The sequence below is a fragment of the Carex rostrata genome, chromosome 18 (assembly GCF_964058835.1).
Source record: "Carex rostrata chromosome 18, lpCarRost1.2, whole genome shotgun sequence".
Lineage (NCBI taxonomy): Eukaryota > Viridiplantae > Streptophyta > Magnoliopsida > Poales > Cyperaceae > Carex > Carex rostrata.
In genome coordinates this window covers 235,945-358,379 of record NC_135935.1, presented here as the reverse complement: position 1 = coordinate 358,379, position 122,435 = coordinate 235,945, and the positions used below count along the sequence as shown (strand labels likewise).

General features: G+C 35.8%; 10 protein-coding genes and 5 long non-coding RNA genes across 25 annotated transcripts in view; 12 read left to right on the top strand and 3 right to left on the bottom strand.

Moving 5' to 3' along the window:
• The first annotated feature begins 15,704 nt into the window (after window positions 1-15,704).
• Window positions 15,705-19,635, top strand: NIAP (Major facilitator superfamily protein). Its single transcript, XM_078319510.1, has 6 exons — window positions 15,705-15,856; window positions 16,491-16,759; window positions 17,239-17,476; window positions 18,113-18,635; window positions 18,776-18,978; window positions 19,267-19,635. Exons 1-6 carry the CDS (start codon window positions 15,854-15,856, stop codon window positions 19,480-19,482), a joined length of 1,452 nt encoding a protein of 483 aa, XP_078175636.1. The 5' UTR covers window positions 15,705-15,853; the 3' UTR covers window positions 19,483-19,635.
• Window positions 19,636-20,115: 480 nt separating this feature from the next.
• Window positions 20,116-23,927, bottom strand: LOC144569251 (pre-mRNA-splicing factor). Of its 4 annotated transcripts, none has more exons than XM_078319508.1 (4): window positions 23,428-23,927; window positions 21,299-23,045; window positions 21,126-21,262; window positions 20,116-20,381 (listed from the first exon to the last, which is right to left on the bottom strand). In XM_078319508.1, exons 1-4 carry the CDS (start codon window positions 23,805-23,807, stop codon window positions 20,372-20,374), a joined length of 2,274 nt encoding a protein of 757 aa, XP_078175634.1. In that variant the 5' UTR covers window positions 23,808-23,927; the 3' UTR covers window positions 20,116-20,371. The 4 variants fall into 4 exon arrangements, with proteins under 4 accessions (XP_078175634.1, XP_078175635.1, XP_078175633.1 ...); XM_078319509.1 differs by having other exon boundaries at window positions 21,126-21,300; window positions 21,337-23,045; XM_078319507.1 differs by having other exon boundaries at window positions 21,100-23,045.
• Window positions 23,928-29,490: 5,563 nt separating this feature from the next.
• On the top strand, window positions 29,491-34,547 carry LOC144569253 (glucan endo-1,3-beta-glucosidase 5-like). 2 transcript variants are annotated; one of them, XM_078319512.1, is made up of 5 exons: window positions 29,491-29,505; window positions 29,765-30,122; window positions 32,383-32,813; window positions 33,007-33,288; window positions 33,985-34,547. In XM_078319512.1, exons 2-5 carry the CDS (start codon window positions 29,794-29,796, stop codon window positions 34,377-34,379), a joined length of 1,437 nt encoding a protein of 478 aa, XP_078175638.1. In that variant the 5' UTR covers window positions 29,491-29,505; window positions 29,765-29,793; the 3' UTR covers window positions 34,380-34,547. The 2 variants fall into 2 exon arrangements, with proteins under 2 accessions (XP_078175638.1, XP_078175637.1); XM_078319511.1 differs by lacking the exon at window positions 29,491-29,505 and having other exon boundaries at window positions 29,642-30,122.
• Window positions 34,548-34,901: 354 nt separating this feature from the next.
• Window positions 34,902-38,927, top strand: LOC144569250 (uncharacterized). Of its 3 annotated transcripts, none has more exons than XR_013516027.1 (4): window positions 34,902-36,310; window positions 36,797-36,836; window positions 38,223-38,295; window positions 38,593-38,927. It is a non-coding gene; the product is annotated as an uncharacterized LOC144569250 (long non-coding RNA). The 3 variants fall into 3 exon arrangements; XR_013516029.1 differs by having other exon boundaries at window positions 38,589-38,927; XR_013516028.1 differs by having other exon boundaries at window positions 36,794-36,836.
• A 4,278-nt stretch (window positions 38,928-43,205) lies between these two features.
• Window positions 43,206-48,042, top strand: LOC144569620 (uncharacterized). The gene is made up of 3 exons (XR_013516106.1): window positions 43,206-43,609; window positions 46,064-46,173; window positions 47,784-48,042. It is a non-coding gene; the product is annotated as an uncharacterized LOC144569620 (long non-coding RNA).
• A 3,147-nt stretch (window positions 48,043-51,189) lies between these two features.
• Window positions 51,190-54,214, top strand: LOC144569686 (uncharacterized). The gene is made up of 4 exons (XM_078320138.1): window positions 51,190-51,523; window positions 51,800-51,905; window positions 52,086-52,536; window positions 53,440-54,214. Exons 3-4 carry the CDS (start codon window positions 52,112-52,114, stop codon window positions 54,056-54,058), a joined length of 1,044 nt encoding a protein of 347 aa, XP_078176264.1. The 5' UTR covers window positions 51,190-51,523; window positions 51,800-51,905; window positions 52,086-52,111; the 3' UTR covers window positions 54,059-54,214.
• A 2,114-nt stretch (window positions 54,215-56,328) lies between these two features.
• Window positions 56,329-62,757, top strand: LOC144569247 (1-acyl-sn-glycerol-3-phosphate acyltransferase PLS1-like). Of its 3 annotated transcripts, XM_078319502.1 has the most exons (11): window positions 56,330-56,494; window positions 57,340-57,462; window positions 58,102-58,141; window positions 58,347-58,420; window positions 58,524-58,583; window positions 58,719-58,796; window positions 59,168-59,326; window positions 60,626-60,751; window positions 61,551-61,643; window positions 61,739-61,822; window positions 62,308-62,757. In XM_078319502.1, the coding sequence occupies exons 1-11, from the start codon at window positions 56,414-56,416 to the stop codon at window positions 62,512-62,514; spliced, it is 1,125 nt and encodes a 374-aa protein (XP_078175628.1). In that variant the 5' UTR covers window positions 56,330-56,413; the 3' UTR covers window positions 62,515-62,757. The 3 variants fall into 3 exon arrangements, with proteins under 3 accessions (XP_078175630.1, XP_078175629.1, XP_078175628.1); XM_078319504.1 differs by lacking the exon at window positions 59,168-59,326 and having other exon boundaries at window positions 56,329-56,494; XM_078319503.1 differs by lacking the exon at window positions 60,626-60,751 and having other exon boundaries at window positions 56,329-56,494.
• A 2,902-nt stretch (window positions 62,758-65,659) lies between these two features.
• Window positions 65,660-69,655, bottom strand: LOC144569246 (serine/threonine-protein kinase STY13-like). Its single transcript, XM_078319501.1, has 4 exons — window positions 69,399-69,655; window positions 68,077-68,747; window positions 67,330-67,629; window positions 65,660-66,222 (listed from the first exon to the last, which is right to left on the bottom strand). Exons 2-4 carry the CDS (start codon window positions 68,676-68,678, stop codon window positions 65,883-65,885), a joined length of 1,242 nt encoding a protein of 413 aa, XP_078175627.1. The 5' UTR covers window positions 68,679-68,747; window positions 69,399-69,655; the 3' UTR covers window positions 65,660-65,882.
• Window positions 69,656-74,872: 5,217 nt separating this feature from the next.
• Window positions 74,873-75,940, top strand: LOC144569760 (uncharacterized). The gene has a single exon (XM_078320230.1). The coding sequence runs from the start codon at window positions 74,873-74,875 to the stop codon at window positions 75,938-75,940; it is 1,068 nt and encodes a 355-aa protein (XP_078176356.1).
• A 1,874-nt stretch (window positions 75,941-77,814) lies between these two features.
• LOC144569249 (uncharacterized) lies at window positions 77,815-82,259 on the top strand. 2 transcript variants are annotated; one of them, XR_013516026.1, is made up of 4 exons: window positions 77,815-77,984; window positions 78,113-78,214; window positions 81,114-81,214; window positions 81,886-82,259. It is a non-coding gene; the product is annotated as an uncharacterized LOC144569249 (long non-coding RNA). The 2 variants fall into 2 exon arrangements; XR_013516025.1 differs by lacking the exons at window positions 77,815-77,984; window positions 78,113-78,214 and having other exon boundaries at window positions 79,947-81,214.
• Window positions 79,713-88,832, bottom strand: LOC144569245 (cycloartenol synthase-like). Its single transcript, XM_078319499.1, has 18 exons — window positions 88,601-88,832; window positions 88,105-88,281; window positions 87,799-87,885; window positions 87,377-87,565; window positions 86,851-86,935; window positions 86,611-86,777; window positions 85,584-85,772; window positions 84,983-85,096; window positions 83,782-83,901; window positions 83,236-83,358; window positions 83,045-83,143; window positions 82,875-82,931; window positions 82,564-82,610; window positions 82,336-82,479; window positions 81,875-82,052; window positions 81,258-81,338; window positions 80,622-80,705; window positions 79,713-79,940 (listed from the first exon to the last, which is right to left on the bottom strand). Exons 1-18 carry the CDS (start codon window positions 88,793-88,795, stop codon window positions 79,821-79,823), a joined length of 2,256 nt encoding a protein of 751 aa, XP_078175625.1. The 5' UTR covers window positions 88,796-88,832; the 3' UTR covers window positions 79,713-79,820.
• LOC144569248 (uncharacterized) lies at window positions 83,358-87,330 on the top strand. The gene is made up of 3 exons (XR_013516024.1): window positions 83,358-84,392; window positions 84,804-85,105; window positions 86,825-87,330. It is a non-coding gene; the product is annotated as an uncharacterized LOC144569248 (long non-coding RNA).
• A 3,363-nt stretch (window positions 88,833-92,195) lies between the features above and the next one.
• Window positions 92,196-95,964, top strand: LOC144569541 (protein kinase C-like zinc finger protein). The gene is made up of 3 exons (XM_078319927.1): window positions 92,196-92,396; window positions 94,633-95,124; window positions 95,292-95,964. The coding sequence occupies exons 1-3, from the start codon at window positions 92,307-92,309 to the stop codon at window positions 95,868-95,870; spliced, it is 1,161 nt and encodes a 386-aa protein (XP_078176053.1). The 5' UTR covers window positions 92,196-92,306; the 3' UTR covers window positions 95,871-95,964.
• Window positions 95,965-97,903: 1,939 nt separating this feature from the next.
• Window positions 97,904-106,234, top strand: LOC144569066 (U-box domain-containing protein 52-like). The gene is made up of 13 exons (XM_078319240.1): window positions 97,904-98,328; window positions 98,853-98,923; window positions 99,292-99,410; window positions 99,743-99,948; window positions 102,859-102,913; window positions 103,009-103,252; window positions 103,369-103,473; window positions 103,644-103,841; window positions 104,079-104,309; window positions 104,431-104,833; window positions 105,151-105,506; window positions 105,638-105,750; window positions 105,862-106,234. Exons 1-12 carry the CDS (start codon window positions 98,148-98,150, stop codon window positions 105,707-105,709), a joined length of 2,241 nt encoding a protein of 746 aa, XP_078175366.1. The 5' UTR covers window positions 97,904-98,147; the 3' UTR covers window positions 105,710-105,750; window positions 105,862-106,234.
• Window positions 106,235-121,905: 15,671 nt separating this feature from the next.
• The window catches only part of LOC144569812 (uncharacterized), a 1,719-nt gene continuing 1,189 nt past the window's right edge, over window positions 121,906-122,435 (top strand). For both annotated transcript variants that reach the window (XR_013516155.1, XR_013516154.1), the window contains exons 1-2: window positions 121,906-122,163; window positions 122,372-122,435. The exon at window positions 122,372-122,435 is cut by the window's right edge and continues 10 nt beyond it. This is a non-coding gene — a long non-coding RNA (uncharacterized LOC144569812). The remainder of the gene's footprint in view (window positions 122,164-122,371) is intronic.

The window sequence follows — 122,435 nt, the reverse complement described above, 5'->3', positions numbered from 1 at the left end:
TTACAACAATATAAAAATAAATAAATCAACATTGGCGTTTGTTTGAAAAAAGATCCTCTTGCTGCTACTCTTGAGGAAGATGGTCTTGTTTCTGCTTGTCTTGCTGCTTCCTCTACATTACAAGTGTATAAATAAATTAATGAGAATTTGTTCGAGATAGGATAAATAAAATTAGTATATGTAAATAATTAAATCATGCATTACGTGTTGCATTCCTATCAATGATCTCATGATGAGCCTAATATTCGAGTCTCCGACCTTACATTCGGTTTATTTTCATCAGGCAACAAATTTCAAAGTTCTAGAGTATATATATCCTGAAACTTTCTAAGTTTCTTTTTGTTTACTCTAATTTTGAACCTATCGCTAACATCTCTCCTCTGTCTCTCATGCTTGAAGATGTTTTCGACAACATGTTGAGAACACAACGATGCATACATTGATCGATAGACTCATCACATCCGAGATGTGGATCATAGAAGACAAATTTAATCCCCAAATATCTATCTGACATGGCACAAAAAATTTAGCTATTTCTAATGATTTCCAATTGCAACCATCTCATAAAAAAAACTCCATTTTTCTGCACTTTCTTTCTTGACAATTTTGAAAGCCAATGAAAACAATTGTTTTTCGTCATCGTACACACATGCCATCAGCAACCGACCTTGTTATTGTCTCGACATGAAACATGCTTCGATACTAATCATTGGTCTGAGGAACGGTATTTCCCCAATACAATGCCTATATGCCTATGCCGCTACCATGAAATGCCTATCCAATGAACTATCAATTGGACTCGAGGTCACACAATATTGGGTTTTGATTGGTCTGGATAACAAACTACAATTTTAAAAATAATAACTCAACAAATCTTTACAACATAAATTGAAAAAATAAATAATTTGAAATTAAAGAAATAAAAAAACTTACAAAAATCGCCGATTTTCTCTCTTTCTTTTATTTTTCTCTTCTTCTCTTCAAAATGGATTGTGAGAGAAAAGAGAGAAAAACAACACCTATTTATTAAACTCTGGCTCGGAATTGCAAAATAATTTATCGGATTTGTCTTTTCGCAAAATAATTTTCGGAAAAGAGAAATCTAGATCCGGAAAATTATTTTGCGGATTCAAGGGTTGGATCTGGGAAATTATTTTATTGATATGACACTTTCAGAATTTTGACAATCAGACTGTAGATTTAGAAATCTAGAATTTTTTTTTTAATATCAATACAAATTTCGGCTTATCATTGATGAATGATGAGCTCATCGTAACCTTGAAGTCCTATATGTGTTTAAGTGTTAACTATTACTTCCATAATAATATAGATACAAGAGTAATAAAGTTGGCCAATTGGGTCGATGTGATTTCAAAAGACAAAGGAGGCAAATAGACCAATTACCAGATGTTAAATATTTAGGCCGCCTACCCCTTTGTTATATTTTTTAGGGGCACATTAGGTACCAACCACCCTTAATTACTTGTGTAATTGAAGGAAAGAGAAGAGCCCTATAATAATTTAACTTCAAAACTATAACCTTATATAGTGGCCCTTACAAGTAAGAAAGCTGATCCAATGTCTCAAAAACCATTTTTTTTAAAAGTTGTCTCAAAAACCTTTATGTTCCACATATATCTTTAGATACATCTAAGTATGAGAATATTTTATTTATTTTTATATGTTAGAGGTCAAGTAATCCAACTATTTAATATCCACAAGAGTATATGTTACTAGATCAAACATTGATTCTCGAGTTGAAATTTTTGTTGATTATGTTATTGGATAAGCTTATTTTCTACAAAATAAGCTCATTTTATGCATGCTTTTATTTGTTGTTGTAAAAAATGCTTAATATTAAATGATAAAAGAAATTAATTATTGAAGTTGATGCTCTTTAAGAGTTATAATTGCAAAATATCATGGAAGTTCTCACCAAATTCTTAACAGTCTGCTTACATTTCTGTCTCACCAAATCTTACCAGTATATGCTTGCAGTTGGGAACTGAGATCATGTTTCACTGAAGAATGTTGGCTAGGATATTGGCTAGGATATAACTGAAGAATGTTTTCCAACTGCCACCTCTCTCTCCACCCCCCTCAAAGGAAAAAAAAAATGAAAAAATAATAATAATAATTACAAAGTCATGTTTAGCTCAATTTTCCTTTATTTTGATGTGTCGGCTCTCGTTTAAGACGTGGAGAATTAACTTCGAGTCTAGTGAAAAATGTAAATGTTCTCGGTGTGAAATATAACATGTTCAAAATTTGCTGAAAATTCCTTAATTACGAATATTAAATAGTTTGTATGACTTCTAACTTCTTCTAAAAAAAAAAAAAATTCCTTGTCTTTGTTGCTGACTTTATTTGTTTGGTCCAGTATATAAATAATTACTCTTTGTTGCTGACTTGATTTCTTTTATCTGTCCTTAATTCTTTTGCTGTCTTATAATAAAGAGCATCATCGCACTCATTTTCAACGTACGTACTAGCCACATTTTAATCAGAGACTTGACCTTGCAAGATTAATTAATACTAGCTATAAAATTAAGTGTGGTTGATGGGAAAGCGAGACATTTACTGTGATATCATCGAAGGTTGACCCACCAAGCTTGCTTAGTTGCTTGTACGATTTTTCTTTAAATAAAACATATCTTATTAATGGTCAAGGACAATGCTTTCGAAGTAAAAAAAACACAAGTTTAAAATTCGGCTTAAATTAAGTTTGTGAAGAATTAAAGTTAAAGGAGCTGATCACATATTCATCGATCATCTCAAAAATATATATGTTTCAATTATTCATGACATGAGTGATGCAATTACGAAATAATCAGAAAAATAAAAGTAATATATAGTCAGAAAAACATAAAAATCTTAACAAGTTCGAATAGTTCGATTGAGTTTAATTTGTTTAAGGTTGATTGCCATCCAACAATTTTTATTACAAAAATAGCCTAAGTGGCTTTTTGGTTCTATAGTTGGTATTGACATGATTACTAGTATATTCCAGTTATATTTAATTTGTAAAGGATTCTGTTTAGAGGAAGTAGATCAGATCTGTTTGGAGTTGGAAGCTAATTAAACTAGTTTTTCATTTCTAATGAAATAGGTGGGAATCCACTTTCTCAAAAAAAAAGGTTTACACTTACACCCGCTTGACATCATTTGAGAAAATTATTTTATTGCGTTTTTTTTTCAAATTGTCCAACTTCGGCTACCGGAAATTGGTAATTAAATTTCTGGATCTGTTAGGCCGACGCAAATATTTTAATCTATAAATTTTATTGGCATATCTGTTAGGCTATATATGCATAGAGTTTATTTTTATTTTTATTTTTAGTAGAAATGTATTAAGCCTTTATATTCATTGATACACGGATGCAAAGAGATATATATTATTGAGATTCTTATTAATCCATACAGACAGGTTCTTCGAAAGGGTGTGCAAGAAAAAGAAGAGAGATAATTTATTTGGGTTCGGTAGAAATTAAATTGATACGGGAGATTGAAATTAGGGCGCTTAATTAAAACAAAACATAGAGGCGGCAGCAAAACAAATGGAAACGGTTTCAAATAAAAATATAGATGGTTATAATTTATACAAGGGGCGCGATTAATTGCATCAGGAGTTGCCTTTTTTTTTCTTTTAAAATTAGAAATGAATATGAATTGAAATAAATCTGATTGCCATTAATTCTTGGCCGTTACTATTTTGTACATTGAAATGTTATTTGTTTGTGGCAGTTATCAAATTAAAACATATATATAATATGTATATTATTCTTCATATTAAATTACTAATTAGACACAAAAAAAAAATTTGTTTATCATACTTAATGAGACATCAATTTTTTTTTAAAATTAACTGTTATATTAGTCAATAATCAAAATATTTTTACATAGACATATAAAATATATTCAATATTATAAATAAAAATTTATAAGCCAAAATAATATTAACTCAATTTTTCAGGATGTTACAGATACATATTTAATTTTTTTTTAGAGAGACGCATATTTAATTCTCAAAAATAGTATCTAAATGATGCTGACTGACCCTCTTTTAAATTAAAAAAGTGTAGTTCAGATATTGATATTATTATTTTATTTAGAAAAAATGTAGTTAAGATATTTAACAATGTCAAGGAAACGCACTGTTTAAAATGAGTAGGATCGATCTCCGCCACAAAATATGGCTTTCATCGAATTGATTGGGAAATTTTTTTTTTTTTTTTTAAAGCTTGGTAGAAGCTACCAGCCTAAATAACAATGAAAAGTAAATTACAAAAGCATCTCATTCACCATGCAACAACAAATTTCTTTGTTTTTTTGAAAAGCTTGGGAACTTAAATATTGTTAACTTTTAGCCGGCCATTTTTTTTAATACCCAAAAAAAAAAAAAATTTACAAAACTGTCCACTGTATCGATTTGTTTTTAAATCTATCCAGACCGCCTGGCCTATGGGCAGTCCAAATCTCTAGTGAACCGCCTGGGGCTGGGGCGGTCCTCTATTTTTTTTTTTTTTAAGAGAGAGACCTTAATATTTTCATGTTTTCTTGTTTAGGGTGTATCAATGATGTCAACTTTTTTTTTTAGAAAATAATTGGAGAGCGAAAGAAAGAATAATTAAATTATTTGATTATTGTCAATATATACCATTTACTCGGAGATAGGCAAATGAACACAATAAATAATAAATTCATTTTAAAATAATTATATGAATAATTCTTGAATAATATCTTAGGCTTATGACTAAACAAAATACCGATCGTTGTACGTCTATCGTCGAACGAAAACTTAAACTGAGTTTTTGAGGCACTAAATTTTGAAAATTCATAACTAACTGTAGAAAAATCCAAATAAATTGAAATTTGTATCAATTCTGTGTATTTTTTAATGCTCTACATGCTGGTGTAATCACTTTTACATTTTGGTCCTTGTATCAGTCAAGACTTGCTAATTTACCAGCATAGGTCAAATTTGATATTTTTAGTGCATTGCACTATACCAGTGGCCTTTGTTTAGTGCTTGGCTGCTGAGTTTGGACTTGGTACCATATCAGAGGTCAGACTAGATTGTTTTGTGCATGGGCAGAGATCTAATTTGAGATTTGAACATATTTTAGTAGCTCTAAACTACTGTTTTAGTACCAAAACTAAAGAGAAGAAGATCAAAGCTCCAAGATATCATTTAATGAAATTTTTTGAAATATCAACAAGCTGTCAGAACTTGAAAATTTTTTAATCAAGGCCAAGTCCTTAATTAGTGTTATCTTTAGACTTGTGATATCCAATTGACAAATCAAATCAAAGTCATAAAAAGTTACGACACCTCACTCATAAATATTAAGGTCTCTCTCTAAAAAAAAAAAAAAAAATAGAGGACCGCCCGGGCAGTGGGCGGTCAGGTCTCTAGTGGACTGCCCCAGCCCCAGGCGGTTCACTAGAGATCTGGACCGCCCATAGGCCAGGCGGTCTGGGTAGATTTAAAAAAAAAAACGATACAGTGGGTAGTTTTGTAAAAAAAAAAATTTTGGGTATTAAAAAAAATGGCCGACTTTTTGCTTAACGTCGAAGCAACAACTGATGCTTCTCAATACTATTCCAACTAAATGTGTGACAAGTCACGTCATTAACATAGCTTGTGATATATTTTGGCAGCCTCTCCCAACTTTTTAAAAAAAAAACATAGCTTGTGATTTCTTTGTAGCGCTACCAAGTCTTTCTCTCAAAGAAAAAAAAAAAAAAAAAAAAAAAAAAACTGACCGACTTTTAATGATGAGGAGGGTTCAAATGCCTCCATGTTTTTGTGTTTCTATCATGCCTCCATTTCTCTTCATTATTTTCAAAGTTCAAACAGTCGATCCGAACCGTTCAACCTAACCTCCATACTAAAATATGTTTGGAGACCAAATTTTATATTTTTAGGAATTTTTTTACTATTTTTTTAGATAGGGAAAAAAATATTGTTTTTAGATGGTTCAGATTTACTGATTTTGTACCTATCTAAGAAAATAGTAAAAAAATTTCTAAAAATATAAAATTTGGTCTCCAAACATATTTTAGTATGGAGGTTAGGTTGAGCGGTTCGGATCAACTGTTTGAACTTTGAAAATAAAGGAGAGAGATGGAGGCACAAAAACATGGAAGCATTTGAACCCTCCTCTTTAATGATATACGGAAGCACAAGGATATACAACTACTTTTACGCAACAGCAAAATATTTCAAGTGGTTGTATTGGCCGAACAAATAGTTTACATTTAAATCAAGCATTTAGGAATTTTTCTTAGTTCAGTTAGTAATTAGTACTATTACTCATTTACGTAGGGGTACTTGGAAGAGAAATTCAAAGTTTGTTTCTACAACTTTCTGAAAAACAAAAAATTGATTAATAAATTTTCATTTAAATCAAATTGATCCTTGAATTTTATTGAATTTATCTCAAAAGCTCAAGTTGTCCTTTTAATTTGATAATGTTAACAACAAGACTAATTAACTTGATCAATCTAAAAGTTGATTCTTAATTTTGAGAGAAGTCTAAGTACTAATTAACTTTAAATGTTTTTTTTTTAATTTTAATTAAGTTTAGGAATCGGTCTTAATTTGGACCGTCTCTTTCTAATTTGGAGTTCACGGACTGACTAGTACTTTTTTCGAAAGTTTAAAGTGTTGGTTGAGCAATAATCATTCTAGTGTAAATAAAAATTATGGCTAATTTGATTTTTTTTTCCTTTAAAAAAAGAGAGAAAATTCAAGATGAAAAGCTGAATTTTCTAGTCTGAATGCAGCTCACCAACAAATTAACAAGTAAATATGTAAAGTTAGTGGCATAAAAGATCCATAGACATAGGTGCAGAACTAGACTAAATTGTACGAATTAAACATAAATTAAGATCAATCATATAATTTTTTTTGCTATGAATGAAAAGCAATTTTACACTACTCATAGCATTACTAGTAAACTATATAGAAAATAATACAGAAATACAAATTTGAAATTTGAAAAGAAAAAATAAGAATCAATTGACTTCCATTCATATTCTAACATGGTTCCACAACTGCATAAATGAGTATCGATTTTACAAAATATTGCTATATAGTAATTACAACTTATTTGATTGAATATCAAAATGTATATAATATATAAGTGTGATCAATTAAGTTTGCTGGTAACAACTGAGAGACTTTAATAAATTAATTTGATTGACTTGATCAAGTGATACGAATAATTAAACATATGATATTTATAAATATTTGCAATAGCCATCGTGGCTAAAACCTATATTTTTGTATTCCCCAATTCATCTTTGAGTTTAAAATCTTTTTCCTTTGTCTTAATTTGTTGTATTGTGTTCAGATTAATTTATTGGATTCTCAGAGAAAGAGGCTTAATTGAGTTCGCATTTCTTTCATGAAGATACAAATTGTAGAAATACATGATATATCGCACCTATAATAGTCTAAATTAATGATATATTTATAGAAATGAAAGAGATTTTGGTAACCCATGCATGTCCATATATGCATGAAAATCCGAGTTGCTAATGGGTCGCTTTTTCTATTTGGAGATGTGGATTTTAGATGTTATTCACGGAATATGGCATCATGTTCTATATTAGTGTATGAATAACATATGGTGTTTAGTTACAACCGGAATAGTCATGTTCTATATTAGTGTATGAATAACATACGGTGTTTAGTTACAACCGGAATAGTTATGTTATTATATAAAAATCACCCACTCATGTTCTTTTATTGAAGTTCCATGCATTAAAACGATTGGTTTCGGTGTCGACTTCCAAACTATATATTAGTTTGATCTAGACAAACTAGCTTAGATTTTGTTTATTTTTGTTGTTTTTTTTAGGAAAAGAAGGTTCTAAGTCTCTTAATTTAAATATTTACTATAAATCTTTAATCAACCATTTTTTATACAGAAAGATATTGCTTTTGTTTTTAGAAAAATAGTGGTATATATCATTGATTTCATTGAAATAAAAAATCATAGCATATCTGATATGGTACCTAAAATTGATATCAAAATCAAATACGACAAGTCATTACAGCAATTCAAAACAAAAACAAAATAAAATACCAAAATATCATAGCATCCACACAACTAAGGCAACAACATAAAAAAAATACAAAAATATCATAACAAGCATAAAATTAAGTATTACAAATCTAATGAGCCTTCGTCCTTCTCATCTTCTCTAGACATTGGATATGAGGGGTTGCCATCTCCAGAACCCTACAACAGGAGATCCAAAGCTTGAGTCGTATCGAGATATTGCTTTTGTTACTAAATCAAATACTGAATTCTTATACAAATGGAGGCTTGACCCGCATTTTACTCAACAAAAAAAATTAAATACTGATTTTCATTCATTTTTTTTTAGGTTATACTCTCAATCATTACTATTTTAACTTCTTCTTTTTAAGTATTTTGTCTATTTGTTTGAAAAATCTTCGGCCTTAAAAAGCCAAAAATATACCATGTGCTTAATTTCTTTTAAGCGAAATAGCTCTTGAAGACTAACCGGCGTTCTAATGGAAAAAAAAAAACTGATTTTAATTTAGGAGAAAAAAAAGATAGAATAGATTTATAATTGAATTATCTTAATCAAAATAATATTACATATCATTTAATAATTAATACCCAATAAACTTGAAATAATTTACTCTTCCATACCATCAACTTTTGTCTAGGATTTTATATAAACATAATCAGGAGGGGAAAAATGGAAACTTGATGATCAGACATCAGAGGGAGGGTATGAATATCTTGTAATGGTTGTTGGAACTGCTCAGTGCCAAAGCTACTCGATAGCAACAAAGAAGAAGCAAACAAAGTCTCTTTTCAGACTTGACAAAGAAATTCTCGCCAAATCCCATAATAGAAAGGATTTAAAACCATAATGTTGACATCTGCATCACTTTTTCTTCTTTTAAAAGTGAAAATAGAAAATCTCTGATCATGATTTCATTTCGCGTTTCATTGAACGGCGTTCCGATAAAATTAAGATTAGTAAGATGAACTATTTTTTATTTAGCGTAGACTAAACTAAGATAAATATTTTGTTTGGGTTGTTCAAATTTAGTAAGATGAACTGTTTTAAATTTTACAAGTTATGTATGACCAATAAAATTCTAAATTAATTCAAAGTCGATACACACCTTATCTAAACAATTAAGAATACATCTACAATTTTATTTTTATTTTATGTAATATTTTTAATATTTGCAAAATAAGAGTTGAACATCAGAATATGTCATAGAAGTTCTGTATGTTAGAATTATCCATAAAATATCAACTGAATTCATAATTAGTGTTTAGTGCTTAAGTTCATTATTGCACCTACTATAATTGTACTGAAAATTTTAAATACATTTCTGCAAAAAAAAAAAAAAACCCACTGTTTTTGAATAATTTCATATTTATTAAGACCGTAACGACAAAAGACGGCTCCATTTTTGAGGCCGCTATTTGTCACCCTAGTAAATATGAAAATTTTCAAAAACAATGATTTTTTTGGTTTATTTTTTTTCTTAGTTGAGACTTGAGAGCATTTTTTTTTTTAAATTTCGAATAATTGGATATCCTCCGATCCAATAGTTATTTGTTGTAGTTTCTACTGTGATTGTCAGAACCGCTACTTTACCCTTTACACAGAGATACATGAGTTGGGTTGGAGCCGCGAGTAACACGAGTTTCTAGTCGACTCAAAAAAAAAAAAAAACACGAGTTTCTAGGTTAAAAATATAAACGGAAAAACATAATATAAAAAAAATTGAGATTGGGTTTCAATATATCAAGATATATCATGTCATCAAGTATTTTTTAATGAAACAGCTAACAGATCCTTAGTCCTTCAAAAATCTCCGGACTTTTTATACAAATTCTATAAACAAGCTCATTAGATCCGGTAATACCATGAAAACAATCCTATAAATAAGTTCAATGAATGTTCTGCAGATGAAACCGCGTGGTCCCAGATGAAAAAGCGTGAAAGCTGTTGAAAACGCGTGGTCAACGAACAAAGTACAATTGAAGTACAATCGGCAGTTAAACTGGGGACCACCTTCTGTAAACATACATATATTATCTTGTGAACATACACATATTATCCTGTGAATATACAAATATTATTCTATTAACATACATATTATACTTGAAATTATGGCAGTTGAAAGCGCATTGTTATCGGTTATGACAGTTGAAAGCGCGTGGCCGAAAAATTACTTTGAAAGCGCGTCGAAACTAAACTAAAAAGGTAAGGTTTTTATACGCAGAGATTTTCAGGAAATTGTAACCCGGGGGACGTTACCTTTTTCTCATTAAATTATGGAGTAAAGAAAAGAGTATGAGAAGTTGAATACCTTGCTCAGCTAAAAATAAAATTCATGAATCATGATACTCATGAACAGATGGTGGACGAGCTTGAAACAAATAAAATTACAAAGACACCATATTTAAATCTATTATCCAGAATTATTGGAGAAGAGCTAAAAATCTCATTTCTCAAATTTCATATTTTCCAGCATAAGTGAGAACTCTGCAAAAATTCAGTGTGACATTGAATAAGTCTATGACAAGTGAGAATCATGTGCAAATTTGATTTTGTGCATGGTTTCCACATACGAACAAAAATATGAGGCAATATATAGCGCTTTGATTGATAGACAAGCTTGGAAGAAAAATACTTCGTACATGGGTCACTGTTGTCATAAATTTGTACAAAGTCACACCGAATTTGTACAGGGTTTACACTCATGGAGTTATGGATAAAAATATGAGGCGAAGTAGTGCACTCTAATTGAGGAACGAGTTCGAAAGAAAAAAATGCCTCGAGCAATTGTTAACATCTCTCTTAAGGAATTATTTTTCCTAACCATGTTTTATTATTTTAGCACGCCACATTTGAAACATTTACGCTGCAAATTGCCTTGTATATATGTCTACTAACCACTTCATCCAGTTAGAAATCAAGACATTGTTTACAAGTAAAAGTTTGAGTTGCTTGAAAGATTAGAGAAGAATAAATGGGGACCACAATCAAGATTTTTTGAAAATTTTGAAATTACGTAGTTACCATCTAAATTTATGTAATTACATATTTACTATTTAAAAATCAAATAACTCACCTATTTATCCAATATAACTTTAGTATATATCAAATAATCAAATATACTCAAAACTCAGATTAATTATGTTTAATATTCTTAAAAGTATAATTAATAAGGATTAGCTTAGCACCTTTGTTTTCTCTCGTTAGACTCTTTGAGTTTCCATTAGCTAAAAGAAGCACACTATTTTTAACTTAGTTAGTAACAAAACGCAGTATACTCAAACTCAATTACTACCTCAATAACGGGTTGCTTTATCAATGTCGGCTTTAGCACGAGTTGTTTTGTTGGAAAAAGTGGAGTGGGTACCTTATTTTTAGACGATCTAAGTTGTAGCTAGAATTCTAATATCTCTAAGTCTGTTGCCCCCTTCTCTCCAAGTTTCAGCGGGAGAGACCAGATAAAGAGAGAGTTTCAACGAGAAGGAGAAAGTTACGTCAAAAAAGACGGGGCGATAATATGTGCACAAAAGAGGAAGGGACAGAGAAGAAGGGGACTAAATAACTTATTGATTATATTTTATATAATATTAAACTTAATTAATCTTCTTTTATTAATTGAGTAAATACGCGAGTTATTAGATTTTTAGATGGTAAATACGTTATTACAGAAATTTGATTGATAAGTGCGTAATTTCACAGTTTTTAGTGGTATATTTGAAATTCTCCCTATAAAATATATCTAATTTAATATATGTGATCTTCTGTTGAAATTTTAATATATGTTTTTATGTTGCATTCTATTTGATATTATTTGTGTTATTTAAAAATTATTCTTCAATACATATCTTATTTTCGAGATGAATTCCGAAAATTTGTCTTAGTTTATAGAATTCTAAGAAACGAGAAACGACTCTGGAAGATTGATAGCATTAAAATAAAGATCCAATATGAATATTTTTTTAATTAGAAATTTAATTAGGATAATTAAATTCATAATTTACATAAAGGTAACAAGATGCAAAAATATCACATCTCATACCAAAAGAATCTTACCCCTAAATTTTGCATTTTGCCATTGAAAAAATTAGCAATTTGTATGAGAAAGAACCCAACAATAATTACTCTAGTTTCGTAAAGCCTAGGTAGAACCTAATTTGATAAGGTTTTATATCACTTGTGTAATGGACTAAATCATGAATGAAAGATGGGCTAGACCCATGTTTTTCTTCAAAAAAAAGTTCTTTTTAAGCAGCAATGATATCTTCTTATATTACATTCTGTTTCTCTACTGATTTGCTTAGAAAGACATCCAAACTACCGAAATTTTTATAAATACCCAAAAAAAAAAATTACGAAATCTACTCAACTTTTGAGAATCTCGGAAAATACTCACTCCGGTTACTGAACAACTAGATTTTCAATTTCTTTCCGCTCATTCAATTCCCGGAACTTGACAAAATGTCCGATTACTTGGTAACCGGAAATATTAGGAATTTCCTGTTATTCAATAACCGGTTTTGGTCAACATGTAAACTATATATAATTCGACTTCGTAGTCTCTGCGAGAGTTAAAAAAAGAAAATATTATTTTATAATTCTTCCAACCAATTGCTTTAATAAACTCAATATATAACAGAGGTGTCATAGCAAAAAATAATAGAAAACATGTACAGTAGTTAGTCAATGTCTATAACTTTTAAAAACCTCACTGCTACCATATCGGCAAATGCACATGCTTATATGAAAACAGAGAACTACATAAATATGAATATGAATTTAATAGATATCTTTTCAATGATGAATTCAAGTCATTTATTTGAATATTCTTGATGTTTCAAACTTTTAATCTCTCAACTCTGATTTACTTGGCAAACATCTTTCAAAATTTTCTTAAACATCAAATCGGTTTACTTAGCAACTATGTTACTCAGATACTTCGATTTAGGCACCGTACCCGTATCGGATACATATCAGATACCGATACGCATCCGATACGGCTTGCCTCTCCGCCGTACCCACCGGACCCGTTGTCTCTGCCACCTCCGCTCGGCCTCTCTCCACCGTTTCTGCCGTCTCTCCTCTCTCCAGGTATATCGATCGAACTCAAGTTTCGCATGTCCAAAATATTTTTAATTGTGAATTCTACAAGCTTTATTAGTTAGTCAAAGCATTCAAATTGATCTCAATGTTCACATTTGGGCATTTGGCAGAGAAGCTATTTTAATTTAAATGGTATCAACGTGGGAAATTAAATATATATTAGGCAGAAACGTGCATAGATGCTTTGATTAATGCCACTTGCTTCTTTATTTGTTGGTTTGTTGGTTCTTTGTTTTTTTTTTTTTTTTTTACAAGTTCTATGTTCAGACGGCAGAGTTTAAAGCATTTTTTTTTTTAATTTGGGTGATGTGAATACTGTATACATATACCATGTCAAAAATTTCATTGTTTTTTACTTGTAAATTACATGTAAAAAATTTGATATATATACAAGTGTTGAATTAATAGTATAAATGTATATTTTTTCTTTGTTGTAATACATGAAACAATAATATAATTAAAATAATAAAAAATAATATATATATATAGCCGTATCATATCCTTCGTTTTTGAAAATTGTCGTATCGCAGTATCCGCATCGTATCTGATACGATACCCGTACCCGTATACCCGTATCCATGCAAACTAGCTTAGCAAACATCTTGCTTTATTCACAACGTTAAAAATAAAAGTTTTTTAAAAACTCTGCTTGAGTATTCATGTAGACCAAGATTGAAATTTAAATTCATTGCCTGAGACTGGCATATTTTGTCCATTTTCGGGATAAAATGGCCTAATTCCTGTAAATGATCAACAATCATTTATTCTTCTTTTGTTTTGTATTATTCTTTTTTGAAAAGAAAAGATAAAAAGATAGTACATAACATGTTTCATTGATTTTGAAAAAAACCTCGAGTTACAATCAACACAACTCACAAAAAAAAAGACCCCAAAATAAAACAGCATAACGAAAATTGAACTTGACCACCTGTATATCCCTCCCTTTTATCTCAGAGTACATCCTTGGTTTAAACTTTCATCCGTTTATCCCCTTTGTCAGCTATTTTGGCTTTTAAATCACGGTAAAGAGAGGGTTTTAGCCTCAGTACAATATTCATAATAGACCATGATATCTCATAAAACAAAGAGCAGCAACAAAACATGGTAAAGAGAGGGTTAGAAAATTTTATTCTGTTAATCGTGCTGTTTATTTATAAAAGTTTTTGAAGTTTAAACAACAATATTTATTTACTAGTATCGTGCCCGTGCGTTGCGACGGGACATAATATAAGAGAACAAACAATCTCATCTCATACAAAAGAAAAAATTACACAAGATCAATTATACAAATGCATACATTAAAATTATCTAGTAAATAATAATTTTGTGTACCAGTATGAACTGATGCAAAATGGTACGAACAAAACTATTAATTTAAAGTACTTGCCATGTTATGTTGTTGTTATAGCGTAATACAAACCACAAATTCCAGCTCTAATAAAATGTAATTGAAGCCCAATCAGTGAAAAATGAAGTATGTAATGTATATCAAATTTACATTTTTCATTCTACTCCAGTATCACACTAAAAAAACTCAACTGATCAAATTTATTAAAAATAAGCATACTGTTGAAGGATTTTTACTAAAACTTGTCAATTCAAAGAACATACAAAAACAGAAACCAGATTACCAAATTAAAAGAGACAAAATTGCATCGATTAAGAGGGACAAAAGGTCATTAAAGTACTGAAAATATAAACAAATCAAACAGGATCATACCTGAACATAAAGATTGACAATGACTACCTCAATAGTATGTACTGGTATAGAGCATGACAATTGTTCGATTTCAATATTTTTTCTTGACATGAATACATGATCATTGAATATTTACTTACAAACTTAGGAAAATAAAAGACACTTCACAAAATGGAAGTTCCAATAAAGCACCCTTTCACCAGTTATACAAGTTGCAGCTTTCTTTTTCTTTTCAATACAAGTCAAAAGTGCACAATCATAATTAAGAAGAATAAAAACAATTCAAACAAAAATTACAAATCAAAACTAAAACCATATCAATGATTGAACAATGACTTTTCTGATTACCATCTGAATAGAAATTAATTATTCATGGAGAAGTTGACGAAGTGAAAAACATGTCTCTCAAGCTCAAAACCTGCCCAAACGGGCTTCTCATCGAGCTTCTAAATGAACATTATCAAACTTTGTTCAGGTCCGGTTCAAGTTCGATCCACCAATAGAAATTAAATTGAACATGAACTGAATATTGGGCCCGTTCATATTACAACTCGTCCGAACTTTGTTCAACAAATGTTCAGCCCGGTTTGAATTGTTCAACAAACCAATTCTGGGCCAACTGAATACACCGGGTCCGGTCAAATTCGTACGAACATATTTTGGATCAATTTACTCGGATCACCCGGTACCTGACTCAAGCAAACTACAAACAGACGCTCCAAATTAGTTCCTTTCACTTGGAACGAATCTCGAAAGAAACTTCTATAAATCTGACACGTTCATTTGTAATTTGTTTGAGTCAGGTACCTGGGAGAAGACGGATTCAGACGAGATCTGGAACTTATAATGTTGACTTTTTATTTGACCTCTTTGTTTCGCACCTAGTTCCGACAATGGCGGATCTATGTCCCGCTAGATATTAATCTCCCACAATCCCTCTCTCTAAACAAGACGTTCAAGATAAAAGATTCACAACAGAAGTTAATGGTGAGTGAAAATTTTAAAATCAGCGTCAATTGATATTGATTTTGTTATAGATTCTCTCTTGTTCAAGCAGCTTGAGTAACTGGGCATTGTATATCACTTGCGTGATGTCATTTCTCGATTTCTTTTAATAACTAAATAATTTCTCATAATAATTAGTTGCTCATGAAGTTAATTAAATTATAGGAGAGAATCAGGGTGCTTAGTTAGCTGTCAGTAGCGTAAACTGATGTTCAGATGTAAGCTAGTCATAAATTTCTTAAATTTGTTATACCTATATCTGTGTTGCTCACGTAGCTTGAATGTATGGCATTCTACATCACCTGGTTCATGTAATTCCTCCAACGCATTGCATTTAAAGCAAAAATGGTTTCTGGAAATAATTAGTCGCGTGATGAACGGAATTGGACTACAGAAAAGAACAATATTTCTTAGTTATCTTTTTTTTTTTTATTAAGGAGTACACTGGTATTTTGTATGCTTTTTTTACTGGTTAACATACTATGAGCTGCTTACAGCGCATATTATCTAGTTTGTATGCTTTGTTTACTGGTAGTTTGTAGCCTTTCATTCAAAAATTTCTTAGTTATCTGTAAGTATAATGTCCTTTGCTTATACTTTATTTTGAATATTGTAGATGAGAGAAGAAGAAGATACATACACCGTAGATGAGGCACTTATAAAGCTAGGGTTTGGGAAGTTTCAAGCTTTTGTGCTTTTCTATGCCGGTATGGGATGGATTGGAGAGGCAATGGAGATGATGCTTCTGTCATTTGTGGGGCCTGCAGTACAGACTCAGTGGAACCTCTCTGCTCAGAAAGAGAGCATGATTACTAGTGTTGTCTTTGTGGGGATGCTTATCGGTGCCTACTCTTGGGGCATTGTATCAGATACCTATGGTAGGAGGCAAGGTTCAACTTATTTCTTATTTCATTCTCTTTGTTTTTGTTTTTCTTACCTTGAAATCTACTAATTTACACACATATGTAGAACCAGTGAGGAAGCCCAAAATGTCACAAACAAGGTTAAACTAATAACGAGTACAAAATTTGTAATTGACAAATAGTCAATCACATGTGAAAGACAGGGATGAGTAGCACTTAGATTACTATGTAAACTAAATTATGTTTCAGTTTAATGGAACGGGCTTTTGGCTTTTTTTCAAAAAAGATAAAACAAAAACAAATGGCCAATCACATGTAAAAGGTAGAACTTTGAAGGAAATTATATTCCCAGAGGTTAGTTTGGTTATTTGATTGTAAATTCATCATACCTTTTATTATAATTACTGTATTGGCTGTTACTTGGGCTTAGATTTTATATTTTCCTTTTTTCTCCTTGTGAAGATGCCAAAATATGGTACTGAATTTATCATCATTTATTAGGAAGGGGTTTCTCTTCACTGCTATAGTGACCAGTACAGCGGGTTTCTTGAGCGCACTTGCACCGAACTATGCTTCTTTACTTTTTCTTCGGTTTATGGTTGGTATTGGGCTTGGAGGTGGACCCGTTCTTTGGTCTTGGTTTCTGGAGTTTGTACCAGCTCCTAATAGGGGGACATGGATGGTCATATTTTCTACATTTTGGACTATTGGCACTATCTTTGAGGCTTCCATTGCATGGGTAATGGACCATTTTACAATTTTGTTATTTCTTAATTATTATTTACAAGAAAGCTATATTCCTTAGAAATAGGTTATACCTTTGTCAGAACACAGTATATACTCGTAAAAAGTAAAATAACAAAAGAAAGCTTATGTACTACAGTCCCTTCCACAACCTAAATTTTACCCTCCTTGACAAAAAAATGACTTAACCCTTGTCTGTGTAAAAAAGTATCCTCTGCAGAGTTTTTCCGTGCGGAGCTGTGCAGCGCTTTTAATCTGATCCGTTCGTTTCGAATCGGACGGACCAGACCAGATCTTGCCCGAATTTTAAAAAAAACTCAAAATTTGGTGAACCCTTAATCCAGTCCGTCCGATCCGAAACGAACGGACCAGATTAAAAGCGCCGCACAGAAAAAATCCGCAGAGGATAGCGCTTCTGTCTGTGTCCCGTTCTCCCTGCAAGTAGTTTTTCTTTTCTTTTCTATTTTGTAAAAAATGGGCGAGTGACAGGTAAGAGGTATTATCCTCCTTTTGGTATACAGGAAGCTTTTTATTTGCAATTCTAGTTATGTAGTTATGGAATTCTGAGGATTTTAGGGACAATGCATGAATATATTTATCACAATGTGTGCCTATGTTTTATATTCTTCAGGCCATAATGCCAAAGCTTGGCTGGAGATGGTTACTGGCTCTATCTTCCCTCCCATCTTTCATTCTTCTACTTTTCTATCGAGCCACGCCTGAATCCCCACGATACCTTTGTATGAAAGGCTACACAGACAACGCCACAGACATTCTGAACAAAATGGCTACAAAAAATAAAATAAGCCTCCCTCCCGGACGCCTCATTTCTGATTCCCAAATAGAGCTCACAGAAATTACTGATTCCTCCATGGAAACTGCACACTTGGTCTGTGACCAGGATCAAAATGAAAATTTTGGTACAAAAAATGGAGGGTTGAAGGCAGTTACTATTCTTTTGACCCCAAAGCTTGTAAGGTCGACTTTGCTTCTTTGGATGGTGTTTTTGGGAAATGCATTTGCTTACTATGGAATAGTTTTACTGACGTCTGAGTTGAATAATGGAAATAAAGATTGCAAGATGAAGGAGGTTAAATCAGACCATTCAAATGATGATGGGCTTTACAAGAATGTGTTCATCTCTAGCTTTGCTGGTAAACCTTAAATTGAATAATGATTTTATAATTCTTGGTAAAATTAGTAATATTACTGAAGTGCTCTCTTATCTAAAGAGGAGAAGATTTGTGTTCCTCCTTTGGTTCATAAACTCATTTCTTATTCCTAATTTTGACAGAGATACCAGGGCTTGTCATATCGGCTTTAATTGTGGACAAGCTTGGGCGAAAGCTATCTATGTCATCAATGCTTTTTACAAGTTTCCTTTTTATGGGACCTCTAGTATTTTATCAGTCAGAGGTACTCACAGCAATCTCCCTATTTGGTGCGCGCGTTTGCATCTCCGCAAGCTTTACAATAGTATACATATATGCCCCTGAGGTTAGCTTTATTTGTTCTCTGATTATAATTTTACTTCCTGTGAATGGATGCATCTAGGTATTCTGGTATATTTTTGTGTTAAGCTCCAACTAGTGCTAAAGAAATTCGAATGGCTGTGAAAATTTCTTATTATAAAGAGTCATTTGCAATTTCAACATCTTACATCTAAGATCCTAGTCTATCTATAGAACTATGTTGCAAAAGGCATAGAAAAATCTAACCTAAGAAGAAGAAAAAAAAATTAAAACTGTTTTGCCTTTAACCTGGTCTTTGTGCTTGTTTTACCAGATATATCCTACATCAGTAAGGGCAACAGGCCTTGGTGTTGCAAGCTCAGTGGGGAGAATTGGCGGTATTTTATGCCCTCTTGTGGCTGTTGCACTGGTACACGGTTGTCACCAGACAATTGCACTGCTCTTATTTGAACTTGTAATATTCCTTTCAGGTCTCGCTGTTTGTTTCTTCCCTCTTGAAACAACAGGTTGTAACCTAAATGACACGTAATTGACTTCAATTGATCATTTTATTTTCTTTCCTTCTTTTTTCAATTACATACTCTTAAGCGGTGTCTTAGAAATAGGTGATTCCTTATTATATATCTTAATCTGATGCTACTTTATTGATTTACAATAATACACATCTTTCGTAGCTTGTCAATTTCCTGTGTTCTCCTTTACTCGGCACGCATTTGCCATGAACCTTCAACTTGTAATTAGTAAAAAAAATCTTTTAGCACTATCACGTGTTAAGAGGTAAAGAGTTTCTTTTACATAAGACCTATGTTACCCCTATACTTCGTATATGGTCCCATACCAGTATTGTATCAATATCCAATACCATCCAATATCCATATCGTATCCATGTCCTTCCGAGAATTGTCGTATAGCTGCATCCGTATGCAATATAGCATATGACAGACCTCTAGTCAATTTATTTTTAAATAGGATTTTCAAGAATGTGTTTGATATTCTAAGGTAAAAATATGGGCCAACAAGAATATTTATGTTAACCCTCAAAAAAAGAATATTTGATGTTTGCTAGAATGAACAGCCAACAATTGTCTACGAGAGATGAATCCACAATCGCAGCAAAATTAAAAACTGAAAGAAAACTAGGTATTTGTCGATTTGTATCTAACACAATAATAGAACAAGTTAACAAAATTTCTCAAAAAACATCATGCAACCCCAGCAGCAGCTTTTGCACAGAAAATTACATCAACTTGAGAAGGATAACATTCTACTAGACAACTTTTAGCTACAAGCATATAACAACAGCGCCAAAAGACAAGGGCATTACAAAACAGAAAATGTCTTAAAATAGAATATTCATAAGCTAGCATTCAGCAGCCCAGCAAGCTGTGTTGGCATATGTTCTTGCAAAACCCCATAGTTCAAAAAAGCCTGCCCAAACAAATAGATGCAATTAGTACTACAATACAAAGAATAAACAGGGAAACATAATTTGCTATAGACTAAGGGTTGCAACATGTGGCTATATTAGCTTGTCATATTGGTTTAAGGGTGTACTCAGTGATTTTGCATTAACGAAATTCAATGGTGCATCTAACTACTCAGAATAGCGTATTAGTAATTAAACAACAAAAAAGTTTTAAGATATTTGCAAACTATGATGACTGGCCAGGGAGACAAAGATCATTACAGTTTTACGTGCACAATTTTATTCCTACAATTAAAGATTACATGGTCATTTGTAACAAGTACAGTGGGATCAGGTATTGTGCACCACAAATTCGATATTAATATTATGATATTAGTTAACTCAGGCAATAATTAAGTCATCAGCTTGACATAACATTTGATACTCTGTTCCAACAGCTTGATGGTAATTGTATATAAACAAAAAGCGAGGGTGTTCATAACAAATATAAGATACGTTGGTTTATTTGCATAAACTTTACAGTGTAGAGTGCCTTTTCCATCATAAGGTGTCACGTTATCATGTAATTCGGGCATATCTTGGTGGTTCACCTCAAAACTGACCACCAGTAAATAGTCTCTGCTGTATTCTCAAGCAACTAGACAAACATGTAATATAATAAAGAGTACACTACAGACGGCCTGCCCTGTAATTTACTTTATAAATAATAACTCGACTTACCTTAGCAAAGTATAAGAAGAGCTCACCGCCGCCTCTCCCTACGAAGATCTTCACCATGGCGACGCTCATCTCTTTGCCTCCTAGAATCACGATTTGATTCATCATCACGACGTTCCCTCTTCACACCATCATCATACCGTCCCCTCCTTGCATCATCACCATGACTTCTTCTCACAGTGTCGTTGCGATCATCACCATGGCCTCTTCTCACATCATCATTGCGATCATCACGCCTACCATGTCGGTCCCTCCTGGCATCATCATCATGGTGCCTGTCAGTCCCCTTGCCATCATACCATCCACCATCAGCATCAGTAGCATTGTTCTTATCATCCTGCTTGCTATCATAGCGATTGTCAGAATCACCGTCATCACCATGCCCATCGTACCGTGTCCTCTTAGTACCATGCTCGTGAACATGATCACTTTTCCTTTTACTATCATGACCATGACCATCATACCTTGAACTCTTACCATAATCATCATGCCGATCATACTTGTTGTCATCATCGTAATTATGCCTCTCTTCTCTTGCACTGTTGACACCATCATGATATCGTGCCCTCTTAGCATCATGATCATGACCACCATGATGTGTCCTTTTACCACCATTATTTGCATCATGTTTTGGCCTCTTACTACCATCCTCTAAGTATGGATCTTCTTTTTTCACCTCACGCCTCCTATAATCAATATCCCCTCCCTTTTCTGCATTTTTCATTCTGTCCTCTCCCGAAGTGTCATTTCTTCTATACTCGAAATCATTTTTGCTCTCCCTCTCCTGTTTCACTTCAACTCTTTTCTCCTCCCTTCTATTGCCATGTCCCTCCTTCTCAGGGGCATTTTTGTCTCTTAAAGATTTCTCTTTACCATATTCAGAGCTGTCACTTTCATTATCAGAATCATGCCTTCCCTTCTTTACCTCTTTGTACTTCTCCCCCCTCTCCTTTCTCTCTTCCTTTGTTGTCCTTGCTACTTTACTTGCCTTGCTACGATGTTTGTTACCTTCTCTCTCATCACTAATATACTCCTCCCTTCTATTGCCATGCCCATCCTTCTCAATGGCATTTTTGTCTTTTACAGATTTCTCTTTACCATATTCAGACCGGTCAATTTCATTATCAGAATCATCAGTATCATGCCTTCCCTTCTTCACCTCTCTGTCCTTCCTCCCCTTCTCCCCTCTCTCTTCCTTTGTTTTTCTTGCCGCTTTACTTGCCTTGCTACAATGTCTGTTACCTTCTCTCTCATCACTACTATACTCTGACTCATCAGTATCACGCCTCTTACTCTTATTGGATTTAGCTTGGCTGTCAATCTGTCTACTTCTTACAGAACCTTTACCATCTCTCTCTGAGCCAGAACCAGAATCAGAACCATGTCTCTCATGTCTGATGACCTTATTATGTTTCCTCTCACCGCCTCTCTTTCTGTCATAATCTGATTCTGAGTCTGAATCATACCTCTTATTCCTCGAGCTATGTTTCCTCCCTTTTCTACTACTCTTACCAGAATCAGAGTCAGAATCAGAATTGGAATCGGAACCAGGATCAGAATCAGAGCTATCGCTTTCTTGCTTCCTACTTCCTTTCTTATGCCCTTTAGAATCTTTTGTTGTTCTTTTCTCCCTCTTGGGATCCATCCCAGAATCAGAACTGACATCAGAATCAGAATTGTAGCGGGAACTCTTATTTTCTTTTTTCTTTTTTTCTTTCTTGTGATTTGTATCAGTTTTCATTTTCATTTTTGCTGCCCTTCTTTCAGAGTCAATGTCCTGACTTTGCTCTTCTTCACTCTTACCTTCAATAAATTCACCTGATTCGACATCACTCTCTTGTTCCTCTTGTTGTTTCTCATCTACACTTTTAATTCCCAGTGCAGCTCTTAGAGTTTCCAGTTGCTTCTCTTTCCTTGCAGCAACGTGGTGGCTCTGTGTATCACTATACCTGAAAGGTTTACATAAAATTAAGTAAGCAGTGTGAATACAAACATAGTACATGGCAAGCAATGCAATGCTACCATGTTTACAGATCACTCAAACAATTAGCACCAGCTGGTAATCCACACGGGTTGTTTTCCATCTTCAGCCAAGTAAGCAATGATTACTCTATAGTTACTGGCTTACAACCCCAGATGGTCAGAAGCTAGAATAAAAACAGTTGCACTAAGCTGACATCATACTATGCCTGTCTCAATTCACACTTCAAAACATCCATTCATAAAAATTGTTCATTCATAATTCACTACCATTGGAATCAAGAAAAAGATAACCTTAAATAGCAAAACAAATAAAAGAAAACAACAGTAGAAGACAATGGACCAATTTACCTCTTATCGGATGCGCCATGAGCTCCTTGAGACCCACCAGCACCAGTAGCTTGATCATCTCCTTTCTCTGCCTCAGCCTCAGCCTCTAGCCCTTTTCTGGTCTCGCCTATTCTCTCCTCAATTTCCTGCTCCGTATAGCCTCGTTCTTCTAGGGTTTCTCGCAGGACAAGAAGCTTCACCTCGATCTGTCGCTTGCGATCGTGCTCGAGTATCTCCTTATTGGGCTTGCGTACGCCGCCGGAGATGGTTGGTCCGGGCGGAGGCGCGCCACCGCCAAAGGGCTTGGTGGCGTTGTGGGACCTTACGAAGAACTTGTTCGACTGGACGTATCCATTAGTCCCTGATCCACGAGCTGTCTGAAGACCGATACCGTTGTACATTGAAACCCTAGATCGACTGAAACCTAGAGGCGCTACAGAACGAAGATCTCGTTTCTATCGTTATTTATTATCTCTTAATAGTTCTAGGAAAGAATTTCGAGGCGGTGACGATACCCCAATCCACATCCGTTAAATGGCGGTGAACGTGTCATTTCTAGGTGAACCTTATATCATTGAATCCAACGGTTCTTATTAAACCACAACTTTATTTCTGATTCAGCAACCGATTTGTAGTATGTCACGTCGTATTATATTATTATCTGTACGTATGAATCAGTGTTGTAAAAAACGTGTGTATCGATTAATCGGCTGATTAGTTGTTGGTGGTGATCAAACTATTATAAAAAACTTTGACTAGTCGGCTAATTATTTCTAATTATTTTCACTTAATCGCTTAGCGGTACCTGTATGTCCGACGATCGCATACCGTTATTTACAGCGCTAGTATGAATTGCAACATTTTAAAGGGTTCACATCTATCCGTAATTTATATAGATTTATACATAATATACATATCTCACTAGAATTGGGGGATATTTTAGTATAACAAAATTCCAAAATTTATGTAATTAAAATGTTGCACCAAAAAAATTTAGGAGGGGGGAATTATCTCGTACCGTTATTATGTAATGATCTGTCATTCGATTTATCAAGATTATTTTTTTATGGTAGATAGCACTAATTTCGAGACTGTATGGACCGTTCGATCCACGCTGAATTTCTGTATCGAGGCGATGAACATAAATATCGAATTCAATTGTACTTCAACAAATTCTGAGTGGATTCTTATTCTGCAACAACTAAGGGCGGATGTATATTCAATAAATAAGGTTAATTAATCTCTAATCTTTTTTTATTATGTATGATTTTTTATATAATTTATATATAATAACTATTATAGATAGTGTAAAATTGGTTTCATTTTTAGCATAAAACCTTATATAATTGACCGTGTTCTTTGACTTCATAATTTAAAATTTTAATTATGTCCGAGCAATAACCAAGCTGCTTGTACTATTAGCAAGCACGGTTCAAGCTTTTAATAACACCACAGCTAAACCTACTTTTGAAAGTTTACCGAAATAAACATTAAAATAATAGTAGTAGCATTAAATAAATCTTGTAAAATACCTTTTAGCATGCATTCAACTTTTATCTAAGTTTATTAATATATTGATTATATTCCGAAAAAATAAGAAGAAAAAAAAAATATATATATATGTACTTAGGGGTGTCAATGACAACTTTTTATCTATTTACCTTATTCGTATCGAATATGAAAATACAGATAAGGATAAGATTTTTTTTTTTTTTAGTTTATCGGATACGAATAAGAATAACAATTTTTTTTCATTATCTTATCCATTATCGTATAAGATAATTTTTAAAAATAAAATTATATATATATATATATATATATATATATATATATATATATATATATATATATATATATATTTGTATGAAGATAATACATGATATAATAAAGTTTGTATTTTATTTAATTTTCATACAAATTAGTTGTATTCATTATTTTTTTTTCTTGTTTTGAAAAATGTTTTATTGAAAATACAAATTAAGATGTCAATAGTGCCTTTTCATCTGTTTATTTAATCCGTACTATATTTGAAAAGACGGATAAGAGTAAAGATTTTTTTCGTTATCATAACAGATACGGGTATGTAAATGCCTCCATCTAACCCGTATTGTACCCGTTGACACTCATATATAATATATGTACTTTTTATTTCGTTTAAGATTACATTGCATCTAATAGTTTGAACTAGGGCTGCAAATGAATCGAACCGAATCGAACTTACCCTAGATTGAGTTTGAATTTGAATAAGATTCGAATCGAACCGGTTTGATTTGTTTTATAATGAACTAATTCGAATCGAATTAATTGCGAATTACAATTTTTTTGAATCGAAGTCAATCGAATTACGAACTATAATTTTTTTTGGCAGCCCTAGTTATACTGGTAGTTTATGCATTAGTTTTCTTTTCGCAGAACAAAATTCACACAGTTTTCTTTTACCTTTTACAAATTCACACTGATAGATTATGGGCCAACTTAAAATTATCTTACTTTTTACGCTGCTGGATTGATTAAAATCACGGCATGGACCTAGTCAAATGGAACTTATTACATTGTTAATTTGTTACGCTGCTGAAATATTTTCCTATTATAAGTTACCATTATATTAACAATTTTGAACTCTGATATAAATTTGGTTCCTGCATTATTAAAAAAATGATGGTTGAATCCATTAGTTGCATTATTTGAGATTCGAACCTAAATAGTTCGCGAATCAATTTCGAACAAAATTGACTCAGTTTGAGTTTGATTTGAATAAAATTCGAACCGAACTAGTTTGATTTGTTTCAGAACGAACTAATTTCAAATCAAATTAATTATGAATTTTTTTCGAATCAAACTCAAATAGAATCACGAACTACCAACCTTTTGTGCAGCCCTAGTTTGAACTGATTTGAAAGTCATTTAGCATTATATCAAACAATTTAAGATTTTCAGCGGTATAGTTTAAATGGTTTATGATGGATGACATTTCAAATTGACTCAATTTGACACACGTTCTATCTAAATAATTGAAAACATATGTATAATATTTCATTTTTATATTTGAGCAATGTGTTTTTTCGATATTAAATGAATGTATTATAAAAGTTGGATCTACATCAAGATTATTCTTATAATAATCATACTTTCATGATGATATGCTTAAATACAAAATAATCCACTAATATTTACTTTCATAACATGTTAGATCAAATTTTGTTAATGTTAATATAAACAATAAAGTTTGATTGTAGGATGTGATGCTGCGACCTTTTTCATTTAACATCATAAAAAATAGATATAAAATTATAGCAGATAATTATATTTTCGTAGTAGTTTTAATATACCAACTTTTATATATATGTAATATTGGATTGATGCTAATAGGGCCCTGAGCTATGGGCTCGTGACAAGGGCCTTCAAATCGGTCCATCAAACAAGTCAAGAACCTTAGTAGACAAACAGAAGAAATTGGGCCGCCAAAGCCCAAGTTCCAAAGGCCTACGAAAGACTAACAAGAGGCCTTCAACAGAAAGAGATCTCAAGAAGGTCCGGCCTAGTTCGAGATCACTCATATGGAGTGATTTCTATGACAGACTCTGTACGGTCTGTCTCGCTAGACAAAACTGTCAGACCTCCAGGTTGATGCACTATGCGACAGCAAAGGCCCAAAGCTGGGCCTAAAAAGGAATTCACAATTTCACACTATAGACTAAGGTATCAGAGGTTAGAGTCCGAATACCTTACATACGAACTCGAGTCCAACTCGAGAACCACATCTAGCTACCTCGGGGTTAGTACGTATCAGATACGTGCCTTGAACTATCTTATTTGAGTAAAAAATATTGTAGATATATATATATATAGAGATGGGCTATGGTGCATTGCAATGCATAGGTCATGGTGTGCATTGGACCATAAATCACCGATTCAAAGTCCAAATGACCGATCCAAACCGTTCATCTTGTTCTCCATATTAATATGTACTTGGAGACCAAATTTTATATTTTTTGAAATTTTTTTACTATTTATTAAGCCACTTTGAAAATCGTTGATCCAACGGTGGCTTCTGATTTTACTGTTCCAAACAGTCACCGTTGGATCAGCGATTTTCAAAGTGGCTTAATAAATAGTAAAAAAATTCAGAAAAATGTAAAATTTGGTCTCCAAGCACATATTAATATGGAGAACAAGATGAACGGTTTGGATCGGTCATTTGAATTTTGAATTTTAGATTTATGGTCCAATGCACACCATGGCCTATGCATTGCAATGCACCATAGCCCATCTCTCTCTCTCTCTCTCTATATATATATATATATATATATTTTTACAAAATAGAATGTGAAACAAATTTTGACATATTTGATAGTCCTTACTCAAGCATTCCATCAAGCAATTTTTTTCAACAGTGAAATTGTATTGTTTTGTAATAAATACTAATTAAATTCCAAATTGGCTCAATTTTCATACACACACGTTGTCTAATAATTAAGAACACATCTACTATATTATTTTTACAATTGAAACGATATTTTACAAGATATCAACAATGAAGTTAATTAAATTTACGTTAGAATTATTCATATTGTATTATAATTCGGTTCATCTAAAACATGCAACTCGTCCTGAACTCAGTATATTCAATTTTGAATACATAGTGCATATATTTAGTATATTAAATTTATTCTTTTGTTAAATTTTTAATATCAGTCGACGGAAATTCATATTTATATGTAACTTATAAGCACGAAACAAATTTGTGCTGACTAAAAATGTTTCCGACCTCAAGAAATATTTTTCATAATATATTGCAGGCACAGTTATATACATACAAAAATATTGTACTAAAAATAAGACCCTAAAAAAATGTAAATGATGAGATTTTGATGCTTTGCTCTGTTGCGCGTCAGAACTTATATCCCTTGCTTCCATAACCTTGTACACTTTTTCCTCTTTATTATGTCTTTTTTCTGTTAATAGATATATATAGATAGTGGTTGCTTTCAAAATCGTATTCCATGAGCATATTTCTTCTTGCAGTTTTCATGAACCCTGTTTTTTCCTCCAAAAAACACAAACTAAACGTGAAGTTTTTTTAAAAAGTAGATATTTCACGTGTTCCCCTGAAAAAAATATAAAATGTCATATAAGATCCTGCAAAACGAAACCCTGTACCTTTTGTCCATCATTTTTTTATAGTTACACACACACACAATTCAGTTTTTCCTTTGTTTATCCGTACATGAAAAATTAAATTGGTCAGGTTAATATTATTACTGACCACAAACTAATCCCTCCCATTTTTCGTGGGTCTCCCAATTCCTTCACCTTCTTCATGAGCGACGTTAGAATTTTTTTGAATAAGATTCAAAAATCATATTAAATATTGATATTAGTAGATCACATTAAAAATATAAAATTAAAACTATAAAGATCACAGCAGAACAATTTTATATATTTATGGAGGTTAAATATAAATTTACTTGCAAGTATAAAAAAAATATAGAAAATGTAGAACCTCTACATATATATATTTATGAAGGTCAAATTATAATTATAAATAATACTTATGAAACATAAAATGATCACATGTATATCTACAAGAAAGTTGCAAGTCACGTACCATGGAGCAATCGTTAATCACCCGCTCCTACTGTATTAATCATGTAAATAAATAATAATAAGAAGAAGAGGGGTACATATGTTCACATATTTTAAAGGACACGTCAAGTATCTCACCATCCCTCATTTTGACAGACGTTGTCTGATAATTTGATATTTTGTAGGGTCATATCAGGAAATCATTCGAAAATCAGCAGGAAGATGCACTCATTTAAAAGCAGATAGTAGAAGCCGTTGTACTGTATATTTTAGTCGGTGAATACCTCGCTTTAGCAAAGTGACATACTGACATTGGGGGGTTTTGTATAAATCCTGCTATTAATTCTTAAGCTTTATTCGGATACTCTGTTTATAAGCTGGTGCCTGCTTTCCTATCTGTTCTTTCTTTCTTTCTTTCCAGAGAGAGAGAGAGAGAGAGTGCTGCACTGCTGCGTCCATTGCTTCTTGCTTTGGTTTCGTATCTGTCCTTGTCACAAGCATAACTTATGGATGGTACTTGGCCTCCTTTTGTGGATTTTCTCTGACCCCACTTGTCCCCATAATAACAAGTAACAACGCTCTCTAATTTTCCTATCTCTTATTCTCTTGTGCTCTGGCTCTCTTTCTCGGCTTGCCCATCCCTCGATCTCTTCTTTTCCCCCAATTTCCACTAACAACTTTAGTCACATAATATTTTCTTATAATAGTTGCAATTGCAATTGCATGCACGCTCGTTTAAGTCTCCTCTGTTTCCAGAAACAGAGAAACAGAGAGATAGTTAATTGTTGAATTAATTACACCATGGCGGTCCTTCATGAAGCCCTCACCGTGTTGCCATTCTTGTGCCTGTTGACGTGTGCATCAGCTATTGGAGTAAACTGGGGCATTCAATCGAGCCACCCGTTGCCGCCTAGCACAGTGGTACAGATGCTGAAAGATAATGGAATCCAGAAGGTGAAGCTGTTTGAGGCTGATGAGGGGATCATGGAGGCCTTGAAGAAGAGTGGCATCCAGGTCATGGTCGGGATACCGAATGATCTGCTTGACGGATTAGGAGGCAGCGAGACAACCGCCGAGAACTGGGTCTCCAAGAACGTCTCCAAATATGTCAATGACGGGGTTGATGTCAGGTTATAATTAAGCAACTCTCTCTAAACTTAATTTAAGGGATAGTGATAGTGATAGTGATAGTGATAGTGATAGTGACAGTGATAGTGTGGGGTTAATCAATCACTTCTTTTGTGATTATTTTTACTTTCTTCGATCGTTAACTTATCAACTAATTGACATTTCACAAGGTGGTTATTACTTATTAGGTCCTCTCTGTAATAATATCAACATCGGGTCAATATCAAATAACTGTCACAACTCATGACCACTTCACGAGTCATCTATAAACATGTATTTCTTCCTCTTACCATTGATTACCGTATTGGGAAGTCAACATCGACTCAATGTCAAATATCTGTCACAACTCATACCAGATTTCTCTCTTTTTTGGTAAAATATTTATACATCAATTTAATAAAAACGCTAAATTGTCCCTATAATTCTGTTATTTACAACACTGCCTTTTACACATGAAGTGTTGTGTTTTGTCACTATATCAAATATTACTTCTTATTTCGTGGATATAACTGAAACATAGTTTTAGATAAATCCTTGTGATTTTTTAAAGAGTCAGATTAAAATGTATTATTGGTTTTGTGCTCTAATTATGTTCTACATCTTTATTTGTATTTTCAGAATTCGAAGGACGCTCAACATGATATTCATATTAAAATATGCTTAGAGACCAAATTTTATATTTTTTAGAGTTTATTTACTACATTTTAAATAGATACAAAATCATTATTTTTGGATAATTATGTACCATCTAAAATAGTGATTTTTGTACCTATTTTAAAAAAATAGTAAAAAAAAAACTTTAAAAAAAAATATAAAATTTGGTCTCCAAACACATTTTAATATAGAGATCATATTGAGTGATTCGAATCGATTATTTAAATTTTGAAAATGAAAATAAAAATGTGAAACATAATTTACAAAATATTATTTTAACAAAACCTTATTTCTTTATGAGCAACGCAAACATGTGATCATGTGGCATTTTAGCATTTTTTTTCTTTATATTTCTGACTATATTGGATTATCGGTCGACATATTCGCCTTTAGTATAATACTTTTAACTATTGGGTCCTACAATTGCTGTTAATTAATACTTTAGGATATCAAAATTAAAATTTAGAGAACATATTTATATAGGCTATGCATCATGCTCTGCATTCCATATCTGCATCAAAAGATTTTATACTTTTGAAAAAAAAAAAAAATTTAGAGGTCTAGCCTTAGCCTTCACATTCCAGAGATATCCAATTTAAAAATATAGAGTTTTAAACAAATAAAGAAAAAGAAAAAGAAAATAAAATAAAAGTAAATATAAGAAAAGAAAACAAGACTGATATTTATTACAACATATTTCCTCCTACACAAAAGGCTTTATACTTAGTATGTTATTTATATCTGTATACGTAAACGTAAGTATTTATATTTAATATGTCAAGTATTCATCACCTTTTCTTTTGTGAATAATAGTGAGGAAATTCAAGTTAAATACTTGATCGAATAAGTAATATATAACTTTAAGAATTTTTTACTTTTAGTAAACTTAAGATATAAACAATTTTATTATCAACTATAAATATTTTTCAAAAAATAAAATACATCAACACATCTAATAAGCAAGGGATGCAAATAAGAGATATAATTATCGCTCATTTAATATTTATTTTACTAATTTATTTTCTACTCATGTACCGTAAGTTTGGAACTTCATCAAAATGTTCTCTTCAATAATGTTAAACATTCTCATTGGCAGCTGCTGCCAATGTTTCAAAAAATAATAATAATGTTAAACAGATAGTTGGCATGTTTTTTCCATAAATGCATTCCCACTTAAAATCATCTGAGGCCACATGGACAAGAAGAATTTTATCAAATTATTGGTGGGCATAGATGTCTGAAAACGATAGCAAACATTCTCATCAATTTAGTGTTACTTGATTTTAAAAAGAATTGATATCAAATTATCAATTCAATCTAATCTTGTAGGTAAACAAAAAAACAGTATGAATATAGGTAGGAACTCGGTTAAATGAATAAATCTCCACTTTCCAATTACATAGAGTAACATAAAACTATACATATGGTCCCAATATATATACTGACGTACTTCAGAAGAAAACCCAAGAGATTATTCTCTGTTCTCTTATAATTTATCATAACCCAAATGCGTAGTGTAGCATTAAGTGTACTCTCAAATGCTATTGTACTGTACTGGTACAACTAACAATTGATAACTAAATTCCCTCCTTTTTTTTTCTCTGACAGATACGTGGCAGTAGGAAACGAGCCCTTTCTACAGACTTACAATGGTAGCTTTTTAAATATCACCTACCCAGCCATACAAAATGTTCAAGCAGCGCTCATAAAGGCCGGCATCGGCAATCAAGTCAAGGTCACCGTACCACTTAATGCTGACGTGTACACCTCCCCGACCGGTAAACCCTCAGACGGGGACTTCAGGTCAGACATCCATGGATTGATGGTCCAGATCGTTAGCTTTCTAAATGACAATAATGCCCCAATCACTGTAAACATATACCCCTTCATAAGTCTTTATGAGGACCCGAACTTCCCGTTGGATTATGCTTTTTTTCAGGGGTCCGCTGCCCCAGTGGTTGATGGCTCAATTTCTTACACGAATGTGTTAGATGCTAACCACGACACGTTACTATCTGCACTTCGCAAGAATGGATTCAGTAAGTGAATTAGTTTAAATTCTGAGAGGATTGCCAGTATCCTAACTGTCATAATTGAGCATCCGTTCACTGGTATAGTGGTCACAGTATGGTATTAGTCCGTCACTGTAAAGAACCAGTACAATCCCAAATTGAAACTCTACAGTACAACTACAGAGCTCAAATTATCTAATGAGTAAAATCCCAAATTCAGATAATCTATCAATAATAGTGGGAGAGATTGGGTGGCCGACTGATGGAGATATGAATGCAAACATACAAAATGCACGTCAATTCAGCCAGGGTCTGGTAAATCATGCCTCGTCCAGCCAAGGTACACCTCTGCGTCCTGGACCCATGGATGTGTATATTTTTAGCCTAATAGATGAGGATTTAAAAAGCATACAGCCTGGAAATTTTGAAAGACATTGGGGAGTTTTCTATTATGATGGTACGCCGAAGTATCAGCTCAGCTTAAGTTCTTCCAACACCTCAGGTACATATTTAGTATGTTTGAAACATTGAATGTTGCTAGGCTAACACAAGTAGATTTGAATGTTAACATGACTGCTGTCTCTTGAGAGTCAAACAAGCTATTATGTTTGATCAAACTTCCTCAATGTTGCAATTTTAATTGGTTATGCTGAGTACATGTCATGCCAGAAAATTCTGCATCGTGAACTCCATTTTCTTGAATGTGTATGTATAAAAAAAACAAAAATTTACCAAGCTGAGTTACAGTGTTGTTGGGCAAATCTTTATTCAATCCTCATTTGGGAAGAAGGATAAGCGTATTTTAATTATTTTAGATCATTTCTGTGTTAAATACAGTAAAATTAGATTACCAAGTATGGCAAAAAAATCCAAACGAAGGATTAATCCCAACAGTAAAAAAGGAAGATATATTTATCTGAAAGAGGTGAATTGCAATTTGTTTTCACTGCTAATGGCAATTTAGGACCTAGATCTACAACAATTGAGATGTGAAATCTGAATACATGATTCTTTGTAGAATACTATGGCCAAAAAGATTATTTATTTTATATACACATGCTTTTTCGATCTAAAAATTGATGATTCTGTTGTTGTTCTTGTCATAAACATATAATGAAGAAGAAAATTGTTATCAGTATCAGTCATATGTATCATATCCTATGTACCTAGCTGTTGTAAACCAGTTTTGATCACACAGCTACACTTGTGGGGGCAAAGGGAGTAAAGTACTTGGACAAGAAGTGGTGCGTCTTGAAGCCGTCTATCGGCCTAGACAACCAAAACATTGCAGCAGCTGTTAGCTATGCTTGTGCCAATGCAGATTGCTCGAGTCTCGGTTACAAGACTTCTTGCGGAAATCTTGATGCGAGAGGAAACATATCGTACACATTTAATAGCTATTACCAGATGAACGATCAGGATGAAAGGGCTTGTGACTTCAATAAACTTGCAACTGTGACGAACGAGAACCCGTCTACTACGACTTGTAGATTTAACATCATGATAGAGGCAAGTTTGGCGACGAGTTTGCGGTCAATCAGAGGCTCTTGGGGATGGGTTGCATTTGTTCCTCTTTTGGTTATCTTTCTCTAAAAGATAGCTAATTATCTGCTGAAATGTATTTTTTTATTTTTTGTGTATTATATATGTTTATTTTTTTTCAATAATTAATTGCATTGCATTATTCTTAATTTTGACTCGTGTAAATTAAGCAAATTGAACTATATTTCCACAGTTGCATAGCTTGCATTATTCTTCAAATAGCTTTGTTTTTTTCTTTTTCTTTTTCAAAAAGCTTTAATTAAAACTCGGAGCTCGGGTTGCCAATAATCATCACTATCGGTCATATTACTTTTTTGCATAGAGAGCCTAAAAATAAAGAGTACGTGTTTGTGTCTGATACATTGTACCTACATATATGTAGAAACTGCGGAAATTTATTTATTTATTTATAATATACTAATTTTAGATGGGGTGTTACTGTTCAATCTACAGTAACACCCTCTCTATAAACAGTCTGCTGATGTCATCCCAAATTACTCCCCTCTCGCATCTCAAATTGGTCCCATTTTTGCCATCTGTCATCTTCTCATTTCTCCATGTTTGCCACGCGTTTTGCCCCTGCTACGTGTTGCTTGCCGCGGTCTCGCCGAGCTTCTCCGATGCTCTTTGTTGCGGGCTTCCTTCCTTGGAATATCAGTTCTAATTTCCCCCTTCTCCTCGCCATTCTCCGCTTTACATTTTAATCGAACCCTCACACCTCTCGAGGTCCTTCCTCTCTGGTCGAACCGGAGCTAAATCTCAGCATTCGCGAAATTTTCCACGGATCCCTCCTCCAATTGCTCTCCCTCTCTGCTTCCACGCTTTAGTTCTTGCTCGTCCAGTTCATGCTCGAAGAGTTCGTCCTGTGAATCTGCCGGAAGTAATTGTGCAATAGAAGGCAAGCAATGGAGAGATAGCGATGGTGTGGTTCAAGAACGATCATAGAATCGACAATCACCCTGGTCTAATTGAGGCGGTAGAGAACCATGATAGTGTGATTCCTCTTTATGTGTTTCACCTATGCATTTTGTGAGGTTCTTTCTTGTCTTTTTCTTATCCATTTTTTATTTCTATTTGCATGGTTTAAAGTCAATAACCTTAAGAGGAACTTTGTTATTTCTCTGTCCATAATGACTCGATATCTTATATCAATTTGCTGCAAATAACACCTAAAATTTATCACACTTGCAACTACCAGATTTTCAGATTTATGTCAGTAGTAACACTCAACTTCCGAGTCAGTATGAACTAATTATAGAATGACTTGATTGTTCTGAAGGAAGCTTTTAGCACGAGCTTAGTGACTTCTCTTTTAGTTCCACTCGGGGTTGCTACCACAGTGAAGTTCAGTTATTGTTTCCCTAAAGAAAATGAGGATTTGCGTTAATGAAGAAACAAGGAATTGATACATTAAAATTAGCAATTAATTGTTGGGCAATTTCATATATTAGTTGCGGCTACTGCGATTGGGGAGAAATTGAAGCGAGAAATGAAAGTCACGCCTCAGCCAGAACTGGTTGCATTTGATTTTTTTCGAAAAGGAAGAGAACTTTGATACTGTGAGTCCTCAGAAAAGTACTCGTCCAATCGTTATTTTTAATGGGAAAAATCTTTTATGAAACCATTTTTTAGTGTGCTGATGTGATCAGGATCTCACTCACACGATTTTCAACCTGGTTTGGAGCTGAAGAAGCAAAAATATAGAAGGGAACAAAGCCATCCATCTGGAGGTATGGTGTAATCTTCGAGTTTAAGTCTAAGTGGTGCTCAATTTTGTAGGTATTTAGATTTAGTTCCATTTTGCTTCGTGTATATGAGAAGAATTAGATGACCTAACTAAATTAATAACTGGGCTAGCAATGCTAATTAGTACTTGAACATTTTAAAGTTCACGCTGGTTTAAACTGGACTGGAGGTGCCACTTTTAGACTGAGATTTAAGAATGTCTCTTGAGCAATCATTTTGACAAGCCACCTGACAAGGTTAGTTTTTCTTTAAAGTGAGGCTATCTTTGGGCACCAAGGTCTGTGCTATGGATTCATATCTTCATTTTTAAAGTTCAAACATTCCATTCGAACCGTTCAACATAATCTTCGTCATGGATACCAAATTTTATATTTTTCGAATCTTTTTAGATAGGTTGCAAAACACCTGATCTTAAGATTCTGGATGAAAGCAGTGATTTTTTAATATCTAAAAACGTAGTAAAAAAATTTTAATTATGTAAAATTTGGTCAGTGAGTACATTTTCATATGGAAATCACGTTGTGCGGTTCAGATTGACTATTTTCACTTTGAAAATTGAGATATGTATCCATAGTATGAACCGATCTGTGCATTGCTAAATACCACAACCTCACTCTTTCCTGTACACAACCAAAGAGGAGCAATTTGTACTGAGACTATGGATTTGTTTCCATAAATCAAAATTTGGCTAGATGTAGTAACGTATTTGTTTTGTATAGCAGGTTGGCCCAAGCACATCAATGAAGAGTCGAGCGACAACAGGTACTTCATTATTATATAAAATTTGAATATATTGTTAAATTTAATTATTCCAGTGATACATGATAAACTTTTTTTTTTTTTTTTTGAGAAAAACTTACCAATGTAAGAGGTATCAGAAATAAGATCCATCTCTATAAGCATCAAATATTAATTAAAACCTGCACTGTTCACCCTGTCACACCCTGATACTTTTATTGTATATTTTAATATGCAAGTTATAATTTTTTATCCGTTTTACTTCAACTTTTTCATAATAACAACTAATGCCAGTGCACTGAAAGTAAGTTGTGAGCTTGTCAGGACTTTTGTTGCACGTGTTCATGCTTTCATTTATTTAGTTCAATAAAGGTCACAAAAGTTATTTACACTGATTCATTTCACAATAAATAGAAACAATATTGTTTTTAGGTTGGCTTTGTTATTATGGATTTGGATTAGTTTATAACTTCAAATCACTATCAAATTTTGGTTTATCTTCGACTGGATTTTGGGTAGATCGATTTTAAGTTTCATTTGGTCTGGATTAGATTGTTTGATCCTTCCCATGTTTTGATTTATCTCAAATTGGGTCAGTTCTAGAATTTGTCAAATGACTGCAAAGTGAATGCTTTGTATTTGTCATTCTTTTTTAATACTGGGTTTTCTGACATGACACCAAGGAGCAAACGATGAGGCATACTGCATAATTTGACCATTTTTTTTTCTTTGAAAGGCATACTGTTAGTTGATTATTTTCATGTCCTACTACAGAAGCTACAATTAAAAATTAAGTGCCATACTAATCTTTTTTGTAGAAAGTTATGATTTTTATGTCTTACAGTATCGTTTTAGTATTTCTGGTACCAGTTGATGCAACATGATTTTTTTTATATGGTAGACATGTTCAAAACACGTCTTCAAATGTAACTTCATGTTTCAGAGGAGTCAGTTAGTTAGAATGGTAGTAATAATGTGTCTGTATTGTTCCCCTGCACATCAAGAAGTAATGTTTCACCAAAGGACTTCTTCTATTTATATGTTTCTTATCTATTTAACGCACTTTGTTCTTAATGTTTCCTAAATGCATCACATAGAGAGCATTTTCTAGTAATAATGTTTCTTATCTATATAGATGCCTTAGATTGGGGCTCTATGAGATTTTGCAAACATGCATGTGACTAAGTTATTTGTTTATCGAATTTCACATTTATCTTTGCATCTGGTGCACTTGCCACTGCTCTTACAAATCCAACTAAAGTTTTCAAAGTATGCTAATTATATATGTAAATTTGTAACTTTTAGATGACTTGCATGCAAATTATCTAGAGGCAAACTGAACCAAATAACTTATTGTCACCAACAGTTGATATTAATTTCAGAACTTCTGTGCATATATATAAACTACAGTTGTGACAGGCAGCCCCAAGAGTTCAGACGAAGAAATGTGAAATGCACTAGCTGGGGCAAAGCTCTCTCTAAGGTAGTTTTCCGTTTTAACCCTTGTCTTTTCAAAATGGTTGAACTAGACACCTTACAAATTCATTTGTAAATTTTTTTCCCCAAAGAAATCCTTTTTTCATGAAATTTTTACTGTAATCATAAACAACAATTGGCTAACAAAAAATTTCCCCCTCAAAACTGTTAGCACAACACTATACTACCAAATTTTAAAGAGGTAGGGTTATAATTTTGCTGATTTTCTTTCCATATATTTTCTCATTAAAGATTTGATTTCCACCCATATTAGTTATTTTCTTCCAATTTGTTTCCAAGACAGAAAGATCAAATTTTACCTGCCACTCCACCTGTCGAGAATGAATGACAGAAGGCTAACATGCACGTCAAATGTAATCCTTTTGTGTGATCTCTTCGTCTTTTTTCCTCGAAACTTGGCAAAGGCTGCCAGTGTTCTCTTGCTACTTGCCACTTTTGTTTCTCTCCCTCCCTCTAAATAATTCTTCAAGCATTGATTGCTTTTTTTATAATGTTCTGATATTCATAAGATCATATTGGGTTGCTTTTATTTAGATGTAATTGCAAGTTAACCTGAGCTGGTCATTTTGGTAAATATTTGATTCAGCTTTGGTTAAAAGAGTCGAATATATTTTTTTTGAGCTGGCTTCAAATTATTTGATTCAGCTTTGGTTAAAGAGTGGAATCTATTTTTTTTAGTTGTTTCCGAATTTGTAGTTCTACAGATGAATTTACTTAATTGTTATGATTTGTACGATATGGAATTACTTGATTACATTGCGGTCATCAGATCTACAAACTGTTGAGTGTTCGAGTTTTCGTTGTCTTCAATATGTTCATGCTTCACTTCGGAATGATGAGAAAGAATGCCATGAGATATATGAACATCTATTGTCACATTGATTATACGCGTTGTTTACACTTCCATTTTGCACTAATATGCACCCTAAAATTTTTTTTTTCATCCTATTGCACCAACATGGATCCAAAAAACGGCTTTGTCGCAACGACCAAAATTTTTAAAAATACCATTTTTTTAAAATTATTAAACCAAAACACCAATTTCGGGTGAAAATTATATTTTTCGCATGGCCGCTTCCCGGGGAAGCGGGCACTTGGAACCGGGCCGCTTCGGGGGGAAGCGGGCACTTATTTGGGCCGCTTCTGGGCCCAGTGGGTTGGGCCGCTTTGGGGGCCAGCGGCCACACTGGATTTTTTTTTTTTTGGAAAACATAATTTTTTTTTTGTATTAAAATATTAGAAATGTTGAATATATTTCTTTGAAAATAGATGAAATACAATATAATTTGATTTATTAGAAAGACTGCAACAAATAACCCGGATCAATATTTTTCAGGCCGGATTTTTCGCGGCTATAAGAAAAATTAATATATTTCTTTATGTGTTATTGGAAAATAATAAAAATACTTAGATTCTGAGTTATTGATCTCGGTTCAAAATTCACTTCTAGGTAATACAAAAAAATATTATGATCCTTCTAGTATATTTAATTTTTTAAAAGTTGTATCTATTTTTGAAAAAAAATAAACACTTTAATTTATTTAATGATTGTTTTTCAAAAATAATTCTCAAAATAGATATAACTTTTTATAAATTAAATATATTAGAAGGATAAGCATGAAAAAAAGATAAAAGCAAAATAGTACGATAAATAACAACATGAAAGAAAGATATCCTGAAATAACAAATCACAGTATATGACAACACTAGAGTAAAAAAAAGTACAAAAACAAACAACAACCTAAAAGTCAGAAGGAGTGAATGGACGCCTCGCCCTTCTGATCCTCAAACCCCTAATCCGCACTGCGAGTGGCGTGTGGTCGAGAGAATCATCTGACTCAACGGCCTCAACCTCCTCAATCTCAGCTGACTGCTGGACTGCAGGACCAAATGCAACTGTGTGTCCAGACTCCTGAGTCGGTAACATACCGTAGGCAGCTCTCACGATAGGATCATCCATGGAGATGTCAGGAAAGTACGTACCGGGATGATACTGTGTGGAGGTGCCAGCAAAGTCTGGAATTGGAGGATACTGCGTAGGCTGTGAGCTGCCAGGAAAGTGTGGAAAGGGGTTCGGCATAGTGAACCCTGGTAGATAACCCGGAGAATACAAACCATCAGGGTTTGGGTCGATATTGAAGCCGAGTCCCTCCTCCTCCTACAAATTTACAAACAAGTTATGCATCATTTTTTTAAAAAAAATGCACAAGTTGTATATATTAAAAAAATAACTTACCTGCGTAGAGAAAAACTGAGTAGGGATCTGCTCCTGAGTAGGGACGGCCTGCTCCTGAGTAGGGACAGCCTGCTCTGCAGCGCGCCTCCTAAGCGTCTCTTGTCCTCCAAAATGTATGCACGCAAGTGCTGATCAATGGTGGCTTGTTATTTATTTTAATTAAAATATTATTTAGAAGAAAACTGAAATTTTGTATACGTAAATAAGATAAAATTTACATACCTGAGGGAGACGACTACTAGGAGCTGGAAACTCCTTGAAGGCGGATCTCAGCTTTGCCAAGCTGATGATACCTGGGGAGATATGTGTATTTGCGCCTCTCTTCTTCTCTTTCTGCAAAGCAGCGTGCGGTATCCCCAGCAGGTCCTCGCACAAGGATCTGAAATCTCCATACTTGACGTCCGTCACAGGCTCCCCGACAATGGTCATGCCCCATAGACAGCTGACATCATGTAGGGTGACTGTCATCTCAGCGTGGGGGAGATGAAATGAGTGGATCTCGGGACGCCATCGCTCAATGAGCCCAAAGCACAATGCCGGATCAGCAATCTCCTCGGTCATCTGGGATAGCTGGTACAATCCCATGGCACGCAACGTCCCAGCATAGGCCTTCTGGTACTTAAGCCACATTTTGTTGTGGCGTACTGTAACTGTATCTAGTCCCTAAATTAAAAAAAATATTATTAATAAAATTTGAAATAAAATTATAATTTTATTAATAATATAAAACTTACTCCAGTGGCAGCCTCCAAGATACGGTGCTTCGCGTTCGGGTACCAGAGAAAGTCTGATACCCGATCAGTGCGGTGCCGGATACCGGAGACCACATATGTCAATGCCGCATCAACATACCGTGACATCTCATATGGAGTGGGTATAACTGGTGCACCTCCACTGGAAGAAGGTACATCCCTACTAGAAGACGGTCCAGATCCCATAGATGTTATGCTGTATTTTATATTTTGGTCTTATTAGGATTTGAAATTAAATTTCAAAAAATAATTATAGTTCGGGTATTAATTATTTTGGTCAATAACTAATTTTCATATTTATTTTGGTGAATAATCAATTTTGGTACAATACGATAATTATTTTGGTCAAATAATCAATTTTGGTACAATTTTACAATTATTTTGGTGAATAATCAATTTTGGTACAATACGATAATTATTTTGGTCAAATAATCAATTTTGGTACAATTTTACAATTATTTTGGTCAATAATCAATTTTCATACCATTTCATAATTATTTTGGTACAATTCCATAATTATTTTGGTTACTAAATAATTACATGATCCTAAACCCTAAATATTTACCTTACTCATATTCCTACTCCTACTCCTACTTTAAACTAAATTTAAATTTAGAAAGAAGAAGAAAATTACCTGATTTGAAGGGATGGCTCTCGAATGAATCGTATAAAAAAAAACGAGACAGCGGCCACTATTTATAATTACCATGGCCTCTTGGCCCCCTGCCGGTGTGGCCGCTACCCTCCAAAGCGGCCAGCCCGCGGAGCCTGGAAGCGGCCCAAAATAAGTGCCCGCTTCCCCCCGAAGCGGCCCGGTTCCAAGTGCCCGCTTCCCCGGGAAGCGGCCATGCAAAAAATATAATTTTCAACCAAAATTGGTGTTTTGGTTTAATAATTTTACAAAAATGGTATTTTTAAAAATTTCGGCCGCAACGACGCATCTAGTTTTATTAATAGAAAATTAATTAAATAAATATCAATAATGGAGAACGAATTTGAGTTTTTTTGAGATATAGAAAAAATGTGATAGTTTATAATGTCCTTTGGACGTTATAGACTATTACGGCTTAATTAGCGATAAATTAATTACCGCACTTACTAATTAACTAAAAAAAATACTGGATGTAATAGAGTATCATGTTCAGACCAATGCATTGATGATTTGAAGATTCAGAATTGTTATATTCCGAAATTTTAAAATATGATTAATTTGCTAAATCGATCATTACGATTAAATAATTTTTTTTATAAGATTAAAGATCGTTCGGATTTTAACTGACTGATTAGAACAAATCTAAAAATGTCAAAATATAAACGAAATATAAAATTATGTACATTAAAATTCTGAGACTATAGATCAATTAATGAGACTATATTTGAAGTTCGAATTGATTAAAAAGATAAACTTAAATTATATGATATTTCGTCAAATGTGTAACTTAGCTTTATAAAATATAAAAATATCCTGACTAACGTGTAATGATTCATACAAATTTTCTAAACGAAAGATTGCTAAATTAATTTGAATCCGAAACAACTCCTTTAAATGTATAAGCTTCTGTTGTTCTAGAAATTCTTCCAACCGTTCAAGTTAATCTAGCACGAATCCTAAAGGCATCCTATACTTTGATTTTGAATTGATGAGAGAAGAGGATTAAACCCAAATTAATGGGTGAGTTCGGATCCGCACCCTATCCCATCTCCATTTCCCCTTTAATCAGCCAATCCGTTTTCTCTATCTCTCTCGCCCTTTCTCTGCCTCATGGACCCCACACCTCCTTATTTCTTCCTGGAGAAGGAAGCCCCTGTCCCATCGCATTCAAGGCGCCCCTGTCGACTTCGTCGCTCTCTACGCTCCCTGGACGGTACGATCACGTCAGACCCGTCCGTTCGATCTCTCACTCTCTCTCTCTCTCTCTCTCCCGGGTTATCTATAACTCCCTCTCTCTCTCTCTCTCGGACTACTGCTCTCTCTCTAAACTCTCTCCATCACTCTCTCTTTTTCCCTTCACAAAATCCGGTTTGGTATAAATTTCTTGTACCATGTTACGTGCTCGCACCTGTGAATCTCGAGACCGGTTTGGAAGCAAGGTGGAGAAGACAATCGTCACCTTAGTACCGACCTTCGCCGGTTCGCGTATTGGAAGCATACTCCGGTAAATTATCAGACCTCTCGATTTTGTTTTGATTGCCTATGTTTGGTGTCGAGGTCGATTGAGAAGCAAGGACGAAGAGACAGCGGCAAGCAAGGCCTGACCCCCGTCGTCTTGGTACCGACTTTCGTCACAACACGAAATTGGAAGCATTTCCCGGTAACATGACAAATCTCTAATTTTCCTTTCTTTTATGCCTTGTGGTGGCATAAGGGCTGAGCCCCTCTCTGTTTCGTATTTATATGCTTGATCAATGTATGTGCTCGATGAAATATCATTTATTTCTTGTGTGAAATTTTGCTTGTGTATGTCGAGTTGAACCCTTATATTTCGTTGCCACTCGGACTGCATTGTCCTAGATGCGGTTTGGCACCTTACTTGCCAATCTAAACGATGAACTATGGCTGAAATTGTGCACCTAAATTTGAAATTGTTTTGTGGATTTCCTTGTGCATGGTTTGTGCCCTTTTTCCTCCATATTTGCTTGCTTCCCTTACTTGTGAGAGTGTATTTGTATGTACCAAGCACTTGTACCAATTTTCTGGTTGTAGGTACAACCCGTACCAGTTTTAAATACATACTGGTACACCACCTTTAAATTTGGCAGGCATGAAAACATAAATAATTTAAATTTAGGGCTTGTTGTGTAAAGTTTAGGCCGTTAGTAATTTCCCTTGTTGAAGGGGCCTAAATGTAAATATGTGGAATTTTTAATTAAGTTCTTGGATGAGTTAGATGGAAAATTGGGTTCGGCCGAATTTAATAAATTAGAAATGTGCCTTGATTTTTAATCTAATTTGGGCTCTAAACCTTCGTGGGCCAAATCTGAAATTTTTCATGACAATTATGATATGGATTTGAGTTCTTTGAGCAGACCCGAAAATTAATACAAATAGAAATTTGTTTTAGAAATCTGAATTGGATTTTACTTTTAAGTTAAATTATAATGAAAGAAATATTATAAAATTAAAAACACTCAATCCGTAGTTATATAAAAGTTGCGTTATGAAGTTTTAATTCAAGACATAATTTTATGAGTTATTAATTACTAATAGCAAATTAATTAATTAGAAAGGATACTATTAGTTAGAAGTAGTTTTATTATTTAAAGTATGATAATGCGTTAATGTATTAATATATATATAGAGTTAGGCTGGGGTGCTATGGATAGCATAGAGGCCTCTATGCTACGGCTCAATATTCGAGTTTTCAAAATTCAAACGGTCGATCTGAACCGTTCATCTTATTCTCCGTATTAATATCTGCTTGGAGACCAAATTTTACATTTTTCTGAATTTTTTTACTATTTATTAAGTATTTTACAAAATTGTTGATCCAACGGTGGCTGCACAAAACAGTAAAACCGTTGGATTAGCGATTTTCAAAGTGGCTTAATAAATAGTAAAAAAATTCAGAAAATTATAAAATTTGGTCTCCAAGCAGATATTAATATGGAGAATAAGATGAACGGTTCGGATCGACCGTTTGGATTTTGAAAACTTGAATATTGAGCCGTAGCACGGGAGGCCACTATGCTATCCATAGCACCCCAGCCTAACTCTATATATATATATATATATATATATATTCCAAAGACATATAAAACAGTAGGTGATAATAGAAACGTAAGATTAAATTATGTACATGAATATCACTTTAGAATACGTGTATAAGCTCAACTAAATATTATTTTCCTTATAACACCATATGAATATTATTTGACTTATAATGATATTATTAAAATAAAATTGATTAACTAAATTAAAAACACTTAACACGTAATAAAATAAAAGTATAATTAACAAATTTTAAAGTTTATAACATTTAAATGTTTTCCAACTTATATGAAAACTCGTTGTTAAATTAATAGGAACAATTAATTAGCAACGAAAAATATATATTTTTGACTTAGATTCAAGACGAGTAATTACATGTAGAATTAGAGTAGTTATAAAATGACGAATTGCTCGACTTAGAAATAATTAGAAAACACGTAAAATAGATAAACAATCATTTTCTAAAATTGTGCAAATCAAATTACATATCTAAATTATAAATAACTAAAGACATATTATACTACTCATTTAGCAATGATTACAAAATTTATGCACTTTATAAAAACAGTAACATTAGACATTTTTAATAACAAACTAACTTTCAAAACTACATTTCGATCGATTAAAATAATTATAGATAAGTAAAAATAAATCAAATAGATAAGTGATTAGGATATAATATATGGATAAGACACGTTCAAAAATCACCGTAGCTCGCGAATAATTACTTTTGCGAATATTTCGATATTAGAATTTTTACAAGCAATATATCTTTGAATTAAATTATTAAAACTATAAATTATTTAGAATTAAAATTAGGATAACTTGAAATCAAAGTGAATGATCAATATCTGACGAACTTATAAATTAAGATTAATGCTAAGCTCGATGGCATAAAAGTAATAATTAATATCTGACTAACCGGATCAGTCAGACTGACTAAATCGGTAATATTTATGAAATCAAAATAATCGAGAATTTAACTTACGCATTAATTGGGGCAAGGGTTAGAATAATTAAGCGTAGAATTTAATTAGTTTAAATTGCGTGATCACAGATCAGTCAACTTCGTATGAGTTTGACCCATGGACCGATCCGACTGACCTGCAGTTCGGAGCATACGTGGAGCACGCTGATTTTTAGCGACAGAGACTCCAGCCCCCCCAGGTGTGGGATATCTGAATTATTTTCTTTTGTGGGCGTACTCTTACCAGTCGATCCATCTGACCTGACATCCGTACTTTATTTTAAGTAGTTGCATTAAAACTGTAGAGCATGTTTATCCTTTTCTGCACTATAGGTAGAATTGCATAAGTCCCGAAAAACCTGAATTTACTGTATTGTAGGAGTATAGTAATTAAATAATACTATATTTATATTATTAGAATATTAGGATACTAGTTTGTCTTCTTCTCGTGGAGACAATATATTATTATTATATTACGTGCATACGCATGCATTAGTGAGAGCTGAGCAGAGCCGAGTGACTTCGTTCCGTCTTGCTGTCACTTGGCATGGGACGGCCCGACAGCCACTGAGCTGAGGGTCACTTGATCCTTGGATGGCTTTAGGATTTATATTATATGTATAAACTTTGATTATGTATCATTTTTGATCATTTTACTATTTGACGTGAGCAGTTCCGGACTCGAGTTCTGTGGCACGATACGATTCGGGATTTATTCCTTCCCTACATTAGGAGCTACTTTGCCTAGAACGGGATTCCAAGCCGGGTAGTGTTGGGTAGAATCTTGTACGGGGTTCCAGCACCGGTTTGGGTAGAATCCAAAATGGAATTCCAAGTCGGGTAGTGTTGGGTAGAATCTTGTACGAGGTTCCAGCACCGGTTTGGGTAGAATCCATGTGTGGTGTTCCTATTGGTCTGGCCGGACGGTAGAGTTCTCTCCTGCTCATGAGGGAAGAGATTAACTTTTTACGACTTGCATTGTATGAATTCTCTTATTGGATATGTTTGGGTGATGAATCGTTAGGCGAGATGACACACCGGATTTTGATATAACCATCGGCTAGTGTGCTGTTCTTGTGGGCAATGCGCGATGTCATTAGGCAACGTGTATCATTGTTCCATGATCACAGTCCTTGGATTATATTATTCAGATTCTTTTTGGTAAAGGTATAACCATCGGCTAGTGTGCTATTCTTGTGGAGCAATGCTCGATATCACTAGGCAACGTGTATCATTGCACTCTGATCAGAAATATCTTGTAAAACATCGTATCGTATAAAGAGGAAAACTGAAAAGGAGAAAAAGGTAGATTTCTTCGAATTCTTCCCTGCTCACCCGCATGCTCTTATTTTATTTAAATATTCCAAGGGAAACTTCCTTTCGTGGATCAACCTCTGTTTCAACAAGTGCTTTCAAGCAAATCCTTGGATTATATTATTCGATTCTTTGATTCTATTGGCACGTCACGGGGTGATTTGCTTTATCCATATTATTATTATTATCATTGTATTTGGACACACAGTGCAATGAGTACTGGATTTCGATTTGATTTATATCCGATATTACACCTTGATTTTATTTTGGGTTTATTTCGCATGTTGGCATAATAGAATAATCGCATCATGACATCATTCAAAAGTATTATAAGTTCTATTAGATATTAATATAGGTTCACACATGTGCATATTTTTAATTGTATTCATTTTATAAAATAAAAGTGCTTTGACCGTAGAGGATCCCTGAGGGGATAATTCTGGGTCACATACTGGGCGATTCGTCGCTCACCCACAAATTGTTTCGTGGGTTTTAGGTATAGGTTCTGGCGGTCCGCAGCAGGAGATGTCAGGAGCTGTCCCCGAGGGCCACACCACTTGACCTAGTTAGGGTTAGGCTTTTGATTAGGTTTACGAGTCTCGTATTTTCTGTGTTATATATACGGGTTCGATAGATCATGTATCCCCTTTTATAGACGGTGTTATTTGGATCCGAGATGGATCGAATTATATGTTATGTATGTGTATGTTTATTTATTTGTTATGTGACTGATGCTTGATATTTATATTATTTTGCTTCCGCTGTTGTTTGATTTATTATTTATGATTAGCCTTGCGTACTTAATGATTAATTAAGCACGAGACGAGATTGATCACACCTTAATCCAGAATTCCTGATTTGGGGTGTGACAAGAATAGTGCGGTAATTCTCTCTGATTTGAATTTTCAGCATGACGTGATGCTATCACGTCCATTAATTTTTTTTAGTTAATTAGTAAGTGTGGTAATTAATTTGTCACTAATCAAGTCGTGATAGTCTATAACGTCCAGACATTTTTTCTATATCTCGAAAAAACTTAGATTCATTCTTTATTATCGATATTTGTTTTATTAATTTTTTATTAATAAAAATTTCGGTAAGAAACTCTAGTGTAACATTTTGTAAATATATATAGGCTGTAATACAATTCTTGTCCTTTTCACCTTTATCTCTCTCTTTTCTCTCTCCTCTTTTATCTACCATCCATAATAGCGAAATTTTTTTATAAACCATTATTAATTAATTCAAATTTAGCGAACCAGCATGATTTTTTTTTTTTTTTTTTTTGAAAAACCACAAAGACCGAATTGCCATTTCGGTCTCTAGAATTGCCTTTTTCCCAGACCGAAATGGACATTCGGTCTCACCAATTTTTCATTTTTTTTCAACAAACTGTGGCAATCTATGTAATTTTTTTTCTTTTTTTCCCCAGACTGAACCATCCATTCAGTCTCTTTTTTTTTTTTTTTCTTTCTCAGATCTGTGTAACTGTGAGGGAGGTTTGAAGAGCTTTGAGCATCCGATGAATAGGTTGAATCAATGAGAGCACACCATGTGGCAGTAAAGGGCAACATGATCATTGCACCAAATTAAGAGTCAACATAAAAATTGAGTGCAACCTATATTTGGGGAAGTATCAATCATTAACATAAACTCACTATGTATCAATTATTTGTAAACAATTATCAAATTTTTACTTGTAATTTTTTTTCAATATATATAAAAAAGGCACAGATTAAAGTTCTATAAAGTGTGAATATTGTATAGTAAATATCGAATCTTCATGAAAATAAGTGAACAATTATACAATAATAATGAATACAAATGAGCTAATTATAGATGTGGAAAAAAAGTATCCAAGAAAATGTGAGAAATGCATTTATAGTACTATTCATATTTATTGTGTTTTCTAGCAAAAAAAAATAAAGTAATATGAAGTTAAAATGGACAGCTTTTTTTTTTTTTTTTAGCATTTCCTTCATTTTCTAGTAAATCAAATAATATTTATACATACAAATTTACAATTTTTCTCCATCATTTTAGTTTATTTTATTTTATAACATAAACTCAAAATTTTATGGTTTTCTTTTCACATGACAAAAACAAGGCACATTAATTATGGTGGCATGCAAAGAGCAACTAGGACTTGTTTACTTCTTCTTTTATTATTTTGATACCAATTATTAACAAGAATAAAAGAAGTATTCAACATTAATTGGATCATTTTGTTATAATCTAAGTCATAGTTTTAATGATCCTTAAAATGCGCGTTTTTCTTTATTTTATCTTGACAACTTGATTTAGTATTCTATTTCAATTTCAAATCTTCACGGCAAGGCTTGATTCATTTTTAACTAAATACCAAATCAGTTTGCATGTTTAACAAGAGAAGGGTTAAAAAGAAAAAATTTGGTCTCTAAGCACATTTTAATATGTAGAACAAGATGAACGGTTCGGATCGACTATTTGAACTTTGTAAACGGAGATAGAGACATGGGATATGGTTGGAGCACAAAACCAATGATGCATTTTAACCCAACTCGTTTAACAAATAATATATTGTAAATAAACTTTCATGGTTTAAACTTTCCAAGATACTCTGTTAATATTAGAAAGGGCAATAAAATAATGAAAGAAACTAGCAGGTGGATCTGAGTATATTTTTTGATTTTGTTTGATCTTATTCGGTCTTGATATTAAATATTTTTTTTCGGATCTTCTATGGCAGCCACCAAGAAAAAGTGAAAAATTGATGCAAGACTGGATAGAGTATTCGGTCTAGACCAATTTTTTTTTCCGGATCTTCTATGACGGCCACCAAGGAAAAGTGGAGAAAAAGTGAAAAATTGGTGAGACCGAATGGCCATTTTGGTTTGAGAAAAAAATAATTTTGGAGATCGAAATGACCATTTGGTCTTTGTAGTTTTTCAAAAAAAAAAACAATCATGATGGTTCGCTAAATTTGAATTAATTAATAATGGTTTATAAAAAAAATTTCATAATAGCATCTCACGAGTCACGAGTAGGAATATTTTATAGAGTTTCAAATGCTACGTACAAAATGTTAAAATCTCACTTTTATTTATAATTATAAATATAAAATCCAAATATACAATTCAAAATATTAATTTTGTTTTTTTACGAGAAATGCGTCCGTATACAATTTAAAAAAAAATAGATTTCATTGAATATATACTAGATCAAGTGATAAAAGATAAACGAATCTAGCTATCGATTTAAATTAATTTTAATATATTTACTTTTTGACCACTTTAGTATCAAATGAACTCTAAAACTTATTTGAACCAGTATGTATTTTGTTACCCTCTCCTCTCTGTTTTTTGTGTGATTTTATCTGAATTTAAAAATCAGGATCTTCTGCCAACAATAAGACAATGTCTCCAACGTGTACCGTGTCAGAAGCTGAAGGGACCGAATAAAGGATAACTTCTTGTTGTTGAAACAAAATCGCATATCATTCCGCAAAGAATACACGAGGGAGAGCACAGGCATGCTTGCCATGTGCTGCATAAGATCCCATAGCAGCGTCCGCATTGGACAACAACATGAGTGCGAATCCTCTGAGATATCTCAACTTTTGCGTGACCGACGTGTCCGGTGCCTATTCGGGGTGATGTAGGGGTCAGTATTATGTGTGTTTTGAGATTCGTGAAGAACGTATTTAAAAGGTTGAGATTTTCCATAAAGTCACGCAAAGTTTGAGATATCTCAGAGGATACGAATTCCAACAACATAGGCATTTTCGTAAGCAAATTGAAACGGACGGACCAGATTAACTCAAAACAGTGCCTAATCGGGGATGGCGCAGCCAGTATTATATTTTCTTTGAGATTCGTGCCAAGTTAAAAGAACGATCGAGGGCTGTCCGTTTCCAATTTCCAAAGCCCGTAGGCACGCCATCTCTCTTACAGTTACAGCTAAAAAAAAAGCGAAGATGGAGGCGAGGAGAGAGACAAATCTCCGTCGACATAGCCGACGATTGAGAGAAGGGCCGCCGGTTTCGATTTTGTGAGCCTTATACCCAGTCGTCCTCTTCCCCTCTTGTTGCTCAAACCCGGTCGCACGTCTTTTTTCCCCTTGCCATCTCTGTTAACTTTGCCCATAAGCTTCAAAGTCGATCGATAGGTGAGGCTGGAGGAGACAGAGGCAAGCAAATCCCAACCACTGCTTTGGCACCTATCGACTCTGGTCAAGAACTGATTGGAGCAGTTTCTGGTAAGAAACTGACTCTCTTAGTTGTACTTGTTTGTGATGTAGAAAATATGAATCATATAAGTTTGGTAAATGGATTAAATTATCTTTTTGAGCAAATGAATTGGTCTAAATAAATTAATATTTTATTCCACCTTTGTGAAATTCAGAGAGACAGATATTTCTATTTTTAGATGTGAAGAGTATAAATACAAGTTTAAATCCTGTGTTTTCTAGACAGATTATGATGTTTTTTTTGGGCAATTCAAATTTTGTTATTCATGACTTCTCTAATTGTAGGGACACAATTTAATTGACCACTGGAGGAGACAGAGGCAAGCAAAGCCCGACCACCGCTTTGGTACCGATTGAGACTCTCATCAAGTGCTAATTGGAGCAATTTCAGGTAATTAGATGAACACCCTTATTTCTACTTCTTTGTGATACTTGACTGTGATTGCTTGTATATATTTTACAAGTAATTTCGGGTAATTAGATGAACTCTCGTCAAGTGCTTGACCCAGTGGTTACATTTTCTCAATATCTTGTGCTCTCCGTGTTTTTTGCCTGGGCTGTATTGTCACAGCGCAAAATTTTAAAGCGATAACAAAAATGGAAGAAGGGAACACAAATCCCGCCACCGGTGCGGCCGGAGCGGCGGCTCAGAAGCAGCAGCATCTGCTCTTACAGCAACAGTTGTTTCTGATGCAACAGCAGCAGCAACAGCGCCCGAGACCGCACATACAGCAGCCCAATTTACAGCAATCGCAGTTACAGCAAGCCATGGCCCGCTTCCCTTCCAACATCGATGCTCACCTCCGTGCCCCAGGGTTTCGATCCATCCAGTTCGCACAAGCACAATTACAACAAGGACAGCTGTCACAAGTGCAGTTGCAACAGCAAATGGCGAGATCTGCTGCGCCTTCTGCGCCTCAGGTTAGGAACCCCGAAATAGAGATGGCCCTTCAGGATGCAATCAGGGTGTGCAACCCTGATGTCAAAACCCCATTCACTTCAATTGAGGATGCTGTTAACAGGTTAGTTCTTTTTCTTTCCTAATTTGTTGCATTTCTATGGTTATTGGTTATGTGCTGCTGGGACAGGCTAATAACAAAGAGGAGATCATTTGGAGGGTGTTTGCTTGACTAAGTGTAGAATTCAAGCAGAACTTAATTCAATCAGGAATTCCTTTTTAGAATTAAAGAGTGCAATTTCAGAGTTTAGATTGAATTATCATCATTTGGAGTGTTGATCCTATGTAATGGCTTGGGCTGTTACTTCAATTTAATTGATTCCAGGAATTAGGGGATAATGTTCAATTTGAGCTATTATAGTTCATGAAAATTCCCTTGAGATCCACTTTGTGTCATATATGCCTGCTGTTATATACAAAGAGGAGGTCATTTGGAGGGCGTTTGCTTGACGAAGTGTAGAATTCAAGCAGAACTTAATTCAATTCAGGAATTCCTTTTTACAATTAAAGAGTGCAATTTCAGAGTTTAGATTGAATTATCATCATTTGGAGTGTTAATCCTATGTAATGGCTTGGGCTGTTACTTCAATTGAATTTATTCCAGGAATTAGGGGATAATGTTCAATTTGAGCTGTTATATTTCATAAAATTTCCCTTGAGATCCACTTTGTGTCATACATGCATGCTGTTATCTACCGACTTCTCAATTAATCTGTTGCAGTTCTCTAACTTTGTCTATATTGAGTGGCCCTTACTAAAGGGTCTTCTCTGATTAATTGTTAGTTTGCCAAAATTGAAGCCAGTGCAAAGCTTCTCAGTGCAAAATGTGAAATGTCTTTGCTTGAGGCCCACTATTCGAACAATGATCTGACCAAATGCTTGTCAATTTTCGGTACCAAATTTGTATCGTTCAAGCTTAACTGGTTCCTTTAAGGCCGTTGTTCTAAAGAACGAGTCATGTGAGCAGGTTGTTGCCATATCATGTGGTGTCGGATTATGAGGCTGAGGAGGATGATAGGATGGTAGAAAGCGACAAGACGGGGCAGGCCCCATCCAGGTTGCTGCAGTGGGACCACAACATCCTGGTGAAGATAGCCGAGTTCACTTCGACCTTTGAGAAGCAGGTGTTAGCGTTCAACATCATGACGCGCAAACGCTCCCTCGGGGAGTTCCGCTCTGAGGAGCGCCTCCACCTCGAGCAGTTGCTGGTCCAAAACGAGAAGTGCCTAGCTTTTGAGACTCGTGCAGATATTGAGGCCCGACAGAAGGCGGCTGCCCAGATGGCTGCTTCAGCAGCACAGGCTGACATGATGGGCCCCACTCATTTGTCTGCATCCATGCATGGTCATGCAGCCACCATACGAGGGGAGGATACGCATGATCTGGAGTTGATGCGTCAGGGTAGCTGGGCAGGGAATGCTAGTCACAGTGGGGTAAATGCTGCTAATGCTAATGAGAATGAGAATGGGGATAATAATGCGGCGGAGGAAGAGGAAGGGGACGAGGATTTCTTAAACAATGATGAAAATGAGGAGGATGATGACGGGGATGATTCTGGCGGAGAGCTGGATTTGAATGTTAGGTGAGTGTATAAATTGTCTTTTCTTTTTTAAGCGAAGAGTAGTTATGTAGATTCAATAACTCCAATTATGATCGTAGTATTGCTGCTTCTGCTGTTAGATTAATTTTATAAGTTTAACTTTGTTTTGTTGCCATAGATCTCTTAGGGGTCTTGTACCTGTAACGTGGTTGAGAGTATTTTTATGCTGTTCTGCATCTATGTTGTATACTTATTTACTCTCTCTCTCTCTCTCTTTATATATATATATATATATGTATCTGGATGAGTTTTGGTCCTTTTGGATAACCAGACATTTCCAGCAGTTAACTAAAAGAAGTATGATTTTGGTAAATCACATTAATGGTACAACTTTAAGAATTGTGATATGCTGAAGTCTTGATAAATAGCTGGTTTCGGTCGTCATCTCTCTACAGCTAAAATATTAAAGCCTATTAATAGCTCGTTTCCTACTTGCTGACTTGCTGTACAAATTAATACAGAGTAAATTTCGTTTCCGACTTGCTGTACAAATAGTTGTCATTATATCTTGAAGGCTTGAAGCCGATGAGTTTGTTCTAATTACAAAAGTTTACAAAAAAAAAATGTATCCCTTTTTAATGTGTATATATATTTTATGAGTGAGTCTATGGTACTATGCATATCACGGGTTGGTCCGTAATACGGCTCAATATTTGACTTTTCAAAATTCTAACGGTCGATCCGAACTGTTCATCTTGTTCTCCATATTAATATGTGTTTGGAGACCAAATTTTACATTTTTTGAAATTTTTTTTACTATTTTTTTAGATATTTAGAAAATCACTTGATCTGAAAATTCTGGACCATCCAAAAACAATGATTTTCAATAAATCTAAAAAAATAGTAAAAATATTTTAAAAAATATTCATACATTGTCGTGCAAGTATTCATATCTCATCAAGTAAATATTCATACCTCATCATGTAAGTGTAAATAGTTCATGCATCAAGAGTATTATAAGCATATGTGCATACCTCGATTAATTTTACAAGAGCATCCGAATAGTATTGAACACTGTCTTATTGTTTTCTAGTTCAATTTTATTTTTTGAAAATAAAAAATAGTTGCCACATGTTTCACTATCAAAACAAAAATAATATATCAAATTTTACAGATCATGTAATTAAAATATTACAAAAGAAACAATATTTAAAAGAAACAAAATATACTTCATTGAAGTATTCATAGTTTCATACATGTACGTTGAAGTATTCATACATAAGATATTAAGTATTCATGTATATACGTTGAAGTATTCATATTTAAGATATCAAGTATTCATTCATACACGTTTAAATATTCATATCTAAGACATCAAGTATTCATTCATATACCTCTATTTTTTTTTCAAAATTTGTTTTTCTGTTATTTCTTAGTACTTAGTACGCACTGGTCTAATTCACCATTAATGAAGTTTTGTTATTTGCAAATAACTCGCTACTGCATGAGGAAGATGAACATAGACACGAAAGGGGTTAATTGCATCCACAAAGACAAAATTAATTGAACTCGATCCATTTAGCACTCATTTTGAGACGATCGACAAATGATAGATCTGACTCGGCGGAGGTGTGCCTGATTAGAATGGAGTATATAAAGTATTCATTCATACACATTGAAGTATTCATATTCGGCAGAGACATGATTGATTGAGATGGAGTGACGGATGATCTTCGGCAGAACGTCCGCTAAAGCGGGAGCAACAGGCAAAGATGGAAAAGCGAAGGCAGAGGTGGGAGAGGCTAGGGAGGGAGCTTATCGTATTTATCATTTCGAGATGGGAGAGAGAGAGAGCTTATCGATGAAAAAATGAAGGTGAAGGCGGAGGTGAGAGAGATGAAGGTGGGAGAGGGAGGGAGAGAGAAAAAAAATAAAGGAAGACAAAATCTGCTAATTAATTTGTATGGACCACCAGGTAGTTAAAATTAGTAATTATAGTTAGAGAAAAAAATAGCTAGTTGGAAAAAAAAAATAGGAAAAAATCAAATGAGGAAAGATATAATTATCCAATTTAATTTAACAACAAATTAATAAAATTTGACGGCCGAATAATCGGTACAGCGGCCGACTAATCACTGTACAAAATACCCTTGAACTTGAAGTAATCCACCAGTCGTCGACTAATCATTGTAACTGCCTTGTAAGTTGTAAACTATAATATAATAAAAGAGATTGAGAAAATTTCCAACGCAGAATGTACGACTACGCTCACCAACTTGGGCAACTCAATAGTAGTGTGACCTGGCAATTGAAGCCCCGTCAAAACTTATCAAATAAAAAGGCTAAAAATGAAAACAAATTACGCCAAATTTCCTCCCAATTCCCGCGGGAGCTTTGATTCATGGCGGTCCCTGCGGTGCTGTTATTGGTTCCCTTTGGACTACTTTTCCTTCTCTCCGGTTTAGTCATTAATTGCGTTCAGGTCATACCCAATTCCCTTTGTCTTGTTCAGTTTTCCTATTGTTTTGGTTTTACAGTGAATGATCTGGCTCTTAGAGACTTAGAAATTGGATGCTATTACTTCATTGTTGGTGAAAAAAGTAAATCAATACAAATTTCTGAATTATTGCAAGTTGGACCCAAAATTTTGTTAATTTTACAATGTAGATAACATTCACCTTATCCCATATCAGCTACTGGTACTGTGCTCTTTTGGGGATAGTTATGGGTGAAATTATAATACAAATCTTTTAGATTTGGTGATGGAAAAGGTTTATTTTGCTAAATGTTGACGACTTTCCTCTTATTGCTAGTAACCTATACTTACAAGGCCATACTAAACAAATAGAAGCCAGAAAAAAAGTATGTAGATTTCCCAGTTTGCATAAACTGGTTATGACTTGATTGGTTAAGTTAGAATCATATAATTAGAGGCAATTTAATCTTTCTTTTGCCTGACTTGACTTTAATTTTAATTGTTTGATTTCATTTGTAAACTACACAATGAGCTGTGTGCTGCTTAGAACTAGGGTAGATTATTAGGATTATTTCCCACATCTTTAATGTTTTCTCTTAAAAAAATAGCTTTGATTTGAAGCAATTTTTTAGTCTTTTTTGCAATAGGTTCGTCTCTTTGTGTGATAAGGCCCTTTACCAAGAGTCTTGTAGGAACTAGTGGACTCACAATTTAACTAAATAACAAATCCTAGTATGTTTAGTTCTTTTTTTTTCAGTTTAAGAAGAGTTGGGTGTTATTTGCAATCTTGCTAAGATATAAAGGTACGAGGAAGGATGGTTTTTTATCCTTTTTTGTTGTTGGTGTAATAGGCTATCCTCTTTGTGATAATAAGGCCTTTCGCAAGGAATCTCTATAGGAGAATAAACCGACAATTGTCTGAATTACTATGGTTGCAACTTGTTTGGCTTGTAGATTGGTGGGCTGGTGTAAAGGTAACAAAGTTGAAACCTAAAATTTGAATTTTGTTAAAAGAAATTTCATCTCTTTTTGTTTTTTATATTCCATTTTAAATTGCTAGCCATGATACTGCATTTTTCTCTACACTAAGGATTTCATTCATTTTTCTATTTATGCATGTAAGCGCAGCTAAGTTTTTTTAATTCTTCTAGCTGTGCACCACTGATCTTGTTAAATGTCACAAGCCACTTATGCTCGACTACTGTAAAATTTGGAGTTCAATTTGTATAAGATCAAGAAGTCAAAGAAAAAACAAACCAAATTGATTGAAATGAACAGTTGATTTTCATCCAGTTGATCATGTAACAAATGAATCGTACATCTCTTGTGATGTAGAGTATTAATTTTCCCACATGTTGATCTTTTATGAAAAGAACTCCAATTTTATGGTTTTGTGATGGTTTGGTAATTATAAAATTAAAGGTCTGACTGAGCTCAAAGAGGACTTGTGAACTCATATTAGCCAAACTCGAGGGAATTCATTGTATCAAGCTCTCCATTGATTTGAAACCTTGCATTAGTTCAGAAATTTGTCTTAGCTTTCTATGTGTGTCAGATAAATATTTATTTTTCTTCAATTTATATTCTTACATAGCTTTTGCCTGCCTATATAGGTTGAACTCTATGGTGATGCTGAGATATTCAACTCAATGGGTAACTACTGACATTTATCCTCAAAACTGTCTGTATTATTTTTGTTTTTATTTGTATTTAGTGCGCTTTGTGATATGTATCAGACCTAAAAGATACCTGGTTTGCCCGACATGATATCAACTCATGGCTTTTGTGACTGATTTCAACCGAAATAAAAATCAAACAAAAGAAAATATGAATTAAAGGACATGTTGAATGGTTGTAGGCAAAGAACATGCACTTCTAGTATCGAATCACAGAAGCGATATTGACTGGCTTGTAGGTTGGGTATTAGCTGAGGTGCTCTCTCTCTCTCTCTCTCTCTCTTAAAAACTTCGCAGAGCTCTCTCTCCCTCCCTGGAGCCCCAAGGAAAAAAAATAAAACACACCTTGCTTCTGTCAGCGTGCAGGTTGTCTTGGTGGCGCATTGGCTGTCATGAAGAAATCGTCGAAGTTTCTTCCCGTGAGCATTTTTTTTTAATTTTATCATGACCATCTGTGCTAAGATTTTTTGTTATTCTAGATAATAAAAGGTTTTAATATATATTGTGCAAATTCAAAACCAGCACACCCCCCCTTACTGATTATGTTATTGCAGGTTATCGGCTGGTCAATGTGGTTTGCTGAGTACCTCTTTCTGGAGAGAAGCTGGGCCAAGGATGAGAGGACACTGAAGGTATTATTTGATCTTTTTCTTTCAGGTGTTTTAATAGTTTGGTGACTAACCTGAAATGTCCCCGACAGTTATTTTTCCTGCTTTTGCACAATTGTGCACTTGTCTGGCATTTTCAAGTTTAAATTGTATGGCAAGGGTACTTTATCAGTACATCACAACAGGCACCTATAAAACCCATTAGTGAAAATGAATTAAGCAATACTGGTCAACACAAACTGATTGTTACGGGTATGAGCAGTATAGTATGACATCCTTGGTTCTTTCTGAAGCTCCAGGAACCACTCTCTTGTGGGAGATACTCTCTGCTATATGATTTCCAGAAAAGAACAATAAAGTAAAAAATGTGCCATACAATTGTAATGTTAATACAGGTAGGTCTGAAACGGTTGGAAGACTTCCCTTTGCCATTGTGGCTGGCACTGTTCGTGGAAGGGACCCGTTTCACCCCTGCCAAACTCTTGGCTGCTCAAGAGTATGCTGCTGCTAACGGCCTGCACATTCCCAGAAATGTTCTTGTTCCTCGCACGAAGGTAAGCTAGTGCTTGGATGAGCTTATGCCTTGTTTAATTGCAAAATGTTTTCAGCTACTGAAAGTTATTTGCAAACCCGCTAGCAGTAGTTTGGTCTGGCATACCTTTCCATTCATTGTTTGATCACCTCCTTTTTTCAACATTTTGCTGTTTCTGGTCCTGTCTATCCTTTTCCTGGTATATCAGTTGGCCTCATGCAATTTTTTTCTTTCTTTCTTGCAAGCAACCAAAATATCGTGTGTTTAACTTGTTTATCGAACAGTCTTTTGGTTAAGCTTCTAAATAGCAGCTTTGTTGTGGTTTTACAACTTCGTTCGTTACTGTATACCTTGCTGGATCAATGTGCTGTTGAACTTACTTATTTTTTCGACCCAACAAGCCAAGAATGTAATTTGCTTAGTCTGTATAAGCATAAATGCCTCTCTTTTCTTTCGACATGCCTCTTGGTTCTTATGTACTTTTTTTACTGAATGTCCTGTTTAACAGCTTTAAGCGTGTTCTTTATTAGCAGTATTAAGCATGTTTTTTGTATGAAATTATTTGTTGGTGTGTTACCCTGGTTCAGGCAACAATAGGTTGCTTTTTTCTACGTTTATGACTTGTGCTGTTTGGTTTGAGTTTAATTAAATGTGTAACCCTGCATTACTTCATACTTGCTTAGTATTTTGTAGGACCCTTAAATATGAGAAACATCATGGATAGCCATGTAACATATAGGCTACAATGGATACTGATTGACCCCTTGCATCACTCTGTATCTCTGCACAACAAAGAACAAAAGCGGGAGCTTTTGGTACATTTATGGAATTTAGTGAAACAAGGGAGCAGGCTTATGTTTAGTGGGGCATGTGCATACTTGATTTCACAGGGACAATACTGAAATGTTTTGGACTCTGTAGGGGCCATTCCTGATAATTAAGGCATTCCATTGTGCTGTTAACAGCTCATTGGATAGCAGGATAGCAGAGTATCCTGAACCATCCAAATTCTATTGGACAGTTTGGACTGGTTCTGTTGGGTGGCTTGGCAATGCACAACTGAATATTATTTTTAAGCTTAAATCCAGGGCATCTTTGTTCAATTGGACTATATTTACCAGTAATGCTATCAGGTGAGAAGAGCACCAGATTTGGACAGCACTAAAGATATGGGTCAATGTCAATTAATATTGAATACATGTTAGCTCTATGTACAATAGATTTTTGTTGTTGAATAAAACATACAATTTTTTTTTTATTGAACTAATTGCATGCATCTTTTGTAACATGTCCTCCTCTTTGACTATTAAATATTTTTCAGGGATTTGTTACTGCTGTAAGCACAACGAGGTCATTTGTTCCAGCCATATATGACACAACTGTAATTATTCCTGAAAACCAACCTTCTCCTACAATGATGAGGATTCTCAGGGGTCAGTCATCAGTGGTAAGAAAGCATGATGTAACTTGTGCAATTATCTAGAACATTTTTAATTCTATATGCAAAAAGGACGCATGTTTCTTGTGGTTGTGACTGTGACCCAGCATTATTTGGTATTGTTTGCAGCTAATGCTAACCTTAGAAAAAAAAATGGTTAATAGAAACTTTCATTAGAGTGTGGGCCAAATTGCCATGATTTAATTTTTAGCTCACTGTGTTTTAAAAAGATGAATTGACTGTGGGCCAAAGTTGTCAATATGTCCATCTAATTGCTAAGGTTAGTTGTTAAAACTTCAGATGTAACATGTAATAATGTTGAAATATAGTGGTTTAATTGCTAAAAAGACCCCCCATTATTTTCAGTGTTTTAAAATGCGGCCGCATGGGCCGCATATGCGTATGCGGTCGGCAGCCGTGCTCAGAATACCCATGCGGTTTTGACCATGCGGCCGCATATGCGGTCCGAATATGCAGTCATGCGGATTAAAAATGCAGCCATGCGGACTGAAATATGCGGTCATGTAGTCCTCCCATACGATTTTGATAATTTGATTGTATTTTAATTAAAATTTATGTGAAAAAAGTTAAAAAACTATTGTTGGTTATGTCATTATGTGGAAATAAATTCAAATATATGAATATATAAATATACGTGAATTTTTATTTTAAAATCCACATATATAAATCCGCATGAAAATCCGCATATGCGATATGTAGTGGTCTTCCGCATGCATGAACAAAACCGCATTTTAAAACACTAATTATTTTTTATGCAAATCTTAGACTCAATCTCTGTTGCATGCAGGTTCATGTGCACATGAAAAGACGTGCCATGAGTGAGTTGCCCCCAACAGATGATGAGGTAGCACAGTGGTGTAGGGATCTATTTGTGGCAAAGGCATGCTTTTTTATTTTAATGTTTTTATTTGCTTGCAGCAAACTAGGAACCAATTCTTCACTAATTATTGTTTTGTTTTTTGTTTTAAATGGCAGGATGCTTTGTTGGATAAACATATAGCAGAGGGTTCTTTTGGCGGTGAGGTTAGACAGCTAGGGCGTCCAGTTAAATCGTTGGTGGTAAGAAAACTTTTTCCTAACCGTTGTTTATTATTTCTTCAATTACTTTTTCTCCTTTTTGCAAACAATATGGACTGGTTTGGTATATTTGCAGAATACCGCGAAAAGGTTAAGACAATAATAAAGATGACAAATTGTTTTTTTCCATGCTGTCTTACTTCAATCTGGTCCATTTTATTTAATTTGGTTTGGGCTTATGAAAGAAATGCTTATCGGAGGTTGGCAGATAGTTGTCAAAATTTTAAAAACTTGTAGGGTGTTAGTTGCAAATATTTCAAAAAAAATTGGTCGCCAGTGGTGCTTGCAACAGATAAAATTTTGGTTTCATTTGCGAGAAATGAAAAAATAAAAGAGGATTTTTTTTTTTTTTCTATTTTGAAAATCTTGACAGTGACTGTCGAGGGTCTTTTGTTGTCTCTCTTATTCCTAGGAGCTCTCTCTCTCTCTCTCTCTCTCACTGAGCTGTAAATGGTTTTTCTGAGTAGGTGGTGATATTCTGGTCAAGTATTCTATCTTATACCACATTTAGATTTTTTAGATGGAGCCAACTTCTTTCTACATGGAAAGGTGTTTGTTTCACCACAATTGGTCTAGCTCTGGTGACAGTATGCATGCAAGTATGTATTGCATTCTCACAGGCCGAGCGATCCAGCACTGCCAAGGCTGCTAGAAATCGGGTCAAGAAAGAGTAGGCAGACATCTATTGATATTATTAGATGAATGAACCGTACATATAGTGTTATGTGGGTAGGATGTCCCTTCTTTTATTTCTTTGTTTGCAGGCTCATAATAGTAATCGCAGTCATCTCAAATGAGAAAACTAAAAACTAAAAACTAAATTCGACCATGTTGGGGCTTTTGATTAGAAGTTACCTTTTGTTATTGTTGTATTTGTTATCTGCAAAACTTATTTTATAGTAATATGTAATATTTTATTACTGATAGCGCAAAATAGACAACTACATTGGAAGTTGTGGAAATTAAAGAAGAATTATGTTTATCAAGTAACAAATGATTATAATATAATTATTGTACTATGACAAACGAATATAACCTCTAATCTGTATGTACTATAATCTCTAGGGCTTATTTATAATTTAAAAAAGAACGTTGATAACTGTTCCCGCACTTTTGTTTTCGTACTGGCTCCACACATAACTTCTATAACTAACCTGGAGGGATGGTCCTCACACAATTTTCTTATATAATTCGTATCGTCCCTGCACAATTTCTAAAGTATTAATATTTATGAACAAAAATATTTATATGTATGCACATAAGTTTCTATACATAAGCACAAAGTATTTTAATTGGTTCCCAACCAAATCTCTCAAACTGTCCTCGCACCATAAGTACCTATGGGGACCACTCAAACTAAATGGGGGAGGGGACTAGGGGAGACCATACATGTTTTCTACAAATATCTATTTTGCCATAACTATCTAGGGGGGCCGCCGTACTTAATATTTTTTTACATATATTGTTGGATGACGTTTGAAAGTATTAATATCAAGTATTAAAAGTATTCATACCTATTCACTAAAGTATTTATATGTATATACATTATACAAAGTTTAATCTTATGACGTTTGATCATATAAAGTTACGCATGAAGTATTTATACCTACGAGGTCAACTATTTTGTTATATGAAGGTTGATGCGGAGATACGAGGTCCTACTACTTCATTAGAGGAAGGTTGACATGGGGACTGGAAAAGAAGGATCATCATATCAAGTTACACATGCAATTGTTAATATCTTATTTTGCAAGTATTAATTTATTATTTTTGTAGTATTTATATCTATAAAGGTTGACGTGGAGACAATTACAGGGATTGAGAAATTGAGAACCATATAATTAATGGGGACCATAGAACAACCTTCTTCTACTGAGGTGTAGAGAAAGGGGGGACTGGAGTGCGGAGATGAATATAATTATTCTTTAGAAAACCAGCCATTACAAATCTTCAAAATATGAAGTTGCATGTTTCAAATATGAATGAAAATTATTTATAAATATTAAATAATTGAATGACTTGATGTTTAATTTTTACTTAAAAAAAATCTTCATATTAAAAAATCAAGAGTTCGTTATGTTGGCAGATTTCTTCCTATTAATTGACCTTGTAATTTATATGTGACCGTTGTTCTCCTGCCATGCCAAAAGCTGACCGCATTTCACTTTTAACCAATATTGTACTAGATGGCAGCACCATTTCTTTTTGAACAATCTTGATTCTCTTACTTGATTAAAGGAACTGGATCTCATGCTAGAAAAGGAGGTACATATCTCATAGAGTTAAAATTTCGAACCTAATCAAGAGGATGCATGTCTACCTAATAAGATCTAGCCTTAACGGTGATTTTGCTGATAATAGCTTTGGTTCAGGCCGTTGGGTAGTAGAGAGTGCAAATGAGATCAGATCTGTTTATAGCAGGAGGAGAGAGGACTTCATCTATTTGTATTTTGTAAATGAGACCATCTTGCAAACGTGATCCATGCGGGTTTAGCTCGGGTGGTGATCTCAAAGTCGAATTCGTATCACCTAAGTAACAGTTTGGTTTCAGTCTAATCAGAATTTGTACGAATATTACAAGGACAGTGTGCATTTCACATCTGATCGGATTGGCCCGAATTTCGGTCCAAATCTAATCAGACATTCGTAGTCTCGGAGGATATGAATTCCTCAAAAGTCAGGACCCCCTTTCGGCTTAGGCAAAATTCATAATCTCAAGGATCGGCTTAGGCAAATTAATTGATAAAACCTTTTAATTTTGACCGCTTGACTTTAAACTAAGTTAATTTTGAAATTTAAAATTATCACATGTAGACAAATTACTCTTAAGTAGATTGGTTTCAATGATTTGGATTCATCATTTGAAGTTAATCTAATAGAATTTAGAGTTAAGTTCCCAAAGAAACTTGGTGAACTTAAGAACACCCTAGTTATACTCCTATTATGGCTCCAAGAATATAGTTTTAATTTCATTAATCGTGATTATTTTAAACTTTCTAGAAAGTTAAGACTAATTCAGGTCTGCTGTTTCTATATTTTCAGCTATTTAAATATCTCCCAAGATGATCACCTAATGTCTCCTGCATAATCAAAGAAGTGAAGCGTCATTAATGAAACATTCACATGTAATAGATCTGTTCTCTTCATTTTTTTTCTCTCTTTGTTTGGTTTGTTTATGAATTATGATAGACATTTGTAATTGTGCACTCTCTTTTTTGAGCAAGGGTTACTCGCCCATTAATAACCACAAAAAATTCTCATTCGGATTTTAAACCCGTAACATAACATATGTAGAGCATTATCTTTAATTAACCACTGGATCTAAGACTGAATCAATTTGTAATTGTATACTTACTTGAAATGAGGATCTTTCATCGTCCTCAGTACTCACTACTCATCATGGGTTTCTGGAATATTTGTTTTACAGGTCAAATGTGGAGGCCAGTTCGTCAATTCACCAGTGGATCTTCTGCTGTTTCTTTCCTATATAGATCATATATCCCTAGTGAGGCTTTTGCCCAAGTTGCGCTATTCATGTGTAATTGAAACAGCGTTTGTCCGCTCTTGTTCAAATCTGGCGGCTCAACACGGGCTATGAACATTTGTATGTCACATGGTTCACTTTATCATCAAATAATTGTATCCTTTTGAAGTTAGCTTTCTCCAAATAATTATTTACATCATTTCCTATCTGCCTATTCTTTTATTTTACCCCTCTTTGGACAAGGCAACGAGTGGCATTCTACTTCTTTTCCAATTTTCTCCTAGTTTAGATAGTAAATAGACCAAAATGCATGACAAATTGACAATGCGTACACATAAGCAAGACAAAATAACTTAGGCTATGCTGTTTAATACAACAACGGGGAGGGATCCCAAAAAAGAAAAAAAAGGAAGATAATTAATTCTCTAAATAAACCATTTTCCCTACCACCAGCCTGCAGTCTATCAATAACAACAACACAACAACCACAGTACATACACAGCAGACCACTCACTCTTTACTCACTTTCCTCTGTCAATTGAAGCCATAAAACTATTTTCAATCCATGGTCATGGGCTGGGAGATGCAACACCTAAACCTAGCCCTGCGCACAGTACTAGTAATCTCCATCTCAGAAATCTCCAACATTCTTACAACATCATTGAAGGTGGGGCGGGCATCAGGATTTGCATCCCAGCAGCGAGTCATGACTTCAGCCAGAGCTGGGAGGCAATCCTGCGGGACAGTTGGGCGGACCCCCTTGTTGACCACAGCAAATGCTGCCTGGACAGCTGTCATGTTGGCAAAAGGAAGCATGCCCGTGACAAGTTCCCATAACACTATGCCAAAGCTGTACACGTCTACCTTCTGGGTGTATGGCCTATGCTGTATCATTTCTCTGAAATACATGCAACTTAGATATCTTAAAAAAAATTCATTGTGCTGTTTCAACATTACAGGAAGATCATAAGTGTACACTACAGGTTTTTGCACCTATTTCAGTTCATCGATACATAAAAGAGAACATCTCATGAAATTTAGACAAGAAGCTTGGAATGCCCAAAAACATTTTAGTAATAAATATTCACAAGTTTAGGAAAATGTGATAGGGTGCTTTTCAATTGTATTTTCATTTAGCTAGGATCAGTACCAGTGTGGTAACGATTCTAATTTGCATGATGCAGATAGATGTATTTGTAAGAACGGTTTATATTCAATACAAACCCTCGGTAGCATCTACCAAGTTTCTAAAAAAAAATATATATATATATATATATATATATTTACAAGATGATTTTTGCACATATAGACTGTATATTGATTATTGGCAATTATTAATTGATAAAGAATATTTCTCACAATTTTATAGAACTTTTTGTGCACTAAAATAAATTGTCAGTTAACTCGTGAAGGCATATCCCCCATTTCACTTGTGTCCCCATTAATTGATACTAATTCAATAATTGATATTTTGCAGTCGTACTTTCATTCTGAGTGCCAGGTCAACTTCTGATGTGTGCAGCACCATTAACTCCACACGTGCCATATAATTTTGTATAACACGCTATGTAATATTTACAAGGACACACCAATAGAATTTTGAATGTCAAGCTCTAATCATCTAGCTTGTTGGACCAAAACCATAATGCACAGTGCACACCTACAGGGTCATTAACTCCATGTGTTGTATCACAATTCGAATTACAGAGTATTGCACGACAGAGGTTGATTACCATGTCCACAATACTAACTTCCTTTGACAGCAGGCACATTTTAATAATGTGCACTACACAGATGAAAGTAAATTTATACAAAGTAAATGAACCAGATAACAGCCATTTACCCATATGTTTTTATACTTCCCTTTTGTTCATGCAATCCCCAAGGGCTACCGATTATGCTTACTCCACATGTATCACTTGCACTATCAGGTAAAATAGTCATGGCAATGTACTAGTACCAACTCTATGATGAAAAAAAAAAAATCATAAGAAAGAAAACTCACGGAGCCATCCAGCGGTAGGTTCCAGTTTCTGGCGTCATCCCCTCGGTCTGGACCTCAATCCTTGCCACCCCAAAATCAGCAATTTTGATAGATTTGTCACCAGAGATCAGCAAATTGTCAGATTTGAGGTCCCTATGGATGAATCCGAGCCCATGCACATAGGCCATACCCCTGGCCACATCCAATGCCTGTTTTACAGCCAGCTTGAGTGGGACCGACCTGTTCTGACGCCGCATCAGGAATTGCCGTACAGAACCTCCTTTTGCATACTCAGTCACAATGCACCACACCATCGGCTTCCTGGGTTATGTATAAAAAGTAATCCTTGCCGGTCAGAATTTTGAATGAAACATACTTATACAGATGGTAGTTACCTGTATGAACAATTAGATATCATGGAAGTAATGGTAAATACTTTCAATGACTTCAATGGAAAGCTACAAAATTGGTAGGTAGTTAGACAATAATGTTCTCCAGCCAGATTTTGAGTTTAATTTACTAGAGTTGGTGGCTACCCGAAACCTCTCTTCAAGAAAAAGAAAACTAAAACAAGAAAATAACTTCGTAGAAATAATAAGTCCAAGGCCAAGCTGGTAATAATAGTTCATATGGTACCATCCCATCCCCTTGTATATCAGGATGTTCCTTCTTCAGTGCTTTTGATTACGGTTGTCCATTAAACTTCTCAAATCAATATTCTAAACCTAGAACCTTCGGTTGCCTAGACTAACCCTAACTCTTACGTACCTGCAAGCTCCAATAAACTTGACAATATTCGGGTGCCTCAGGTTCGAAAGCATCATGACCTCCTGCACGAACTGCTGCTCCATTAATTGGGCCCGCTCGAGGTCGTTCTCAGGCTTCTCCAGTAGCTTAATTGCCACATCTTCTCCGTTGTACGTCCCCTTGTACAGTTTCCCAAAAGCCCCCTGCGCAAACGGGTTACCCATATGAAGCTTCCCCAGATCAATACCCCACTCTTCATATTCCTTCAATGTTTCAGTTGGCGTAGCGGGGTCCATCAGGGCCTTCGCCAAGGCATCATCCATCAAGGCATGGGTCACCTTGCCCGGTTTAAACACGCTATTGCTGACTGAGTAGTTGGCTGGGTTAACAGGCCTGAGGCCGGGGTGATTCAGGAGGGTGTCAGTTGACCCCACGCTGCTGTTATCTACTGACATGGCAGCCAGGGATCCATTGTAGTTACTGGTTTGGAGGCTGTTTAAGCTGTCAATTGACATGTTAGAGCCCTCGCCCATCTTGTGGTAGAATCCCATATCAGCAAATGTAGGGCCCATAGTAAGTGGGGAGTGGGCCCCACCGATAGGGAATTTCGGGCCTTCCACCATTTCTTCACAATTCCCGATTCAGATTAGGTTGACGATGTCTAATTTTTCTGAGCAGGAAGGTGCACAAACCTAATTGATTGGTTTAGAAAGGAAGTCAGAATATACTGGTGCAGATTTGCAAGCAATACAAGTTATAAATAGTGAAGACGAATAAGCTCTTATTAAAGGTAAAGATGTGGCAATTTCCTCATTACTAGCTACCTGTCACATGAAACACACTAAAATTGATATACGTTTCTGGAACTAGTGGTGGTTGCATACTTGCATACCAGTAATGGGCCAGAAGTACAGCCAAGGGTATCAGTGGTAACTGGTAAGCCAACCCAGAGATAGGACTTTTAATCAAAATTAGAAAATCAAAGCCTTAATTAATTTTAATCAGGCTAATCTAAATACAGATTCCAACTTTAACTCAAGTCAGCTGACACTAAGCTAAACCAGAACTAACAAGTAAACATCAATTAGAGGTTCAAACTATATTAATAAAAAAAAAGCACCAAGTAACTTCAAGATAAAGAGTCTAATTTCACAAATTGAAAGAAAAATATCAAACTTCGATTAATTTCTAGCTCAAACCACAGGCAATCACAAGTCCAGGACAGGCCTATTTTATATCACCAAGAGATGGAGTAGGAGCAAAAAAAATAAAAAAAATAAGAGAATATTCTACAATTTAATCTAATAGAACAAGGAAAAAAGAAAATAATCGGCAACACTAACCTCGATCGGAAGGAAAAGATCGCTTAGCCTACAAAGGATAAGATGCAGTTTAGTTTCTAGGTCGAAATTTAAGAAAGTTCAGCGAACTAGTCTCATCTGATAAATTTTCTTCTTTTTCCCCCTTTTTTTCCACCCTTTTCCCCTCTTTTAAGAGAAACGAGAGAGAGAGAGAGAGAGAGAGAGAGAGAGGAAGAAGACTAGTAGAAAGTGCAAGTCGTTGGTGCTTGGCTTCATTTTTAAATGATAGGCTTACACCCTTTACTACTCCAGAGTTTCTATTTGGCACATCACTATCAGAATATTAATCATTCAATTAAACAGGTATGATAAGAAATATGAAATACTATTTTTCTAAACGATTTAATAAAAAAAAAAAGAATTTTTAAAACGGTAAAGTTTTTAGAAATGTTTTTTATATGCTTGATTTTGATTTTTTTTTTTTAAAATAAATATTGCTCTGAGACTAAAGGGGAATTTGATTTTAGTAAAATCATTAATAGGATTGTAACTAGATTTTGAATGAAAAATGTGCGCGAAAAGTAGTATCAAACCATACAAAAAATTCTTAATTAGAATAGATAGCTTTAAAAAGAAATGGGTGATAGTTGGCTAACAATTCAGGGGTTAATATCTTAAATTTACATGTACGTTACAAAATCGTAAAACTTTCCTCAAAAAGGTCTGATCTATGTTAATTACTATTTTAGGGTGTAGAGAAAAATATAAACAAGCTATTTACTTAAATTAAAATTAGGAATACTAAAAAAATATTACCCGAATGTGTGCATAAGAAATTATAAAAATAATATAATATTTGCTGCACCAATGAAATTATTTGCTTTCTTCAATACGTACAAAATTTTGAACCAGTAAAATTATATAAAAAGCACTACTGATGCAATTTTCTTTTTCTCTCGTGTATTGGCAAATTTTTGTATTTGAAAAAAAAAATTAAATTACTACTTAATGACTAAAATGGAAAAGTTTAGAGAATAAGAGAAAAAATAGACTTTGAAAGATCTGACTTATTTCTAGGCAGACTTTCAAAATTAGAACAAAAGTTTTCTTGTTATGATCTCACTTTTGACCTATATTTGATCGCCAGTTCTAAAATTTAAGACATTAGTTAGACTTTTAAAGTTCAATTTCTGATTCATAAATATTTTCAATGTAAATTTTAAAGTGTTAATTTTAATTTATTTTTTCAAGCACATTTTTTTTTTATAATTTTATGGGCACGATATATGCATGTGATAATTATGTTAAAAGTAACAAATATAAAAATGAGTTGGGAACGCCAAGGGGTACTCCAAGCAATGAGATATTTCCTTACTCTATCTCTCTTGTCTCTCGAAAAGTGTTAATTATACGGCGTATAAATCAGTCGATTATTTTAAAACTGGTGGTCTTAATTTTAATTGGTTCTCTCTAATTTAGAGGAATTTAGTGCCTAATAGTTTTGATTTCAGTGCGGAGAGGAAGAGAGTTATTTTACTCTGGGAACTTGAACCAAGTGGTTCAAGCGTTTTCGTTTGCTTAACAACGGATGTTTCCTCGTGTTTTTTTTAAAGGTAAGGTAGCAACTTGCTATCTTACGGATTTTCATTGATAAAAAAAATATTTACAAGCCATAGAAGACGGTTCAATAATCAAAAAAGAAAAAGTGAAATTTATTTACACCTTGTTTTTAACAATTTTTACTCTATTGGTGAACTTCGCCGACAGTTTCTCGAGCCAATATCAATGTTGGCTTGGACTGTTGGGAAAATATCCTTCTGTTTCATTTGCGCCATAAAATTTTTCTCGTGTTATATTGTGATATTGATGAGTGCTGCGGTGAATCTCCCAAAGCAAAGGATTAAAATCTAATGCCTCGTTATTTTATTTAACGAATATAAGATTATAAATACTTTTATTTATTTATTATCGACATGATAATTATAATTGTGTAAAATTACACTAATTGTAAAATTTACACTGATTTCCGTGCATATAATTAAATGGTTGAACCAAAAGATAATATCCAAATCTAAATCCAACAGAACGTTATAACTTATAACAGCTGCACTGCTGCAGTATAGCAATATAGTATCTGGGTTTATTAAAAAAAATAAAAAAAAAAAGACAACCGTACGGGCCGTCCTATCAAAATCAAAAGACCCAAAAAATATTTTAAGTAAGACAAACATGTGTCTCCATAGCATAGATTAAGGCTTAGAAAAACGATCCCTCCATTGACCATTGTACTTCAGCGACCTCCAGTTCATACGCACATCTACGAATCTTTACACTCTACTTAATTTTATATTTTAATTAAGAAATATATTAAGGTCTTATCCTATTATATATATATATATATATATATTTTTTTTTTTTTTTTTTTTTTTTTTTGTGGCGTAGTATTATGTCTAAATTTGTATTCTTTTTCAAAGAACTCTGTATTACTATCGCAATTTTATAATATTCAAATTTGTTCAAAATTTTCCGGTAATAAACTTCACTTTTCAGTCTATTGACCAATTAGTTAGGATTTTTACTACAAGCAACCAGATACAAAATCAACCAAACACACCAAGAACAAATTAAAAATACAAGTAGTGACCCAGAGTCAAGAAAAGAGTCTGACTCTATAATATTCGTTAATCTTTATTTGTAATCTCTTGCAAATCTTCTCTCTCATTGTACGTACTTCATAGTTCATTCTCCCCCGTCAAATGTCAAATGTGAATCAGTTAATCTTTATTTGTTGAGCCCAGGACTCCAGGAGATGCGTAGAGCATTCTATGAATCCTCAGAGTCAGAGATGATCCTATTTTAGCCCAGGAAAAACACTGAAATTGCTCAAAAAACTAAGAACTTGCGTTTCCTGGGTGGGGCGATTGCGGGCCACACACGGTTCAGACTTGAGATCTTACAAACCGAGGTGGGTGCGGGTCATAGTGGTCGTTGCAGCCATACTCGTATAGTCGTATCCGACACGGGTACTGCAGTTGTCGACCTGGCAGATAGCTAAAGAGGATGCAGCTGGTTGCAAGTTACAACGATGGTTGCGACCTACCTGCATCCGAACTTGATTATTCCCCTTTGAATCGTTTTGGCATGGTTACTTAATTCATATGCTTACTGCAGTTTGGTATACAGATCATTCTAGAAAAAAGTCTCTAAGTTGCCTTGGTCATTTTGTATACAAGCAACTAGTTAGTAACAAATTCCGTCCTTACATCTCAGTTCAGGCTCAGATCTGTGTTAGTTGCTACTTGGTACTGGTGGAGACCAAATAGTGCTTGTGGGAATCAGTGCCATTGGCATGTACTGGCCCAGACCAGTACCGAGTCTGCATCTTCTGCATTAACTCAGAATCGGAGCCAATCCGGCTCACGCCTATGACACACACGGCCCTTTAATATTAGTGCAGATCTCAATCAGACGGTTCAGATCTATTAATGCACGTTCCGTTAATGCAAAGGATACGAATTCGTACCAACTGGTACAGCTGTACCAGGAAGCAATGATGTAAAGGTGAACAAGAGGGAGTCTTGGAGCTCTTATTTTTCTATTAGCTCTCTGCTTAGTGATTTACCATGATGTTTTAGAAATAGCTAGCCTTCAGCATCCAACTTGACATGTAGTTTTGGCAACAATTTTGCATTTGGACACCTAAAAAAAAAAGAAATTTTGCATTTGCCCTTGCAGTATGTTAGATCTCCATCATCGCAAAAATGTTAAGATACACCACAGACTAGCAACTTACTCTTCAGAAAGCTTCTTGGCATTTTCTCAAAAGGCATTTCAAGTCATATTATGACCTATGTGCACTGGCGTACGTGGTACATGTCAATATTCAGTACTCGTTTTCATGCTTTTGAAAAAGTACTCTTCTACTCGTTAAATTTTCAATTCTAATCAAAATTGTTGTGTACCAGTTAAGTCAAGTACCTGTTGTGTGAACTCTTATTCCCGAAATTTTTAAAAATACCATTTTATTAAAATTAATAAATCAAAACGCCACGGAGTGGGGGAAATTGTAAAATTCGCATGGCCGCTTCAAGGGGAAGCGGGCAGCTAGAACCGGGCCGCTGCGAGGGGAAGCGGGCGATTATATGGGCCGCTTCTAGGCCCAGCGGGCACAGTGGCCGCTTAGGGAGGCAGAGGGCACCCTGTGCAATTTATTTATATTACAGAGTTGAGAGAGAGATTCATTTCACGTTATTTTCACCATTCTTCTCAGCTGAACCGTAAGTTTTTTATTTTCTATCTTTTTAAAAAAATTCAGTATTTATAATTAATTTAATTAATTTTTAATTTTAGGTTTTCTTATACTCATACCAAATGGCTGTTATGGTATCTATTTACACTGGTGGTGAGATTTTAACAGGCCCTAATGGGGTTTATTACAGTATCGGGCCTATTTCTGTGATACCGGTAATCTCGGGTGCTGATTTGTTGGTTCTGAAATCGACTATTTCTCAAAACCTCGGATTGAATCAGGATCGATATGACCTTAATATTCGGCCAAAATTAGCATGCCCACTGGTTCAGGCCAAACTTGGTTCCAACTTTTTCCTGTTCAGAATGATGGAGTCTGGCCGGTACTGTACAACCAGACAATTAGTTTTTCTGGGGGTGGATACAAGATAATTGAACTCTTTGTGGAGATTAACCGAGTCCAGCGTCCTAACCCCCTTGCAAGGTTAATCCGGGGTGCTAGTCGGGCTAATGCGTCAACCTCCTCAAGTCCAGTGTCCCAACACCCTTTCCAGATTGACATGCCTGAAAGTAGTAATGCCCCAGTTCAGGAGGGCCGACGGTCTATTAGTCGGCCCTCCCGTCGATCCCGAATCCCTTTGCCGATTGACATGCCTGAGAGTAGTCAAGCCCCAGTTCAGAGAGACCGACCGTCTAATAGTCGACACTCCCATCGATCCTGAGCCCAGCCTTGTGATCCGGAGGAAACTGAGGGAACGGTGGATCCGGAAATACAAGAGGCAGAGGAAAATTGGGGGGGTGTTGATCCTGATTACATGAGCGATCATAGTGGCACAGAAGATACGAGGCCTGTGCTCGGGCAGAGAAAAAAATTCAAGGTTGATAAAGGGTTTCGGATAATGGGTCGCGAGGTTGAGCACCCGATTGCAGCTTTCAATGACCTGTCAGGTTTTCAGAAAGAAAATGTGGGGTTATTTGGTAGACATGCAGAGTTTGAGAATGAATTGTCAGAGGGACAAACCTATGATTCAAAGGAGGAAATGAAAGCTGCAATTTACAAGTTTCACATTCTTTATAATAAAGAGATTATGAATACGCACAGTGACAAATAACGGATTAGGTTCAAGTGCAGGGACCCCAGATGTGGTTGGTACATTAATGCAAGGGTCACTGGTTTTGGTACACAATGGAAAGTATCCAGGTGCCCAACAAAACATGTTTGTCATGCGAATGCCACAAGAATAGATCATGCACAGTTGACCGCTGCTATGGTTGCCAATTGCATCTCGGTGCACATGAGAAATGACGTAGATTTGAGTATCACTGCTGTCAGAATGGCTTGTGCACAAACGTACAACGGTCAGGTACCAGCGTACAATAAATTGTGGCGTGGAAGGGAGTTGGCAATTGCCCGCCAATTTGGTAGTTGGGAGGGGTCATATGCGCTTATAGTCCCCTTATTGGAGGCAATTAAGCGAAAAAATCCAGGTACATTATTTGATGTTACCTCATATCCAACTGGTGAGCTTGGACCTTACAGGTACTTTAATAGGGCGGCTTGGGCATTTGGACCATGCATAGAGGCTTTCCAACACCTGAGACCTGTCATCACTGTGGATGCCTGTTTCTTATCAAGCCGGTACAAAGGTAAAATGTTGATTGCAACCAGGTACGATGCAAAAAATCAGCTCCTCCCGTTGGCTTTTTCATTGGTAGATACAGAGAATTTTGAAGATTGTGCATGGTTCATGCAATGGTTGAGGCGCAATGTAATTCGCTCTAGGTTTGTGTGTGTCATCACTCATAGGGGTAAGGGCATAAAAAATGTGTTTCGACAGGATGATCTGGGATGGAATGAGGAAGATGAGGATGAGTGCGTTCATCGTCTTTGTGCTACTCACATAGCAGAAAATATGAAAAATAATCATTGCAATGAACAAGCAATCAAGTACTTCAGGACATGTGTGGCGAAGAGAAAGATGAGGAGATATGAGCAAGGAATGCAAGCAATGGGAGATGTATGTGATCGGGCTCTGAATTGGTTGGACGGTGTGGGTAAGTATCTAGATCAAGATGAGAACGAATGTCCTAAACCATGGAAGATATTCCAGGCGTTGGATGAGGGTTTCCGTTGGGGAATTATGACGATGAACGGGTCCGAGTCGCTCAATAATGTTTTTAGATCTTCTTGTAGGTTGCTGATAGCAGCAATAATTGAGGACACGTTTTACAAATGTCAGCAATGGTTTGCTCAAAGGAGGACAAAAGAGCAATTTGAAGCAAGCCAGGGTCAACAGTTCTCATGCCGTGTGCACGAGGTATTTTATTTTCATTAAATTATTTTATTTTTGTAATTTTTATTAAATTGTTCTATTTTTCGTAGTTGATTAACAAACGGTGCGGGAGGTCACAATCTATGACGACGTTCGGTGGATTTGGCAACTGGAACGAGTTTGAGATAACATCCACACAAGAGAAAGTTAATGCATACATTAAAGACGCTTCTGGCCGGTTTACCAAAGCGAATTATAAATACATGGTGGTAATCATGGATGAGAACACGATTACATGCACATGCCAGAAGTCGCAATTAAACAGAATACCGTGTTCTCATGTTCTGGCAGTGTGTCGTCTCCAAGACATTGACCCTGGAAGGTTTGTACATTACTACTACCACATGCAAACACTTATCAACACATGGCTGGGTGAATGGCATGTGTATGACAATCAGTCTGAGTGGCCGGAAAATGAAGGCCCAATCCTTGTTCCAAATGACAAAAATATTACCTTGGGTCGAATGCGAGTTAATAGGATTCCGATGTGGCTTGATTTACTTCATAATAGAAGGAGAGGACATCAGACTCGCCGGGATACACAAGAACAACAAAACAGAGCTGCTCGAGATGCACGAGGTAGTTAACTCATACATTTTTGTTATTAAATTTTCAGGTTGAGAAAGAGGCAAGCAATGTATTTTTATCCACTAGTCAAGTTTAGACTGTGATTGCATTACTCGTTTGTTGTATTAACATGCAGACACTTATTTAGGCGCACTATTATTGTTTGTTTTGATTTATTTGTGATTTATTTGTTGTTTTATTGTTTGTAACTGTGTGTCCAGACTCCTGAGTCTCTAACATACCGTAGGCAGCTCTCACGATAGGATCATCCATGGAGATGTAAGGAAAGTACGTACCGGGATGATACTGTGTGGAGGTGCCAGCAAAGTCTGGAATGGGAGCTGCCAGGAAAGTGTGGAAAGGGGTTCGACATAGTGAACCCTGGTAGATATGCAGTTGGAATCGACTGGGTCGGATCATAACCTGGAGAATACAAACCATCAGGGTTTGGGTCGATATTGAATACAAACAAGTTATGCATCATTTTTTTTTTTTAAAATGCACAAGTTGTATATATTAAAAAAAAATTACCTGCTTAGAGAAAAACTGAGTAGGGATCTGCTCCTGCGTAGAGAAAATTAATTTTGGTACAATTCCATAATTAATTTGGTTACTAAATAATTACATGATCACAAATACTAAATATTTACCTTACTCCTACTCCTACTTTAAACTAAAATTCAAATTTAGAAAGAAGAAGAAAATTACCTGATTTGAAGGGATGGCTCTCAAATGAATCGTATCAAAAAAACGAGACAGTGGGGATTATTTATATTTACCATGGCCGCTGGCTCCCCTGCCGGTGTGGCTGCTACCCCCCAAAGCGGTCCAGCCCGCTGGGCCTAGAAGCGGCCCAAATAATTGCCCGCTTTCCCTTGAAGCGACCCGGTTCCAGCTGCCCGCTTCCCCTAGCAGCGGCCATGCGAATTTTAACATTTCCCCTCCGGAATGGTGTTTTGGTTTATTAATTTCTAAAAAATGGTATTTTTAAAAATTTCGGCTCTTATTCGTTTAACTGCATGTCAATTAGGAGTCTGGCACCGCAATGCCCTGGAGCTTGGATCTCTTTTCAACCTCCAAATTAGATAAAAGTGTTCGATATTAATTATAAAATAGTAGACATTGTTCGATACTTGATGATAATTTGACAATTTAATGTTTTTTAGTTAAATTAAGGAAGTTCACGAATCCCATATCTACAATTTGTGTTCCTGAGGTTTGAATATGAGACAACTTGAAAATCAGTCTCACAGCTCACCATAAAAGGTATCAAGCAATCTTGGGCCCTAAGCCCACAAAACATTCTAACCTGAAAACTGAGCAAGTATGCACGACAGCACGAATGTAATGTTAACGCTCCCTCTCCGTTCCCCGATCTCCCAAACCTCGTCGAATGCGGACGCGCCTCCAACGGGATTCTTCGACATGGGTTATTCTCACCTCTTTGGAGGTGACAATCTCACGAAGTTTCACATGGGAGGTAAATTGACGGCTGTTGGTCTCTCAATCAGTTGTTCCAATTGGAATATAAACAAAATTGGCAACCAAAGCTTAGGCCTATACCTGATATTGGCATCCCTCACACAATTTAAATTGTCTTATTGCTAGTGCCTGGAGTGATAGGTTGCATACAAGCTCTAGAGGCAATAAAGATAGCTGCAGATGTTCGGGAACCACTTTCTAGGAGGATACTTCTCTTATGTCAAGGTAGTAAGTTTTTTTTACTTCCTATAACTGATTTTCTGGTTCCTATATGTGATGACTGATATTTTAATTGGTACCGAGTGATTATTTTTATCCGATTCATTTCACATATGCGCTTAGCTCGGTGTGGTTTAACAACACTTAATTTAAAAAATTACCACACTGGATTTGTATTAGACACCATAGTTGAGGTCTATGGTCTGGTCTGAAGGCATGTAGAATGGTACCTATACCAGGTCCTGTGCCAGTTCACGACTGCCATGATCTTTGCATATCTTAAGCTACTGAGGTTTAGGCTCGTCGACATTTTTGTCAAGCTAAATAAAATATCATATATAGATTGCATAATGAATTGCAGCTCCCGCTCCCGGTTTTAAGTACCAGTACTGATTCTATTCAATTTACATGCTTTCCTAGCTTAAGAACTCAGAATTCATAAATGCAAAAGATAAGTTTTAGAGTTTTCAGTTAGTAGCATAGTCCTAATATAATCATATTACTTTGGTCCTTATTGATTTTTGTTGGTATGTGTAATAGTTGCCCCATAAGCCCAAATCATAAGTGTGTTGGGAAAAGAAGATTATTGATAAGACATTATACTTGACATAGCTTATAGAGAAGTTAGTATCACAGACATGATAAAGTGAGTCTCTGACGGACTCAGTTAATAGCGCATTCAAAAGAACCAACCCGGCGATCTTCTCTTTCCTAAAAAAAAAGAATTGTTTTCTTAAAAGGAATTGGGTTTCAATATACATGTGCATTGCCTTAATTATGGTCAGAAACTTTATTTACTGAATTGAAACTGTATTTATCGTGAACTATTTGTTGTCTGTTTGTATATAAGGAAATTAAGAATTTTCCTCAGTTGTATGTATTTCACCTTTTGTAGAAGTCGACTGCAATATACTGACGTTTTCTTTCTTCTTATCATTTGAATTGTCCTCTTAATTGTAATAACTATAATAAAACACTGAAGTCTTCTTATCATTTGAATTTTTCCTCTTAAATGTAATAACTATAATAAAACACTGAAGTCGTGTTCAATATGTTAAACTAAGATGTGATAAACAGATGTACTTGTCAAAAGATCCCTACGGTCATGTTTGTTTGTGGAGTAAAGTTAATGATGATTAAATTGCTTTCTCCATGTTACTCTTCATATTTTACATCTTGTTTGGTAGTATGAATCATTGCTTAAATTAATCCATCTAGAGGAGTAATGTGTTGGGAAGTGAACCCTACAAGTGTGGAGTACGGGGTTTACTCCACCTTTTACTCCACAACCAAACATGACCTACAGGATCAATCACAATCAATGAATCAAATCATTGAAATTTCAGCTCTTGATCTTCCAACTCCAAATTTTGGACTTCTAGATACGAGAGCATTCCATATAGATTTAACAGTTCAGATTTGTCATCTGGAGTTTCAACCAAGATTGTGCAGAGAAAAATAAAAAAGACTCCTTGTTCAACGAAAAAAAAATATATATATATATATATCTATATATATATATATATATATTTTGGTTCTTACAACTTGATAGGCAATATGCAAATAAAATTAAGTTGAAATTATTTTACAATGAAAATAATATACATATAGGAATTTATGTGGTGTTGGAGACGACAACTCTTTTATTATATTCTCCAAGAGCCCAAATCGGAAAGATGTTTCGATACGCCATATAATTTAGGAACCCAAACTTCATGAAGCTCCCCATCATTTCCTAATAGTACAAAATCAACTTGTATTATTCCCAAACATCCAGCAAATAAGTACAATTGCGGATGGGATATATATATAGAGGTTGGCTACTCTACTTGCATAAGCATATGAAGGCATATGCTTATAAGTCAATTTTGCGTTTTGAAAGTCCAAATAGTCGATCTGAAGCGCTTAACATGTTCTTCATATTAAAATGTGCTTGGAGACCAAATTTTACATTTTTTGGAATTTTTTGACTATTTTTTTAGAATATTTCAAAATCACAGTTTTTCAGATTTTTTTTACCATATTTAAACTCTGTTTTGAAAAATTATAAAAAAATAATAATTTTTTTTTTAAAAAATGTAAAATTTGGTCTGCAAGCATATTTTAATATGGAGAACATGTTGAGCGCTTCAGATCAACTATTTGGACTTTGAAAATGCAAAAATGACTTGTAAGCATATACCCTCATATGCTTATATAAGTAGAGTAGCCAACCTCTCTCTCTCTTTATATATATATATATATATATATAGCTGGTTGCTAGTCATTTGTGGGTGCTGTATTGGTTGTGATGTCAAACCTTTCTTTCAAAAATATGTAATAAAAAAATAACTGTTGATTGAGTGAAATATTACGGCTTGACCCTCACCTTTTTCTTTAAGAAAATTATAACTGTTGGTTTAGTAAGTTCATGTACCTGTTGGGGGAAGTCTCCGTTGTCTAATTGTATGTCAATTAGTAGGCTGGCTGCATGATGCAATGGTGTTGGATCTCTTTCAACCTGAAAGTTGATAGTATACTATATGTTGGATGGTGTTTTGCACATATTTGGTGCTTACTTAAAACGGAAACAAGAGTTAAGTGAGACTTGGATAAGCATAAGTTTTGGTTTAGACTTGACTGGCATTATGTGTGTCCAATGCCAGAACATAATATTTATTCGACAAATAATCATACTCGAAAGAAAATTTGAAAATAGAAAAATGGGCATTCATTTTCTTAAAACCCTGCAAAACCTCAGAATACCATATAATCCCTTTAAATTTAGAAGTAGCATGATTCCACCTAAAAACCATCCAACTTTATCATTGGTGACCTTGAAAGTATAGCTTAGCAACCCTTTGCACTTGCGGAAGAGAATTTTTTTTTCCCTTAAATTAAGATCTTGATTTTTTTAAGGGTAAAATAGCCCTCTCTGCTTGTGGATGTTGGTTTGCTACTTCTGTAAGGGCATCCATATTAATTTTCTGGTTTTTCTGGGCTCCCGATGATATTTGTTACTTTTAAAAGGTACACATGAATTTTTTTACATAATTAAGTGACACGGTAAAACCTGGCCAGCTTTTAGAAGTGCGAGCATTGCCCATGCTGTGTTCACCAAATTTGATTTATTTCCGACTAGATTTGTGTATTCCTGGAAAATATATATGAATATTGTGCTTGAGACATCCAAATGTTTGAACTTAAGCAACAAGTTTAACCAAGATTGTGCAGTAAAAGTTTAAGAACTAAAAGAAATTTTACTTATTGATGGGTTCAAACTAAATTACCTAACTATAATTTTATGTTGGTAAAAACAATCTCAAACAAAATAGGTTATGAGTCTGTTCTGACCGGTACAATTCCGAAATTTAGCATAGCAATACTTTACAAATCAACTTTTCAAGGTTTTCATGTTGAAATGCAAAATCTTTGAAATCCAACTTTTATTTTTATTATAATAGGAAGCAGGTGTTACTTCAAAATTGGAGTTCTGTATGTATGGATTAAAAGTCAGAAATAAAGGGGTGTGTGTTGGGGGGGGGTTATGTGGTAAGTAAGTCTACACGCTACCCAGGACTATATTTTTTTTTGAATAAAAGTGGGTATCCAACACATCTGTAGTTTTATACCCAGGACTACTTAATTTGATAGATTTTACTTGAACAATGTATATTCCAAAAACTTTGCCTGTTTTGTAGAAGAAAGATAACTCTCGCCCCAGCCTCCATCATGCAGTTGTTTTGAAAGGAGAAATGCACAAGCCTTGCGAATGACCACACAAGTTTCATAGCTTTTCCCAGCTGCCAATAGAGCTTCCATGCCAAACCATGTTCCATAAGTGTAGCACACTCCCCATGATCCAAACCTACATATGCATAAAGTAATTGTCCCGTGTATACCAGCTAGTATTTATAGATGAGTTGGTTACTTAGTGAAGTCACTTATTTATGTGGTTGGTTTTATAGATTATACTGTCTGCTGTGATAAACCTCAACTAAGATGGTACAGACCATTCCCTGGCAACCTCCAATAATAAAAAAAGCATAAAACATGAAGTTATAAAAGAAAAAGGGTAATCACCAAAATAAAGGAAATGAATGAAAAAGAAAGAAAAGTAAACAAGTTGGATGCAACAGAAGAATCCTTACCATGAACCATCATCATTTTGTGTTTTCTGAATGTAATCTGTCGCCCTTTTTATGCAGTTCTCTATTTCATCACTGCGGTGTAAGGGATATTTCTCTTTAAACAGCACCAATGCCTGGATAGCTGATGACGTGCATTCCACATACCTGAAATTCTTTGAGTTTCATACTTCTTTTTCTTGGCTCCAAAATTGTAGTGGAAGTCTTTTATGAAAATTTTGCAATTCTTACGGATATTCCACCATAGTGTCTGCGAACATGTCTGTCATGTTTAATGCCTATCATTAAAATAAAAAAAGGAAATGAGTTAACAAGTCCAATGTACTACATCAGAAAGCGAGTTTAACTCAAATAAATGGTAGATATATATAAATGTCTCAGTTTGTGCTTGAGATAAAAATATAAAATCCCTTGCATTTCTAGTTGTGATGGTAGTAATTTCTGCTTTTGTTCATCAATCAATTTGGAATCTACTTCCAAATTGCAGGAATGCTAAGCAAGAAAAAGAAACTAGATTTTGTAATTGTTAATGCACATAATACCTCAACCCATGGATATGTTCGTTGTAATTCCCATGTAGCGAAACCACCATTAGGATTCTGCATAAATATTTTCTGGTTTTTGAGTCAAGAAAATAATGCGACTCCGAAATGTATCTTTCAAATATCAATAAAGGAAAAGAAAATGGAACAACAGCAGAGAAAAAAAGTACCTGCAAAGACATAATTATATTAACAGCTTCGTACATGCTTTCTCTTGTTGCATGGTCACCAACAAGGTCTGGTGAAATTCTTGACAACAGTAACAATGCCTGTAGAATAGCAAAATCAATATAATAACTGTTTTGAAGTTCCCTATGCAAACTGTCATAGCTTAACAGAATTTTCATTTTATCAATGGAACCTTGAGAGCCTCTGCTGTACAGTCTGAAACAGCCCATCCTTCATCTGCGGTTGCAAAGCCCCAGCCACCTTTAGAGATATGACGATAATAACCACCAAAGTCACCTGTAGGGTTGTCCAATAACTAAAAAACAAAGGGTATCATCATAGACTAAGTTTGAAATTATTTTCAAAATTTTCATTAGATATTTTACTCACTCACTCAAAGTGAAATACCTGATTATTGGCATAACAATTTGCTTCTCTAATCACTTTTTTTATTGAATTTCTTAGTGGTGGAGCTAAGTGAGCTCCCATTGGGGTCAATTAACCCTACCGGATAACTAAAAAGACCCTACATTTTGTATGAATTGGTAGCTTTATTTTATGAAAAAAATTTAAATCTTCTTTTATTTGACACCACAGAAGGGGAATTTTGGCTCTGCTGCTATTCTAAGTGCAATAGCTGGTGAATATATATCAGGCATAGTTGAATTGTTTAACTGAGAATGAAAAATACTTTTAGAAATCAAGAACATAAAGTTCAATTTATTTGTGATCAATTTACCTGTGAGGCTTTTATGAAATCATGAGCTTTTCTTAGTGTATTCCCTTTCTCTTTAGCAAGGTCACATGCTAATATTGCTTGAACTGCTAAAGCTGCATCCCATGACTGACTTGACGATGCCTAAGTATAATATAGGAAAAGGACGAGATTTAAATCTTGAACAATTGTATAAAATATACTAAATAAAGTTTGCATAAGTTTGACAGCATGTCGTTGTTAACCCTTAAAGGTCCCAACATTGAGCTGCTTCAGAACCATAGCGCTCTTATGGTTAACTTTTCAAGAAGAATTGGAAGTGCACCCAAAAACTGCAGTTACTCTTACGGTTAATTTAATTTGAAATACCATTCTTTTTTTTTAATTGATGGATTAAGTTCAAGACTATGAAATTTTTTGTAAACTTCAATTGAAAAATAAATTTTGCTGGTATTTTTTTATCATTTGTATAACTAAATCTTTAAATGGGTCGAAAGCACCCGTTTCATATACAATTCCATGACATACCAGCCAACATCAATCTGGTGCCAGCTCCTGTATTGGATGGTGTAACAGGCGCAACAAGGGGTTCTAACGAATCAAATTGGTACGGTTCTGGGTCGAGTTTCGGTCAGGTAGACATTATTTATTATTTACGCTATATGGGTCTGACCTGATCCGACCTGTATACTTTAGATTTACCTGTGCCTGATCCATGAAGGAACAGAACTTGTATAACCTTTTCTGAGACAGTAATCAAACTGGGTGGTTCTTTGATGGACCATATCGGTTTTGGTCAGGTGTAGGTTATTCGTCCAGTCGGGTCATTTATTTGAAACCTAGGTACAATGGTTCTGAACTCCTGTATTGGGCTAATTTTAATGAAATAAGATGTATTACACTCCAAAACTAAAATACTAACTGAAAACTTTATATCAAATAGCTGTTCTATAATTATAATGGAACTAGAGAAGGGATGTGTTCTTGTTTCAGGGATGAGAACGGATCAAGGTTTTCTTACAGCTTTTACTTTTCCTGTTTTATAGTTGGACTTCCATTCTTGTGGTGTTATTTTTTCTTTCTGCTGCAGACAAGGGAAGTACCTTTTATTTCTCATTTCTTCCATAGTTTTTTTTTTTTCTATTGTAGTTTCAACTGAAATCTATACAAATTAGAATTTTCGTAATTTGAAGGATTTTAAAACACCATAATTGAACAATTTTACCCTCATCTTCATGCCATCTTCACCAATCCATAGGAAATCTGGTATTCTTGCAAGATGGTCCTCGAGGTTCTTGCTATTTGGATCCCTCACTTTACAACAGAGTGTCCTAAGGAACTGTTCAAGGTAACTATGAGCTTAATTTATCTTTGCATAAAAACCTTCCAATCATTTGTAATTGCATTGTTACCATGTAAATCAAAGTTTATAAAACGCCCAAGAGTAATTACATATTATTATGCATGTTTCTTGTCTTACTTTGGCCCTTAGGCACCATCTATTTGGATTTGTGGAAAAAGTATGTTTTTCATTGTGTTATACCTTCATAATCATACTTATAGGAGTTCATGGAATTTTGCTTTCTTGTCAGTGTCATTGAGTAGTGATATAGTGCCCCCGACTATGACCTCCTATTTTACCCATTATCACAACACACATACCCCACACAGTCAATCGTTTGGGGGGGGGGGGGGGGTATATTTTTCCATTCAAACATTACGCTAAACACTTGCATTACTTCTGCCAATCATATATAGGCTCCTCTCCAAAAGAATAAAGCTACTTCAAATATACAAAGAATTACTAGCAATGCTGAAATACCTACCTTTTCAAATGCCCCCATGCATATGTACCTTGTGTTTTCATCTTCATATTGTAGGTATTTCTCAATTGCATCTAGTGCTCTTTTTCTCACTAGTGAAATGGGCCAAGTGGTAAAAAGAGGTTCACCTATTTTGTATAGGCCTTCACACAAGTTTTCTTGAAATCTTGAGCGTGGTAGGAAACTGTCTTCCTACATTCAGATTCCATGAAATTTTGATAAGAAAAAAGCATAAATAATGAGGAAGCTATAGCTAGAATACTTCTTCTTAGGCTGGAAATGATACTCAACCAGAATCAGCAACACATGGACTTCCCAAGAGGTCACCCATCCTAGTACTACTCCTGGCCAATTTGTGAGGGTTTCCTTTCCATAAGAGGCTGTTTTTTTTACCGTTGGCTTGCCAAGCCTATAGCCAAAATACATACAAAAAATGGGAGAATTTCATGTATAAAACTCAAAAACTTCAAAATAACGTATTCCTCCCTCCGAAGTTCATAATCTCATATTTGCCCTTCTAAATTTCAAAAATTCACAAATTTACCCATTTTATTGTCTATTCTATCAAAACTCATCTTAATTTTATAAAGTATCCATTTTACCATTTATTAAAAAAATAAAAAATAGGTAGCTTATTTAAGAAAAAAATGTCAGTATTGTAATTGGTTAGTTTCCGATGGCAAATAATTCATTTCTCTATTTTGATGCATATACAAGTGAATATCTAAATATCACCATATATATGTCAGAAGTAGACAAATTAGCAATTTGCTCTCAGAAACCGACCAATTAGAAGGCTGACATTTTTCTTAAATAGGCTATGTTTTTTTTATTAAGGGCAAAATGGATATTTTAGAAATTTAAAATGAGTTTTAATAGAAAATAAAATAAAATAAAATGGGTAAATTTTTGAGTTTTTGAAATTTAGAAGGGTAATTATGATATTATGAATTTTAGAGGGAAAATACATAATTTGGAAGTTTTTGAGGGGTATATTAAATAAAAAAAAAAAGCAAATCAAGAATATTACCTTAGCTCGCAGTTTCCGTGCTTGGTTCCAATCTATGCTGTGGTATGGTTGAATGTGCAACTCTTCTCTCAAGGATAGCACTATCTTTGTGATCGGACCAACAAACCGCTTTCCATATAAATATAACATTGCTACCAGAATCAATCTTATTCGGCAAAAGAATTTCCCTGTATTACAAAATGGCAGTTAACATAAGTTCCTCCTGCACTATTAGATACCATGATATGCCAGGTATCATACCTGGATGGATGGGCAAAAAGGATGGAAGAAGAAAAAGCTCTGGCGGCATCGGATTCACACCCGACCATTCATATGCCCCAAGCACCTGTTAGAAATTTGCATTAGAGGTCACAATTTTAACTTCATTAAATCCCTGACAGTTCTTCACCGGGAATTCCATGCACTCCATAATGTGGTAGAACTAGATTGCAAAGGTATCAGCCTAGAAAGTCCCTTTCTTTTACATGTTGATAAATAAGAAAGGCAAATTGGGACTCCTTGCTGGGCCATATTATAGGTTATATTATAGGCCTTTAAAACAATTGTGTGGGAAGTCAATATATTATAGGCCTTTAAAACAATTGTGTGGGAAGTCAATATATTATAGGCCTTTAAAACAATTGTGTGGGAAGTCAATATATTATAGGCCTTTAAAACAATTGTGTGGGAAGTCAATATATTATAGGCCTTTAAAACAATTGTGTGGGAAGTCATATTCGGCCACATACATATGTGTTGGTGGCTAATGAAAAAACTAATTAATTACCGAGAGAACAAGTTTTCCCCATGATGCTATCATAGTGACTCCACCATGATCATTGATCCATTTTCTTGCCTCATGCATGGCATTGTCATCAGCCTCTTCTCCAAGGAGCCTTAAAGCAGTGTAGTTTAGAGCAGTACAGATCATGCAACTGGGCATCTCTGCCTGTAGACCCCAACCACCGTCTTCGTTCTGTTATGTAATCATAGAAAACCAAAAACATATATATATATATATAAAGCCTTTATTCTATTGAAAGATGTATAATTCAAAAATTATTATGTATAACAATTTGCTAATTGATGAAAGATCTAGGTCCAGTGAATACGTACGAGTTCTGATTTTTTTTCATGTATTTAGATGGAGTGATGGATTAGCTATATATATTATATTTAAAATTGGTACTTGGTAGTAATCTTTCTTACTTGAAGGTTATACATGTAACGACACAATTCCTTCTGGTGCTCAGAAGATAATACATAAAAAGATTCAGTGACGTAAAGAACAATGACCTGCATCAATTAATTAACCAAATTCATGTGTCACATCGCATGTGTAAATATATATATAACATGTACAATATATATACAAAGTGCCTGACCACCAATATAGCAGAAAAATAAAAGGCTCAAGCAGTACTGAAGGCGAAATGAACTTTATTTAATTAAGAGCAAATGAGCAATACTAAAGTAGGTGAAAAAGAAATATAAATTATAATTAAATAGAAATACCATAATAGGTGTGAGGAATAAAGGTCCGGGAAGATCACCAGGCCAATGTCCGTCCTTTGCCTGAATTGCTGAAAAATAATCAAGTGCTTTGTGCAGAGCCGCTGAAGCTGATTTTTCAGAATTCTCCTCATTTTTGCTTGGTTTTTTGAAATAATCGAAGTTGTTCTCTTTGGCTAGCTGCAGTTTTTTTTTACAAAAAAAAAAAACAAGAAATTTATAACGAGATTGCAATTTGCCAGGATATTTATGGAGGTATTATATATATTTTTTTAGCTCAACATCTCCCAACTTGTGGCTTAGAAATTACACTAAAGGCATTTAATTGAAGACAATTAATATACTGAGCTGTAATGAGTCTAACAAATCTTTTCATGTATTTGAGCTCAAGTCTCCATATATAACCACAAGTGAGATTCTTACAAGTAGGTTATAAATAAACATTTGATATTTTATGATCATAGAGATGGGTTTAGAATAAAATTTAATTAAATTTAACCTGCATCCTTGCAAGTAGATCTTGACTTTGCTTCCGATTGTGGCTATTTAGGTAAAATTCTTTTCGAGCCCTTTCTACTGCTTCTCGATCTTCACTCGATCCGAGCCTTTCATCAAACTCCCATGTTTCTCTTCCAATATTTCCATTGCAAGTTTTCACCAGTGGTCCACCTTGTGCAATTTTAAGCTTCCACATCTTGCAATTGCCACCGATCTGTGCTTGTCAGTGACAAATTATACACTGGTCATTAACTACAATTAATAAAGGATATATCTCTGTGGTTGATTGAGTCTGCACCCATATATACACGGGTAACCACCCCCACCTGTATGGCTGTATCTACAATTAATATATATTAATTTGTTTTTTATGATAAGACCCGTAGGGTATTCACAATATTAAAGGGTCATTAATTGTAGATATATACACCGGTAACTACAGCATTTTGAGTGTGCCACAATAAAATAATGTAGAATAACTTGGAAGCCACGAAATATCTGCTTACGGTAACGTACTACAGCATTTTGAGTATGCCACAATTAAATAATGTATAATTATATATACAACGTATATAGCTAGGGATAATCAATGATACAAGAAGATCGAAATACACAGCCTTGAGATATATCGATATGGTTGGAACTCGAGGATCTTGCTTCTTATATATATTATTATACTAACTTGTTTTGGGATTCATGAAGAATGAATGGATTACTGTGATCAAGAGTCAAGACGTCTGGTTAGCCCATGAAAATTTAACCTTTCAAGAGAGAGATGCTCTTGTGCCTTTCGCTGAGAATTAAAGAATAATACAATTAATTAATATTTTTGTTCAGGCCTGATGAAAAACCACAATCATCCACCACTTTTTTTGTGTGCATTTATTTTCCATCTTAGATTTTAACGAGTTCAAGTTAGGCCCTAGCTTGCTCACGAGTTCAAGCTTAATTAGATTTTAACTCGAATGCTCTAGGTCCAGAATTAACAAGCCGAGTTAGGACCTAGCTCAGACCGATTGAGCTAGCTTGTTGCCACCCCTAGTTGCGTGGGTAGGGTAACACCGTAACACAGACTTATAAATAAGGAATATATATACATGGCCCATGGGCTGCATCCATATTCGTTAAATGCGAAGTCAAATCATACAACTGGACCCTCTAAATTTAAATGGGAATCGGTAACGGCTAATAGTGAACTGCATTGAAGCTTCGATCGGGATATATATTCAAAATTAAACATGATCGCTTAGAAAATCGGTCTTTGATTCAGTGATTAAGATAATATTTTCTATATGAAAGATTATATGTTTAAAATCTGAATGGAAGATATTTTCGTTGTAGCTAATTAAGGCCTAAGAGTAACACAACGTCCTAGCTAATTTCTCTATTAGAAGAAACAAAAAAAATAGTTCTCTTTCTATTGATGATGACTGATGAACGGTTGCTTTATTCCGTGCCTCTCAGCGCGTATTCTTTTGCATTTTGTAGAGACCAGACACTAATATATTTTGAATGGGTTATGCGAATGGTTGATTATATTATAATACACAGCCGTTAGAAAATGTATATTAAAAAAATATTGACGTGTATTTTCAACGAAAAATTTACAGCATGAAAATTTTAAAAAAATATTGTTTTTTTTTTCTAATTCTGTACGAATTAAACATGAAAAGTAACTTGCAAATATTTTCTCTGTATTTTTCTTCTCAAGGATTCAATTTATTGTATTTAAGGGATCTTGAATTGGGGCCAAAATATTTGTTTCCAATAATATTGTAATTAAAACGAATTAGTACATTAGCTAGCATGAATGCAAAAGCAATTAATCTGGATTTTCCACTTTAGAAGTCCAGAATTAGAACCCACCATATATAATCTTAAAATTATGTATTCATTTTATGTAATAATTATCATAGAGATTCAGTACTATAGTTATTTGATGTCATCAATATAACTACATAACCTTAACTTTTAAATGCAAATTAGCTAGTATTGTGATCTGGATTGATCTAGTTAAAACAATTAAATGCAGCTCTGTGCCTTGCGATATGTTGAGGACAAATATAATATTAAATACATGTATGCTAACGTAAACTGAAGTACTAAACTGTCCACTGATGTAAATAAAAGGTCCAAGCGACCAACCGGACGTACGTACAAGAGGAATTTGACCGAATATATATATATATATATGTGTGTGTGTGTGTGTGTGTGTGTGTGTGTGTTCCAGGCACATGGGAGTACATAGTGTTTTGCAAACAGTCCGGTCCGGTCCAAAATTCTTCAGTCTACGGGTCTGGTTCGAGTTAGACAGTATATATTTGGAGAGGATGGTCCAAATCCGTACTAAGGACCATGGTTTAGACCCACACGGATTGATCCGGTCCGGTTCCAGGGGCGGAACATAGTAGTGAGGAAAGGGTGCTAAGCACCCCCTATAGTTTGAAAGTTTGTAGTTTGGTCCATTAAATTTTGTAATTTTTATATGCATTAATATCTTTTAGCCCCCTTTATAAAATGATATTACACTATATTTGATTCTTCAGCCCCCCCAATCTCTATTTTCTAGTTCCGCCAATCTCTATTTTCTAGTTCCGCCCCTGCCCGGTTCGATCGGTTGGTCCACGGGTTAGCACGATTTTGCACAGGTTAACATGGTTTTGACCACGGGTTTAGAACGGTTGAGCATAGTTTTGATCAGGGGTTAGCACAGTTTGACCACAGATTAGTACGGTTTTATACGGGTTAGCACGGTTTTGCACGATTTAGCACGGTTTTGATCATGGGTTAGCACGGCTTTGCACGGTTTAAGCACGGTCCAATACGAACTAAGTCCAAATATGGTCCAGCTGTCCGGTTCATGGGGAATCTATAAATTGGGAAATGGGAATAATTATTTTCCTTTTTTTATTTCAAGAATCTCCATGAGAATTTATCTCCCAAAACTAGGTACTCATTTTAATCAGATGGATAAGCACCCATTAAGAAATATTCCGTATTGTTTCTTTTAATTAGAAACGTTAATTGTAATGATATTATTTGAATTATTGTTTTAAAATTCTCTTCATTAACAGCAAAATAGTTTTCCATTTTGTTGCTTTTTTATAGTATATGTAGGCCTTGAACCATATATATTTCATAAATCAAACAAACAAGAAAAAAATTATTTCTTTTCTCTATATATTATATATACACTTTAATGTTATAATATACACTAACAATAATGATATGATATGTTCAAAATATCTGAGGTATATATATATTATGCGATGATTTGCTTAATGATGCATATTGAGCTTACTATTATTATTTTCTGTAAAAGTTTCAAATTAGCCGGCCAACAAAACTATTCTTTGACTTTACTATAAAAAAACAATATTTTTTTTTAATAAATCCACATATGTTTTCGACAATGTTTTATTCTTATGTCAATTTGCTTGGTGCAAAATAGATAGATGACGGATATAGCAATATTCCAGTTCTATTCTTAGCTATCTAAGAATATTTAGGGAATATTACACAGCGTATTGCCTATTGTTGGATAACCACGTCTCTTTTAGAATGAGGATAACCTTTTGTTGAGATAAAAAGATCAAACTTCCAAGCAACAGCGACTAAATAATTAAGCCTTTCTCTATGTCCTATAGCAAAATAAAATAAAAAATAAAAAAGAAGAAGGAAAACGCAAAGAGAAAGAAAAACAATTAATGGAGCAGAAGCAGTACTGGTTGCCCCATGACGTGTGGGCCTCCCTGGAGTTGGCTGGGGTGGAATATCTCCTCTCTCATGATGGAAATGTGAGTGACTTAAGTCGTTTTTGTTTGTTTTCTTTTAGTTAATTTGCAATTATTTTAGCGGACATGAACCATTTCGAAATATATAGTTAAGTTGTCTCGCTTGATGGTTGCTGATTTTCCGACTATTGATTTGTATGGCGGTCTGTACTCCGTACGTAGGCCATCGCATTGAGGTCCTACAAACATTATCATCAATAATGATGATTATTGCAGAAACTAAAATGTATTATTGGTTTTGTGTTCCAACTATATTCCATGTCTTTATCTTTTTTCTCAAAGTTTAAACAGTTGATCCCATCGAACTGTTCAACATGCTTTCCGTACTAAAATGTATGCTTAGAGACCAAATTTTTCTATAACAATATATATATATATATATATATTACTTTAAACAATTCCTCTTCATATTTCATATAATTAACATAACCAATTTAATTGATTCAGTTTCCTTAAACAGTATTTTCGGATTAATCCAATTAACCTAAAATTTGAACCAATCCAATTGATTCAATTCTGTCAGAACAATCCAATTGATACGAGAGGAGGGATCCACTTACAACAACTTGAAAGTTACAACATCTTACAACATCGTTTTTTTTCATTTTCAAAGTCCAAATCGTCGATCCAAACCGTTAGATATTCAATCTATATTAAAACATGGTTGCAGACCAAATTTTACATTTTTTGGAATTTTTTTGCTATTTATTAAGATGGGTACAAAATCGCTGTTTTTTAATGGTGCAGAATTTTAATCAATACAGCGATTTTGTACCCATCTTAATAAATAGCAAAAAAATTCCAAAAAATGTAAAATTTGGTCTGCAACCACGTTTTAATATAGATTGAATATCTAACGGTTTGGATCGACGATTTGGACTTTGAAAATGAAAAAAAAAACGATGTTGTAAGATGTTGTAACTTTCAAGTTGTTGTAAGTGGATCCCTCCTCTTGATACGATTATTTATTAATTCCATAACCCACAGAAAAACCTATATATTAATTCGTATAATTTAATCAATCCAATTGATTCAATTCAGACATTAATTTAATTAACAATCAATAATCCAGAATTAATTCTACAAAAGTTATGGCTCTGATACCACTGAAAGGTTTCGGGTAAGTTAAAATGCAACAATTCGATTCAATTTATCAATTTTTTCACTACCCGAAAATCAGAATTAATGTATAAAACTAATTTCAAGATTAATATAGAGTTTATCACTAGAAACACTGCGGATTTCTTTGTCTAGTCGTATGAGTAGTTATCCTCTTCAATTCCTTTTCGTTCCAGCAATTGCTATCTTCTGCTTCTTTTTTGTGTCAGACATACGCATCAGCGACAGCAGTTGCGTCTCTATTAGTATCCACAGGAACATATTCAAAAACAACCGCGAGTCAGAGTACTAGCACCGACTAACAGTGCCCTTTTAGTCTTTCTTTCTATCTCTTAGTTTTTGAACTAGTGCGAGTAAACAATCAATAATTTCGGTCTAATCGAAAATCTTGTTTCCTATCCTTTTTTTGGTCTCTTTTCTCTTTTGTCCGAAAGTTGAACAGTTCAGAGTCAAAACCGAAATTATCATATGTATGTGTATTTATAATACAACACACCAGTTGATCGCACCTATTGATTGTGTCTATTCAGAAGACCTTATCCAGATGTTCAGATTATATCCATATCAGGAATTTCGGGCCTACAGATATATGCAGCTCAATAAGACTTGATCCATATTATAATTTTATTAATTAACTATTAATTATGGCTCAAAATATTATGACATATAGAACATATTTCTAACACCTTTAATTATGGACACTAAATGAAAGCTGGTAGGTTAGAGTTTATTAATATTTAATTTTTATTATGGGTTGAGTTAAATTCAAATAGATAAAGTTATAAAATATATTGAAGATTGAAGAGAGATATGAACAATAAAGAATAATGATAATGTTTAGAAATTCAGATGATTAGTTTATAGCAATTAATCATAAATATGTTTTTCTTGTTTTCTTCAATCGCATAGCGTGTGATCTCCGGTAAACTATTGCAGAGTTATAGCAGGCAATTTAAAACTTCGTCAGGACTATTTTGGCAATTTATGCATTCTCGAGGATCATTTTTTCATTTCATCAATTTTGAACAACAAATGCGTTTTTTGAATTTCTGTTGGAGAGAATGGAAGTTGATAAATTTTATGCTGGATACTAACATTTTCTCAATTTGAACTTAACTAGATGCCTGTATCATGCATCAAAGACAAATTTATCTGCCTTCTCTTCTCTGCCAAATGGTGCAAGCCATGCAATTGCTTCATGGGAAAGCTATTAGACCTCTACAAAACCGTAAATTCCACCTCACCAGCTTGCAACCTCGAAATCTTGTTTGTATCACTGGATCACAATGAATCAAGTTTTCTTGACCACTTCAAGGAAATGCCATGGCTCGCCGTGCCATTTGATCAAAAGATCATTCGAAAGTTACGGTTTACTTTCCATGTTGAGCAGATACCTTCTCTGATTCCTCTGGTTTTAGTTGATGGAAATGTTTTGGTTGAGGAGGATGCGGTTAGGTTGGTGGAAAGTTATGGTGTTGATGCCTTCCCTTTTGGTATGAAGAGGCGAAAGGAATTGGAGGCAACGGATGAGACCAAGAGACAAGGAGGGAAGCTAGAGGAGCTGATTGGATGCAAGGACCGGAATTACTTGATCAGTAATGATGACTCGAAGGTTAATTATCTCTTCATTGAGCTTCTGTCAAAACTAAATTATTACAGTTTTCTTTTTCTCACATCCTTAATTAATTTGCATTCAAGGAGTGTTGTATATATGCAAACCAAAAACTTCCTTTTTTTTTTTTTTTTTTGAGAAATGTTTCGACTTCATTTATTCTACAGCTTCCGATACCCGATCTTGTCGGAAAAACAATTGGGCTTTACTTTGGGGCACACTGGTGTCCCCCCTCCAGGGCCTTCACCAAATTGCTTATCGAGACCTACAACGAGTTGGAGAACTCAGAAATTGGGAGCTTCAAAATAGTTTTCATCTCCATGGACCGAGATGAGAACGAGTTCATGGCAAGCCTAAAAGAAATGCCATGGTTGGCAATCCCATACTCCGACAAGAGCCGGCATGACCTAAGCAGGATTTTTAATATAAAATGGATACCGAGCCTAATAATTCTCGGAGCGAATGGCGAGATGATAAGCAGAGATGGGCGTACAATGATTGCTAGATATGGCTCGCTCGCATTCCCATTTACCGAAAAAAGGTCTAAAGAAGTAGAGAGAATGTTGGAGGAGGACGGGGAGAGGTTAGCACGCCTTGTGAGCGATCCTAGGCATGAACATCTGCTCAAGTTGGATATGGCCAGAAATTATGTCTGTGATGTGTGCCAATGCACCGGCAGATTTTGGGTGTTCTCTTGCAGCCAGTGTGATTTTGATCTACACCCCTCATGCCACCGAGAAAGATGAAAAGGAAAATAGATATAGTTCTTGTAGTGTTTAGCTATGTATGCACACGTGATTATGGATGTATTACAAATCTTAAGTTCAATATTCGATCTTATTGTGAGAAAGATGAGAAGAAGATGGGTTGAATTGAATCATGGGATAATCGATTCGGTATGTGACATTAATTGTGTTAGCGATTGACTGAGTCTGAGTGCTTTCGGAGTTTGGGGGATTTAGCCTTCGGTAACTTGCTGCTAGCCCAGAAGCCCAGAAGGGAAAAAAAAAACTAGATATGGGCTAAAATCATTGGGCTTTAAGTTTACTGGGCTCTATCAATTCCAACAATTGAATTGAAAAAAAAATACACTTCACATCAGAAATTAAATTTGCACATGTACCAAGTAAAACAAATCTGGATTTAATTAGAATTTACCAAATATTAATGTAATATCTATAAAATTACTATATGATTCAGCAGCAGCCAGTAGGAAGGCCAACATCTGGTAAAATAAAGTTGCAGGTAAGTCATGTACCAGTATAGAGCTCTTTTGTTTTCAATTTATTGGTTCTTTTTGTTGCTTCTCATTTTTTATTTTGTGTCTAAATGAAAACTTAATTTAGCAGTAAGGAGGAAAAAAGAGAGATGTGACGCGATTAGAATAGAAGGAAAGAAGCCGATGAATTATTTGACACAAATAGCACCGGAAAGAAATTAAGAAGATGAAATGCTTTTTTTTTTTAACTCTTATTCAATAATTGTATGAAATTTAATGTACACTTCCATTTTAATAAAAGAGTATATTGGTCAATACAACTTTTAAAATAATTAAATAGAAGATGAAATAAATGAAAGAGGTAGAAGAAAGAGAGTTAAGTTTATATGGGGATATTGAATATTATGATTGATTCACGGAAAAATTGGTTATTTTGAAAGTTTTACAGGGTACACCGGAAAATTTCCCTAGATTTTAATTAGGATTTGAGAAATATATATTTTGGTTTCTGGACTATACCAATGGACCAAATTGGTTGTTGAGTTATCACTTGGTCAATTGGTCCGTGTACATCTAATGAAATTTTCATCTGATTTTTCAAATTTAAGAAGAAAAAAATTTAATTAAAATGGAAGATGAATTCTATCTAAATTTATCGGATCAAGAGATATTGATATTAGTTGATTTAATCCGTCTGAGTCTGATGATATTAATGAGAAAAAAACAACATCGATTTTTTTTAGCATGAGATGAGGATACTTGATCCTCGTCTCACTTTTAACGCAGATACTAGCTAGATTTCAAATCTACTACATTTTTACATGAATGATGATATTTTAACTAATTTTAACCAATTGTGTTAGACGTGATTCTACAATATTATATTATATTATATTAAATAAAGTAGATATGATTCTAATCTATTAATAAAATATGAAGAATTAATTTAAAAATACAATATATTTGAATCAGATTTGCTGCATGTCAAGCTTCATATAATCCATTTTCTGCAAACAGCAAGAATTTTTTATATGTCCCAAGTCCCAACCCATTGATCTGGATTGAATTAAGAATCGATACCTCAAATTAACTTCATATATAACCATATGATAACAGAAAAGAAAATGAGGGGAAACTTAAGAATTAAATCTAACTCAATTCTAACAAATACAATTATCTATTTTCGCCATCAAATACATTGAAATCGTGTAATAATTCCTCTATTTACGGTCCACCCCGAGAAGTGAATTTTAGCCAACTTCCCCGTTTGACCACAATCTTCTGCGGTGCAATGTCCTCTGTTTAATAAAATACTAGATATCTCCATTTTCTCTTACACATATATATAATTAATTCTCGCGAATATGTATTAATTTACAATTATAAAATGAATTGATTAAGCAATTAACCGCGAATCTGAAGTAGTAATTAGGATACTCAACTTATGCAGTCCGTTTAAAATGGAGAGTCAAAATTTGCACAGAGACCTTAACGCTTTGTCGTTTTTTCCTTCTAATGTTGCCAAGGTACGTCTTCAAGATCTCTTTGTCTAGTACCCGTTAACTTCTGTTAATAACAGAAGAGAAAGACCTGAAAAAAACAACTAAATAAAGAAAAAAAATATATATAATCAGATAACACCAAACCTCAGTAAAAGAAAGCCATTAGGAGCCCATTGGAGGGCTCACATCCTTTTCCTCTCCATTTCTTATGAAGCAAAACAAAACAAAATATTTTAAATAAAGTACAGGGAAATTTTGAAAGATATATATATAGCTCAAAGCCAACGGGATAGAAGACCGAGATGAATTTCAGAAGAGAAATCAAAGAAGGCGGTGGTTCAAAGCATGTGCCTCTGGTGGCGGTGGCAATAGATAAAGATAAAGGCAGCCAGAATGCTCTCAAATGGGCATTGGATAATGTTGTTACCTCTAAGGGAGAAAGTATAACCCTAGTTCACGTTAATACACACAAGGCTGCATCTAGTAAGTTTAATTTCATGGAGATCGAAATGAATACACAGTTTCATAATTTAATGGTGTTCATCAAGTGAATTTTATTTTTCATGATTGCATTTATGCATTCACTATGGAGAGCAAATATACAAGAGAAGCTATTTTGCACCATGAGGAATGGTTCAGTGGTTCTCTAATGATGATTTTTCCCCTTTTCTGTTGTGAGCTCATGGAATACATAATTTGTCTTTTTCAAAATTGAAAATTGAAATAAATTTATGTGACAGTAATAGAAAATTAATTATGCCGCATAGATACTGAGAATTAATTAATCAGGTCATCATGCATGCTGCCATTATTGGCTATAGCGTCACCCGATATATAAGTTTTTATTCTTAATTACAATTACTTCTTTTTCATGTCATACAATATTAGTGAACGTATAGTTTTGTGTGTGCAAATTTTGATAATGTAATTTCTTTTTGTTGTGATATAAATATTGTAAGATATGACTAAAATTCCATCCCATTTCTTTTGTGTTTCTGATGCACTAGCTCCCTCGGAAGATGGTTCCTCCGTCAGGGATATTTTTGTTCCTTTCAGAATATTCTGCAAAAGAAAAGATGTAAGCACTAGATAGTGTAGTTGTCCTTTTTTTTCATGTTCTGATAAATTTATTTGCCAAGCATATGAATTCTGACCTTACAAGCACTGCAAGTATTGCAAAATCTCCAATATTTGTTGCCACAGCATAGTAGGTTATGTAGTCTTGGTTTTATTTTTTAATTACTCAACGAGCCAACTTGAGCCTAATATTAATTTCTATGGAAACATATATAATAAGAACTTGACCCAACATTTCATCAAAATCATTAATCAAGCTATTCTGAACTATATTGACAAAAAGATATCAATACAATTCACTTAATGCAACCATTTTCCAAATAAAGAAGCATTCTGAGTTCTGACCAACAGATTGACTACTTTTTTCAGGTAAGTTGCAATGACATAATTATTGAGGAAACGGACATAGCAAAAGCCATTGTAGAATTCATATCACAAGCAGCTATCGAGAAAATAGTCTTAGGAGCACCATCAAGAGGTTTCATGAGGTAGGATACATATATATATACATGCATGCATCAGTAAGTTATTCAAGAAACATCATGACGCACCCGGTTATATATGTCGATTCAAGACCTCGGAAAAATAGAATTTTAACATAAATATTTTTAAAGTTTGAGTTTCCAACAACATTTGGTCCAATATATGACATACCATATATATAGACCTAATTCACAAGATCGAATAGGATTCCACCAGCTGCACACTGGTGGCTTATACAAACTGACCTATGTGGTGTGTACGCCTACAAATTTTTTAAGATCCTAGACTATAATGGTAAAATTGATAATATCTCTGTATGAATTAATTGTATTGTCAGATTCAAGAGTGTAGATGTTCCGGCCAATGTCCTGAGATCTGCACCGGACTTCTGTAATGTGTATGTGATCTCAAAAGGCAAGATCTCATCTTTTAAAAAGGCAGTGAGAGAGGCGCCAACTGTTTCGCCTCTACGTACACAAATAGAAAACCAGACCAGCATGAAGCAAGAGACAGTAGAATATCAAGTTGTCAATGCACTCAGAGGTTTGATTATCTTTCTTCTTCTTTTTTTAAAATGGCAAAAATGTCCATTTCATTGCTGAAATATAATAATTACAAAGATCAATTTTTATCTATATCCAGCCTAATGAGTTCATTATCCTTCCTTTCAAACCAAAAATTTAATAACAAGCAATATAACCACCAAAGCTTGCTATTATATTAGCAAGGCACCAAAAATATGCTAAATTTACTAAAACTAAGCCACAATGTATTGGGCTAAGCCTAAGTATAATTATACAACAAAATTGGTGAAGCATCTTCATTTTCCACTACGGTAACACATCGGCAGCAGCAAACCCTTGTTGTCCAGAGACCTCTACACCCGAATGGAAATGCACTAACTCCATTGGCATGTACTGGTTCAAGAGAATGACATCTTCTATGACCGATAGCCACTCTCCAACAGCATTCTTGACTTTCTTACTCATGTTTCCTGCATAATAAGAACAAAGAAATTTAATTAGTAAAATCAGATTTCTAGCACTTTTAATAGCACAAGCATTGAAACAAACCTCATTCCTATGTTTCCACAAACTCCAACTAACTGCACTAAGGATAATTAAGAATCTTGTTCTATCTATGACATCGAGAGAATAAGCAAATGCAAGTATATTATCCTAAGTTGTCCATGGTTGCATTATAAATTGACTTTTTCCTAACCAAAACCAAATTTGTTGAGCTAATGTACAAGTGATAAAGAGATGGTAAATCGATTCATTGTGTAAACAGTACTGACATTTGAGGTCTCCAACCCACCCTTTAATAGCTAAATTGTCTTTGGTTAAAATGGTATTATGCGAAACTAACCACATAAATACTCTAATTTTTGGTGGTACTAGCAAGTTCCACCATATCATTGCATGTTTTGGTTGATATCCACCAAAGTTAAGAATTTTATAAATCGAATGAGTTGAAAACTTCCCTAAGGCTTCCCATTTCCACTCAATTTTGTTGTATGAGTAAGTGAATGAAGTGGAGCTGATTAGATGTAGTAATTCTGTCCATTCCTGAAAATCTATTCCTACTAATGAAGTTCTAAATTTCACTAATTGCCCTTGAGAGTGTACCACATCAGCTAAGAGTATGTTTGGGTTTGTACATTGAGTAAACAAAGTATAGTACCTAGTAGCTAGTGTGCAGTTTTGATACCATTGGTCAACCCAGAACCTAATTTGCGAATTTACCCCTGGTTCATAAGATACCCCCATTTCCCCGCATGATTAACTTTCAACATAGCAGTCCAAAAGGAAGAATTTAATGGATGGTGATTGGTCACATACTTATGTATTAGAAGGGTTTTCCAAAGTCCATTGTATTTAGAATTTTTCAATTTTCACCACCATTTGAGTAGAAGGGACATGTTCATTTGTCTTAGATCGAGAATTCCTAAACCACCAACCTGTTTAGCTAAATTTGAGGTGTACCAGTCTATGAGAATATATTTTTTTTCTTTTTAGAATTATCTTGTCATAAGAAGCATCTTCTAATCTTATTTATTTGTTTGATTACCATAAGAGGAATCCTATAGACTGAGAGTGCATATAAAGGGACAGATGTAAGGACTGAGTTTATTAAGGTTAAACGACCTCCTATGGATAGCAAGTTTCCTTGCCATTGTTGCAACTTACTTTCTACCTTATTTACCAGAAAAGACCAGTCAACTACTTGAAAAATGGAGACAACGAGTCACCTTGTTGAACTCCCCTTTTGCAATAAAAATATGCAGTTAGTTCCCCATTTATAGTTAGATAGGATTGAGAACTATACAGCCATTGAGTGATCCATTGTATCCACCTAGTTCCAAAATTTCTACTATGTAACAATTCTATTAAATAATCCCAATGTATCTTATCGTGCGCTTTCTCAAAATCTACTTTTATTACTACCCCTGATTGTTTAAGAGTATGACATGAGTGTAAAATCTCTTGGCTAAGAACCATGTTATCTAATATATACCTATTCTTAATAAATGCAGCTTAACTATGATCTATCAGTTTATCCATAATGGGTTCTAGTCTAATGGTAAGTAACTTTGAAAGAATCTTAAAACTACAATTAACTAAACTAATTGGCCTAAATTTCTTAATAAGTGTAGCATCTTTTTCCTTAGGTATGAGACAAATGCAAGACTTATTAATTTTGTGTAAGTGAAGGAAATTTTCATAAAAGTAATGACTAAGAAGCATCAAATCAAATTTAACAATGTCCCAAAAGAATTGGTAAAACTTAAAAGTGAAGCCATTGGGACCTGGAGCCCCGTTTGGTTTAGATGCAAAAACAGCATTTTTTAGTTCCTCTTCCGTGAAAGGCCATTCTAAATCTCATTTGTCTAAAGTTGTTAATTGTTCATCTATGTTCCATAAATTAGGTCCTAATGAGCCAAATCTATGACCTTTAGATCTTAGTAAGTCTTTGTAGTAGTCTACTACATGAGCCTTTATGTCTACCATGTTGTTATTAAGAACACCATTAATTTCTAAGCTATTAATTCGATTTTTCTTAGCTCTATGTGTTGCTATAGTGTGAAAAAATTTAGTGTTTGCATCTCCAAAGGTTTGATTATCTATGTCAAACAAGTATTATATATATTGGTCGAACCCTGAATTAGATCAAGTTTAATTATACAAATTCAAAGATGGTAGTGAAATTTATCTTTTAAAATGAAAGAACATTGACCAGTAAATAAAATACTTCTTATCGATTTATTATTTAAAAAAAAATATAAATTCTAAATTATGAATACAGTCCAAATCAGAAGACATAATGGGAAGTGTTTGATAACGCTAACTAGTGCACCATGTAATTCATGAGTAAACACAAGTCCACTATACCTTTTCTATCATAATCTGAAGTCTGAAATGTGCATTTTTTTTTCTTTTTGCTAATTATTAGGTGAGCATGCACGGGAAAATCGAAATAGTTTTTTGGAGAAAGAAATTGTGATGAGGTAGAACTTTCTCCCTCTCTTTCTCTCTCTCAACAATACACACTTTGTTCCACCTTCAATTTGAATTATATGAGTTAAATTTTCAAATCAAATAGGTCACCATTTACACGTCCAGGTGCACCCCGATTTCCTGCAAGAACAAATAATGGATTGAATAACAGAGCAGAGAGTGAAATATCATTTGTCAGCAGTGGTCGGCCAAGCATAGATGGAGGACCACAGAGAACGTCATATGTGTCGGCCGATAGCTTTGAGTTGCCTTTCTCGCCACTTAGCTCGACAAACACGATGGGAATGTTCTCATATACTTCTGAGAGCTCTCTATCTCCGACTATGATGGTATGGACACTAGTCTATTCAAATTCTCAAATAGACAAAACTATATTTTTTTTTGTAGTCTTTTTTGAATTATCATTGCTGGAGAGTAGAATGAGTTCATGTTTTTCTACATTTAGGGGGACGATTCAGAAACAGAGATGGGTAGGCTTCGTTTGGAACTTAAACAGATGATGGATATGTACAATACAGCATGCAAGGAAGCACTTGATGCCAAAAAACAGGTAAATTTTTGCACTGGCATGCCAACAGCTTGAGATATGCAATATTAAGGTAAAACATATTAACTTTTTCGACATCAAGAAATAACTATAACAAATCAACATGTTAAGAAACAAAAAAACATGCATTCCATATATTCTGGCCAACTTCAACTAAAATGAATAAATTGTAGATGGTGGAATATCGCCAATGGAAATCAGAGGAAGAAAGTCGACTGTTGGAAGCCAAGAGGGCACAAGAAGCCGCATTGGATATGGTTGAGAAAGAGCGTGCCAAATGTAGAGCTGCGATTGAAGCTGCTGAGAAAGCAAAACAAATCGCAGAGATAGAAGCACAGATGCGGATCAAGGCTGAAAAAAGAGCAATGGAGGTACTGTGTCTGATTGGAACTTTAGTCCGGTGGTGTGCCAGAGATTACATGATAATACCAATTGTGCATGCATATTTACTAATGTCTAAGATTTTGGGTACAGATTATGTTGAAATTAATTAATAGATGACCCAATTACGCTCAAATCACTTTGTATAGTGTACCGGAATAATGCATCTTAGGTCATCAAGCTATTTCCATCAGCCATTACATAAACCTAACTAATTTTGTACGCAGGAAGCTGAGGAGCGCTGGAGAGCAGTAGCGAACTTGACCCATGTGGATGTGAGGTATAGGAAGTATACCATAGATGAGATAAAGGCAGCAACTGATAACTTCTCTGTGTCTAAAAAAGTTGGGGAAGGAGGTTATGGCCCGGTTTATAAATGCTATCTTGATCATACACCGGTTGCTGTAAAGCTTCTTCGGCCAGATGCATCACAAGGGAGGTCGCAGTTCCAGCAAGAAGTAAAGCAGAACTAAATTGCTCTTGAATTTAATCTCGAAGATAACTCTAATAAACATATTAACTTACGACATATAATATTATTATATATACACTTAACATAAGTTGCAAATTAATTTCTAGGTGGAGATTCTAAGCTGTATCAGGCATCCAAACATGGTGCTCCTACTTGGCGCATGTCCCGAGAATGGTTGCTTAGTCTATGAGTACATGGCAAATGGAAGCTTAGAAGACCGCCTATTTATGCGAGGAAATACACCACCTATGCCGTGGCAACACCGATTTCGAATTGCAGCGGAGATCGGTACTGGCCTACATTTCCTCCACCAAGCAAAACCAGAGCCACTTGTGCACCGTGATCTCAAGCCAGCAAATATTCTTTTAGACATACATTATGTGAGCAAGATATCAGACGTGGGGCTAGCCAGACTTGTCCCGCCTTCGGTGGCAGATACTATGACTCAATACCGGATGACCTCAGCAGCTGGAACTTTTTGTTATATTGATCCTGAGTATCAACAGACAGGTATGTACCTGGTTAGACCTGAATTGCAAGAAGTACCATATAAGAATAAAAAGTTCCAAAAAAAGAAAAATACTTCTGTGGTAATTCTACCAATAAATAATGGATGAACCCATAGTAATATCTTATTCTTACAACACACAGGATATATAATTGTTCTGTCCAAGCCTGTCAAGCAAACAACCCAGGAAAAATTTAGCCCAGTTTTTATTATCAATTTATCATGCAACCACTGAGATACTTTATACTGAGTTACTTGCAAAAGGTGGACCCAAAGGCAAATCACAAAACAACTTGTCAACTGATATCATGCCACACAGGTATGCTTGGAACAAAATCTGACATTTATTCCTTCGGCGTAATTCTCCTCCAAGTACTCACTGGCAGACCACCAATGGGACTAAGCCACTATATGGAAAATGCAATAGAAAGGGGCACCCTACCAGAATTGCTTGATCCGACAGTACCAGTTTGGCCAATTGAAGAGACAGAACTACTTGCTAGACTCGCATTAAAATGCACTGAGTTAAGAAGAAAGGATCGCCCTGACTTGGCAACGGATATTTTGCCAGTGCTTAACAGGCTGAGAGCTATAGCAGAGGCAAACATGCAACATTGTCACATGGGGCCCGGCATGGGAACGCCATCTTTTGTGTCTGCCCTCGCCTCTGTTACAGTAAGTTAAAAGTTAATTAATGGGCTGAAACGTTCTAGATTTGAGATATATCTCTAGTCATGTGAAGAAAATATAAACTGCACTATTTGCTACTAGTACATTGACAAATGTTTGACTTTGGGTTTCCTCAGGATTTTACTGCAAGTGAATTAGGTTTGACATCTTCTGGGTGTGAAAGCTCAAGAAGCAAGTCGACAAGCTAGCTTATTTCGTAACAAACCATTTAAAAGTATACCTAATAGAGGTAAATATTTACTAATGATAACTATTTATTCATAAATACTTAGTTTACTGGTAACAAGATAGAATGTTGCCATCCGAAATTAACAACCTCACATCCTATTCCCTTAACCAGGTTTTTTGGAATCTGTCTTGATTGAGGAATCATAAAGGGGCCTTCTCACAAGCTTGCCTAGAAATAAACTTTTACTCGAGAAATAAATCAACTACCATCTGGATCCTTGTGAAATGTTCTGGTTTTGAAAGCAATTAGATGTAAACTTAGATTCTCTTTTTTCCTTAGTACATTTCTGCTTCTAAGATGAAATAATTTCCAGGGACACATCTTTTGTTTCATTGTCATCACAAACAGAGAGCATCAAATATTCAAATTTTTACATCCACGCTTTTTGAACATTAATGTGCAATTTTGTAAAACTTGTATATGATCCAGTACTACATGGGCCCGTTTGTATATTCTGTAATATTTGTGTATATAATCAAATTGACTTGAGTTTTTGTGATTACTGTTCGCTTCTCAGAGTGTGCTTACAAAGTTCCAAATACAACTAATTGTACTTGTTTTAAACCTTGAATCCACTCACGTCTAGGATTGCAAGTGTACAATCCTATCCGTGTAGTAAAATAAGGTATCGATCCTCAGGGACGGTTAAACTCAATTCTAGACTTTCACAAATCCAAGTTAGGTACTAGAAGTTTGAAGAATTGGGTTTGATTTGTTTCAATTTCTAAATTTCAAAAGACAATTCAATTAAAGGTAAATGAAAGCGATTAAAAGATTTGGTTTTGAATCAATTATAAAATGTGTTCTTAGGGTTTCAGACTTCATCTCCAAACTTTTCCTTCTCTGGACCTATCATACAACTCGCATCATCTCTGATGCGACCTGTGTGATGCGACTCGCATCATCTCTGATGCGGGTCGCATGGCCCTCGAGCAGAGCTGACATGAGTTCGTATCTAAATTGATTTCTTGTGCGAGGCTTCGACCTGTGGCTCTCGCCTACTGGTATCTAACCTAGATTGATTGTCTGGTTAACTAGAAGTATCTATAACCTCTCGATAATAGAAATTTCACCTCTCGGTTACTATTGATCTTAGATCTACTTCAAGTGCTCAATTACAATTGCAAGATACATCAAGGCCTAATTACTAGAAGAGATGCTATAGACATCTAACAGTAGACAATCAAGAATCAATCAAGAAATCACAATCAAGCAAACAATGAATACTCAAACAACAATCACACAAGTTCAACATTAGATCAAAACATCATTCAACTCAAAGAAAAGGTTTGGAGATTACATCTTAACCCTAAGAAACAGGGATCTACTCAAGCATAACAAAAGTAAACATGAAAGAGAGAGAGAATAGGCAGATCATAATGGAGCTCGAAGATCCAAGGTGGATTGGAGAGGATCTTGCAATCTTCTCTTCTTCTCCTCTTCTTCAAGCAAGCTCCAATCTCCTTCTTTTCTCTTGATCTTCGCTCTTTTTTGTGTTCTGGAATGTAGAGGGGGAAAAAGCCTTTCAATTCTGGCATAGGACCTCCTTATATAGGCAACAGAGTTGACTTTGGGCTTGTCAGATTTAATTTGAACTGGGCGGCAACAGTTGATGCGACTCGCATCAGGTGGATGCGACTCGCATCAGATGGTCTTCAAGAGAGAGCAGTGAGGGTCGCATCGCAGGTCGCTTTGGGCTTGGATGCGACTCGCACCAGGTGAATGCGAGTCGCATCAGAGCTTCCTGAAGTCTACCAATTGCCTGATTTTGCCCAATTTCGCCTGATTCCTGCAAAGTAAGAACCAAAACTTAGCAGTACCACATTCTATGGATATTCAATGTAAAAGGTACCCTTTGTTGGTTCAAAATATAGATTTTTCGTATGGAAACAAGTCGAAATGATAGGTCTAATAATGTGATAACAAATTCCCCCAAGCTTAACCTTTGCTTGTCCTCAAGCAGAAATCTAAAAATTGGTACCGGTTTGGACTCTAAATGCAAATTTCCTAAATGCAAGAATTTATATGAGTTGTTTCAATTGGGAACTTTAAAAATCATGTTGGTATAACTTGGACTTTCCTAATTAACCTTGATTCTCCACACAAATCGACCAACCAAACTTCAAATTCTGAAATATTTGAATACTTGTAAAGCTGAGCACTTGAATCAATCAAGTTATCATTTATCTATTTAACTATTGTCCTCATTTGTGGAGATTTTCCCTTTTTAACCCCCCCAAGCTTGGAACAAGCTTAGGTCAGAAAGTTGCAGACTTCGCGTGTTGATATGTGCAAAATTTTCTTCTCTTTTTTTTTTTAAATGGGAGACGAGCTCAAAGGCGCCCTAAAAGGACTTATTGCCAGTACTCTTATGTTCTCCGTCTTTTCGTTTCTTCTCTTTTTTTTTTTTATATATTTTTTTTGTTTTATTTAGGAGATGAGCTCAAAGGCGCCCTAAAAAGGACTTATTGCCAGTACTCTTGGTTTCTCCATCTATTATTATATTTTTATTCTTTTGCACATATCATGAATACACACATCCTTTGATATTCATTCATACCAAATGATATCCCAAACTTTCTTTATCAATAACCCCCATTTCCCTATTTGAGAAGGCACAAGTCAATTTCTAAATGAGTTTCTCAATACATTTCAAGTTTTCATCATTACAAATGGTCAAAACATTCGTCCTCATCAGTTTGTTGGTCAATTATGGGATAGTTCGAATCTCCTAGGGTCATCCTGATCAACACCAACAATTATTCAAAAAGTTTCCAATTTACACAATCACACAAATTCCTACCTAAAAATGCAATAAACAAGTAAACATGATCTAAGTAAGAACGAATAAATCCTAAAAATCCTAAAGTCACCCCCCCAAGCTTAGTCTGAGCATTGTCCTCAATGCTTCAAGACTCTAGGATAAAGCAAAAGGAAGGGGAGAAGAAAAACAAACCTGCTCAGTCATCGGAGGGGTCGAACCTCCAATCGCGCAGAACATCCTCAATGTCACCCACTCTGCGCTGTAAGTCGTAGAGAATGGCACCCTGCTCAGACCTCATGTCATAGACGAGGCTGTAGATATCCTGGATAGTGGGTGAGGGAACTGGTGGTGGATAGGAAGGACCAGCATATGAAGTGGAGGGGCCAGCATGATAGGTAGATGTGCCTGCCTGGAAGGGAGATGTGGCTGCCTGGAATGTGGAATCATGGAAGTGCATAGGAGAAGTGTAAGGGTGGGCAGGAGAGAGAGGGACATCTGGCATGGCGACGTCATCATGGACTGGAGAAGTGGGCTGGATAGGAGGAGAAGGTGGCGCCGGCTCGTCTGGCAGGGGCTCGGTGAAAAACCAGGTGCTCTCATCATCGAAAGACAAGGGTGCAAGGCGGAGAGGCATCAGATGCAAGCCATGACCCTTCAGAGCCCAGAAGTACCGAGAACTGTGGCCAGCAGGACCGCGCTCAATCTTTAGAAAAGTCGCCCGCTCGTATGCCCTGGCATCCAGGGTGAGATGGCCAGTAGAGAGAGTGAGGCCTGCGGTCGAGACGCCAAGCCTGTCAGCGATCAGGGTGACATAGGCGCCAATGCGAACAGCGCCACCCACCTTCGTGTTGCGCTGGAGATCCACCCAGTGACGGACCATGAACAACATCAGGTCCGGTCTCACCAACTCAGCCTCAGGACGGAGCATGTGGTCCATAAGGCAAAGGTCCTCCTCATTGACTCGGGCTGCAGTCTCCCCGCGTGCGAAGATAGAGCAGCCGATGGTGCGCTGGATGCACCGCAGTACCGGGTGAGAAATGGCAATGCTGCGGTACTGGGCACTGGTGGCACTCATCATCCCAGAGATCAGACGCCAGAAATGAGCCTTGTCGAACCCCACGCGATGGTCAAGGAAATCGGTATCGGGGTCGCTGTCAAATCCGAACCACTCACGGAGTCGGACCAGAGTGAGCCGGTGCGTCTGGTTGAGCATCTGGAACTTGATGTAGTAGTAGCCATGCACATCCTGACGCAGCTTGAGAGAGGAGAGGAACTCGAGGGTAAGCTCGGTGTAGCAGTTACGCTCGATTGCCCAGAAGGCGGGAGTGAACCCGATCCTTCCAGTGAGACGAAGGAATTCCTCGCGAACCCCAAAGGCATCCAAAGTGTCGAAATCGACTCGGCGCGTGTTCTCATAAGTGCGCTGCCTGAGGTAGAGAAAGCGTTCCAGCATACCATGGCTGGAGAGAGTGAAGTGAGGGGCTGGGTAGTCTGCTGCTCGGGGGGTTTCCCTACCCGAGATGGGGTCAGAGTCATCAGAGTTGTACTCTATAGTGCCCAACCCAGCCCCTGCCTGTGCGGGAGAAGGGTGATAGGAAGACTGAGAAGAATGAGAAGAAGAAGAATGAGAGGAGTTACCACTGGTGCGAGCTGAACTGGCGCCTAGCTGAGACCAGTCTTGGTCCTCAGACTCTGAAGGAGAGGGAGTAGGGTCCGATATCCCCTGTTGGATACGGAGATCCCTCTGTCGGCGAAGCTCGCGTTGTCGGCACTCTTGGTTGCGCTTGGATCGGAGCTCGCGGTTCATGGGTGATTCTGGATCACTCATGATGGCTGTGATGCGAGTCGCCTGACTGTTGATGCGAGTCGCCTTGTAAGCGATGCGAGTCGCACTGGGTAGCGATGCGAGTCGCACTGTCTGGTATCTGGCGGCAGAGGCGATCTAGCAGAGGCGGAAGAAGAGAGAATGAGAGGGTTGTGATCGTGGCAATGGAGAAAAGGGAAGTGAGAAGGAGGTTTCGGCAGGGAGAGATGGAGATGGGTGTGATCGATGGAGAGGAGGTGAAGGCCGGCGGATGGAGAAGGGAGAGGCTAGGGTTTTGGGTTGAGGGGTCGGTTGAGGCTCGCACGGAGTTGATTCGAGTCGCAACGAAGAAGAACGAGGAACAGGAGAGGTGGGGTTCGCTGGGCAGAGGAAGAAGAAAGGAACAGGAGAGGTGCGGGTGAGGGTTATATGGTGAGACTCGCGTCGTTTGGGCGCACCCCTTCTGATGCTGCGTCTGTTCGCATTGATGCGAGTCGCATCATGTGGGATGCGAGTCGCATCGAGTGATGCAAGTCGCATCGGAGATGATGCGAGTCGCATCAAGTGGAAGTTGGTAATTCTTTTCGGTAGAAAGGAAAAATAGCTAACTAATCTAACTAAAAGTAAACTGAAAAGGCTTGGGTTGCCTCCCAAGAAGCGCTTGTTTCAGGTCTCAAGCTTGACCTTCTTTGTGCTAATCCTCCGGTGAGACGGGATCAGAGAGGTCTTGAACAACCCGCTCCTGATAATCATGATCTGCCACATAGTGCTTGAGACGCTGACCGTTCACTTTGAAATCCCCACATGTGTCATTCCCAATTTCAATTGCGCCGAAATGGTGCACCCTTCGTACCACAAACGGACCTGACCATCTGGTTTTCAATTTCCCAGGAAAGAGTCGTAACCTGGAATTGAACAAGAGGACCAGATCGCCTTCCTTGAAGTCGCGAGACATGATGCGCTTGTCATGAATTCGTTTGGTTTTGTCTTTGTAGATCCTCGCATTCTCGTATGAGTGCTGACGCATCTCTTCCAATTCGTGCAAATCGAGGATACGCTTCTCTCCAACTGCTAACAAGTCCATGTTGATAGCACGAGTGGCCCAGAACGCTTTGTGCTCAATCTCAACTGGCAGATGACACGGCTTTCCATACACCAGCTTGAAAGGGCTCATCCCAATCGGTGTTTTGAATGCTGTACGGTAGGCCCAGAGCGCGTCACTCAATTTCAAAGACCAATCCTTCCTTGTTCTTGCCACGGTCTTCTCCAAGATAGATTTGATTTCCCTGTTGGAGATTTCAGCTTGGCCGTTCGACTGAGGATGGTAAGAGGTGGAGACCTTGTGCGTCACTCCATGTCGCTGCAGGAGATTGTTGAATTGACGGTTTATGAAATGCTTCCCTCCATCGCTGATGACAGCTCTTGGCACTCCAAAACGAGGAAAGATGACATCATTGAATAATCGCTTCACCGCGCCTGAGTCAGCTCTTCGACAGGCCACTGCCTCGACCCATTTTGAAACGTAGTCAACCGCAACTAGAATGTACTCATTTCCACATGAAGCTGGAAATGGTCCCATGAAATCTATGCCCCACACGTCGAAGACTTCGACCTCAAGAATGGAGTTGAGAGGCATCTCATTGCGATTAGTGATGTTCCCAGTGCGTTGACACTTGTCACATGACATCACCAAGGTTTTCGCATCCTTAAAGATAGATGGCCAGAAGAAACCACATTGTAAAACCTTGGCGGCCGTTTTGGAGAACGAGGCATGTCCGCCATAGGCGGATGAATGGCAGTGCTCGAGAATGGAACGTGTCTCTTCATGTGGTACACAGCGTCGGAGGAGGCTGTCGATCCCTAACTTGAAAAGAAAGGGATCGTCCCAGAAATAGAATTTTGCGTCAGATTTTAGCTTTTTCCTCTGCTGGTAAGTCATGGCGTTTGGGAGGATCCCAGAGGCAAGGTAATTGGCCATGTCTGCATACCAAGGGTCTGGATACCTGCTCAAGCGGGTCGCATTGACTCCCATGCGAGTCTCATCATGAAGGATGCGAGTCGCAAGACACTCCATGCGAGTCGCATCAAGGTGAGCCAGAGTTGAAGCGGAGAAGAGCTGCTCGTCGGGAAAGGAATCATCGATTGGCAAGTCGGTAGAACTCTCGTCATCCAAACGGAGTCTGGAGAGATGGTCGGCTACGGTGTTTTTGACCCCTTTCTTGTCTCTGATTTCAAGATCGAATTCTTGCAGGAGAAGAATCCATCTTATCAGTCGAGGCTTTGCGTCCTGCTTTTTCAACAAGTACCTGAGCGCGGCATGGTCGGTGTAGATGATGATCTTCGAACCAACCAGATACGACCGGAACTTGTCAAGAGCAAACACAACAGCAAGAAGTTCTTTCTCGGTAGTCGTGTAATTCATCTGGGCAGGGTCTAGCACCTTGCTAGCGTAGTAGATGGCACATGGCATCGATCCCTTCCTCTGCCCAAGAACAGCTCCTACTGCGTAGTCGCTCGCATCGCACATGATCTCAAAGGGAAGAGACCAGTCAGGTGGTTGCAGGATAGGTGCTGAGATGAGAGACTCCTTCAAGCTGTGAAAAGATTTGACGCATTCTTCAGTGAAGACAAAGTCAGACTCCTTGATGAGCAGATTGGTCAATGGCTTAGCAATCTTGGAAAAATCCTTGATGAACCGACGGTAGAATCCAGCATGTCCAAGAAAGCTTCGAACTCCTTTGACGCTCGTCGGAATCTCTAGTTTCTCGATCACTTCGATCTTGGCCTTGTCGACTTCGATGCCTTTTGAGGTCACGACATGTCCAAGGACGACTCCTGACTGGACCATGAAGTGGCATTTCTCCCAGTTCAGAATGAGATGGACTTCCTCACATCTCTGCAAGATCTTGCACAGGTTGGTCAGACAAGTGTCGAAGCATGTTCCATACACCGAGAAGTCATCCATAAAAATTTCAACCTCTTTCTCAATGAAGTCTGAAAAGATGGCCATCATGGCTCTTTGAAAGGTTGCTGGTGCATTGCACAGACCAAATGGCATCCTACGGTACGCGTACGTACCGTAGGGACAGGTAAAAGTGGTCATTTCTTGGTCTTGTGGGTGAATCGGTATCTGGAAGAAACCAGAGTAACCATCCAGATAGCAGAAATAGGAGTGATCTGCAAGTCGTTCGAGGAGTTGGTCAACGAATGGCAGAGGGAAATGGTCCTTGCGTGTGGCTGCGTTCAGCTTCCTGTAGTCGATGCACATGCGATGTCCCGTCACCACACGGGTTTGGACCAGTTCATTCTTCGCATTTCTCACCACCGTTGCCCCTCCTTTCTTTGGCATCACGTGGACTGGGCTCACCCATCTACTGTCAGAGATAGGGTATATAATACCGGCGTCTAGAAGCTTGAGAATTTCTTTCTTGACTACCTCTTTCAGGTTCGGATTGAGCCATCTTTGGTGCTCAACAGATGGCTTGTGATCATCCTCCAAGAAGATTCGGTGTGAGCAGATGGACGGGCTGATCCCCTTCAAGTCGTTGATCGAATACCCAATCGCCCCTCGATGAAGTGTCAATTTCTCCAAAAGCTTGGCGGTTTGTTCGGGATTCAATTCGGCGTTTACTATAACGGGGAGAGATTGATCTGGTCCAAGGTACTCGTACCTGAGGTTGGCTGGTAGAGGCTTGAGCTCAAGAGTGGGTTTCTCTGTCTGGGCTTTGATGCAAGTCGCATCATGCTCCTTGCGAGTCGCATCACACTCCTTGCGAGTCGCATCAGGTGTACTTGAGTCGCCTCCATTAGCTCCAAATTCTCCAGACCTTGGGATGCGACTCGCATGGGGTTGATGCGGGTCGCATCCAGTCTCCCCAAAGTCAGCTGCTTTCACATCTGCTCCACATACTTCCGAATTCGTTATTTCAACTTGCATTTCAGACAGAAATTCGAAGTGCTCGTTCATACTCTCATTGGTCCGCTCAAGAAGGTAGTCTTCTACCAAATCCGTTAAACATTCTTCGATCACATCTACTCGGAAACAAGATTCGGTTGAAGGATACTTCATGGCGCGGTCGATTTGAAAACACACTTTCTCTCCTCCAAAGTTCATGGTCAGCGTTCCCTGAGAGACGTCGATGATTGCACCTGCCGTTCTGAGGAAAGGTCGTCCCAAGATGATGGGGACTTCCTTATCCTCTTCCATCTCCATGACAACAAAATCGACAGGTACGAAATACTTACCGACTTGAACTGGTACGTCTTCCACAATGCCAAGTGGTAGTCGTACCGAGGAGTCTGCTAGTTGTAATGACATTCGCGTTGGTCTGAGCTCACCTACCCCCATTCGCTCGTAGATCGTGCGTGGCATGAGACTCACGCTTGCTCCTAGATCGCAGAGAGCTTTCCTGATTGTCGCCTTTCCTATGATGCAAGGAATGGAGAACTTACCTGGATCGTCCAATTTGGGAGGTAGGTCGTTCTTCAGAATGGCACTGCATTGTTCTGTCAACTTCACCGTTTCATTTCCCCCCAAGCTTCGCTTATTGGATAGAATATCTTTCAGGAACTTGGCATAGGAGGGCATTTGAGTCAAGGCATCGGTGAACGGGATCGTGATTTGCAGGCCTTTGATCACCTCAGTGAATTTCGCGAATTGTGCGTTCAACTTGTTCTCAGCTAATCGTCGGGGAAAGGGTACAGGTGGTCTGTAAGGTTTTTCAACTCCTTTCCCTTTCTCTCTGTCAGACTTGTCAGATTCCTTTGATGCGGGTCGCACTGTACCAATGCGAGTCGCATCCAGAGGTTCTTCCGGAGTCGATGCGAGTCGCACTGTGGTGGTGCAGGTCGCATCAGAGTTGATGCTAGTCGCATCAGGGGTGGTGCCAGTTGCATCAATGGTGGTGCCAGTCGCATCGGTTAGAATCTGATCAGTTGGGAAAGCTGGTTCATCGTACTGAGTCCCACTCCTCAGTGTGATCGCCTTAGCTTCTCCTCTGGGGTTTGGTTCTGGCTGCGCTGGCAGTTTGCCAGGTTGAGGTTGGCTGGAAGTGACGATATGACTCAGTTGCTCCAACAATTTGCTTTGGGTGGCCATTTGAGTTGCCATTGATTGCATTTGCTCCCACATCATCTGGTTCATCTTCCCTTGCTCGTGTGTGAAGTTCGTCGCATAGGGAGGCACATATGGTTTGGAAGGGCCAGCTTGAGGTGCTCGGTTGTTCTGATTGGGGAAGGAGGCGTTCTGGTAGAAGTTTCTGTTGTTGCCTCCTCCAGAAGAATGGTTCCAGGTGCTGCCGGATGATGGATTGATGAAGGAGTTATTGTTGTTGGTGGGGTTGGTGAAAGGGGGCCTGGGAGCATTGTTGAAAGGCGCAGGGTTGTTTTGATTCCTATTCCAATTCTGTTGTTCCATTGGATCCTTGGAGTAGGATCGGTTGAAGGGAGGTTTTGGGAAAAAGGAAGGTTCATTGTTGATGGAATTGACCTGCTCGCTCTCCTCATCAGCTTGCACCAATGGACATTGCTCGTAAGCATGTCTCTCATCACCACACATGACGCATGCTTGGGGTTGCTGTTCAACTGCTTTGACGCTGAGCTTGTCCATCGCTCTCTGCATGGCGTCCATCTTAGCGGTGAGAGCCGTGATGTGATCCACCTCGTACTTGCCACCTCCTTGGCTACCTCCTTGGCCTCCTCGTCGTCGTGAGTTGTCACGGCCGGACCATTGCTGGTTCTGCGCCATGCTGTCTATCAAGTTCATAGCCTCTAAAGGTTCCCTTGACATCAGCGCGCCTCCAGCAACAGCGTCGACGTAAGCACGAGTGCTTTCGTTCAAGCCGTCATAAAACGTTTGGATCAAGAGCCAGTCCGGTATACCGTGGTGTGGACAAGAGTATTGCAATTCTCTAAACCTTTCCCATGCCTCATTCAGGGGTTCATCAAAAATTTGACTAAAGCTGGTCAGGTCATGTCTTACCTTGGCAGTTCGTTTATGAGGGAAAAATCTGGTCAGAAACAATTTGGACAATTCCCTCCAAGTCAAAACTGAGTCCCTAGGTAAAGATCCTAACCATTTCTTTGCTTTGTCCCTAAGAGTGAAAGGAAATAGAGCAAGCTTGGTGTAATCAGCATTCTCACCGTTGGTTTTGATGGTCGTGATGCACTCGAGGAATGTTTGGAGATGAGAGTGCGGGTCTTCGTGGTCGAGTCCATGAAAGGTGTTCTGCTGCACCATGTTGACAACTCCCGGATTGAAGTTGGGTTGTTGTCCTGGAATGCGCGGCAGCCGGATTGCACCTCTCACATCTCCAGCCCTTGGTACATTGAACTCTCGCAAGGTCCTTGGCATGAAGACATCCAGGTCGTCGTCAGACTGGTCAGTCAAGTCTTCTCGCTCTCTATTTCTTTCTGCATCCCTGTCCTCCCTGCTCGGATGTTCTGACATTGTCTCTGTGATGCGAGTCGCTTCGGTTGTGATGCGAGTCGCTTCGGTTGTGATGCGAGTCGCGTCAACCTCTGTGCGGGTCGCTTCAGTCGATGTCTGAGCAGGGACTGTGTCTTCTGGAGGTGTTTCGTCGAAGAGTGGTCCTCTGCTCCTCAGTTGGTAAGTCAGCTTGTATTTACCTGCAGTAGGGGGGATGAAAGCCAGTTTTTTTTTTTTTTTTTTTTTTTTTTTTTTTAGTGATAAAGAAGTAAAGCAAAAGAAAAGATACAAACTAAAATCTAGATTAACTAAGAAAAGTGTAAATCTAGAAAGGAATTGATAGCCGTCCCCGGCAACGGCGCCAAAACTTGTTCGCTTCTCAGAGTGTGCTTACAAAGTTCCAAATACAACTAATTGTACTTGTTTTAAACCTTGAATCCACTCACGTCTAGGATTGCAAGTGTACAATCCTATCCGTGTAGTAAAATAAGGTATCGATCCTCAGGGACGGTTAAACTCAATTCTAGACTTTCACAAATCCAAGTTAGGTACTAGAAGTTTGAAGAATTGGGTTTGATTTGTTTCAATTTCTAAATTTCAAAAGACAATTCAATTAAAGGTAAATGAAAGCGATTAAAAGATTTGGTTTTGAATCAATTATAAAATGTGTTCTTAGGGTTTCAGACTTCATCTCCAAACTTTTCCTTCTCTGGACCTATCATACAACTCGCATCATCTCTGATGCGACCTGTGTGATGCGACTCGCATCATCTCTGATGCGGGTCGCATGGCCCTCGAGCAGAGCTGACATGAGTTCGTATCTAAATTGATTTCTTGTGCGAGGCTTCGACCTGTGGCTCTCGCCTACTGGTATCTAACCTAGATTGATTGTCTGGTTAACTAGAAGTATCTATAACCTCTCGATAATAGAAATTTCACCTCTCGGTTACTATTGATCTTAGATCTACTTCAAGTGCTCAATTACAATTGCAAGATACATCAAGGCCTAATTACTAGAAGAGATGCTATAGACATCTAACAGTAGACAATCAAGAATCAATCAAGAAATCACAATCAAGCAAACAATGAATACTCAAACAACAATCACACAAGTTCAACATTAGATCAAAACATCATTCAACTCAAAGAAAAGGTTTGGAGATTACATCTTAACCCTAAGAAACAGGGATCTACTCAAGCATAACAAAAGTAAACATGAAAGAGAGAGAGAATAGGCAGATCATAATGGAGCTCGAAGATCCAAGGTGGATTGGAGAGGATCTTGCAATCTTCTCTTCTTCTCCTCTTCTTCAAGCAAGCTCCAATCTCCTTCTTTTCTCTTGATCTTCGCTCTTTTTTGTGTTCTGGAATGTAGAGGGGGAAAAAGCCTTTCAATTCTGGCATAGGACCTCCTTATATAGGCAACAGAGTTGACTTTGGGCTTGTCAGATTTAATTTGAACTGGGCGGCAACAGTTGATGCGACTCGCATCAGGTGGATGCGACTCGCATCAGATGGTCTTCAAGAGAGAGCAGTGAGGGTCGCATCGCAGGTCGCTTTGGGCTTGGATGCGACTCGCACCAGGTGAATGCGAGTCGCATCAGAGCTTCCTGAAGTCTACCAATTGCCTGATTTTGCCCAATTTCGCCTGATTCCTGCAAAGTAAGAACCAAAACTTAGCAGTACCACATTCTATGGATATTCAATGTAAAAGGTACCCTTTGTTGGTTCAAAATATAGATTTTTCGTATGGAAACAAGTCGAAATGATAGGTCTAATAATGTGATAACAATTACCAAAAAAAATACGTAAACTGTTATTATTCCTACAGTACATTTGTGCAGAAAACACTATCCCATTCAACAAATTTCTGATTTCATAGAAATTGATTTACGGACTGAATAAATTCTTGTGGCGAATTTGGCATCAGTTGCTTTGTAACACTACTACTAGAATATGAGTTTATTGTATGGGGAGCGCTAGATTGTTGCATGGTAGGGACGGTCTATGCAATAGAAATGGCAATTCTGAATTTCTAAAACTTGTTGCAAGAGTAGTCCCATATAACATGTATCACATGCAAACATGCATGTGTGATGTGCAACCATGTAACTGTTTTCTATCAACCCATGCAATTATGTTTTGAAGGTTCATGTAACAACTCAACCCCATACACATGCAACTAATTAACCACATAGTAGATATTATATTTATAAAGGTCCGTGCAACTATTTAACCTCATCCCAATGCAACTACTTAATATCATATTTATATTATATTTTATTGAAAGTCCATGCAACAACTAAACCCATGCGCATGTAAGTAGTATGGACTATTGCATCTCAATAATTGCATGGGCTTATCCATGCAATTGTTTAGTTAATGGAGACAGATTCATTTCTATTTGTTTGATATCTCCTTTTGACAATTTAATTTATCATAAATTTTTAATTGAACATGATTATCATAATCCCATTTAAATAGCACAATTTAGTCGAAATGAAAGATACAATTACAGATATAATTAATACTAGAAAAATATACAAATAGGATAAGTCAAATCAAGGCATTAGGATTGAACTTGGGTACCGTAAGTAGGGATAATCAGGATCGAACCTATGACAGACACTAATTCGTAACTATCAAGATCGGACCCAGCGCAACCGATCCTGATTCACAACTATCAAGATCTCATACTGGCTCATTTCATTTACCAATATAATTATACATGAGTAGTTCTTACTAATAACACAACTAGCATTTTAATGCCTACATACAACAATACATTTTTATTACAGTCTATACTAACTAAACTTTGAGACTTCAAATGTGACACCATCTCTATTACCACTTGTACCACCTCAAAATCACTTTCTCCATCATCCAGCACAGTCCCAGGTGACAAGCTCTGTAAAGGTATCAAAGCTAAGTGTTCAAATGTTTACAAAAAGAAAAGAAAAAAAGGTACCCATGTAGAAGAATGCACATTGTTAGAATAAGTGTCCTGTGGCAACCCAGACTCATAACCAGATCTGGGGTTGATGGGTCTAGGTTCACTTTTATCAAAATATATATATATATATATATATACAGAGTCCGGCTAAATTGCTGCTGGCAACAGTTCTACCCAAGTGCTGCCGGAGCTATATTTAGCCATGTGATGTCCAAACAACAAATCCAAGCCGTTAGATGTTTAATCTATATTATAATCTACTTGGAGACCAAATTTTATATTTTTTGAAATTTTTTTACTATTTATTAAGCTGGTTTGAAAACCGCTGTTTTCAGTAAATTTCTGCAGCATTGAAAATAGCAGTTTTCAAACCAGCTTAATAAATAGTAAAAAAATTTCAAAAAATATAAAATTTGGTCTCCAAGTAGATTATAATATAGATTAAACATCTAACGGCTTGGATTTGTTGTTTGGACATCACACGGCTAAATATAGCCCCGGTAGCACTTGGACAGAACTGCTGCCGGCAGCAATTTAGCCGGACTATATATATATATAGAGAGAGAGAGAGAGAGTGGCTAATTTGCTACCGGAAGCACTTCGACCGAAGTGCTTCCGGGGCTATATTTGCATATGTGATGTTCAAACAACAAATCCAAACCGTTAGATGTTTAATCTATATTACAATCTAGTTGGAGACCAAATTTTACATTTTTTAGAATTTTTTATTATTTATTAAGATGGTTTGAAAATCGCTGTTTTTATTAAAATTATGCACCATAAAAAACAGCAACTTTCAAACCATCTTAATAAATAGTAAAAAAATTCCAAAAAATATAAAATTTGGTCTCCAAGTAGATTTTAATATAGATTAAACATCTAACGGTTTGGATTTGTTGTTTGAACATCACATATCCTAATATAGCCCCGGAAGCACCTCGGTCGAAGTGCTTCCGGTAGCAAATTAGCCACACTCTATATATATATATAGAGAGAGAGAGAGAGAGTGTGACTAATATGCATTCAGTAGCACTTCGACCGAAGTGCTACCAATTCATTTTTCGATTTTTAAAGTCCAAATGATCGATCCAAACCATTAGATGTCATCTCCATATTAAAATGTGCTTGGAGACCAAATTTTATATTTTTTGGAATTTTTTTACTATTTATTAAGCCACTTTGAAAATCGCTGATCCAACGGTGGCTTACCAAACAGTAAAAATCAGAAGCTACCGTTGGATCAACGATTTTCAAAGTGGCTTAATAAATAGTAAAAAAATTCCAAAAAATGTAAAATTTGATCTCCAAGCACATTTTAATATGGAGATGACATCTAAAGGTTTGGATCGATCATTTGGACTTTAAAAATTGGAAAATGAATCGGTAGCACTTCGGCCGAAGTGCTACCGAATGCATATTAGTCACACTCTATATATATATATATATATATATATATATATATATATATATTATGGCTAATTTGCCCGAGTTTTTTAAAAATACCCAAATTTATTAATATTTTATTATAAATAACCAGAAGTTTGACAAAATTATATTTTTGCCCAAACCGTAAGATTTCCTTACGATTTGAAATTTTTTTTTTTTTTGTTTTTTTTTTTTAGCCCAACTTTGCACCTCTGGTTAACATATCAAAACACCTTCAAAAATCATGAAAATTTACTGACATGCATTGTTGACTTCATAGAATAAAACTGTGAAGTTTCATACAAAATCTCAAAACAGATCGTGAGATATCGGCTCTCAAAAATTGCCCGAACTGCTGAAAGAGTGTTTCTGAGCCCAACTTTGCACCTATGATTAACATATTAAAACACCTTCAAAAATTATGAAAATTTACCTACATGCATTGTTGACTTCATAGAATAAGACTGTGAAATTTCATACAAAATCTCAAAACAAATCGTGAGATATCGGCTCTCAAAAATTGCCCGAACTGCTGAAAGAGTGTTTCTGAGCCCAAATTTGCACCTCTGATTAACATATCAAAACACCTTCAAAAATCATGAAAATTTACGGACATGCACTCTTGACTTCATAGAACAAGAATGTGAATTTGCTGCTGGCAGCATTTCAGCAAAGTGTATCTATTAGCCGTCGGATCTGATTTGAGATTCGTACTTGATGAAGCGCTAATTTGATTTGAGGGAACGGAAAAAATGCTCCGTCTGAACTCCGTAGGGTTTTGATTTTCTCTTTCCTCCCCTCAGCGTCTCTCTCTCGTTCTCTCCTCCTGCGCCTCTCTCGTTCTCTGCTCGGGCCGCTAAGCTGGGTTCAGGCCCGCCCAACTCGAGATCGCTCCGACAACTCCGCCCAGCTCCAGTTCGCTCAGCTTCGCCTCTCTCTCGTTCTCTTCTCTTCCCGTCAGCTCCGCTCCCTGTGTCGTCTCTCCCCCGACTCTAGTGAATCTTTATCCTTCGCGTTGCAGGGAATCGAAACAGAACCATGTAAGTCTCTCTCCTTCTCTCCATGTCTCTATGTTTCTGATTAATTGATCCCAATTGCTTATAACAGAATAAGATATAATTATCTCTTCACAAGTTAGGTAACTAATTTCAAACTCGGACAAAAGTTTCATGGAACTTAACAATGTTGTATACTTGAAATCAAGCTTTTATATAATTTTCCCTTTTTGTTTTCTGTATATTGTCCCAGTTCTATACAGCATGAAGGAAAATTATAAATAGAGATGCTTAGCAGAAATGATGTGAAAGCTATA

Excerpts from the sequence above, each read along its gene's own strand:
- NIAP (XM_078319510.1), top strand. Across the intron at positions 17,477-18,112 it reads TTGAGGCTTCCATTGCATGG|GCCATAATGCCAAAGCTTGG; the intron begins GTAATGGACCAT and ends TATATTCTTCAG. Across the intron at positions 18,636-18,775 it reads GTTCATCTCTAGCTTTGCTG|AGATACCAGGGCTTGTCATA; the intron begins GTAAACCTTAAA and ends TAATTTTGACAG.
- LOC144569251 (XM_078319506.1), bottom strand. The coding sequence starts at position 23,807 with ATGTACAACGGTATCGGTCTTCAGACAGCTCGTGGATCAGGGACTAAT. Across the intron at positions 23,046-23,427 it reads CATGGCGCATCCGATAAGAG|GTATAGTGATACACAGAGCC; the intron begins GTAAATTGGTCC and ends TAAACCTTTCAG.
- LOC144569253 (XM_078319512.1), top strand. The coding sequence starts at position 29,794 with ATGGCGGTCCTTCATGAAGCCCTCACCGTGTTGCCATTCTTGTGCCTG. Across the intron at positions 32,814-33,006 it reads ACTTCGCAAGAATGGATTCA|ATAATCTATCAATAATAGTG; the intron begins GTAAGTGAATTA and ends TCCCAAATTCAG. Across the intron at positions 33,289-33,984 it reads AAGTTCTTCCAACACCTCAG|CTACACTTGTGGGGGCAAAG; the intron begins GTACATATTTAG and ends TTGATCACACAG.
- LOC144569686 (XM_078320138.1), top strand. The coding sequence starts at position 52,112 with ATGGAAGAAGGGAACACAAATCCCGCCACCGGTGCGGCCGGAGCGGCG. Across the intron at positions 52,537-53,439 it reads ATTGAGGATGCTGTTAACAG|GTTGTTGCCATATCATGTGG; the intron begins GTTAGTTCTTTT and ends TCATGTGAGCAG.
- LOC144569247 (XM_078319502.1), top strand. The coding sequence starts at position 56,414 with ATGGCGGTCCCTGCGGTGCTGTTATTGGTTCCCTTTGGACTACTTTTC. Across the intron at positions 58,584-58,718 it reads AATCGTCGAAGTTTCTTCCC|GTTATCGGCTGGTCAATGTG; the intron begins GTGAGCATTTTT and ends ATGTTATTGCAG. Across the intron at positions 61,823-62,307 it reads GTCCAGTTAAATCGTTGGTG|GTGGTGATATTCTGGTCAAG; the intron begins GTAAGAAAACTT and ends TTTTCTGAGTAG.
- LOC144569246 (XM_078319501.1), bottom strand. The coding sequence starts at position 68,678 with ATGGTGGAAGGCCCGAAATTCCCTATCGGTGGGGCCCACTCCCCACTT. Across the intron at positions 67,630-68,076 it reads AAGTTTATTGGAGCTTGCAG|GAAGCCGATGGTGTGGTGCA; the intron begins GTACGTAAGAGT and ends TACATAACCCAG. Across the intron at positions 66,223-67,329 it reads ACCTACCGCTGGATGGCTCC|AGAAATGATACAGCATAGGC; the intron begins GTGAGTTTTCTT and ends CATGTATTTCAG.
- LOC144569760 (XM_078320230.1), top strand. The coding sequence starts at position 74,873 with ATGGTTGCCAATTGCATCTCGGTGCACATGAGAAATGACGTAGATTTG.
- LOC144569245 (XM_078319499.1), bottom strand. The coding sequence starts at position 88,795 with ATGTGGAAGCTTAAAATTGCACAAGGTGGACCACTGGTGAAAACTTGC. Across the intron at positions 86,936-87,376 it reads GGGGAAAACTTGTTCTCTCG|GTGCTTGGGGCATATGAATG; the intron begins GTAATTAATTAG and ends AATTTCTAACAG. Across the intron at positions 83,902-84,982 it reads AAGATGGCATGAAGATGAGG|GCATCGTCAAGTCAGTCATG; the intron begins GTAAAATTGTTC and ends TATTATACTTAG.
- LOC144569541 (XM_078319927.1), top strand. The coding sequence starts at position 92,307 with ATGGAGCAGAAGCAGTACTGGTTGCCCCATGACGTGTGGGCCTCCCTG. Across the intron at positions 92,397-94,632 it reads TCCTCTCTCATGATGGAAAT|ATGCCTGTATCATGCATCAA; the intron begins GTGAGTGACTTA and ends GAACTTAACTAG. Across the intron at positions 95,125-95,291 it reads TCAGTAATGATGACTCGAAG|CTTCCGATACCCGATCTTGT; the intron begins GTTAATTATCTC and ends TTTATTCTACAG.
- LOC144569066 (XM_078319240.1), top strand. The coding sequence starts at position 98,148 with ATGAATTTCAGAAGAGAAATCAAAGAAGGCGGTGGTTCAAAGCATGTG. Across the intron at positions 98,924-99,291 it reads TATTCTGCAAAAGAAAAGAT|GTAAGTTGCAATGACATAAT; the intron begins GTAAGCACTAGA and ends TACTTTTTTCAG. Across the intron at positions 104,310-104,430 it reads GGTCGCAGTTCCAGCAAGAA|GTGGAGATTCTAAGCTGTAT; the intron begins GTAAAGCAGAAC and ends ATTAATTTCTAG.